General features: G+C 45.0%; 2 protein-coding genes across 4 annotated transcripts; both read right to left on the bottom strand.

Annotated features, from left to right (window-relative positions):
• Positions 1 to 58,252: 58,252 nt before the first annotated feature.
• LOC142592734 (uncharacterized) lies at positions 58,253 to 75,335 on the bottom strand. Its single transcript, XM_075704338.1, has 5 exons — positions 74,612 to 75,335; positions 71,730 to 71,865; positions 69,979 to 70,112; positions 63,029 to 63,131; positions 58,253 to 58,774 (listed from the first exon to the last, which is right to left on the bottom strand). Exons 1-5 carry the CDS (start codon positions 74,826 to 74,828, stop codon positions 58,282 to 58,284), a joined length of 1,083 nt encoding a protein of 360 aa, XP_075560453.1. The 5' UTR covers positions 74,829 to 75,335; the 3' UTR covers positions 58,253 to 58,281.
• A 1,627-nt stretch (positions 75,336 to 76,962) lies between these two features.
• On the bottom strand, positions 76,963 to 128,344 carry LOC142592733 (cytochrome P450 4c3-like). Of its 3 annotated transcripts, XM_075704334.1 has the most exons (14): positions 127,942 to 128,344; positions 127,474 to 127,586; positions 127,309 to 127,394; positions 124,743 to 124,933; positions 119,918 to 119,987; positions 119,663 to 119,789; positions 116,572 to 116,778; positions 111,802 to 111,975; positions 108,201 to 108,267; positions 105,956 to 106,135; positions 85,319 to 85,469; positions 83,852 to 84,000; positions 78,838 to 78,946; positions 76,966 to 77,447 (listed from the first exon to the last, which is right to left on the bottom strand). In XM_075704334.1, exons 1-14 carry the CDS (start codon positions 128,198 to 128,200, stop codon positions 77,204 to 77,206), a joined length of 2,127 nt encoding a protein of 708 aa, XP_075560449.1. In that variant the 5' UTR covers positions 128,201 to 128,344; the 3' UTR covers positions 76,966 to 77,203. The 3 variants fall into 3 exon arrangements, with proteins under 3 accessions (XP_075560450.1, XP_075560452.1, XP_075560449.1); XM_075704335.1 differs by lacking the exon at positions 111,802 to 111,975 and having other exon boundaries at positions 76,963 to 77,447; XM_075704337.1 differs by lacking the exon at positions 105,956 to 106,135 and having other exon boundaries at positions 76,964 to 77,447.
• Positions 128,345 to 144,179: the final 15,835 nt, after the last annotated feature.

The following is a 144,179-nucleotide window of genomic DNA, read 5'->3' as shown; positions in this document are numbered from 1 at the left end:
ATTCAGTTTTGTTCGGCATATCAATACATCTTTATCGCGTACACGTGACTTTGACGCGGTGAGTTTGTGCGGTTTTTTGACGTCGCGTGACAGGCAGGTGAAGTCGGTGCAGCCCTAAAGCTCTTTACCAATAGCGGAGGGCTAATGGCGAAAAGGGGTCGTATCAGAAATAACTGTTTTTCTTTTTTCTGTCAAATCATGCATAATCAGTGTGTACACATCATACCAGATGGGTACCTATCGCGGTTTTCGTGACGTCGCGGGACAGACGGGTGAAGTGGGGGTGGTCGCAAAAAGTTTTTGACCAATCGTGGAGGCCTGATAGCATAATTGGAATAAAAAAGTTTGGAATAGTTTTACGTTATAGCGCCCCAAGTCTGGCTTTATTGCAGCATGTATTTAGGAATCCATGACCGCTCTTACATGCGATTGAAACCCTATATAGCGGTGTTTATTATTTTTAAATCTAAGATTAGTGCCGCACGAAATTTTATGTTGAAATCATTAAATACTGACGTAGCCACCACGATACAAGCTTAGTGCATTACTTGGTTCGTTTCACTCGTGAATGTCCCCAAGCTGACGAGCGTTAGCAATGGGCTTTTGTAGCGAAACTCTGCATTAATGAAGTGTTACAGAGCCATACGTCTTTTCCGCGACCGTCGGCTGCCCAAGCACAGATTAGCAAGTTTTTTTGCAGGCGGGAAATAGCATCTCACCAATGTTCAACAGCAGTGTAGTAAAGGCACGTTCATAAATGATAGATTAATCAAGGCTGCTCCGTCGCATGTTGTGCCCAAACTAGAATGGTTTTATTTTTCAGTACATCGTGTCCGCCGCGCCCCGAGCTGCACAATGGAGCAGGCGTTAACGCATGCAGCTCGCGACTACAGATTCTCGCAGAAACACGAGTTCAAATCTCTGGGCGGCACTCGGGATCAAAATCATGAAGCTTCAAATTGATTATCTTTCATTTTATTTCGCTCCCAAAGCGGAAATGGAATAACGTCACAAGAACTAAAGAAAGAAAGAACACAGAAAGCACTTGACAAAGTAATTTTCCTTCTCAAATGGCGCATCATCTCGACCCAACAGTCCCTTGCCGGTTCTGTAGCGTTTCAGTTAGTCGGGCACGAATAGGCGACGCCTCTCTCTGGCGTGGTCGCTGTTGAATTCCTGGCCGTCTTTCGGCCTGGATAGGCAGGTCCCCAAAATGTCCACCGTGCGATGCCTGGGCGTTCTCGGAGCGTGAGGCACAACTAGTGGAAATCGCCTCGGAGGCGTGTGCTGAGGCTCACTTTCTGCAGCCGGCGGTGGACCCTCGGTTTTCTCCTTCCCCTTCGTCTTCGCTGTGGCCACAGCGCATCTTTGCCTTGGCATCGCTGGCTCTGGAACGCACGCCGAGTTGGCCCAGAAGCACAGCGCATCTTTGCCTTGGCATCGCTGGCTCTGGAACGCACGCCGAGTGATCCGGAAGTATTCCAGCTTTCCTTAGCCTCGCCGAGTGTGCGCGAGTCATGACTCCGGTGGCTCCGGTATCACGAGGACCCGATGGCCCACAGATGGGCACCGAGGCGGCAGAATACACCGGGGCTGTCGTCCGATCCCTGGGCATTATCTACCTGATGGCGGACGCTCGTGGGTAGAACTGGTCCCGGAAAAACAGCACGTGAACTTTCTCTTCTTCGTCCGCAACAAATCTCTCGCTGGCATGAGTAATCAACAAGCAAAATGATGCTTGGTTTAAAGCAAATCGTAATAGCACAAAATTGAAACGCGTTTTCCACGAAGCAATGGACAGCTTCCCCCCCCCCCCCCCCATTGAACGTTGGCATCTAGAAAAAACGGGTTGCGATCCAGATTTTTACTGCTATATATAATATAGTCGCAGGGCTCCTTTGAGTTGGTCGGGATTTTTTTAAATACCACGGACGATCTGGGATCCTTTAAAAGCTGTCTTTTGTCGACATCGTCCCCTATTTTTGTATTGAGGCGTTATCTATTAGGTAAGATAATTGAATGTTCGATAACTATACCTCATTAAATCATCATCATCACCACCCCCACAGCCACCTCCACCACCATCACCATCATCATCATCGACACCTCAGCAACAACCACAACCACCACTACCGCCACCACGACCACCACGATCATCATCATCTTTTACTTCATCATCATCCTCATGATCATCAGCCGATTTTATGACCCCTGCAGGACAGTGTAATCTCCCTGCGATCTCGAATTACCCCTGTACTGCGCCAACCGATTCCAAATAGCGCCCAAGAATTTCCTTATTTCTTCGCACCCTCTAGCCTCCTGCCCTCTTCGACTACGTTGCCCTTTTCTTGGCACCCAATCTGTAACCCTAATGGTCCAATGGTTATGTAACCGGCGCATTGCTTGACCTGCCCAGCTTCATTTTTTTCTCTTAATGTCAATTAGAATACCGGCTAAACCCCTTTGCTCTGTCATCCAAATCGCTCTCTTTCTGTATCTTAACGTTATGCCTAGCGTTCTTCGTTCCATCGCTTTCTGCGCGGTCCTTAACTTGGTCTCAAGCTTCTTTGTCAATCTCCAAGTCTCTGCCGCATATATTAGCACCCGATAGAATGCACTGATTGTACACTTTTCTTTTTAATGATAAACATAAGCTTCCAGTCAGCATTGAGAACTCGCTCGAAGTGCTTGCGGGAGAGAAAGGCTGTGTTTTAGCGCGCAAACTGCTGGCCCACAAGATTGTGGTCACTCAGTGAGGCGCTGCTCGAGTCTGGGTCCTCTATGAAGCGAAGCGCTTCATTGTTCCTGTGGCTAGGGCTAGGATCCGCCGATAACGCAGTCGTCCATGGGCGATTCTCTGGCATCAACTTCTGAAGTTCCGAATCGCTATCGAACTATAGAAGCGCTGTTCCAATTTGTCGGCCAAGATATGGTTGACCTACTGCAGGCGCCCGTCACACGTTATCCATTTTTGCCGACTAATTATAACAGGCAACAACGGAAAACGTTGACGTTAGGCACGCACACACAAGCACATATACACATCTTTAGCCTTAAATATACTGTTCTTCTGTTATTTCGGAAAAAAATTGCTGTATTTGAGTGTCGTATATATCAATACAAATTTGTTCGTTTAAAGGTCGAGAACGTATTTGTTAGAGAAGTCGTAAATTGCATTAAGTGAAGAAAAAATTGAGCATCCGCTATTAGCGCCAATGAAGGCCGTTTAAACAAGCTTTTAAGAAAACGAGAGAGGGAGCGAGAATGCTACGACAAGAAAACTTTTCAGATGTGGGATTTACAAAAATAGGTGTGCGAATCTGCAAGCCTGCCGTCTTCTGGTGACCCATACATTCTTGAACGCTATTGTTCTTTTGGGACGATCGAAGCAATGCATCGCGTGCAACAGAGCGTTTGTATCGTTTGCTTAGCCTGAGTGCGGAGAGGAAACAAAATATGAGCCATTACACTCTGTGAAGGTGGATGACCACCGAAGCTGTATGGGATGCGACAAAGTGGGAAAACGCGGGGAATGGAAATTCAAGACGATGAGCAAAACGAGAACAAGGTGAAAGCAGGAACCAACGTTTCGATAAGTGGACTTGTCTTCTTCCAAGCCACGTATGCTTTCCTCGCCACAGTATATATAGGTGGGGTTCTTCTAAAGGGTAGAGGGAGTAAGGCGGGAGGGTGCGGCAACGAGCGAAGGCGTGTTAACGTGTCGAATTGAGAGAAAGGACTGTATAGCATACGACAACGAGGTGACACAGAATTTTGATCAAACATACGAACACATTTGTTGTCTTGATTGGTGGCCATCGTAACGAAAGGTACGCACACACATTTGTTATAGGCATTTGTGTTTTCATTTCGAGATATATTGAAGCAAATAACTTGAGACCGATATCAAAGCACCAGACTGGCAATCGGTCAGCACGTCCGCGCCTCCGCCGAGAGAGGGTAATTATATGAACGCTGGCAAGAAGAGTGCCATCGCAGCCAGCTGTAGAACACAACGACGACGAAGGCACGAGCACTGGCACGAGCCAATGCTGATGATGATAGTTCTTGCTGGCAGACGAAAATTCCACTTCACTTTATTCATTAACCTCTTCGCTACAAAAAGAAAAATCAAAACGTTAGTGCGTAAGCCGCATGAGTTTGTTAATGGCGGCAAGTTTGTGAGTTTTTCTGATGAACTTAGTAGTTAAGAATAAAGGCAATTTTTAAAAATTACCTTTCTGTGCATGTTTGAAGTAATCTATTAGTTCAGATGTACGCTTCATGGATGTCTGGAAGGAATAACAGTAAGGGAACCCTTAATAGACGGCATAAATCGTACGTAGAGACGTGCTACATATGAACCTGGAATCACACTTATGCAAATTTTGGCGCTGCATCCCTAGATAGAACAGAGATTGAGGTGGAATAAGTACGGGCGTTAGTAGCATGAACCTAGGGGGTCCTAGAGGGCAACTCCTCCACAGCAGCTACGGGTAGGGAGTCCATCGAGACACCCTACAAGAACCAACTGCAAGCTGCAAGTTTAGCTGCATGTAAAGAGGAGGCTTGCCGCATGCTATAAAGTTTGCATGTGTTTGGTTGCGGCCTTGTTATCTGTGCAGATTGTAGGCCATCTCCTAAAGAGTCCACTGTCCACTGTCCATCATCCGAGCATCGTAGGTTTCTTTCGCACATCGTGCAGTGCATTACGGAAAGGTATCGGCTTCTTCTGACAACAACGCTGTTACTTAGACCGTATTCGATGAAGTATGTTGAAGGGTCGTTGAGCCTTTCCTGCCGAAATTCAAAAAGATAGGGCTGAAATCAAGAATCTTGTATGAGCCTGGCATGTGAAGGGCAAAGGTCTGGGCTTGCACTTGGGACAACGCCACATTGCTTCGTTTATTTATATGTTTGTTCTCCAGCCAGGAAGGGAGACCTTGGATTTCACTTGGCGAAAGGCTACGGCTGCATATCTCATGGCCAGCTAATTGTGTTCACAGGCCACTGAGAATTTCAGGCGGCGGAGGTGGTGTCAGAGACGGCCAGCCGAGCGCCTGCTGCCACGGCTTCATACCAGAAAGCACCCACCATCACACACAGATCCTAAATGGTTCGCGTGAGATGGTGGGGTTTTTTGACATAAAGACGTCGCACTGCATGCGACTTAGCTTCAAGCAGTCTTCGGAAGTGTGCACGAAAAGCGAGGGCGTGTTGTTTATTGGGCTAGCGTCTGACAAGTGCCCTGAACGTTGATCCCACTCCCCTGTCGTTTCCAGCGAGCTCATGGACCCAATTCATGGAAGTTATCGTCAGAATATAACACGGAAAACTGGTTATCACCGTGACAGCAGGGCAGACATCACGTGTGAGGGTGAGTCCGAAAGAGAAAAGTCCTGTTCCCTCTTGCGGGGAATATGTGCCTTAAGGGACACTAAAGGTTACCAGAAAGTTAAGTTAAAGTGGTAGAGCAATGTTCTAGAACGTCTGAGGCGTCAATACAATCGCGAACAGAACTTTAGTTACCGAGAAATTGAGTCAAATGCATGACACGGTTTGAGACCCTCCAGCGACATTCCGGTACTAGCCCGATGACGAAAGCACTCCTCATAATTTGTGTTACTAATACTCAACTACTCGTATTAAAAATATAATTTCATTTGAATATAAGACGGAAGAAAATGCTACTTGACTGCGTGTATTTGATTCTAAGAAACAATAGCATTTTGACGTTGCCCTTCAGTAGTATGGGTGGTCGAAAGGTTTCGTTTTCGCTCGACTCTGCGCCGCGCACGCTCTGGAGTTTCAGTAGTTTCGTTATCGCGTCGTGCTGTGCGGGTTCTGCTGGCTCGCGAAACTTTCATTTGGAACAAGCAGCGAGAATGCCACGTCCATGTGATGTCGTGGGAAGCCCTCGTTGCTTTCCCGCTCCGGAGAGCCGGTGTCGAGGCCGCCGTCGTAGTACGCAACGACGCCGGCAGCGCGAGCCCTCAGCAGCAGGCCACGCTCGTCAGTGCTCAAATCACTGAAGTCGAGCCCAGCATCGCGAGCCAATCTGTCGTTGTCAGGGTCCATTGCGACGAGCGTCGAAGTTTGCGTTATAGAATGAAGTACCAGCTGATGGTCGCGCGTTTCTCCTTCCGCTAGCCACCATACTCCCGTTTCGCTCTGCTGTCGGCTCTGGCTTGGCTCTGTTTCTGGCCGCGCGTTGTCGTTTCGCGCAGAAAAGCCGTAGCACCGTCTGCGGACGCTGTTTTACTCACCGACGGCGCAACGTCACTATGAGACCATGATGTCAGTACTCCTCGATCGGAGGGCGGGCGATTTGAACTGCGCTAGAGGTACGCGGACGCTTCAGAACGCATTTTCTCTTAAAATAAGTCTCTCCTTGGCACGAAACAAGCGTTTCGAGGTTTCTGGGATGGTATTTCAACAGTCCACGTTGACTTAATAGTAACCTTTAGTGTCCCTTTAACACAGGGAGTACGAATGTGTGCAAAGGGATTTCGGAGATTTGTCGAAGGCAGCGCTCGTCTCAGTGTCGCTCCTCCCACGAGTGAAATTTATGTTGCTTTTAGTATTTTCTCCTCATGGCCTAGTGCCTGCAAAAATGTAGAATAAACTCAAGTTAGTCTTCCCTCCCCAAGCGTCAGTATTCCTTCACCACGCTTCAGCATCGCTGGGCAGAGAACGTAGCAGGTCCTGGACACCGACGGTGGTCGCGAGTTAGCGGGTGGAACTTAGGAGGAACTTTCCGACCCCTCAGGAAGCCCGATAATACGCTGCATCTCTGCCAATCAAAGGGGGATCGCGGCTCCGTCAAACTGTCATCTGACAGCTCTTCCTATTGGGTCTCCCGCGTCATGCAAAGCCTACTTGATGCAAATAAACCTCACAGTTTTCTAGACACGAAGTATACCCCGCAAGGGACCGTTTCGTAGAACACTTACGCCCTTGATGCTGGAACGCGAAGGTGCGCAAGAAAAGGACGCGTTCGCTCTCCACGACTGCCACGAAGGAACTCCGGGAAGGCGAGGGAAGGTGCCGAGGGAAAGGGCGCCTGCACGTGGTCGACCGAGTTGCAGAGATGGGTGGCAAAGAGGGGGGGGAGGAGATTATCACCTCGCTGGCTCGTTCGTTTGGGCTGCACTTACCTTTGAAATCATCGTTAATAGTTTCTTGAAGCTTTTCTTTTTCATCTAGATGTCATTTCAAACAAAGCAGCTATTACCATTGCAGCTATTACAACATCCGCTCGTGTAAACTTCCGTTATACGGGTGCGCCTTTTTTCAAAACCGAAGTGCTAACAGGAGCTAGAACTTGAGTTGTTTAACCATGTCAGCTTTTCTTAATATGTCAACCACTGACTCTTTTCATGCAGAGTAAAGTATGTTAATTCAATCACCATATGCCTTTGTGCCTCATGGTGTCAATTGCGACTTTTATTTATGAAAAAATGCTGCCGACAAGAAGTCAAAGCAGGGTGAGCAGAACACGCAGGGTTAATTATGCAGAAGGACAGGATGAAAGAAGTTTGTAACACGTTTTTCACAAAAATTCTTTGGTCATGAGGTAGACTATTAAGAAGAATTCTAACAACTTGGTTATTTTACAACTATAATTAATATACGAAATAACAACATTATTTACACAAATGGTATACATGTCACGGGGGCTGGGGATATGCTTCAGTTAGTTTATTCCAGTTAGCCATTGTTGGCGGAAAAAAGAGTACCAAAAAATGCGACTCCTTGCAAAAATTGGTGTTAAGAGAATGAGTGTAGTGGTGTCCAGTGGGTCTGCTTATGAAGATGCATGCGCATATTGTGGTGTCTAAGGCTAGCCTATGATTCATTAAGATTGAAAGAAATGTTAGTCGACTTTCCTGTTTTCGAATCTGTAACAGTTCAAAGCCGTTTGCGGTTAGTAATGCAGTGGGGGGTCACTAGCTTTAAATATACTGTAAATAGATCGCACTGCATTTCCTTGAATTATTTCTGTGTTGTTGTTGTACATTTTTGGGTGAGGAACTATGGAAGCGGACTCAAATTTGGGCCTAATTAATGAAAAGTAACAGTAGCTTAAGAAGAGGCGAGGCAGCCTTGAGTTTGTGTTGTAGAAGCCACAGTTCCCGGAAAGTGGTAGAGCAAATGGTGCTTATGTACAAGTTCCATGATAAGTTACTCCTTATTACTAGACCTGAATACTTATAGCAGGCTACTTTATGCTAGGGTGCTTCAGCAAAATTGTAAGTGTAGCATAAGGGGACTTTTTGGCACGTTTCGGGGAGATAGGCGCACTTGATTGTATCACGCATTACCAATCTCTCATACGATTTTAACACATTGCCTAAGTTAGAAATAAGGTCACATTGATCACTAAACCAGGTAACTTCCCTAAAGAAAACACAATCGTCAGCAAATAGACGAATTTGAACAAGGACGTTAACCACATTGGCAATGTCATCTATACTGACACGTGTACTTGTTTATCTTTTCCGGTTGACCACTTGTCACCGCCTAAGAAACGTTATCGTACAGCGCAGGGCACATCTGCATGTATAGGCAGTTTCTGTAATGTTATCGATGGTTCCATTCGCTGTCTGTTACCAAACCTTGTGTAATCTGATTGCATGTATGCGCGACGAGAAATAGTGTAGAACTTTGTGGAAGACATGCGGATCCCAGCAATTACTCTGCAACATTCGATTGCGGATGTAGAAAAGCCGACGCGCTTGACCCGCTGAAGAGATTTTCGACGATTGCCGACTGTGTTCGGCGCTTTCGTTGAGCTTTGAGTGTAGCCTGTTTTTGTGGGCGCATGTTCGCCCAACAAAGTTAGTTTCGCCGTTCCCAGTTTGTTGCTGTGTCCTCGACCAGTCACTACCACGTAACGTCTGGCGGAGGTGCTTTGCGTTCGTGTACCGGGCACCCCAGAAAGCCGTAACCCAGGCCCGAACCCGGAAGACAACATCAACCTAGCCAAGAGCCAGCCAGGTAGCCGCAGGCTGCCAGTATAGGCCCTGGAGCACGGACTTTTGCTTGAGACGACAAGGAAGATCGTCACCAAGTCAACCCCAATGGAAGCCCCAGCTTTCCCCTTCGTGTTGGAACAGCGCAGGGAGCCACCGACCTTCCGCGGTTCATCGTCTGAAGACTCAGAAACCTGGCTTGAGGCCTATGAACGAATCGCGTCTTTCAACAACTGCGACTTCGACGAGGAATTGCGGCATGTATACTTCGCTTTAAAAGACGCCGCGAGAACGTAGATTGAGAACCTGAAGTCAACCCTGACAACATGGAACCTGTTGTGTAGCGGCTTCCATTGGACATCTACGAGCGCCTCACTGAAGGAAAGGGCGGAAGCTATGCTGGAAGCCCGAGTACAACTACCCAACGATCTTCGCCGAGGAGATGATGTGCTTGTTCCACCACGACGACCCGGATATGCCTCAGAAGAAGAAAATTCGGTGCCTCATGCGCGGGGTAAAACAGGCGCTCTTCGCCGGATCGATGCGCAACCCGCCCAGGACTTTTGCTGAATTTGTTTCCGAAGCAACAACTACTGACAAGACGCTCGATATGCGCCAAGGCAGTATAATCACCGAAACTACTATGATGTTCAATCACTCGGTAGTGAAAACATGCGACAGTCCATCAGAGCGGTCGTTCTCGAGGAAGTGCAGAAGCTCTTGCGTAGGGCCCAGCCTCAAGTGGCCTCAATCACCGACATCGTCAAAGGGGAGCGCCAGCGATCACGTGGGGTTACTAAACTGCAGCCGTCATGCACACGATATTTTTCAGGCACCCGCTTTATATAACTCAAGAAGGCAGCTGCAAGCACACGAGGATATCAAAGAACCAGCCCAGCGCGTCTTCACGTAGTGCAGAGGAGCAGGCTCCAAAGAATCAAAATACATTGCCATGCAATTTGGACAAGGAAACTAGAATGTGGCCATATTGAGTGTACCATTTGACTAAATGTCAACAAAATAGAAATACAGTATGTCACATCACGATGAAAATTCTCACGTGCTCTAGGGAGTCATCTTAACATGGTGTATTTATGTAATGTCTCTGATGGGAAAGTCAAAATCAAGTATGCTTTCTGGAGACTAACACAGATGAGCAACTGTCATTGAAAAGTTAGAAATGTGTTTAGAAAAAGCTGATTAGTTCTAAGAAGTGGCTGCTTTTTTCTTGCCTCTCAACAGATATATCCATGTGATAAAGAAATAGTGGCACAATGAAATTGCATATTTGCTTAGTGGCATGATACATACTTCTAATGAGCACGGTAGCTGTGTTCACTATAAAAAGCGACAGCTCATGCTTGGTTAGGTGCTTACATATATCTTACATTTAACAGCTTTAATAGCTTACATTTAATAGCATGCGAATGCAAGGGTGCAAATACAAACCACTGTGATATTGTATTTTAAATGCTGACATGAAGCGGGCCGATTTTCACATTTTCCTTTTCATCTATTTTTTACACTTACTTCTAGAATTATGGCTTCCTCTTAGGTTCCAGAAATGGAAAGCATTGGGGGAAGAGAATCCCATATTTAATAAGTCATTATCCTTTACATGCAAACTCACGAAGCCAGTTCATTAGAACCGCTCGTGCCTCCCGAAGCGAAAGCAAGGAGCAATTAAGGCCTTTAACTGTGTACACCGTGGTGCACAACTTACGTCTTAGAAGCCGAAGAGTCACTTGGAATTGAAATTGATTTTAAAAATGTAGAATTGTGCTTTCTCCAATCTACTTGCCAACGAAGTATGCTAGTGGAGGTAGATATGTATTCAATGCAAAGAACAGAGCATCTGAGTAGAACACTTGTTCATCAATTGGCGGATGTGAACATAAAGTGTTAAGCAAGAGACCTTTAGTTTCATGGCTTCTGTAGACATAATTCTTCTGGACTTCAGATGGAGTGCACAGTGAGGCAATGTATTAATCGTTCTAGACACGTTTACTTGTTGTGAGGCGAAGATTCTATAAGTGCGATAATTTTTTTTTACTTTAGCGCATCTTAACCGCTTCAGTGGGAAAAGGGTTCTGGTCTCAGGTAGTTGGTTCATTGTGCAAGTATATGCCTAGTAACATGCAAAATCCACGTGCCTAGAAGGGATATGTGAAACAGGATGATGCCATTCTCACTTTGTTTTGCTTCTTTGTCTGTCTTTTTCATGCACTTCCTTGCCTGTACTTATGCTTATGTCGCCTTTAATGCATAATATTCATCACATGTGATTTTTGATTCACATCTGAAGCCATGCTATACTTTAGTTAGATTGCATATTCAACGAGTCAAAATAATTGATCATGTAATTACGCACGCTCTTCCTCAGTATAGCATTCTTACCGTAATGGGAAAGAAAAGCTGTGATATATGACAAGAAATTTGATGCGCAAGATTATAATGCCAATGCTCCTTGCAGTTTTATACTCATGTGCTACACACTAGATACTATTGTAAATTTAATTTTATTTATTTGTGAGAAAGTGTAGCGCATGAATTCCAACAGCACCAGGAAACCACTTTCATGAGGAGGCCAACCGAATAAGGATTATAATAGGCTTCTGTACCGGTTTGAGACCGGGAAGGATATTGCTGCAGAACCACAAGACACACTCAGAAACAATGGATTGGAGTCCATACATGAATAACTTTATGTGAAATATAAGCAAAGCTAGTTACACCTGCGGCCTCACATGAGAATATACAACACATTTCTAAATGCACTGTATTCTCCGTCAGGAACATCCATACGCTGTACAGGACGTGATCTAATGAGCTGCTGTCTTAGAATTGGGGACAGAAAAAGGTTTCTTGCACAATTTATCTACATTACCAGCCCCATGTCTAGCAGCTCATCTGGTAACCTCTGCCGTACAAGTGCACGCGTTTTGTGCCAGAAATCCATTTGCTGGCCAGTAAGTGGCGCATATTTGTCTTCGATCATACTGTGAAAATTTTGTGAGTTTGCACACGTTTGTTCCATGATTACCTTTCAAATGTATACTTAATTTTTGAAAAGAAAGAGCCAAGTGAAATTAAGGGACATTTGTAGACTGTAATACTGATGAAACTTTAGAGAATATACTTATGTTTTATTACAAGATGTGTTCTAAAGTTCATGGGCATCATGGTAATCTGATTTTATGTGTTGGTCAGCATGTTTCTAGAATTATTATTCGGTTTTTCTTGTGATTGATCAATAAACGTTTCGACCTTATAAAAGAGAAAACGTTTCATATGAGTAACTCGGCGACTACAGATTATATCCAATTCACTAAGCATAATTGCAGAAGCTGCTTATGAAGGAATCAAATATTCCCCAAATGTAATTATTGCGAATCCCTTCTAACGTGACCATGGATCTACATTTTGCTTTCACACTATTGGGAAAAGTACTAGCACTCTGTTCTGAAGGAGTACAAGCACTCTGTTTGGGGGAGTAGAAACACTCGGCTTGGAGGAGTAGAAGTACTTGGTTAGGGGGAGTAGAAGCACTCTGCGGAAGAGTACAAGCATTCCCTTGTGGTGGAGTAACAAAACTCTGTCAGGACGAGTTGACCTGCTCTGTCTCAAAGAGGGTCGATCTACTCTTGAAAAGAAAGTGAGATATGGGACAAGCAGATACTCCCTCAAAGAGAGTGCCCGGTACTCTCTGCTTTTAGAGTGTAGGCATTGGGAGTAAAGGATTATATTTATTTACAAGAATTTGCTGGTATGAACCTAAAGGCCAATAATCCCGTTTGCTGTTTTACTTACGCTTAGCGCCACATCGAAGAGGACCACAACGAGACAATTAAGATGGACGCCGCCACAGCTCTGCCCAAGCTGCTTGAGTTTCGGCGTGAGTAATGTCTGTACTGCGGCGTTTTATTTATGTAATGTCCAGTGGGGGCCAAATACCCGCTTGTGTTTTTGTTTCTTTTTTTATTTCAGCTCAACCTAAGGGAAGAAAAGCCCTACGAGACGGCCTCTCGTATGTGTACTTGCGGGTAACAAAAGCCCCAACTCCTACTCAAGTATTGCTGCCGAAGTTGACCATGACATGCAGATGTCAGCCGACATAATATGTCCTCTTTGGAAGAAACAACACTCTAGAGTGAGTTCAATGAATACATCTCTATTTCTGCATGTGAAGGCTCTGCAAGGCATAAAAAGAGAAAACACTGAATTGCATGAAAGCTACATGTTAGTAAAAAGAAGTTCAAGACCCCTACTGGAAAAACGAAGGGGCTGAGAAAAAAAAACAACCTTTCTGCGCTGACCAAGAATCTACGCTTTTTGAAACGGCACCACAAGGCTACCTTGGAAAGACAGAGCGCGAAAGGTAATGCATGGGGTGCAGAAACTATATAAAGAAAGCATTGCTACTCAAATTTGCCTGTGGCTCTGTTGGATATGACTTGCTATTCGAAGAAGGTAACCTTCTTCCGTCCCGAAGAACGCTTCACAGGCGATTACAGCACCGGTCGCTTAAGGCCGGTGTCTTGAGTGAGATCATAAGCATAATAAATAGAAAAGTTGCCGCGATGCGTGTAATCGGGAAAGATTGCGTGATATTCCTGGACGGAAAGGAAATTAAAATTCGTAGGAGCGTCGAGGAAGACGGCAGCGGTGACGCCTCTTTGGCAAGACAACACTCCCAGAAACTGACCAAACCGCAAACTACATACTGGTCGTCATGGTTGGTGGCGTAAAAACGTGCTGGAAGCAGGTAATTGATTATTGACAGGGATGCTTTTGTGAAGGTATAGAAGTTGAGACACTTTGTTTTTCATGTAATCAAGGTTTCCACGGATAATTCATCGCACCTGCTTTGCATGACATTCGACTCGGGGAGTTCCAACCGCGCTATGTTGTGAAGCATAAACCTGTCAAGTTCCCGCTACTCTTTCTATACCTGCGCAAAGCCCAACCCATGTGAGAATGCTATGTCACTGTTTTTTATTCCCGATCCTCCACACGTTCAAAAAAAAATATGTCTAAGGGCAGCTCGTGCAGAAAGATTCGATGCTTTTCAGTGATGAAGTAGCGTGCAGTGATGTGCCGATTGAGGACGTTGAAGTATTGCTAAATTCGAAGCTAAACGTGGCTCCTAACCTAAGCGCCCTCCGCGTTCAGACGACCTCTCATCAAAGATAAAAGTATAGGCGGCTGTTCAGTTGTTCCGTGAAGCAGCTGCAGCTGTCAGGTAATTTAAGGAGAAGAAGCTGCCGACCGAGACTGGAACAGCAGCCTGATTTTTCGAAATAATTTTTGAAGTTGTGCACAATGGTGGCTACGTAACACCTGTTGTTGCTCTGAGTTTATCAAATAAAAGTGAATACGAAGGGGCAATTTCAACGCTGAAACGCGCTGTCAAGTCGGTGAGAGCTTAGGCATTCGCATCAAACTTTGTGGAAGCCACGCCAGGCTGGGGTGCTAACTTCCGCTGCAGTAGTGCTTCACTTTAGTGGTATTGTGCTAAGGAAACGTGGCTACGCGTACCCTTCTGTGATGATTACTTATTTCGCGTTATGGATATTTTTTTTCGTTATCGACTGCACAATACAATAAAAAATAAATCTCTTTTATACTTCATTCGGTATCTTGACTGCACCACACAAGGTTGACAAAGGCAAGTTACGTTATACATTTGTTCGCATCAGTAATAAAGCATTATTTTCAAGTCGCCGTTATTTTGCCATCAGCCAAAATTTAGCACCACACGATTTTGTAGCTAAGCTAAGAAACTTGCGCATAGATATCGTCAAAAAATTTTCAGAATTTTGCTCGATTTAGCCTTTTGCAGGCCGGTTTTCTTTTAATGAAAGCACGACCTCCAGTGAATTTTGCTATTGGAGATTTAAAAGAAATTTCAGTGGGGTACATGTAAAAAAAAAAGTCGCAGTTTCGTCCGAAAGACAAAGCGTCGACTGCGATATGCAATTACTGCACAGCTATACGAATTAAGGATAGTAGCTTTAAGAGCCGTATAAACATGTAAGCATTCGCTTATTAGCTACATTGACAAGCATGCGCAGAGACGAACAAGCGCATTTCACTCGATGACCGCGGACACTCGCTGTCAAAACACTGACGTCAAGAAGAGCGGCAGCAGCAGCAAGCGCCGGAGTAGAACGCGCCCTCTCTGCTCCCTGTGCCTTGCACTCAATAGAAGGCGGTGCGCTTCCAGCCCGCCACCATCGCTCTCGCGCTCGAGATCGAGCCACCATCCTCGATTCACTCTTCCAAGCTATCACTCGCACCCACAGCACACGGCACGGAACCACGATGTTATCGCAATTGCACTTTATACCGGACATAAGGGCGATGCCAACGGCGGAAATGCGCCTGGAGTGTCCATATAATGGCTGTCGCAATGAGTGAGATAACTATAAATTTTTATACGTTAAATTACAAAAAATATTTTGTGCACCGGCGCCGACGTCCGTAGCGCAATTCAAGTGTGCCTGTGAGCGCACGCAAGAAAACTCCGTGGTCGTGTGCCCGTCATAAATCAAACGAGTGAGAAACTTGCAGTAGCTCTTTGTCATATCGCCAATGAGGGGGTAATCAGTTTTCACGGGCATTGAGAAAGGAAACGCAGGCACTGTGGCGTCGTAGGTATGCGGCCGCATCGTTTGTCCAAACCAGCGCCGACCTGCCAACACATTTATTTGCAACCTTGTGATAATTAAGCAGACCAGCATCTTGTGTCACCCTCTCGAAGATTGTGCACCAGATAGACGTCACTGTTTCCGAGCACAGCATACGGAACTAGCACGCGAAGTCAAACTACCAGCGCGCGAGCGGCTGACTACGACAAAGACGGCGTGCAGTATTAAACAAAAGACAGTGGCAAAAAAAAATCATTCCATCCAAATGGGGGGGGGGGGGAAGCATTTACCTAGCAAACAAGCGCTAAAGATGGTGCGGTTCTGAAACCTCCAGTCGAGATATTAAATTAATTGACATAGACCACCTAGGACTTGTCGCTGCTCCCTCCAGTCACGTCTTCGACCATCGGAGAGCTAACGGCTATTGAGTAAAGAGATGTGCAAACACGATACCAATAAAAAAAATGCGCCCACGATTAGGATCCTCCCTGGAAGAGGTCCAAAGGGCCATCATCCGACAAGCGAAACAGCGTGCGGAAGCCAGTGGGGCCCTTGTCTAGGGGCTCCAACCATTGAGCGTTTTATTCTTCAGTAAAGTTGTTCTATCTATCTATCCCTAACACAAAATTTGAGCGCGGCTGCATACGTGTTTTCGTTTCGCGATATGTATACTAGCGGGCGCAGACAATCTCTTTCATACAGCACGTTGCAAATGGAGCGATGTGTGGCGCGACTGCCTATAATCGGGAGATCGTGAGAGGCGGCGCGTGGGTCACCCGTGGTAGAGGTTACTCCAGGGTGGGCACGATACATAGCAGGCCCACAGACAGACCTCCGCTCATGCAACGCTTTCCTCCGATAAAGATGACGCACACTATTCTGGTGCCATTCACCGTACCTTCCTCCTCCACTTTCCTCCTCCACTTTCCTCCTCGCGCTCTCTCCGCTGTCACGGTCTTTGACCTCCCGCGGCGCGCAGCGTTCGCTTTTATCCTTCCCTGTGTTCGTTAGCTCGGTTACGAGGGGCAACGCCGACGCTCTCGGCAAGAAAGTGCGCCGAAGAGCGGCGCTGTAAAAAGACTCAAGTCAGAACACTTACAAGCGCGGCGTGAGCAGCACTCTTTGCGAACACCAGCGCAGCTGGGGGACTTAGGTCGTGTGAGTAAATATGGCTGTGCCAGCGGGGTTGTTTCCGCCCTGTACAGTGCAAATAGGGAATGGAAGCAACATATTTAGGTATAAATTACTAGCTCCATCTGTCGGTAAAGGGCGTCGAACAGTCGCGTCACTCGATGAGGTACGAAGTTTACAATATTACCGATGGGGCAACAATTCTTCATGCACTGAAATAGCAAGGAACTGCCAAGACTGGCTTTATTGCAGAATGCTTTTAGGAATCCATGACCACTCTTGCATGCGATTGAAACCCTATATAGCGGTGTTTGTTATTATTAAAGCTAAGATTCGTGTAGTATGGAACTTAATATTGAAGTCATTAAATACTGACGTAGCCACCAGGATACACATTTTGTGCATTCCTTGGTTGGTTTTACTCGTGAATGTCCCCAAGCCGACCAGATTTAGAAATGGGCTTTTGTAGCGAAACTTTGCATTGAAGCAGCATTACAGAGCCATGTGCTTTTTACGCGACCGTCCGCTGCCCAAGCGCAGATTAGCTAGCCTTCTTGCAGGCGTGAACGAGCAGCTCGATAATGTTCAAAAGCAGTGCGGGAAATGCACAATCATAAATGAGAGATTCATCGTCAAGGCTGGTCTATCGCGTGTTGTCCCTGAACTAGAATGGTTTTATATTGCAGTGCATCACGTCAGCCGCGCCCCGAGCTGCACATTGGAGCAGGCGTTAACGCATGCAGCTCGCGCGACTGCACGTTCTCGCAGAAACACGAGTTCAAATCTTTGGGCGGCACTTGGGAACGAAATCATGAAGCTCTTAATTGATTATCTTCCATTTTATTTCGCTCCCAAAGCGGAAATACAATGACGTCACAGGAACTAAAGAAAGAAAGAACACAGAATGCACTTGACAAAGTAATTTTACTTCTCAAACGGCTCGTCAGCTTGACCCAATAGTTCGTTGCCGGTGCTGTAGCCTTTCACTTAGTCCGGCACGAATAAGCGACGCCTCTCCCTGGCGCGGTCGCTGTTGAATACCTGGCCGTCCTTCAGGCTGGATAGGCAGGTGCCCACAGTGTCCATCGTGCGACGCCCGGGCGTTCTCGGAGCGTGAGTCACAACCAATGGAAATCGCTTCGGAGGCGTGTGCTGAGGCTCACTTTCTGCAGCCGGTGGTGGTCCCTCAGTTTTCTCCTTCCCCGTCGTCTTCGCTGTGGCCACAGCGCATCGTTGCATCGGTACCGCTGGCTCTGGAACGCATGCTGAGTGGTCCGGAAGTATCCCAGCCTTCCTTAGCCTCGCCGAGTGTGCGCGTGTCATGACCCCGGGGGCTCCGGTATCACGAGGACCCGATGGCCCACTGCTGGATACCGAGGCAGCCGAAGGCACCGGGGCTGTGGTCTGGCCCCTGGGCATTCTCTAGCTGATGGCGGACGCTCGTGGTCAGAACTGGCCCCGGAAGAACAGCACGTGAACTTCCTCTTTTTCCTTCCCAGCAAATATCTCGTCGGCACAAGTAATCAACAAGTAAAAAAAGATTGATGCTTGTTTTAAAGGAAATCATAGTAGCAAGAAAGTAAAACGTGTTTTCCAAGAAGCAACGGGCAGCTCTATTTAACGTTTATGTCTGGAAAAAACGCGTTGCGATCCAGACATTTAATGGTATCGAATGGTCGCAGGGTTCCTTTAAGATAGTTGCGATTTGTGTTAAATACCGCGGGAGATCTGGGCTCCTTAAAACGATGTCATTTTTCGACATCGTCCACAATTTTTGAATTGATGCCTTAACTATTAGGTAAGATAGTTCAATGTTCGATAATTATGCCTCGTTAAATCATCATCACTATCGTCACCACCACCACCACCACCACCACCACCACCACCACCACCACCACCACCACCATCATCATCATCATCATCATCATCATCATCATCATCATCATCATCATCATCATCATCATCATCATCATCATCATCATCATCATCATCATCATCATCAGCCTAATTTATATCCACTGCAGCATAGAGGACTCTAGCTGCGATCTCCAATTACCCCTGTCCTGCGCCAACCGATTGGAACTATATTTAGCGCCCGCGAATTTCCTGATTTCATCGCTTCTCCTAGCCGCCTGCCCTCTTCGACTACGTTTCCCTACTCTTGGTACCCATTCTGTAACACTAATAGTCCAACGATTATGTAACCTGCGCGTTGCATGACCTGGCCAACTCAGTTATTTTCTCATAATGTCAATTAGAATATCGGCTATACCCTTTTTCTCTGTGATCCACACTCCTCTATATCTGTCTCTTAACGTTATGCCTAGAATTCTTTGTTCCATCGCTTCTTGCACGATCGTTAACTTGGTCTATAGCTTCTTTATCCATCTCCAAGTCTCTTCCGCATATATTAGCACCGGTAGAATGGACTGATTGTACAATTTTATTTTTATTGATAAGGGTAAGCTTCCAGTCCGCATCTGGCATTGTCTCCGCATGCGCTCCAACCCATTTTGATTCTTCCCCGCGCGAAGTGTACAAACCATGTCTGACCGATAGTGGACTCGTTTGCTGTAGTTTAAAGGGCCGTTGTACTACGACACAGAGCCCAATCCACCCCTCACGTTTAAAATAATATTGGCGTGCATGATGCGCTCGCTTTGATCACAAAAATGGGGCCATCTCACTAGACACATATCGGCAGCGCGTTATGGAAATTTCACCGACCCTTTTCCAAAGTCTTACATGCCTAAAAACTTTGTTGATTTTATCCGTGGTGGACGTATTTTGATGACCACGATGGGTAGCTCAATATATAACTATTTCTAATGGGTTCTGACCATGTTTTTCCCTTTAATACAAGCATCAATATCTTTTTTTACTTGATTACTTGTGCCAACGAGATATTTGCTGTGGAGGAAGAAGAGAATGTGTACGTGCTATTCTTCCGGGACCAGTTCTGAGCACGAGCGTCCGCCATCAGGTAGCGAATGCCCAGGGACCAGACGACAGCCCCGGTGCCTTTGGCCGCCTTGGTATCCAGCAGTGGGCCATCGGGTCCTCATGATACCGGAGCCACAGGAGTCATGATTCGTGCACGCTCTGCGAGGCTATGGAAGGCTGCGATACTTCGGGACCACTCGGCGTGCTTTCCAGAGCCAGCGGTACCGAGGCAACGATGCGCTGTGGCCACAGCGAAGACGACGGGGAAGGAGAAAACTGAGGGTCCCCCACCAGCTGCAGAAAGTGAGCCTCAGCACACGCCTCCGAGGCGATTTCCACTGGTTGTGCCTCACGCTCCAACAACACCCGGGCCTCGCACGGTGGACATTGTGGGGACCTGCCTATCCAGGCCGAAGGACGGCCAGGAATTCAACAGTGTCTGCGCCAGAGTGAGGCGTCGCTTATTCGTGCCGGACTAAGTGAAACGCTACAGCACCCGTAACGGACTGTTGGGTCGAAAGTACGCGTCATTTAAGAAGGAATATTACTTTGTCAAGTGCTTTCTGTGTTCTTTCTTTCTTTAGTTCCTGTGACGTAATTGTACTTCCGCTTTGGGAGCGAAATAAAATGGAATATAAGCAATTAGAAGCTTCATGATTTCGTTCCCAAGTGCCGCCCAAAGATTTGAACTTGTGTTTCGGCGAGAATGTGCAGTCGCGAGCTGCATGCGTTAACGCCTGCTCCATTGTGTAGCTTGGGGCGCGGCGGACGCGATGTATTCAAAAATAAAACCATTCTAGTTCAGGCACAACACGCGATATAGCAGCCTTGACGATGAATCTCTCATTTATGAGAGTGACTTTCCTATAGTGCTGTCGAACATTGGCGAGCTCCTCTTTCCCACATGCAAGAAGGCTAGCTAATCTGTGCTTGGGCAGCCAACGGTCGCGTAAAAGGCACATGGCTCTGTAATACTGCTTCAATGCAGAGTTTCGCTAGAAAAGCCCATTTCTAACGCTGGTCGGCTTGGTGAGAATCCCAAGTGAAATCAAGCAAGGTTATGCACGAAGAGTGTTGTATCGTGGTGGCTACGTCAGTATTTAGTGGCTTCAACATAAAATTCTGTACTACACTAATCTTAGCTTTAAAAACAATAAAGACCACCATGTAGCGTTTCAGTCGTATATAAAAGCGGTCATGGATCCCTAAAGGCATTCTGCAATAAACCAGATTTGGCAATTCCTTGCTATTTCAGTGCATCAAGAATTGTTGCCCCATCAGTAATTTTGTAAAATTCGTACCCCATCGAGTGATGCGATTGTTCGACCCCCTTTACCGACAGATGGCGCTAGCAATTTATGCTTAGATATGTTGCTTCCATGCCCTATTTTCATCGCACAGGGTGGAGACAGCACCGCCTGGCGCAGCCATATTTACTCACAGGAGCTAAGTCAATCAGCTCCCCTGGTGTTCGCAAACAGTGCTACTGACGACGCGCGTGTAAGTGTTTTGACTCGAGTCTTTTTACAGCGCCGCTCTTCGGTGCCCGTTCCTGCGGAGAGGGTCGGCGTTGTCCCTCGTAACCGAGCTAACGAGAACGGCGGACGATGAAATTGAACGCGGCGCGCAACGTGGGCTGAAAGACTGCGAGAGCGAAGAGGGCGCGAGGAGGAAAGTTTAGTAGGAAGGTGCAGCGACACCATGATGAGGAAAGCGGAGGAGGAAGGTACGGCGAATGCGCGAGAAGGAAACCGCAGTGCCCGCAAGATTGGCTCTGCGACGACATGGCGCCAGAGTAGTTCAGTGTTATTTCTTTCAACACCCCTTTGTTAGGGGTATTACGTAAGGGGTGGGTACAGTTGATAATGCAAACATAAACACAGGTATACAGAAAAAATTCGTACAAGAAAGCTACATTTTCGCAAGCGCATAAAAACAGAAAGAATAACGCGTGAAATAGCAGGTTATTGATTAGCCAACAAAGACACATTTTCGAAAAACGATGTCGGGCAAGTGATTGCAGCGACGTGTTGGGGAAGGGCGTTCCAATCTCATGATGTGCGGGAAAGAACAGACGAGGAAAAACTAGTTGTGTGGGAGCGTGGGCGTAATAGTTAGAATGGTTGCCCAGTTCGTAGCGATGTGCGTGCGGGTGGTTTGATATATCGCTCGTGAAATAAGGAACTGTAAAAGAACTTATGAGAGAGGCAAAGGCTGGCAGTAGCGCGGTGGCGTGCAAGGGGCTGTAGATCAGATTTTGCTTTTAAGGATGATATGCTCACGTCATATGAGTAGGATGAATGGATGTATCTGATGACGCGGTTTGGAAAGGACTCGAGCTCGTTAACTAGATAGACTTGATATCGATTCCAGATGGGTGATGCGTATTCAACTTTCGGTCTGATAAGGGATTTGAAAGATATAGGCTACGTTAAAGGAAGTGTGTACTGTACATTCAGCGTGTTAGAGGAAGGTCTTGAAAACCATTCAAAACACATCCATTCGAAACACAACCATTCAAACACAATGGGTCCTGTTATCCGGACACATTGAATGTAGCCAACTTGCTTTTATATTCTCTATGTCCCTAAGGTATACCCGTTCAATGATACCTTTGTGCCTCACTCTGTCCCTGCCCAACTTCTATACTGACGATTAACCGGCGATCGACACATGCTTCTTCTGCATTTACTGCCCCCCCCCCCCCCATAAAAGCTTAGCGCTAATTGTTGTTATTGCCATGGAAGTGGGCCATTTATGCCTAGATGACGATAGAATAAACGAAGTGAATTACAAAATTGAAAAAAAAACATCTTCCGTGTGCTTGCGAGGAATTCCGTATTGATACCTTGTTCGCAATGTTATGATTTGAATGAAGGTTTAGTGGTCTTACACGTTCTATTGCGAAACAAAACCCCATATGAAAAAAATGCTAGAGACATTTTCAATATAATTTGCAGGATATTTATCGGCACATTAGCACAAGGAGAGCTATGCAGAACATTGGCTAGGTATAGCATGCTGTTCGGACTAGCAAGTATACCAGTTCAATGGAATAAATATGGGAGTGTTTGTTACTGGTATGCAAAAAAAAGTGGATGTGCTGCTGTTGATCATTTTTTGTTATTCACAAATAACTGTTGCGACCAAAATTGATTTAGTAGAGTTGCGTTATGCACTGCAAACAAACATGGCCTCTGTAGCAATTTTGTGTCTACGAGAAATTGTAGGAAGCTGTCTTATGTATCTATGATTGTAGTACAGAATGCGCGCGTTTGTACTGACCAATGAGATACTCAGCTCTACATAATTGTATTGCGTATTGAATGCCTTGCTGTGCGATAGGTTGCTTCGAAAAACAGTGAATAAACCACGTCTTTCTGCCTACTCCTGTTTTGCCGAAACAAAGCAGCCGCGTAGCATGGCATGCTGGCTCGCTCATCTTGAACAGAAAAAGATGACCTTTCACACAGACGCGTTGCACATATGTTGAGTAAGAAAAGAAAATTGGAAGCGGAAGGGAGTTGAAAACAAAATCTGAAAGAGGAAAATATTCTAAAATAAATAATGCAAGCGGTGTTGGTTTCCGTTGGCGCGTGCAGTGAAAGACGTGTGTTCGTCGAACGCATAGCCGACGAGAAGCGGGGTGGCCTGTCCCCCTTGCGCATGAACAAAACCGTTGCCATAGAAGAAGGCCTTATTTTTCTTTGTTTTTTTCTCTCAGAGAGTGTCCTGCCAAGAAACAGGAGAGAAATTGGCGGTCGTGACGCAATTAGCGTTTACCTGGGGAGTATACCAGCTGAACTAGCCGTGGTACCAGCAGACCTGCGTGCCCGAGGTTCATCATCAGCCTAGTTACGCCCACTGCAGGGCAAAGGCCTCTCCCATACTTCTCCAACTACCCCGGTCATGTACAAATTGTGGCCATGTTGTCCCTGCAAACGTCTTAATTTCATCCGCCCACCTAACTTTCTGCCGCACCCTGCTACGCTTCCCTTCCCTTGGAATCCAGTCCGTAACCCTTAATGACCATCGGTTATCTTCCCTCCTCATTACATGTCCTGCCCATGCCCATTTATTTTTCTTGATTTCAACTAAGATGTCGTTTACCCGCGTTTGTTGCCTCACCCAATCTGCTCTTTTCTTATCCCTTAACGTTACACCCATCATTCTTCTTTCCATAGCTCGTTGCGTCGTCCTCAATTTCAGCAGAACCCTTTTCGTAAGCCTCCAGGTTTCTGCGCCATATGTGAGTACTGGTAACACACAGCTGTTATACACTTTCCTTTTGAGGGATAGTGGCGACCTGCTGTTCATGATTTGAGAATGCCTGCCAAATGCACCCCAGCCCATTCTTATTCTTCTGGTTATTTCAGTCTCATGATCCGGATCCGTGGTCACTACCTGCCCTAAGTAGGTGTATTCCCTTACCACTTCCAGTGCTTCGCTGCCTATCGTAAACTGCTGTTCTCTTCCGAGACTGTTAAACAATACTTTAGTTTTCTGCAAATTAATTTTCAGACCCACCCTTCTGCTTTGCCTCTCCAGGTCAGTGAGCATGCATTGCAATTGGTCTCCTGAGTTACTAAGCAAGGCAATATCATCAGCGAATCGCAAGTTGCTAAGGTATTCTCCATCAACTTTTATCCCCAATTCTTCCCACTCCAGGCCTCTGAATACCTCTTCTAAACATGCTGTGAATAGCATTGGAGATATCGTATCTCCCTGTCTGACGCCTTTCTTTATAGGGATTTTGTTGCTTTCTTTGTGGAGGACTACGGTGGCTGTGGAGCCGCTATAGATATCTTCCAGTATTTTTATATATGGCTCATCTACACCCTGATTCCGTAACGCCTCCATGACTGCTGAGGTTTCGACTGAATCAAACGCTTTCTCGTAATCAGTGAAAGCTATATATAAGGGTTGGTTATATTCTGCACATTTCTCTATCACTTGATTGACAGTGTGAATATGGTCCATTGTTGAGTAGCCTTTACGGAATCCTGCCTGGTCCTTTGGTTGACAGAAGTCTGAGGTGTTCCTGATTCTATTTGCGATTACCTTAGTAAATACTTTGTAGGCAACGGACAGTAAGCTGATCGGTCTATAATTTTTCAAGTCTTTGGCGTCCCCTTTCTTATGGATTAGGATTATGTTAGCGTTCTTCCAAGATTCCGGTACGCTCGAGTTTATGAGGCATCGCGTATACAGGGTGGCCAGTTTCTCTAGAACAATCTGACCACCATCCTTCAACAAATCTGCTGTTACCTGATCCTCCCCAGCTGCCTTGCCCCTTTGCATAGCTCCTAAGGCTTTCTTTACTTCTTCTGGCGTTACCTGTGGGATTTCGAATTCCTCTAGGCTATTCTCTCTTCCACTATCGTCGTGGGTGCCACTGGTACTGTATAAATCTCTATAGAACTCCTCAGCCACTTGAACGATCTCATCCATATTAGTAACGATATTGCCGGCTTTGTCTCTTAACGCACACATCTGATTCTTGCCTATTCCTAGTTTCTTCTTTACTGTTTTTAGGCATCCTCCGTTCCTGAGAGCCTGTTCAATTCTATCCATATTATAGTTTCTGATGTCCGCTGTCTTACGCTTGTTGATTAACTTAGAAAGTTCTGCCAGTTCTATTCTAGCTGTAGGGTTAGAGGCTTTCATACATCGGCGTTTCTTGATCAGATCTTTCGTCTCCTGCGATAGCTTACTGGTTTCCTGTATAACGGCGTTACCGCCGACTTCTGTTGCGCACTCCTTAATGATGCCCATGAGATTGTCGTTCATTGCTGCAACACTAAGGTCCTCTTCCTGAGTTAAAGCCGAGTACCTGTTCTGTAGCTTGATCCGGAATTCCTCTAGTTTCCCTCTTACCGCTAACTCATTGATTGGCTTCGTGTGTACCAGTTTCTTCCGTTCCCTCCTCAAGTCTAGGCTAATTCGAGTTCTTACCATCCTATGGTCACTGCAGCGTACCTTGCCGAGCACATCTACATCTTGTATGATGCCAGGGTTCGCGCAGAGTATGAAGTCGATTTCATTTCTAGTCTCACCATTTGGGCTCCTCCACGTCCACTTTCGACTAACCCGCTTGCGGAAAAAGGTGTTCATTATCCGCATATTATTCTGTTCTGCAAACTCTACTAATAATTCTTCTCTGCTATTCCTAGAGCCTATGCCATATTCCCCGACTGACTGGTCTCCAGCCTGCTTCTTGCCTACCCTGGCATTGAAGTCGCCCATCAGTATAGTGAATTTTGTTTTGACTTTACCCATCGCCGATTCCACGTCTTCATAAAAGCTTTCGACTTCCTGGTCATCATGACTGCATGTAGGGGCATAGACTTGTACCACCTTCAATTTGTACCTCTTATTAAGTTTCACAACAAGACCTGCCACCCTCTCGTTAATGCTATAGAATTCCTGTATGTTACCAGCTATTTCCTTATTAATCAGGAATCCGACTCCTAGTTCTCGTCTCTCTGCTAAGCCCCGGTAACACAGTACATGCCCGCTTTTTAGCACTGTATATGCTTCTTTTGTCCTCCTAACCTCACTGAGCCCTATTATATCCCATTTACTACCCTCTAATTCCTCCAATAACACTGCTAGACTCACCTCACTAGATAGCGTTCTAACGTTAAACGTTGCCAGGTTCAGATTCCAATGGCGGCCTGTCCGGAGCCAGGTATTCTTAGCACCTTCTGCAGCGTCACAGATCTGACCGCCGCCGTGGTCAGTTGCTTCGCGGCTGCTGGGGACTGAGGGCCGGGGTTTGATTGTTGTATTATGTTTGATTGTTGTTATTCGAGTACAAATCATAATGGCAGACAGAAGTGTGGTGACAGCATGGTCGCCAATGGAAGTGCTAGCTGTTACCCGGGAAGAATGGGCACCTGTTCCCTGCATCGAAAGCCGCAGTCTGGGGACGTCACTTCCAAAACAATGCTGAGGGGGAGCAGTCCGTGCGACAATTTCTTCCATCGTAAGACACTTTTTACCAGTGAAATTACTTGAAACTGATTGCAAACTACGAGAAATGTTATAATGTCGCGGATACTTATGTAGAAAAGTAGTGCAAAGGGTGTAGATCTTGATGCCACACTGTATTTTTTTTTGCACATAAGTTTCCGGGTGAAAATAAATGATTTTCCGAACGCCCCTCGTACGAACGACAGCGTTCCTCACACTATGTCAGGACAGCCTGCTGGGCCACAATGGAAGAATGGCGTCCGCTGCTACAGTTACGCGAAATCTCGGAAAACTGAAAGCGTCTTCAAAGCGAATCACTTAAGAACTGGTGTAGGAAAATGCGTCCCCGGAAGATGCGTCCCTGGAAGATACGTCGCCGCCATATACGTCACCCCAGTAATCGGTATCCAGGAAAAAAAGTCCCCAAGTGAGCGATAAACCTAAAGAGCGAGTTCTGTGCGAACTCATTTGACAAAAAACTGCACTCTTTATTGTACACTTAGCTTATGCTTTGGAGGTTTAACGTCCCAAAGCGACTCAGGCCATGAGGGGCGCCGCGATGGAGGGCTCCAGATAATTTTCGGCATTCTTGGGTTGTTTAACATGCATCTCACATCGGACAGTACATGGGCCTATCAATGGACACTTTCGTGGCTTCGAGAATAAATGTAAGCATGAAATATTTTGCAGTACTAGGGGACGTCACAGTCACGTAGTGAAGGTCATGTCAAGTAAAAGCACACCATAAAGCAAAACTTCCGGTGTCTTGGTTGAAGCGCCGAACTACCAAGACACGCACTTGCCTTGAGCCACTCCTTTACCGCCGCCTTATTTTTGTTTATGGGCAGCCCGCATCTGTCTGTTGCGAAATAGCTACATGACATTGTATGTGACATACGCTATTTATCTGACATTGTATCCGACGTGAAACATATATAGATATGGTCCAAGGTTGGGCAAGTTGGTTTGACATTATTGCGCCACGCCTATGTGTTCCGCTTGTCCTCGACTTTTGCGCAGCGGAAATAATATATAAATACACTTCTTGCACATTTGCTTTCTGCAAACAGCAATATTCGCGGGAATTTTCGATATATTTTTTTGCAATGACAAATAAAAAATGGGGGATTGAAGGTTACAGCAACCATTCAGGGCACCCGTCTGTGGGCGTTTTCTCCTACATCGGAAATGGGGACAATTGTTCGGGGAACATTTCTTCCAAAATATTTTTTTCCGTGGAAATACTTTCCGGGAACGTTTTTTTTACCAAACCCCTTAAGAAAAAGTGGTGTGCAAATCCTCGCCCCACCAAGGGCTCTCTCTGGACAACAGAAGCTGATCTCGAAGGCCATGTTTTCGTTGACTGCACACGCCGGAAGCAATTGCAGAGCCCGGAAACGCGTTTGTAATAGGGGCAACGTTTTGTACAATATATATATATATATATATATATATATATGTCGCTCCAAGAGAGAGAGAGAGAGAGCATAAAAGTAGCTAGGTTAACCGGAGGCGAGTTTCCGGTTATCTACCCTGCACTGGGACGGAGGATCCAAAAGCGTCACAGTGGTCCGAACGTATCTTCCACTACCGCATAAACTCCCTCGATTGCTACGATGACGGGCGCACGCTGTTCGAAGCTTGTCTCCGTCATTTATTTGTTTATGTGGCAATTAAATTTTAATCCGCTTTTACAGAAGTGTTCAACCGTGTGAACTGCGAAAGTTTCGCCATGCAAGCTGTTGAACACATATGTAAGAAGGGAGAGTGAAGTCATTGCTAATTAGTTCTGCCGCTGGTATATATGCACAGGTGCGGGAAGGACATATTGTGACGAAAATATTTTCGACCACATACTAGCAGAATGAAGCATTGTTCTCATACAACTTAGCTGCCCCTTGACCATATCCAGACCCGCACTGCCCACCCCTCTACTCTCCGAGACTTGGGTGGTGGTAAGGGCTGTTGAATAGCAACAATACATTATTTCTTTGTGTTCAGATGTTGGCGGGGGATGCACTGTGACGAATGGAATTTTTCTTAGTAATTCACCGAAAGCCATTACGCTCCCCTGCTGCCGGTGTTGTGAAGGGAGACTGCGTACGAAGCAGAGACATATTCTGTCGACGCGACCTTTTCCTTGAAAAACAGCCTTGCGTGGTAAACAACTTGTTAGTTTTAGCAAACACATTTTCCTCGGTATGTGGCACAGTGAAAAGGGAAATGCGATGGAGAAGAAACATTTTTCAACCATCGACGAGAGAAATCATGTAGCTGGAGCAAAGCAAGCGTTTTCAAGGGCTTTCTAACCACGCGGTCAGACGCGGTGTCGGCAGATTACTAAGTTCGGCGAGCTAGTGCATGACCAATCCTACGTGGAGCAGAAATACCTCAGGAACAAGGAAACAGAAAGAGCCCCAAAATGGTCAATAAGAAGTATTAGGCGTATTATTAATACTAAATCGACTGTGCTCTAAGCCATTCTTTCCACGCAATAGCTGAGGAGGTAAGTAAGGAATAAACCAAAAATGGATTCGTGTAAGACTAAGAGAAAGCCGGTGAAACACTGACGCATGAAAGAGATCATTGAAAGTGTAATGGTGTTCGCATTTCTTGCTATGTTATATACTGTGTTTATTATTACAGCGCAATAGCTGTCGTGCGCAATACTAATCTAGACATAACAGGTCTGAAACAGTTTCATGAGGAAACGAGCGCACTCGTTATTTATGGGAGCATGCAGCACGAGCACCACCGGACAGCGGCGAAGACCTCGCTACAGAAAAAAAGGAACGAACACCTCGTGTAACCTGCCGTATAAATGGCGAAACGGCCTGTTGGATCGCGTTCGACTTGCACGGTGATTTGAGAAAATGCGACCGCCAATAGGCAATGGGAAATAAAGAATTCTCTGTGCACAAGGCTGGTGTTTACTCATTGACAACTGCTTACTTCTTTTTTTTTTGAACTTGTCCACTTTAAGTAAACACATGTCGCTAACGTGCATATCGTATTTCCTTCGAAAGTCAGCTTGCATTGCTCCCCTCCATGCTCCAGAACGTCAGCCAAACGTGAGTGAGAACAGAGGCGTGTGTCGTCACGTGTCCGCTGCTTGCCCTCTCGAAACGTCATCCCCGAATAAACGTAGGCAACGCGTTGTCGCGTTCATTTACGCAGGAAACTGGGGGTACCTCTGGGAGGTATCCTCAGCTGTACGTTGTTTATTTTGAAGATGAGCACGCTGTGTTATTCCCTACCTCCAGCTATATTATGTTACTTTCACGTAGTGGCTTGCAGATAGGTCTTAAATCCTGCAGCCTTGAAGTCTGCGAGAGGCAAGTTCAGCTTGGGCTGAAGAAAGTATCCGAATGGGCAGAGGAAAATGAGTTCAAGCACAATTCATGTAAAAGAACCGGTAACTTTTTTTTCAGAAAAGAGAGGACTGCTCCCTGATCTTACTATCGAACTACAAGGACAGCACGTTCCTGGGAACAAAGAACATAAATTCTTGGGCGTAATACTTGCTCCAAAGCTAAGCTTCATCGCCCACATAAAATACGTCAAGGCGAAGTGCCTGAACGCTATGAACATACTGAAAATTACACATAAATTGTTGCAGTGACAGAAAGTGCGCAATGAATCCCTATAAAAGTCTTACACGATCGAGTTTAGACTGCGGAGCCGTGGTGTATCAGTCTGCTACACCGGGTGCCTTAAGCATGCTTGATCCTGTTTATTATTTAGGCATACGATGTCCACAGGAGCTTTCAGAACTAGCTCGGTGCAAAGTCTCCATGTACAATCCAATGAGTGGTCGCTGCATCTGCAAAGATCGTTGTCCACTTCCTGTATTATCTGAAAACACATTAAACCTGTCAACACCCTTGTAACGAAACAGGAAACGATATGATTTGTGCTACAGTTTTGCCTAATCGTGCAACGGTGACAGAAGCCTTTTCACTGCGTGCAGTGAACCTCGTCGAAGCAATGGAAGTTCTTGAAAACCCTCTCATGGCTCCAGCCAAGCAAGTACCACCGTTGTTGTGGCAGCTCAGGGCGTGTGACATTTATTTTGTAGAGGTTACTGAAAACGCCTACGAAACATACAGACAAATCGCACTTCCTAGCTCTTCAGTAAGAGTACTCGTGCACTGAAGTTTCAGAGTCACACGCCGGCATTTTTTACGCTGCCGTCGTGCCTTCCTTCTTGGAATCCGGCTGTTTGCACACGGAAACAAGCATACTTACGGGGGAAGCCTACGCACGGTTGTTGGCTGTAAGTTACCTCAAGGAAATAAAACTACAAAAGGCAATAATATTTACAGATTGATTAGGCATCGCCAAAGCCATTATTTCGCTACAAAAAGAACAAAATCCCTGCCTTTACTGAATTTCATACAGTCCTCTGCGCTTTGTATGCATCTCATCAATATATAATAGGCTGGGTACCTAGCCACAAAGGCATGAGGGCAATATCAATATACTTGCCGACCATATATATATATATATATATATATATATATATATATATATATATATATATATATATATATATATATATATATATGAAGTGAGAGAGAGAGAGGTATTTACTATGTTACGAAAGCTGAGAGGTCGGCCTGAATCATTGGGGGAAGGGGAAAGGGTGCAGAGAGACAGAATAGTGAAGACATTGATTATGAGGATGAAGATGGTGGTGAAAATCTTGTCCGTTCAAGGACTCTTCAAAGTCTTTTGTCCAGTCCGCTCTCATACAAAAATTTGTGGAGGGCCTTAAGATTATCAGGCTGATGACGAGAATCAGGAGACGATCCCAATAGAATCTTTTCAGTTAATGGTCTAACGACTAATTTTGACAAGATGTCTGTCAGCGATTTTCTCTGTACATCAAATCGCGGGCACTAAGGGGCCATTCGCAACGCACGTGGTGCAGCGAAACGTTTAATAAACATCACGTTATTCATCAAACGTATACATAGGAAATGTACCACCATCAACCAAAATAAACTAAAGTGAGGTTATTCTCTGCCCGCTTAGGATAGGCCACACGTATGACACTCCCTGACACCCACTGACCTTTGATGATCTTCCTGTATGCGATAAATGTGACGATACATTAACGGTCCTTCACTTCTTTTTAGATTGTCGTGAAGTAGAAGCTCAAAGAAAATAGTACTTTTCCGCGGCGTACAGACAACACAGTCCCCCCCCCCCCCCCCCCAGCCGGCAATGTTTTTTGGTGTTGAACCAACATTTGACTGTAAGCTAGTTTCAACGTTTTAAAAGATGTTGGCACATTGCACGTTATCACACCATGGTATGCGTAGTGCATTCTCTTACTAGAGAAGGCTGCCGGGATAACAATTTCGTTAAGCACGTGGCTCCCAGCCCTTATGTTCAAGGGCTGATTGAAGAGGTACGAGTGCTAGTGCTATTCCCACGTTTAGTACATCATTACTTGGTAACAGAACTTTTGTATTCATGGGATACACCACGAATTATTGTCATAGTTTTATTACTTGTATATTTATCGCACCTTAAAAAGAAGTATTTTTAGGCCACTCAGAGCCAAGTTCTACCATTCACAATTGTGATACACGACCTCACCGTTTGCCACGTTCTACCATAGATAATTGAAATCCGTTTATAAGCATTTGCTTGGCGCTCTTTGGTCATATCTCGCCGTTGCGGCGATAAGATGCATAAATCATGACCATCGAGCAAACTGTATTCAATAAGGAAACTATCCCCTCGGCTCCTCCATTTCTGTCCTTTTGGCCCTGCCTCCTCTCCTCCTCCACTGCTGACCGCTCCTTAGGTGTCAGCAGACTTCGCTAGGCAGTTATATTGATAAGCAGCAATTTCTTTCATTTCCTCTTGCTTTATCTACATATCTATCTATTTAGATAAATAATGAAATACAACCCATTATTACCGGCACAAAGCTATAGAATACATACCGATCCTAAATATGAAGCATTGCCGTTCAATCCATCGTTCAGCAGGCCCATACATTCCAAAAATCTGAAAAAAGTAATCGGAAGAAGGAAGCACAAAAAACCTAGTTGACGGTGAACATCACTCGAGGTTCCTTCTCTCTTAGAGTCAACCTATATCATCATCCATGCACGGTGTTGTATTCCGGCACAATAGTAAGAACTGCAGTCTGCGGGTAATATGAGACCGAGACGGATTTGGAAGAACCAGTGGCCCGCAGTCACACGACGGTCGAGTCAAAAGCGGTAGCGACGAACTAGCGGCACTGAAAAGTTTGAAGAGAGAATGGTTAGGCCGAGCCCTTGTTGAAAGTATCAGCAGTGCGACAGCCACTACGCGCAGAAGCAAAATGACAATAGTGCTAGGCACCGGTCATTCTGGAAAGAAGGGGAGGGGTGCGGGACATTTTTGTCAATTGCATCAGATCACCTGGCGCAACAGAGAAAGACCACATCGCGCTGCTACGGCGAAGAGCAGATTTTTTTCCTTTCTTTATGATGATTTATTGGCATGTCCTTTAAAATGGTGGGGTGACGAATAGTCACCTATCCGCCCAGATTTATTCATATAAGCTAAACGTGTTTTCTTTTCAATTGAGCAGATTTGTATATGTCTCCCCAATATTTTTTTTTTCTTTCTGAAAACGCCTCTGTCGACCTTGTGCCGCTGCCTATGACTGTAACAGATCCGGTCGAATCAATTCCTTTCCTGCTTTCTTTCCCAGCAATGCTGTAAATGACTCTAGCTTATCTCATCTGCAGGCCGATTGATGCTTCCAAGAACTTCTGGAAATTGTACCTTGCCTACCTGTATCATTATTCTAAACATGGCTGAGTAACAGTGCGTGGAGGGAGAATCTGAACTACGCGCAAGATGGCGGCCGGGATGCCTGCACCCTAAAGGGCCCTTAACAAGCCACAGGAAATTGTATTATAAGCTGGTACATTTTACGTGCCCTCTATAGAGCGTTCTAACGCGATAATTTTTTCAAATTCTCGCCTTAATTCTATTTAATAGCCGATATAGAAATGTTTTATTGCTGCGAAACCATGATTTCTTGAAGTGCAGGTCATAGTCACCATAGACACTCTTTATGGCAGATCAGTTCTGCGGAATCCCGCAAGGTGGAGGAAGTATCTTGAAAGGGAAACTTTAATTGAACCGAATGTAGCGTAAAGTTACAAAGGAAACACATGCGGGTTTCGCAGAAAGGACGCTTCGCAGAGGAGGATAAATTCGTCCCGGTCCGGGATTGGAACCAGGAACAAACGCGATTCGGGGCGGTCGCTCTATCATCTGAGGTAACCAGGAGGCTAGCAGATTGCAGCAAAAGGGGCGAATGAATTGAGAACTAGATCGACAATCGAAAAATGAAAACAATTTGCCCGTTTACAGACAATAACAGGGACGCACCCCCCGTCCCAAAACAAATATTTTCACATATGAGACCACGTGGTCACTGCAACGCTTTTGACGACTAAGCCTTCTAGGGCTGAGTTTACTGAAATATTATTTAAAACAAGCGCATTTGACGTGTAATTTTTTAACATGTCATAGCGCGTGGATCATCACCACGTGCACATTCTTGCATTTACTTTTCCTTGTGCTTGAAAATCTCGACGCTCTTTATAAGAGAGTAAATTGAAGAAGGCTAAGTCGAAAGACCTCTTCGTCAACACGTCTACGCAGTGAAGCTCAGAGAGACTTGAGATACCTTTTGATGTGAGGCTGTTTGGAGATATAGGTTCTAGCGCTAACGACAGCAGAAATTCTTTGTATTACAACGCTGTTATATACACTGCTCCTAAAAAGAAAACGAAAATGCCACAACTCACAATTATGACACCGGCCAATGGCAAATAGTGCTGCGCGAAAAAGAAAGCTTTGCGTACTTTTGCACACCTATTTATTACCTAACAGGTTAGGCCTGCTTTCTTCTACTCGTCTTTACCACCCGCTGAGCTAATGCCATTCAAGATGAACCAACGAGCCTATTTCGCCCCACTTGTCGTAATTGCGAGTGTGCAAAAGCGAAAGCTAGACCGTGAACGAGCTTCTGAGCAATCTATACACGTTGGTAACATTTCACGGTTGTCCCAGGCCTTGGGTTGTGTGCAGGACGCGCAAGGACAATAAAGAAAGGAAGTTGCAGTGCATTGAATGTCGCCCAGCTTCCAGTTAACAGGTACAAAAATGCCACAGTCATTCCAGGGAGGATTTGTCTGGTTTTGTAGAACTGATCTTGTTATGATGGATCAGCAGGGGCGCCAGCGACAAATGATCCTTTGTTGGTCAAACACAAAAAGCCCTTCAGAGCAGAGGGAAAATTAGACCGTGGCCATGCTTTTGCTACACGCAAGGATAAGTTGCAGCCTGCTACGCCCGTTAACACTGACATTGATGCCGCCACATGGTTCGCCCCTGAACCTTGCTGCGAACGCCGGCCTTGACGATTACACGAAACACCCACAGCATATCTGGGGCATTAAACAAGGCATCTTGTTTTAATTTAGAAAGGTGTTATGGATGATGAATAAAGAATAATCAAAATTTCTTTCTAGAATACGGCTCTACGGCGAAGCAAAATACTTTGCCGCTGCTTAAGTTACAGGGAAAAACAGTTATTACAGAACATCTAATCCCATCTTTAGTGTCTTTGGAGAATATTAAATGGCGAAATTGAAGGCTGTCACATTTATTTGCGCATTAATTTTTAAAGGTATTGAACATAGCGCCTGGTTCATGATATTTATCATGCGAGTACACTTGCTCGCGAGTACACTGTGTCTTCTACACTAGCCAGTGGAACGCCTCGACGTTGATGTGCTTTAACTAGAGTTTTGTGCCCTGTGAAAAGAAGAAATATTCAACACCACCGTGATATCTCACTCAATGCAGTGAACGTCAAGGTGTTGCACAGGTTCCAGTTGCCAAGGCTTAGTCTTCCTGTCTCACAAAGACTGCTTACGTTGTGTGTGTAGTAAACGTATTTATAGGGTGGAGCGACCCGTCCTAAACCTGCGTCGGAGATCACGTATAAGCGGATGCTGTCAGTGAGCACGGCGCTCATCAACTTCGTGGCTTGCAACTTGAATAATTAGGTTGGGAGAACTGGTTAAGGCCCATGAGATGCTTGCTCGGAATATTGCAGCTAATAATGAGGCTTATGAGCAAGCGGCGCCATCATCATGAAGGAAATTAACAACGTAGGAAGACCGTGTGATTCTTTAACTAGACGAGATCTACTTTCTAGATCTTTCAAAAGGATTAACATCGCTGAAGGGTTGCTCCTTGAAATTTATATACCGTTGCTCTTGTGCATCGAAATCATTGTCTACATTGGACACGAGTTTACTCAAAGGCATCGTTTGTAAAGACAGTACCAACTTGGCGGGAATATTCATGACAAATGCAGTTTGAGAATTGCAAGTTACTATGAAAAAACTAATAACGCACCTGATTGTCATGAACACTGACACTGTCATAGCTCCGTTGACCAATATTTGCCGCGGCAGTGTTTTCGACATTTAAAATACTCGGTCGAAGTTTTCTTAGTGCAGTGGTAGTAAAAAAGGAAATAAAACAAAAAAGGAAGAAAAATAATATCAATGGCGAATACCTTTTCATAAGAAACGTTCTTTTACTACTTTTCACACCGTTCCTCACATTTACAATTTCTTTCGACTTCTCCTCAATTATGTAATTACACATTGACCGCTCTCTGATACCTTTACGGGCAAATATTATCGCTAGGTATCGTTCCCGCAAGTGCAATACGAATAATTTAGCTACTCATGCAGTGGGTATCGAGTGAATCCTCATTGTATAATGTAATGGAAGTATTGTAGAAGGGCTAGAAAAAAATTGTACAAGCACTTGCTTGCCCCTGTAAGCCTACTGTGCAATAATCACTCCAATAAATGCAGATCTTAACGAGATAGCAGATGCATAACACTGTATGTAGCTGCAGCATCCAGCGGAATAAGTAAGCAACCAATGAGAGAATCGAAATACCCATGAACCATAAACCATAAAAAGCTAAATTTGGCAAGGCGTATTACGTTTTATCAGAGCAGAGCAACTATTTCCGAGATTGCCCATCAGATGGATGTCGACTGTTTAATGATTGCTTTAGCGGCATCGTTGCTACATGCCAAATTGTTGATTGGCGCCAAATCTGTTGGCATAATAATAATATTCAAAGAATATTTTTGTCACATAATTAGTTGCGAGCGTAAAAGCTGCACGTCACAGGCAAAAGTTTTAAGGATACACCGCATTGATTTAAATGTAGAAAACTAATTGAGCTCGATAATTGCAATGCGTGCCGATAGAGACATGAGTTCTGTTACAAATTACTTCAAGCGCGATGGCCACAACTGGTCGCAAAACACTCTGCACCTCGGTACTGCGTCTAGAGGCACAGCGTCTTGAACGACAGCGTCTCTGTGTTCGTGAAGCTCCTTTCAATGAAGCACCCCAGCTGCGTCACGCGAAAAGTGTAATGCCTTGTATACGCAGAAAAATTCGTAATTTGCAAGGTAAGAAATCTAATTATTTTAATGGTGTAAATGTACATTATTCATAGCTTTATAAGCGGTAATGAGTTATTTGAACACAGAAAACAAACTTCATCAGAGAAACAACAGATAAGGATACATATGGCTCCACAGAAAGAACGTGGGGAAGCTTATAGTTGGGTTGGGCCAACCAAAATATGGGGGTGGGCCAACGTAACTTTGGCTCTGGGTCAACTTGAATTTGGCAGGTAGGCCAACTAAAGTTCGAAGGCGGGCCAACTTGTAATTTAGGGGTGGGCCAACTGAAATTTTGGGGTAGGTCAACTTGAAGTTTGGGGTTGATCCAACATGGAATATGGACGTGGGCCATCTTAAATTTAGGGGTGGTCAAACTTACATTGGAGGAGGGAAGATAACGGATGGTCAATAAGGGTTACGGACTGGATTCCAAGGGAAGGGAAGCGTAGCACGGGGCGGCAGAAAGTTAGGTGGGCGGATGAGATTAAGAAGTTTGCAGGGACGACATGGCCACAATTAGTACATGACCGGGGTTGTTGGAGAAGTATGGGAGAGGCCTTTGCCCTGAAGTGGGCGTAACCAGGCTGATGATGATGATAATGATGATGATGATGATTAAACTTAAATTTAGGAGTGGGCAACTTGAAATTGAGGAGGTGGGCCGACTTGAAATTTGGGGGTGGGCCAATATGCAGTTTGGGTTGAGCCATGTTAATTAGGGGGTGGACCAACTTAAATTTAGTGTCAGGCTAACTTGAAATTTGCGGGTGGGCCCGGTTGAAATTAGCACGTGGGTCACCTTAAATTCAGGGGTGGACAACCTGAAATTTGGGTGTAGCCTATCTTGAAATTTGTGGGTGGGGTGGGCCAACAGGAATTAGGGTGTAGGCCAACATATATTTCGGGGAGAGCGAACTTGAAATTTGTGGGTAGGCCAACTGAAATTTGGCAGCGGCCAACAAGAAATTTGGGCGTGACCTAACTTGAAATACGTACGCGGGCCAACATAAATTTAGGGGTGGTCAACCTTAAATTTGGGAGCGGGGAAATTGAAATTTGGGGGTGGGTCAAAGAGTTTTGAGGATAGGGCAACCTAAATTTGGGGATGGGCCAACTTGAAATTTTGGGAGTGGGCCAACTTGAAATTTGCATGTGGGCCAAATTAAATTTGGGGTTGGACCAACCAGAAATACGGGGTTGGGCCATCTGGAATTTGGGGATTTCTCAACGAAAGTATTGGGGTGGGCCAACCTGATATTTTGGCGCAGGTAAGCTTAAATTTGGCAGAGGATCAACATGAAATTAGGACGTGGACTAACTGAAACTGGGCGGAGGGCGGTATGCTTACGCATATTAAGACAACTGCAGTAACGTTTGCGCATGTTTTCAGGGGAAAGTGTCAGGTAGCTTCGGCTGCTTTACATTTTCTAACAGAGGCGCATCGTCTCAATGACGGCGTCTGAAAACGTTAACTGTCATGAGGGACGACTGCGAGGACGATCCAGTAACCACCGTGCCGCTGTGTGATACGGCATGTTTGTACCATACACCCATGTGGTTACTATATCTCTGTTAGACTGCCCTTATCTTCATAATAGGCTTACAAAAATTATCAGACGCTCGCCAAAAATTGCAGTTACCTCTAAAGAAAGGTAAACGCTTTTATAGTTATTTCGTGCATCTCTTAGCTAACGAGGAAGATACAAGTGACGGAACGCTTTCGTCAATGAAATTTAGTGCGTGTCTCGATTCATGCTCTGATTTCGTGGAGTACTTCTGCTGGGTCAAGCTCGTCGTGTTTCATCATTCAACAAGTTTTACTCCTGATTAAAGGGACTACTTTATCTGGAACGCCCACCATAATGCGTGTGGGACGCCTGTGTCAGTGAAATCTGCAGCAAGTCTTTTGTCGTAATGCGCAAGCTGTTGCTTGGAAAGATATCAGCTGCGTGTTGGTTCTTCCGAGATGTCTTTTTGATTGAAGTTAGTGTTGATAACCAGTAGGAGGGTATCGCCGACATATTCGAAAAGTTTTGTTACTAGGCTTCCAAATATTGCCAGACATTTATTCATGCTAACGAAGACAAGTGGCTCAGAACAAGAGTGACGGAACTACTGGAAGAAAACTAGGCCTTCCAAAACACGTGGAAAATAGAACGCCAAGCCAAAGCAGTGTTACCGTGCATCAATGATTACTTTCTGATAGCTAGCGTTAAATATTTTGAGCGAAGGCGATAACTATTGTTCATTTATTTTGGCGATATATAGAGGCATTGAGTTTCATGTATAAAATTGCACAGGATAATACCACATAGTTTCCGGTTGTAGGGCTTTCTTCGATTACTAATCTTTTGTGCTGGTAATTTTAACCAACATTAAAAGGAACTGATATTAGAGTCGTTCTCAAGCCACTCAAGCGTTGTAAAATGAAGTAGAGCTGTCAACTTTCTGCAGTCAAGAGTTGTGAAGTCATGTTACCATGTAATGACTAATAATTTTGCGTGCCATATTACTAGACTGCCGGCGGCTGAAATTGTTAGTGATGATCTCGTTTGGGCAGCTTAAGAAGTGCTCAAAAGGGCTAAGTGAATAGACTCTAATTCTGATTGGAAAGAAAGAGAACATTACTTCGCATTCATGTCATACATGCGATTTTTCACAGGATACATACGGTCAGCTTGAGCTTTATTGTTGGTGTATTTTAACTTCAAATTCGAGCAAATTCAAACGAAGTGCAGCTGATTTCTAACAAACTGCAACAATTTCATACAATTTCGAGCAAGTGTGTTCCATACCTGACAAGTAAACAAGATTTAAGACTGTTGATTTGGAAAGGTGTTGCGCTGTGACCGATTATAATTTTGACTTTAAATGTATTTTATTTCATTGTTATCTGCTGCAACAAAGTATACTGGGCGCTGCCTGAATGTACGCCTGCAGAATCACTACAAAGCCTTAACTGGCGCTTCGGGCCAATTTGTCGGCTCATTGCGCAAACCTGCAGAAGCATTTTTTACTAAAGGGCGTGACATGAGCGTAGCTGCTCATCAATCCACTTATTATGCTTCGGAATTATGAACTTCGGCACTTTACTAATGCCTGGTCATGTTGTTCTCCTTCTCGGTTATTTGACTATTTACTGCTGTTTCGTCCATCATCTAGTTTGTTGTTCGAATAAGGACGTTTAGTAAGTGTTCGTCCTGTCTCGATCTCTCTATATGCGTCATGAATACCCACAATGTAGTCCAGCTGACTACTATTGCGTTGTGATAAATGTTTGGTGAAGCCGGCTTCAAGAACTGAAAGTTTGCGTACGGCGCGTAGGCGGCAGATTGGCCCTAACGCACCAACCATCCTGGGGATGGCTTCTTCTTGACCTTTATATGAGGGTGGCATGCATCTACGAGCGGGGACTGGCTAAAAGTTCGCAGTGAAAACAAGGGAGATGGCTGGAAGATGCACATAGCTTGAGGCTCTCTTCAACTTCGTCATCTAGTGCGCTTTGGCCTGTGGCCAATAGGAGCGCTGCTACAGATCTGTTTGGAAGAGGGAGGTCCTTCAAAGCAACTTGATCACTCTCCTAGGCGACAGTTTTCCGCAACTGATACTTTTGGAGACACTGCCTTGAGTTGCTATCGAATAATTCGTTTGCCATTGCTACCACCGCTTTGTATGTCAGGTGAAAGTGCAAGTTTGTAGATCATTCATTTGTGTGTATTTGAAATATCGCGCGTATAGCGTTACTATAAATTTTCTGTATGGTGTCAAATTAGCAGCGTTTAAAAACCTTGCTTTAACATATACCTTTGCAAAAAAGAAACGCAGCGAACAATGCAAAATCAATTATTATCTTTCGCATGTCCGCGCCGCGAGAAAAGTTGAACAATTGGTGTACCCTTATGCAAGCAGCTTTGACACTTCATTTCACTCCGAATACGGCTCCTTTATCCAAGTGTGGGTCTGCAAAGGCATGAGTATACAATGACACATACTGGGATACATTTAAGTGGAACGCTCTGAACTTTCGCCAATAAGATGGTCTCTTGGTTTTGCTACGCAACACATCGTAAGCGAGATCGCTATACAGGGCACACAATTTCACCTGTCGCCACGATCTTACCGATAACCATCTCGTCCGTATAGATGTGCGTGTGAATGGCAATAATCCATATCATGACCAAAGCATGCAGTCCGTTGAAGACATCGAGCCGATTGCCTTTGCTTGTTTCCAACAGAAACGTCTCACGCACAGTGCACACTGCAGACAACGTATGGAAACTATAACCATAAATGATTTCCCTAAATCGAGAAAAGAAAAGAAAATTTGCGTGCGATTATTATTACATAGCAACAAAATGAACAACTCTAAGCGTTATCACGCGCTGGCTCGCCACAAATTTTGGAGGCCGAGCGCGCACTTCGCACCAGTACCGTTAGATGGCATAGCGTGTCCAGAGGGAGACATCCCCTTTTACTTACTTTTCGCTTTTTCACTTTATCAATTATCGATGCGAGATCACGATGCCTTAGAACATGCACCTATAAAGCGAGATATAAGAAGGAAGAAGAAGCATGTGCCTCCTGCGGTGAAGTTAGGGAAGCGATGGAGCATGTTTTATTAGAATGTGAAGTTATCTGCCCAGCGGTCGATTTAGGCACCATTGGACTCCATGAAGCCCTTGAGTTCAGCGAGAGCAAGGGGGAAAGTAAACATGTCCACAATAGAGATTAGTAAGAGGCGATTTGAAGACTGGTGGAGTAAAAATAGGGATACGACAAAAAACGCAGACGTACAAAAACAAAGTTAACAAGTGGGGGTCAGAAAATTTGGTTATGAGAATTCGTCGTTTGTTCTTGTTTCTCTTTTACTTTTTTTCTTTTTTTTACCTACGTAGGACATTAGGCAGTATAATAGCAAGAGCTTGGTGGCGCAACCCACTACCCCGTTCCAAAGGGGATGCTCATAACATCCATCCATCGATCCAGAAGCGAGACACAGGAGCTCGTTTGGAGATCATGCTTCATTGATGACGCGTTTCGGCAGTGGCAATACGCTGTGTAGCTAGATTGGTTTAATGTCGTCGCATTATCGTTGCCGTTCATTGTAAGATGGCTTCTGACGTAATTTTTTGAGATACCTGTGGTAGGGGTACGCTAAACCGTTGTAGCGTGGTGCCGTTTCTTCTGCGCCACAGTTTTGCTTCATTACCCTTTACTCTACTTTTATTCAATGAAGTAACGTTTTTCAGAACCAAAATCTTGGCACAGCACCATGCCAATAAAACAATAAAGCAGCATGGCCTTTATCATTTCGTATACGGAAAGAGTAAGAAATATTGCTTTCGGTAACAGAAAAAAAGAGATACAGTAAAGCACGCAGGCGGTTACAACGAAACAGTACTGCAGATCAACGCGAGCTAAAATATTGTTGCAGGAAGAAAGCAGGCCCACGAGTGTAAAATAATGTATATTTACAACTGGCGTATATGGCGTTCAGGCAACTGCCAGACTTCGTCTTCGTCTAGTCCAATTCAACTTCTTCGTTTCCTTCACAGTAACATCACCCTCCCGGAGCAGTAGCTCCGTCCCGGTGCAAGATATAGAGCCTCACTTAATGGGGGGACATAGGGCTTGAGCCTGGTGACGTGAACAACATCCCTGGTGACGTTTGGATGCACTGAAGGCTGACCGACTGGGGCGATCTCGTATGTCACGTCGGACAGTTGGCGTAAGATCTGCTACGGACCAGAATAACGGGAAAGTAGTTTTTTCGACAAGCCAATGCGACGTGAAGGCGTACAAGCGGACCTATTTGAACCTAGCGAGCTTATTTCTGCGAGCACTTTGTATTTAAACACATTTGCTGCAATAGCAGCCTGTTGCCAAAGCGGAAACCGCAGTCTTCTCGATAACTTCTTCAGTAGAACTTCTTCTAGCGTCATGTGCTCATAATTGTCATAGGAAATTATTACGTCAAAGAAAAGAAATGAACACCAGGCAAAAATAAAGACAGAAGCAGTACATGTATACCGAAAGGCTCGTCCCCTAGAACAATGCCTGGTGTGGCCTTCGAGATATATTCACACTGCTGTCAAAAAGTTTGTGTGGTACGAAAACTTGGCAAAAATCTCTTAGCGCCAAAGCTGCTTTATAGCACATGGCTAGAGCGTCCACCTCACCATTGCATACTGTCACTGGAGCTGAATTCTAGACACAGTGGCAGTGAGCATGGCTTTGGTTTCATTTATTTTTTTATAGCGAAATTGGAGCTCAGGATGGGGAGGTGGCCTGACGACGACGATGACGTGATAACGTCGAAAGCTTGACAATTACGGCCCAGTGGCAAACCCAATTGGAAGCTCTGAAATGTTGTTCTGAAATTTAACAGTGTCGTGATTATTCGGCTATGCGCGGTAACTAAACTTGCACAACAAGATACGAAGCGCTTGTTGCACTGCTTTGTCTCTTACTTGACACACACGCCTCTCACCTGCATTTACAGCTTCAGAACCGTGGTCCCGGGCGGTAGGCATCGCTGGATCAATCACATCCAGAAGTGTGGCCAGAGTGACCACTACAACCAAAAATCCAAGGACGAAGCTGATATGGAAAGCGATAAACACCTAGTGAACGCTGTCACTTTAATGAGTGCCCGCTGTAAAGCTAGGAATGCAGTGGGGCTTTCTTTTCTGATTGCTAAAGCGAGTGTCTCTTTGACTACCTTTGAGATTTCGATAGGTGCATCCTGTACATCCTGTGTAAACATCCTAGACCCTTGTGTACAGGATGCTTAAGGTGTCATATGTGATGTTTCCGCGACGACAGTCTTTAATCATTAAATATAGAAAATTCTAGGAGAAATTAGCTTTCCTGGTCAAAATTAATGTCTGAGTGGTGGCAAAATAAAACTGGGTCAGAATCGCCAATCGGCAGATCACTTAAATCAGATACTTATTAGTATCTTGATTACCATCTCTTGCGTTCATTGTGTGACTGCGCCATACCCTGCGCCATGGTAATAATGTCAGTGCTGCGAAGGCTCCCACAGCAGTACAAAAGAATTGCCAGGGGTGATTTTTTGTATTCATAGCTTGCAATGAACTACGGCTGCACAACTATTATTGTAGAAATGAAGCATCGCCATTTAGTGACGCGCAAAATAGTGGAATGTCATCTAGTTGAAGTTGATCAGCTGTATGTGAGCAGCAGTGCTACATTGACTTGTCTTCTTTTTGGTGTGAGAGATGACTAGCCGCAGGGACGACGAACGAATAATGAAACGAGATGCGTTGAAGCCACTATACGTGTGAATTAATGTTGGTATATATATTTTGTTGAGCCTACTGCACTACAGCGGGCCTAAAGAAAGCAATTTTGGAATCTCGTGCAAGCGAATAGATAGTTCAAATGCTTATGAAGAGGAAAAGAATTGCCACAAGTTACTCATATAACTAGAACGGGTGGCTTCCTCTGCGGTTCATTGTGGTCACAGAGGGGAAGAAGACTTGAGAGATTCCACTCTGAAAGAGCTGGAGCGAAGCAGGGATGGCAATAAGTCGATGTGGTTAGCGAATTATCCTTACTGACCTCGAAATGCAAACTCATTCAAGTAGATCATTCAGTCCTGGGATTTTATCGGAAGGTATGAGCATTAGGGTGCAGCGGTGGCATAGAAGTAGAGTATCCGCCTCACGTGCAAGAAGAACGTGGTTCGAATCACGGTGCCACGCAATTTTCCACCGGATTAAAACAATCCACGTGTTGATAAATTTCCATAAACAGGCCTGGAGTGCGGCCTGATCCCGGTGACCAGAACCGGTGACGCACTCCCTCACCAGAAAAGGATTGACCACCCTGGTACAGTACTTGGCAGCAACCTCCTATATGAATACAACAATGAAACCCTGGCCCTCAGTCCCTAGCAGCTACGAAGCAACTGACCACGGCTGCGGTCAGACCTCTCAAGCAGCAGAGGGTGCCAAAAATAGCTGGGTCCGAACAGGCTGCCATTGGAATCTGAACCTGGCAACGTTTAACGCTAGAACGTTATCTAGTGAGGCGAGTCTAGGAGCGCTATTGGAAGAATTAAAGGGTTAATGGGATATAATTGGGCTAAGAGAAGTTAGAAGGACAAAAGAAGCATATACAGTGCTAAAAAGCGGGCATGTCCTGTGCTACCGGTGCTTAGCGGAGACACGAGAACTAGCAGTCGGATTCCTGATTAATAAGGATATAGCTGGTAACATACAGGAATTCTACAGCATTAGCGAGAGGGTGGCAGGTCTTGTTGTGAAACTTAATAAGAGGTACAAATTGAAGGTCGTACAGGTGTAGGCCTCTACACCCAGTCATAATGACCAGGAAGTCGAAAGCTTCTATCAAGACGTGGAAGCGGCGATGGGTGAAGTCAAAACAAAATACGCTATACTGACGGGCGACTTCAATGCCAGGGTAGGCAAGAAGCAGCCTGGAGACAAGTCAGTGAGGGAATACGGCATAGGATCTAGGAATAGCAGGGGAGAGTTATTAGTAAAGTTTGCAGAACAGAATAATATGAAGATAATGAATACCTTCTTCCGCAAGTGCGATAGCAGAAAGTGAATGTGGAGGAGCTCGAATGGTGACACTAAAAATGGAATAGACCTTATACTCTGCGCTAACCCTGACATCATACAAGATGTGAACGTGCTCGGCAAGGTGCGCAGTGACCATAGGATGGTAAGAACTCGAATTAGCCTAGGCTTGAGGAGGGAACGGAAGAAACTGGTACATAAGAAGCCGATCAACGAGTTAGCGGTAAAAGGGAAAATAGAGGAATTCCAGATCAAGCTACTCAACACGTTAAGTATGGACAACTGGGCTAGTTGGTTGTGATTAGCATTATGAAAGATCGTTCCAGCGCACAAGTGAACACGGACGAGAAGAGCGTTCGTGTTGTCTTTCCGACGTCCGTGTTGTCTTTCTCTTCTCGTCCGTGCTGGCACGATGTTTCATAATGCTAATACTAAACACGTATTCGGCTTTAACTCAGAAAGAGGACCTCAGTGTGGAAGCAATGAACGACAGCCTTATGGGCATCATCAAGGAGTGTGCAAAAGAAGTCGGTGGTAACTCCGTTAGACAGGATACCAGTAAGCTATCGCAGGAGACGAAAAATCTGATCAAGAAACTTCAATGTATGAAAGCCTCTAACCCTACAGCTAGAATTGAACTGCCAGAACTTTCCAAGTTAACCAACAAGGATAAGACAGCTCACATAAGGAAGTATAATATGGATAGAATTAAACACGCTCTCAGGAACGCAGGGAGCCTTAAAGCAGTGAAGAAGAAACTAGGAATAGGCAAGAATCAGATGTGTGCGTTAAGAGACAAAGCCGGCAGTATCGTTACTAATATGGATGAGATAGTTCAAGTGGCTGAGGAGTTCTATAAAGATTTATACAGTACCAGTGCCCCCCTCCCCCCCCCCCCCCCACGACGATAATGGAAGAGGGAATAGTCTAGAGGAATTTGAAATCACACAAGTAACGCCGGAAGAACTAAAGAAAGCCTTGGGAGCTATGCAAAGAGGGAAGGCAGCTGGGGAGGTTCAGGTAACAGCAGATTTGTTGAAGGATGGTGGGCAGGTTGTGCTAGAGAAACTGGCCACCCTATATACGCAATGCCTCATGACCTCGAGTGTACCGGGATCTTGGAGGAATGCTAACATAATCCTAATCCATAAGAAAGTGGACGCCAAAGACTTGAAAAATTATAGACCGATCCGCTTACTGTCCGTTGCCTACAAAGTATTTACTAAGGTAATCGCAAACAGAATCAGGAACACCTTAGACTTTTGTCAACCAAAGGACCAGGCAGGATTCCGTAAACGCTACTCAAAAATAACCACTTTAACACTATCAATCAGGTGATAGAAATGTGCAGAATATAACCAACCCTTATATGTAGCTTTCGTTGATTACGAAAAGCGTTTGATTCAGTCGAAACGTCAGCAGTAATGGAGGCGTTACGGAATCAGGGTGTAGACGAGCCGTTTGCAAAAATACTGAAAAATATCTATAGCAGTTCCACAGCCACCGTAGTCCTCTGTAAAGATAGCAACAAAATCCCAATAAAGAAAGGCGTCCGGCTGGGAGATACGATCTCCCCAACGCTATTCACGGCGTGTTTACAGAGGGATTCAGAGACCAGGATTGGGGACATTTGGGGATAAGATTTAATGGAGAATAGCTTAGTAAGTTGCGATTCGCTGATGATATTGCCTAGCTTAGTAACTCAAGAGACCAATTGCAATGCATGCTCATTGACTTGGAGAGGCAAAGCAGAAAGGTGGGTATAAAAATTAATCTGCAGAAAACTAAGGTAATGTTTAACAGTCTTGGAAGAGAAAGCAGTTTACGATAGGTAACGAGGCACTTGAAGTGGTAATGGAGTACGTCAAGTCAGGGCATATGGACAGGAGACAGAAATAATTAGAAGAACAAAAATGGGCTAGGGTACGTTCGGCAATCATTCTCAAATTATGGACATCAGGTAGACATTATCCTTGAAGAGAAAAGTATATAACAGCTGTGTCTTACCAGTACTCACCTACGGGGCAGAAACCTGCAGGCTTACGAAAAGGGTTCTGCCTAAATTGAGGACGACGCAACGAGCTATGGAAAGAAGAATGATGGGTGTAATGTTAAGGGGATAAGAGAGCAGATTGGGGGAGGGAATAAACGCGAGTTAATGATATCTTAGTTGAAATCATGAAAAAGAAATGGGCATGGATGGGCAGGTAATGAAGACGGAAGGTAACCGATGGTAAATAAAGGTTACTGACTGGATTTCAAGAAAAGGGAAGCGTAGCAGGGGGCAGCAGAAAGTTAGGTGGGCGGATGAGATTAAGAAGTTTGCAGGAACAACATGGCCGCAATTTGTACATGACCTGAGTGGTTGGAGAAGTATGGGTGATGCCCTTGCCCTGCAGTGGGCGTAACCAGGCTGATGATGATGATGAACATTGACAAGAAGTTTCGCTTGTTATTTAGTATTGAAGGCCATTTGTGTGAATACGTGCATGCTTGAGCTGTAGTGACTGGAACCTGTTTTGTTCCAGGAAAACTCATAAAATTCGCCTCTTCTTCCACCTTTGTTCGACTATGGTAGTCATACGGTTATTCTTCTTTTGCATGAGCATTTATTATTCACTAAATAAAATATTCAGCAGAACAATTCTAGAGAATTCAGAGGTGGGAACTCAAATTTACATCTGTGCATCTCAGGAGGCACTTGTGAAAAGAAAACAGGTATAACTTGTGCTTCAGGCCATGCTCAAAGAATATCAGAAGGAAAGTGCAGGAGACAGTTACTTATTAAGAACAACTTTTCTTGGGAAGTGTACTGAAAAGCAGACACTGTTGGAGAAATCACTGTAATATTGTAATAGGTAATTGAGGATTAGAAGTTAATTAGGAGCGTCGATTAATTTTATTAAACAATGGGGGATGCATTCTATTGTGAATGCGTATTAGCGACGACAGACAGCTTAATAAATGGTTCTAACAAGCGTGGTATTACAGCATGAAAGATCTTGAGATTGTTATATCACAGAAAAGACGACGTGGACTCCAAAAATATGGGTGATCTGGACAAAATTGTTACTTTTGTTAGCAATTTCTAGTGCCATAAGCAAAGGCATCACTGTACCCAAAATAACGTCAGTTATTCATCATCATCATAATCGTCATCAAAGTTGTCATCATCATCGTCATTATCATCATCATCAGCCTATTTTTATTGTCCACTGCATGACGAAGACCTCTACCTGCGGTCTCCAATTACACCTGAACAGGTTCGAAATAGCGCCAGCGAATTTACTAAATTCATATCCCCACGTATTCTTCTGCCGTCCTTAGCTGCCACTTCCCTTCTCTCGGTACCTACTCTGGAACCCTGGTGGTCCACCGGTTATCTAACCTATGCATTACATGAGCTGCCCAACTCCATTTTGCCTCCTTAATGTCAATTAGAATATCGGCTAGACTCGTTTGCTCTCTGATCCAAACCGCCTTCTTTCTGACTCTTAAGATAAGGTATGCCTAGCATTCTTAGTTCCATTGCTATTTGCGCGGTCCTTAACATGTTCTCAAGCTCCTTTGTCAGACTCGAAGTTCCTGCCCCATAATTCAGCCCCGGTAAGATGCACTGATTCTACACCTTTCTTTTCAATGATAATTGTAAGCATGCCGTCAGGAGCTGACGATGCGGGCCGTATGCACTCTAACCGATCTTTATTCTTCCGTACATTTCCTTCTGATGACCAGGTTTACCTGTGAGTAATTGACCTAGGTAATTGTACGTACTCGTTCACGAACTCTAGAGGCTGACTGGCGATCCTGAACTCTCGTACCCTTGCCCGGCTATTTATCATTATCTTTGTCTTCTGCATATTATTCTTCAGCCCCACTCTTACACTCTCCCTGTTAAGGTCCTCAATCATTTGTTGTTACTCGTCTCCAGTGTTGTTGAACAGGACAATGTCATCTGCAAACCGAAGTTTGGTGAGATGTTCACCATTGATTCCTACTCCAATGCCTTCCAAGTTTAATAAATTGAATACTTCTACCAAGCACGTAATGAATAGCGTTGGAGAGATTGCGTCTCCTCTGTTCTTTATAGCGAACACACAAAGGCACCAAGGACAACATAGGGGAAGTTACTTGTACTTACTAATTTAATTAAAGAAATAAAAAATAGCTATGAAACTTGATGAAAAAGTAACTTACCGCAGGTGGGGAATGATCCGACCTCGGCGCATTCACGTGCTATGCTCTAACAAATTGAGCTAGCGCGGCGCCGTTTGCCCATCCACTTTCTTGGGTATTTATGTGTTACTACTAGAACTAACCCTGGGAGTGTTAGCCAGCGCCACCACTCACAAACCTTGACGTCGGATGTGGAACATCCTTTCTGCCGCAGGCGTCACGAGTGTGTGATCTTTCTGGATCGACAAATTCATTCTGCGTGTAGAAGAATGAATTGGTTTGCTTTTACCCTTACGCGTCTAGTTTGACCTGTTTCTTCCTGACCAATTTTGCTCATTCTGTCTTCAAATTGTGGTGAATTCTAGACCTCACTAACCTATGATCACTGCACGTTATCTAACACTTCAGCATCCTTCACTATGGTTGGATCGGCAGAAAGTATGAAATCTATTTCATTTATTGCCACGCATAACATGAGCTACCCAGCTCCATTTTTTTCTCTCGATGTCAATTAGAATATCGGCTAGACTCGTTTGCTCTCTTTCCACCTTCTTTCTGTCTGTTAACATAAGTTATTCTTCGTTCCATTGCTATTTGCACGGTCCTAAACTTTCTCTTATTATTCTTGTTATTCTATTATGTTCTTGTTATTAGGACATTTCTAGCTCCACTTTCTGTTGCTACAGTTCCTGAAGAAAGTGTTCATCATTTTCTGCTCATTCCATTCCGCCAATCCTACCAGCATCTCTCCATTAGCGCTCTTAAAATCGACGCCGTAGTTGCCAATTGCTTGTTCACCAGCCTGCTCCCCCCCCCCCCTTTTCCATTGAAATAGCCCATTACTACAGTAGACTTAGTTTGCACTTTCCTCATCGCTTATTCATAATCGTTATAAAGCTAGTGTACTTCATCATCATCATGACTCCATTATCATAACATCTTACTGAGCACGATTACTACTACTGCTACCCTCTCATAATGCTGTAGAAGTCGTCAATGTAGCCCGCTATGTCCTTATGGATTAGGAATCCTACCCCGTATTGGTTCTTATTTGGGAGACCTCTATAGCAGAGGACATGGCCGTTAGTCGGCATTGTGTAAGCCTCGCCAGTTTTGCTAATCCCACTAAGGTCAGTGATATCCCAAACAATGGCTGGTAGTTCCTAAAGAAGAGTCCTGCTAAGCTAGCCTCGCTCGACAGAGCTCGGTTGCTAAAAGTTGCCAGGGTCAGTTTCCATTAGCAGCCTGTTCAGGTCCAGTGATTCTTAGCACCCTCTGCTGCGTTGCAGGTCTTAGCGCCGCCGTAGTAAGGTACTCCGCAGCTGCTGGGGACTGAGGGCCATAGGGTAATTGAACGAGTGATTTGGGAGAGAGTGACCGAATGCTGCACCAAGGAGGCCAGTTCATTATCTGGTGAGGGAGTGTCTTTTTTTTTGAAGCTTAGTGGATCTTCCTAATTTGGTGGTACCTTGATTAGTATAGCTCCACTGGCGCGCGGCATACGCTAACAGCGTAGGTCTAAGCGCTGTGCTCATCCCAGATTCATCCAGCATTACTTATCCGAGAGAGTCATTGGATACGCAAGCAGGACGCTCTCATGTGCCAAGTCTAATTACCCAACCAGAGGAAAGTAATGTGTTCCGGTGCTTTGGACAGCTATCAAGCTTCGGCTACATCTCTATGGCCGTTCCTTCAGTGTTGTCAGCGATTATCACTCATTTTGCTGGCTGATGAACTTAATGTATTCCTCCGGTCGACCAGCACGTTGGAGCCTAAGGCTTCAAGAATTCCATATGAAAGTAGTGTACAAGTCCGGACGAGAAGACTCACACGCCAACTGTTTTTCAAGGTCACCGGCTAAGTAGAAAGTCACAGAATGCGTCAAAGATAGGGCTCTTATAGGAAATCTACACATGGTCACCTTTGCTCGTCAGCAGCGAGAAGGCACCAAGATCATTCTAATAATTGCTTTCTTAGAAGGCCGGATTACATGCACGCCCAAAACATTTGCAGTAAGATATCATTCTGCTTCCGTAATAATGTTCTCTACAAAAACTTTTCTTCAAGCGGAAGCAGCCGCCCACTTGTCACGACCTCTATTCGTCATGAGGTCTTACAAGCCTGTCATGATGAACCGACCCGTGACTACCTCGGCTACACGCGAGCACTGGCTCGAGTCAAAGAGGAATAATAAATAGGAAAGTTTTCGTTCAAAAGGCTGAAGAAGTGAGACAGCTCGCGGGCGTCAGAATCACCGAAAAACAAAAACACGACGCTCGACGTTACAATCTACGGCACAAAAACGTCCCCATTCAGCCATGTGAGATCCATCGGCAGGCCAGGGCTTTCACAAAACTTACTCAGGAGGTACGTTGACACGTACAAGGCTCTACGACGCCTCAGCGACGTGAACTATGAGGTTATCACTGATAGTCTTCATTCCTCCGGGACGAAGTAACGTCCACCAGAAGTCGCGCACATGAAGCCCTATTGTTCGGAATGAAGTGAAGTGCCTAAACCTCGTCCGACAGGGCATCTTCCTGTCACTAGGTGAGCATAGGAACGATGCTCTGTCTGGGGAGAGGCCAATGCCACATCCAATATCTGGCATGCAGTGAAAGATTAAAATCTCACGAAGACGAAAATCCATGCCTAATCATTTTTCAGCTTACTTAAATGAGGTGACCGGCACTGTTTTTTCAGTTCCTGCTGTTTGTGCATTTTGGCAATGTGATAGTCAAATTCTAACAGGCTTTTAGTTCTCTTACTCAGCCGAATTTATGATGTCTTGAATTTTCATTTTATTTCTCGCGCAGTAGGCCGCGACAATTGTAGCAGAGAATTTAGTACAATTTGGTTCTGGTCGCAGTTTACATCCGAGTAAATTAAACAATATTCCTCAAATAAACGTCAAGTCATGATATGACGAATCGTGCCACATGCTTTATGTTGCACAAACACATAACTGTATCTAGCACGCATCCTTGTGAAACGCCTGAAGTTATGTACAAAACAGTTGATTTTGCATTGTTCAGTACTAGGAATCCTGTTCTGTGAGACAGGTTTATTTTTATCCATCCCACAATTTTCAGTTTAACTCCTAAGTCTAAAAAGTTTACGATCAGTTTATTATGAGCACGAAAACATGCCTTAGAGAGGTCAAGTCAAATTGCGTCGATTTCTCCTGATTTGTCAAGTGATTTTGCAAAGTCAACTTCACGACCATTCTGCATAGAGCCGTAAAAATGCATTTGGAATGGAATCTGGCCCAGCAGACTTTTTCGTGCAAATGCCAAGAAGCAAAGAAAATATTCTCTTTTCGAACAGATCAGTATAGATTTAGGCATTTCTGGCCTAAGTTTAACGTCTTGTTTAACGTATCGCTTATGGGAACGACGAAAGCCGAAGGCTTCGTAGAATGTTTTGCTCTGGTGCGCCTTTTGTTATCGTGGACAACGGGCTCAAACTTCGCATTCTCGCCCTCTTTGGTAGAGGGGCTTTTTGGCTTCACACGGAATTTTTCGACCGACTCGTCATATAATGCTAGGGCTGAAATATTGAGAACAAAACAATGTGTAAAGTTGGTCCACGGTTAGGCGCTTTGTCGACAAAACTGATATTGCTGTGAACACATGGGGTTAGGCGGCACTACGCCGATTGTTCGTCATGGGACGGACGCTGCTGACGTGACGACAGCTGTGCGTCGCAAAATATCGCCATAACTGTGCCTTTACGGCCGGAAATCTCCTGTTATGCTTTTCAGCTGAGCGCGCTTTGTTCCGTAGGTCGTGTCTCCGGCCCTCGCCATGTGCCTATGCATTCGCAACGCTGACTGACCTTGTGCACTGATAGCGGCCGTACCCATTTTACAGCCACGGCTATGCCTCAAAGCCCACTGCAAATTTATGACTATTTAACTTGAGGTCTAAGCGTTGATAGGCGGGGCATAATTGAAGAAAATACAAGCATCGCGCCTTGTTTTTTGGCGCTTGTGGCCGTATAACGTAAAACCATTCCAATATGTTTTTCTTCCAATTTCCTGACGTCAAATTTGCGTAACCGCTGACGCAAGCATCGGGCGGTCACCCGCAGGATTGTCCGAACAAACCAATCAAGTGTTCCCCTCGTTCATAGGAGGCCACTTTTGTTTGCTTGAAAAATAAATAACATTGCCTGCACTGAGCGACTTGTCTTATCTAATTGGCTCACAAGAGGCGAGGAGCATGCTCAAGTGGAGAGGGATTCGATGGGGCCGGGTCACTGCACCACTAAATATCGATAACCGGATGAAGAGGGCGGTGTCGGCGTCTGCGATAGGTCCGCTTTCTCTTACTTAGCTTGCGGTGGTTCGTCGACAAACGCGGCGGCATGCAACGGAAGCTTGAAAACGAGGCTGAAGAGAATCCTCAGCAAAGAAGAGTTGGCAGAACGAAGTCGTAAACGTGCCGATAGTGCTCGAAAACGTTACACGGCCACACAAAAAGTTTTATTACACGCAAATAAACCCATGCTATCCGGCAGTGCCTGAGCGATCGGCGGCAGGCATCTTTTATTCCTTTCGGAACGGGGCAGCCTGCGGCTATTCAGAAGAAAATTCGGTTTCGTTCGGCATATGAATGCATCTTTAACGCGTACACGTCACTTTGGCGCGGTAAGTTTTTGCGGTTTTGTGAAGTCGCGTGAGAGGCAGGTGAACTGGGTGCAGCCCGAAAACTTTTGACCAATAGCCGAGGGCTAATGGCAAAAAGGCGTCGGATCAGAAATAACTATTTTTGTTTCGTTCGGTCAAATTATGCATAATCATCATGTACACGTCATATCAGATGGGGATATCGCGGTTTTCGTTACGTCGGGTGACAGACAGACGAAGTGAGGGTGGTCCAAAAAGTTTTGGCCAATCGCGGTGGGCTGATTGCAGAATCGGAATAGAAAAGTTTGGAATAGCTTTACGTTATAGGACGCTTGGTCTCCAATATGAATACGTCGTATACAACCTTGCTTCGATTTCGAATATATTTCATGAAGTTTTTTTTTTAATTATGCCTCAAACAGCGAAATCAAATAGAGATCAAATAGAGGACCCCTTGTCTTTTGCAGGCAGTTTTCTGTAACGCCTCTTGAAGTTGCATATTTCGCAGGAAGTGCGTTAAATGGTACTCGGGTGCTATTGCATTTCGCCTCATTGAAATGGGTCGGCAGCGACCAGGTTTGGACCCCGCATCATTGGGCTTAGGAGCGCAACTCCAAAGCTACACGCCGCCACAGAGGGTGAACGTGTTTCAAATAGCATGTGCCTTGGTATTATTGTTCTAAATTTGACAAAACTTTCTGCAGAAAGGTAGGTACGGTATTGGCGCTAGACAGGGGCCTATTTCCTTTTTTTGTTTTTTTGCAAAAGCAGTGCTACTTCTGGCGAGCGTCAAATACTCGACGACTGAGGCTCCATCGCTTGCAAGGACAAAAAACTTGGCCCAGTATTCGGCGCCGTGGACCCGTGCATAGGAAAAAGAGAGAGAGCAAATGAGAAACGAATGGCAGAGAGGTTAGCCAGGACTGAGCCCGGTTCGCTGTCCTACGCTTGAGAAAGAGAAAGAGGAAGGAACAATTAAAAGAAGAAGAGAACGTGCATAGCACATTGGCCAGGCTGGCTTATAAACCTGACATGTCACCTAGGCCGCTATTTTGTAGCGATGCCTTATGCCTTATTCTATGCTATTCTTATCATCCACCACACACTGCCGCCTGATCCCGTCGATAATGTGGGCAGACCGTCGCTCTGACCTCTGGCCAAGCGCGAAAAGCCTGAAAAAGCATAGCATCGGAAAAGGCATCGCTACAAAATACCGGCCCTATATTCGAGCCGGCCGTCATAATTGCACCCGGTTCGGATTCGTGTTATGCGGCTTATCAGAGTGAGTGCCGCGACGGTTCCTGGGAACTTGTCTGTCGGAGACTGCTTATCGCTATCACAAACTGCCAGACGCACCTGTCTCGCCGCCAGCAGGCACTGATAGGTCACATACTGATAAAACAGCTTGTCAGACTGCTGCAACAGCTGTGCTTCTCTATCGTCGGCAGTGTGCTTCACAGCAGCAGTGGCAGATTCGCAGTGTATTGGCAGCGCCTGGCCACACGGTCTCACACGTTTTGTCGTATTTTTTTTCATTTAAGCTGTGGTAAAAGATCTACAGCAAAAAATGAAAGCGGGACATGTTCTGAGATGTGCTGTACAAACATATATGGGCTGTATATGAATTTAAAAATAACAAACAAATAGATATAGGTAATTAGTCAGCAATATTTGCTTATTAAGGAAACAGTATAAAGTGTAGGCTTTTTCAGATGGTTACTCAGAACGTACACTTGATTTCATCAGCTTACAAGGCCATGTTTAGAAACAATTCGATACTGGGCTAGTTGGGACATATTTGTTGTGGTATCTCAGGTGCTTACGCAACGAGCAGAACAGAATAGCAAGAGGACATAACAGTTACTACTCGCAACCGCAAAAATTTAAGACCCACAAGCTAGTGCAGGGCTTAAAGTATGTTGTTCACATTATGTTTTCCGGACCAGCAAAACTTCAAAAGCAAATGGCCAGCTGTTAAAAAAAAGATCAGCTTTCCTTTCGCTCCGCGCAGGCTCTTTATGTTTTGGAGTTTTACGTGCCACAATCACGTTATGATTATGAGGCACGCCTTAGCGAGAGACTCTGAATTAACTTGAAGCGTTTGAGGTTCATTAACGTGCTCCATATGCGCAGTGCACGGTCATGTTTGCATTTTATCCTCATCAATATGCGGTTGCCTCGGCCGGGATTCGATCCCGCGATCTCATGCTTAGCAGCGCAACACCATAGCAACTGGGCCACCAACACGACGGATCCCTCGCTCGTTAATGTGGCAGCAAGAATTTAAAAAAATAAATAAATATTAGTGGTACACAAATCATCTTTTGTTTATTTGATCCCCTTTTTTGGTGGCCAATATGCACGAACAAAATAAGTCATGAGCCCATTGGCTGATTAATGTTTGAGAGCTGCACCTACTTGCCATTTTAGAGAGGTAACTTGTTCCGGCACAGTACTAAAGCTACACAAGAAGTTATATATTTATAGAAACGTACCCTATATCAAGAAATCAAGAAAAAGAAATGGACATGGGCAGGGTATGTAATGGGGAGGGAAGATAACCGATGGTGATTAAGGGTTACGGAGTGGATTCCAAGAGAAGGGAAGCGTAGCAGGGGGCGGCAGAGAATTAGACGGGCGGATGAGATTAAGAAGTTTGCAGGGACAACATGGCCACAATTATGACGTGACCGGGGTAGTTGGAGAAGCATGGGAGAGGACTTAGCGCTGCAGTGGGCGTAGCCAGGATGACGATGATGATGATGATGACGACGATCACATATTCAGAAATTCGAACAACTGCGCCGATCATTCATTTTATCTCTCCACTAAACAGAGGCATTCAGTAAAAGAAGTCATTAGCGTAGCGGTCTCTACCTGCTTCATGTAATTTCTTGCAGGGATTTTCGCACTCGACAACAACAAGACAAGCACGGTATTTCCGTGTGGAGTCTAGAAACATTAAATAAATGTTTCTCAAAGCCTACGTGCGGTGTAACGCGCCATCATGGGAAATTAAAACAATTGAAACGTTACACATGTGGCAATAAATATTTCTAACAGTGCTCATACGATAATCGTCAAATTGGTCTGACTACCAATATTTAAAAAGGATTCACTCGAATACTTATATACGGCTGCATCTAAAAGGACAGGAAAAGAGAAACGTGCAGAAGTAATCTGTGAACCATAGACCCTTGTTTGCGCGCAATGCTATTAGAAACCCAGTCGGAGTCAGGACCGGAGCTTGTTAATAATCAGAAAAATAAAATAATATTACAGTTCCTAGTTGAACTTACAATCAAAACTAATGTAGCCGAAAAACTTTAGCATGGACATTTTTACATCGCAAGCAAGCTACAATAAAAGGTAAAAAGTCACCTATTCGATTAGATATGCGAGTTAGGGTAATTTCCAACAGCAGCCATAACAATAATAAAAGGTTGAAGATCCTATCTGAAGTGCCGGGAACCCCACTGAATTGTAGCCTACTGTTCGATATGCAATCTCCCAATTTCGTGATTCAGTACAGGTGTCAAAAATGCACCTACAGGATCGCAAGAAAGGCGTTGACAAGGCTTGTGCAGCCTTGGATATTTTCCCACCGATGTCTGCATGCACTGTTGGTGACGCACAATGAGCGCGTAATGCATGTGCCAGAGCATGGAAAGTAAATAATGCCTTTAAACTGCTTCATAGGTTTAGTAGGGTAAGCCATGAAGATGCGCAAACAAATGCACAATACATGAAAGTGATGGCCGACACAGATGGCGCACTTGACGGCGCCACGACGTTAGGGTCATTGCACTTTGTGCCAGAAGTTCCTGCTGCGTCCATGCACAAGGATGCATTCCCAGCAGTGACAGTTTCGGATGAAATTTGTGATGTTACAGACACGTGCGGCAGCTCGCTTGTCATCGTTGTTGATCCCTTGAACAGTGAATGTACCCTGGTGGCATCACCGCGGCTCGTTGTAAGTGCATGTTGACGTTCGAACAGATCCGTAGTATTTGCAGTATTTCCTTCCGGTAGCGATGAAGGTGTCGCCTGGAGGTCCTTCCACAATGAGCACAAAGTATCGACAGCTCCGTTGGTTATCCTCTTCAGCGCCTTTTTCCCTTCGTCGAAATTCGCAGGGCAGTCTCTGGTCACTTCTCCGAGACACGCGCTGTAGTTGCGAGCCATCCTGCAAATAAAGTGGCCTTGATACAGTACACACATTTTATTCAGTAGTAGTTAGAGGCGTGTGTTAGTGCTCTTTTCATTAGCGCCTTATTTTGCGTATTGATACTTTTTGAGAAACTGTAGTTTACCGAAAAATTATGCTTAAACTCCACAGGGGTTGCCTATAGGTATGCGTAAGCGTACCCCCACCCCCCCCCAATTCAGTAGGCCCAGCCCCAAATTTCAAGTAGGCTAGCCACCAAATTTGAAGTTGGCCCTGCCCCAAATATTATGTTGGCCTAATCTTGAAATTTCAAGCTGCCGCACACGCATATTTGAATTTGGCGCGCCCAAAAATTTCAGCAGGGCCACCCTTAAATTTCAAGTTGGGCCACCCCCATATTTCATTTGGCCAATCCCTAAACTTCAGGTAAGCGCACCCCCAAACTTAAATGGCACTCAAATTTCAATTTGGGCCACCCACAAATTTAAGATGGCCCACCGCCAAATGTTAAGTTGGCTAACCCCCAAACTTCATTTGGCCTACCCCTTAATTTCATGTTGGCCTATGCTCAAATTTAAAGTTGGCCCACCCGCAAATTTCAGTTGGGTCACCCCTACTGTATCCCTATTGGCATGGATAAATCTGATGATATGGGTGTTCTCTCTGTTCATTTTTCTTTCACTTCATCTACATGTACACCACTATATCGATTGAATGTCTTCGCAAATTACAAATTCTTGTGCAGATACATGGCATTACACGTTTCGTGCAACAGATTTTGCTAGGATACCCTCCAAAGATTGCGTACACATAAAAAATGAAATTATAAGGTTATACATGCCGAAACAACGATATGATTGAGAGACACGCCGTAGTAGGGCCCTCCTGAAATTTTGACCACTTAGTGTTCTAAACGGGCGCGGGGGTTTTCGCATTTCGCCGTCATAGATATGCGGCCGCCGTGGCCGGGATTCGATGCTGCGACCTTGTGCTTAGCAGTTCAACACCATAGCCACTAATTAACTGGTGGCTAATTCGTAGGCATTAAAAATAGATTTATACTTATTGGCATAATGTAAGATTGGTGTGATGAAATTAATCAAGAAAGCCAGTGATTTTGTTGAATTTCACACCAAGCTAGCAATAATGAACGTACTCGATTCAAACAGGTTATGACGCAGATTGATTAAGGCTACAGAATCTTTTGAACTTCACTGAAAAGCATAAGAGACAGCGTTTCAGGTCGAACAATTCCATTGCATTGCAATGTTGCCAGATTTTTAGATCATTACGCAGCTCGCTGCAATAAGAAGCAAGAAACCTATTCACGGTTTTGTATCGATGAAGTCTACCGATCTGTTATATTGTTTTTACTATATAAGCAGATTTTGTCTTGCAAAATGGGACTGAAAGGATAACGTAAAATATCCGATAGCTAATGCTGAATCTTTACCATTTCTTGAGGGCAATAGCTTTCTTCACGACACTTATGTAATTGACATGCGCTGCTTTCATGGTGTCGTTGGCACAAGACAACGTCATTAAACATTTCGACAACTGAAAACACGCCGGGAAGTGTCACTCACACAGCAATAATTTCTCCAAAGAATAAGAAAAGGGCAACCGGAACTTAGGTAGCGAAGTCAGGTGTAACACGGTACCATAAAAGGTATCAAGCAGCTACAGACCAATGGCCTCCAAAATTCATTCAAATGCTACCTTTCCCATTGCAGATGCGACAAGTTCTTGTCCAAAGCTAAAGCGCCATAGTCTTCTAAAGGTTGGAAAGCCGCAAGTGCGTGGGAACGTTGTTAGACGTTTAGTGAAGAGCTGTGGGGAAAGTGGAGGCCCCGCTTTCAAATATGGTTTCTGTAGCTAAAAAAATAAAAAAAAAATACGAGAGCCGGTTTCACTACGCCAACCACGGAACATCGGGTGCAAGCACATTTAATTGGATCAAATTAGCCATTTTCTTGCACCAAGTTAGGCATTGCTAGGACGTTGTTCGACCGGTTGCTAAGTAAATGTTTTGCAGTCGCAATGTAGTTGTTAAACTGTTATGGTAATTTTGTTATGTTAAACTGTTTTTATTCAAACGTTAAACGGACGCGGACCAGATCACATTAAAAAACAAAAACAACGACGTTTCGGGTCCTATCCGGGCGTCTTGTTCCCAAGGAAAGCCAATGGAAGGAGGAGATGATTATGTACGTGTGAACAGATGGCGCAAACAGCGGGCATAAACGGAAGCAAGGCCTGGCGTCCAACTGCTTTTATCGTTAGGTATGGAGTGGTGACCGACAGGGAGGCATCCATCGGCGTTCCTTGAAGTTGCTTGAGGATTTACCCTTGGAAAACGAAATAAGTGTTTTCAAGGCAGAAGGTTGTGCAAGTACGTAACCTCTCGCATAGCGTAGCGTCATCTTGGAGGGTAGCAGAAGACACGTGAAAAGCGAGGTCGATCTGCACACCAGTAAACGAAAGGTCATGTCGAACGACAGCATAGCTTTTCACGTGTGTTATGCGGCCCTCCGAGATGACGCTTCGCTGCCCGAGAAGGCACTTTTCGAGGTCACTTCAAGAGCATGCAGCTCTCGAAATGTGCCGAAAAGCGCGCTCGTAAAGTTCACCTGTTACAATATGTCCCCCTGGCACGTTGTGCTACTTTTCTTGTCAACGTTTGTTTGAATTTGGTGACATGGGTAGCTTCATCGTTTCTTTACCTGTTCAGTCAAAATTAGTGAGTTACGACCGCCAGATAGTCGTTTAGTTCTTTTCGTGGGACTGCTCTGGCCGCCGGTCTTGGCGTCCAACGATAGGGCCGGCACAGTACACCTAAAGCTTTCGTTGGTCTCCACAGACTGTGCAGGGGGACGATTTCGACACGCGCACGGCTGACCTTTTCCTGCATTGCTTTCAGCGCTGAAAGCTCGACACGCCCATCAAGTAGAATGGTGGGGCATTTCAATATAAGCTCTAATGGAAGGCCACCAGAACAAATTTTGGGCCTTCGAGAACAAAATGACGTCACTTGTGTTTTTAACGGATAAGGTGCCATATTATTTTTTCTTCCGCTGGAGGTGTTCCCTCGTCACACATCACACAGATGGCGCTAAGCCCCGTGAACCGCTGACAAACGGCCATGTTTTGAACGTATGGGCTTCTACGGAAGCTTCGCTACCAGGTATATATACCTTGGGCTCTCTACCCCGGATCAGATCGCTAGGGCGCTAGGCATACACGCCACTCGATTATTCGAACCATGTGTGGCGAATCGTCGCATGCTGCAAGTTGGATACGACGCGCCGCACGACGGATCGCACGCAAGCTTGCGCCATGTGTGTCGTGCTTTATGCAGCTTGGCGAAAGTTCTCGTTTACGAAATATAGGCTCGATACTTTTGTGTACACGCATGTCCTGGCGTGTTCAATTAACAATCGACCGTCACCTAAGGTACACAAGCGAGCCTCACAAAAGACATTACGTAGAATCTTCTAACGATGCGTAAGCATTTCGTAGTAAAGCCGTGGTGTTCTCACACTCAAACATGCTGATAATCATAGCACTGCTCAGCGGCTGTGGTCGTATTGGCGCCATTGCGGTAAATGCGAGAGCGCTGCGGCGACACCAACTGCTGCGGAAGGCGTTGCAGCGTGAACTGATGAGGCAAGCAAACTACTGCAGGTGGCGGCGCCCATGTGCGCTGATTACATTCTGATACACAACCACGACTGCTCCACAGTTACGGCTTACTAATGGCATGCCTAGGGCGTGCCTCATTGCACACGTCACGTGGTCAAAGAGACGTGATCATGCCACCACTCGCACGTTCATCGTCGTCGTCTTTCAACGCTGGCTCCGATGCAGCTTATCATGCCAGTGTTGTTGTTGTTGTTGTAGCCTGTGGCACGTGTGGCTCCTACCCACGATGGGGGATTGGCCAAGAAATGGGTGGATTATACCAAAATAATGTAGAGCATAAATTTCCTAATATCTATGGGAATAGCATTGAATAGGGTTGAAATACCGGTTAAAATGTAATCAGGAAGGTGCTGTTGAATGAGTAATAATTAATTTAAAATTAATCCCGTACTGTCCTTCGCATTTGTGCCACAGCTCGCGCGTTCGTCGTCGTCGTCGTCTTCCTCTTCCACAGCTGGCTGGCTTTATCTTTAAAACGATTGTCGTACACGAAAGAGGGACGGAGGGACGGACTGTTTTCTCGTTGGGTAACCATAGAAATGCTTACACATGAAAAAGAAGAAAACTTACTGGCAATGTAAGAACAGAGAATTGACGCTGAATAAGGTGTCGGTGTCCTTGTCGCATTTTTTTCTGCGTGGCCGATCGAGGCAATCCCAAAGACTACGGAGACCTGTAAATATACATATTGCAACCGCATTACTTAATGGTATGCACAACAAAGTTTCTGTGGCTACTGCACTGTGGATGTCACCCGCTGTACCCTCAGACAGTCACACCACTCACGCATCTCCTTATCTTTAATGCGATTAGGAACTTTTGGGCTTGCTCACGCACGTTGCGGTGGCTTTCTTTCTGAACATCTTAAAAGGGCCGCGCAAGACCACCAAGACAGAAGGCAGGAAACACACAGGACAGCGCTGAACTCGCAACTAACTTTATTAGTAGGCCATACACAACCTTATGTACTACAACCTATACCGACGTGTTGTCCCATCGATGACGTCTTTATCAGTTTCAACCAGAACCAACTTGCCCAAATGTCGATTCGTCGACTTTCTGCCTGTGTGTTGGGGCGCTAACCCATTCCTCTCAAACTTTGGTCATTGGTTAGAGCATTGGGCTGCTGCGCAGTGATTTGAAACCAACCATCTGAGCAACTTCGGTCACAGGCTATGTGAAAGCGGGTGCGCGCCGTTCTTCCATGGACCTATTTGACGCCATCTTGTGCCACTGCCCATTTGCGCTTATGCGCCGCATTTGACTGATCTTCCTTCCAGCCAACTTGGGTCATTGGGTATGTGTTGATCTTCAATGGCCATCTTTTACGCCAACTTTGGCCTCTGGCCGTGTGCCGCTCTCAAGGACAACCAAATTCGTAAGAATGCTCTCACGAAGACTGTCCACGACAATGTGCTCAGCATTGAAGCAAGATAGCGATACAACGCATTGGGACCGCCGAAACGCCTGAAGTAGGAGGTGCGTACTGCAGCGCGACTTCTCTGTTTGGCTCCCGTATGAACGCTCTGCACCATCTAGTGGCGGTGCCGCGAAGCCTGCACCTAGGCTCCGAAGTGCACGGCGTACCTGTGCACGGCGCTGAGGAATCATACATGGCAGCCGTGCTACTCTCGCATTTCTTTTTCTATACACGCTCTGTCATCTAGTGGCGCTTCTGAGAAGCCCACGCGTGGCCTCCGAGACGAGATGCGGGGCGTAGCGGCGCTTGCGAACGCTGAGAACATTTCCCTGTCTGGCCTCTACCCAGTCGCACATATTCAATGACCCAACTTGGCCAGAGGTCCATTCATTTCATTCGCGGCGCAGCTCGCTAGTGCGTTGGCGTGAAAAACGTTCATTGAGAAGTGGCACATTCCCGATGCATTTCTGGCGCAGCTCGCTTAAGCGTCCGGCTGTTGTCCTTGAGGAACCTACTGGAAGTGTGCTCAATTCGGCTGTCATGGGATAAATTGGGAACTTCTTCTATCGGCACATGACGCTGGTCGAAACGTAGCCGGGCTTCCATCCCGCTGCACGGCTGCTAGTGCGTCCCAATGCAGACGCTGCGCCGCGAATCGGCGCCGCCGTAGGGTCCGCGCTCGGTGTGGTTTCGATTCCGCCGTGCGTCGAATAATTTAAAAGATTGCTTTTTTTCATTTAGAGCCGCACATTACAGTGATAATTATCTAGTTGCCCAAGTTGGCGTCAAAGATGCTTATTGAAGTAAGATTCGTTACAGCGCAACACAAGACAAGGACAAAAGAAGGTGTAAAACGACGACACCTTCTTTTGTCCTTGTCTTGTGTTGCGCTGTAACGGACCTTACTATGAATCCCAACCAACTGACCCAACTTTCCGTCTTGATGCTTATTGAAGAGCGGCCCGCGGTTGCTTGCACTTATCCAGTGACCCAAGTTAGTGTCTAACAGGTTGACTGAAGAGCAGCACAGAACGAGTGGCACATACACGGTGCTGCAAATAAGCGTGAAAGAGCATCGTCAACGCGCTGCTCATGCTACATGCCCAGTCGCGTGTCCCAAGTGACCCATGCTGGCACCAAAGGGGTTCGCTGAAGAGCGGCACATATGTACACAGTGCCACATACCCAGTCCCCCAACTTGGTCCGGCAGTTGGTGTGGAAACTTGTTCCCTCACTATAGCAGCCCGGCGTGCTATCCATTCGGACATGAACTGCCCAAAAGACCCAGGTTCGTGGGTAATGGGCTAGAGACATAAATAGAGAGTCATCTTCCGGAAAGCGTGTAAAGGGCTCTTGAAATGCTAATCGCGGAAAAAAATATAGAAAATTTATCTGATGCCGGGTATAATCAAACACGCCATGCATATATTCAGACCAGCTCGTTTGAATATATATTGAGGCAACAAATATTCGGCGCCGCCACTCACGTACATCGCGGCGGCGTCTCTACATGGCACAGCGCGTCCAGAAGTAAGCGTGACAAAGAAACCCGGTTGGATACACGCCTCATACCTGGTGTGTCTCGGCAGTGGCACTATGGCGTGTCGCTACATTACCACAATGCGAATTTTATTATCGTTTACACTCTTCGTGAGGTGGTTTCTGGCGGAATTTGTTCTCTGTACCATGTGCTCGTGGTTTTTACAGACGGCTTTCGAAAGTTGTAATGTCATGAACCGAGCTTTTTTTCTGCGAAATACACAATCATGTAGACTTCCTTATTACAATATGTGTTATTGCAAGTCAAATAACACTGAAGCAATTACCGCACAACTCATCTCACGGTGACTATCTACGTCAATGCGGCTAGCGTTGAAAGACTGTAGCGACAATTCGCATGTCCCTGTACTGCCATTCGCCGAACGCAGTCTAGTGTAACTCTCGATTGCTGCAGAGAATCCGATCCTACGTTTTCTTGTGCTGAGTGCCAAATGCAACTCGAAATTCTCATCGTGAGCATGTCAAGTTGTCCATGCCTGTACTGCACGTAGTGCATGCGAGTGCTGCAAGTTAATTGCGTTTGAAAGCTGCCTTGCATGCATGTTACTATTTTAATGTCGTACATGCCGCAACATGTCATTCACGTCATCTAATGCGTGTTATGCATGCATGCTATATCATCAATGTCCCCCCTGGCATAGATATCGTAAAACGCCTCTGATGTCATGACAAGCAAGCCATGTCGTTCATGTCATGTGATGCATGCATGCTATTTTACGCATATCCTGATATGTATACAGTTAAAGAAAGTTTTGATTTTAGAAACAAGTTGAGGCCCAAGTTTCCGCGACCCCATTAAACTGCGAATGTAAAGAAAGACAATCCCACCGGCACTAGTCCGTCACGTAAGAGCAGAACCATTCGAACCGCTCTCGGGCGTTTCAGAGGTGCTAGCAAGCCGCCTCCCTCCATCAGAAGCAGACGGACGCTTCCTCAAAATTGCTAGAGACACCGACAGCGGAAAGTGCGTGAAAAAAAAAGAATGCTAATCGCATTAAAATATGAACAGAATAAACCGCGGGATCTTCTTACATATAAGCAAAAAGCGTGGTTTAAAGGGGCCCTGAACCACCCTTCGGGCTTGGTGAAATAACATACTCCGCCGTAGCATGCGCTGCTGTGAATATCTCAACCAAAGTTTGCTGTCGTACGCGGTGCGTGGAGCTTGCAAGCGGATCCCGAAGGCACTTTTCTCTCAATGGCTCTACCCCCCCCCCCCCCAAAAAAAAAGACCTGTCTTTACTCTCTTCTAAGTGCATTATTTCGTCATCTGACGCACTATTTCTTCATTCTTTCAGGCGGTTGCTATGGGGAACCAGCGCTGGATAGGCGGCGCGTCGAAAAGAGTGCGTTGCACGCCACCCTGGCGACGAAACGCGGCATATTCAAGCCGCTCGACCAGACGACACGTCCGCGGCCGTTTCATAGTTCGCACATATGGTTCGCATAATTCCGTTTTCGCGTCGCTTCAAGTGGACAGTTTTCGTCACGGCCACTCAACGGAAACGCACTTGGTGCGGCCCGTCGCGTCGCACCGGTTTTACTGGGCGAGGGCGTGATGCGAAAGTTTACAGTTTCCGCCGTCGGGGCGCCACTGCACCGGAACGCTTTGCAGGAGGAAGAGCGCCCGAGCGCCGCAGAGCCAGTGGGTCTCACGCGTCGCAGCGGGTTTCTTTATGATATACGACTGCCCTACTGGATCTGCGCACGTGTGTGATCGGGTACGGTGTGAACAGACGTTAGCAGAGACGGTGCCATGCCGCGCAACTGCTGTGTGCCGCTGTGCAGCACCAACGCAAGGAAAGATCCGACGATACGATATTATGAATTTCCTTACGATCCTCAACGGCAGGCAGCATGGTTGAAGAACATGGTTTCGCCATGTTTGGCGAAAACAGCCGTTAGACTTCCCATTCAGGATGGTAAAACTTGTCTTGCCAGCTGCCATCTCATCTGCCGCCAGTGAGCTCTCGAGTGAGCTTGAATTCATCACTATGTGGAGTGAGCTAATAGCTGATAGAGTTAGCACCAATCGCGTATACCTGCCCGGCTATGTTGCACGTGCATGTGAGGAAAAGGGACAGTTGTTCTACAAGTTCAAAAAATTGGATTAGGCGTGTATTCTTTTGTCCTTTGTTTAAGCGACTAATTCACACACACACACACACACACACACACACACACACATATATATATATATATATATATATATATATATATATATATATATATGTATATATGGCACACGCTTCATATGTCTGTGGCAAATCAGCCACAGACATATATATATATATATATATATATATATATATATATATAAATATATATATATATATATATATATAGATATGTCTGCGGCTGATTTCATTACGAATATATTTGATTATGTTCTTTTAGTACCGTTTTTCAAGCTAAATTTTTATGCTCGTCTTCAGGTGGCTTCTAATTCCTGCAAACTTCTTTTTCAAGCATCGAGGCCAGCTGAAGCAATTTATAGATTGATCCGCAACGTTGATGATGGATGGCTAAGGCACCCAACAATAGAAGCAGTTGGCCTGTGTAAGCTTGTATGCACCTTCGTCACCAAGGTCATGAAGTGCTCAGACGTGAGACGAACCAGCAGGCTATGCAACACCTTGATGTCAGCACTACTTCCTCATTTCACACAATTTCCGGCGCTGACTTGTGAAAAAGAGGATCGCAACCACGCTGAGGACCTCTGCAGAGTATTTTTGAGCAAGCTCGTAAGACCATTGTTGACGAACTGGGCTAGCAGCCTGAATTCGACAGTGGAAAAAAGTTTGCTTACACATAAACCTCTCTTGAGGAAAGTTCTGCGCTTGTAACGTTTTCACATTCTCTGTACATGAACTTTGAAATGAAAAAAAAAAAAACTGGACTCAACCTATTGACTTCTGGCTTTATTGTTTTCCTTCCGACCATTGATGTAGGCTAGTAGTGCCCATTTGCAAAATATTTCCCGCATATACCCGTGAACCGGCTGAACTATAATGCAGTACAATTCTGCATGTCCAGAAATGTAAAACAGCGTTAATCATCGGCTCTAATTGTGGACTAGACTGATCAGAGTTCGGACTTCTTAAAACGAGCATTTTTATGCTAACCAACTAATTATATGCAACAAGTTAATATAGCGGATAACCGGCTTCGTGTGTGTCGAACGCACCTAACATAGGTGACTTCCGACACAAACTGTTGCCGACAACTGCAGCGATGCTGACGTACTGCCATCAGTAGCAAATCGCCAGTTGACATTACCATTCATGTTTTGTAAAACACCGCTACACAGCTCTTTATCGGAACAAATCAAGCGCTGACCGCGCGGCCGCGGTGGGCGGAGCACAGCTCTCCCCCCCCCCCCCCCCCCGCAACTGTCCCGGAGCAGTGGCGCTGTGGCGGTGGCGATGGGAACTAGGCGCGTCACGCCTCTCTTGGCCGACGCGACGGGCCACACCAAGTGCGTTCCATTAGCGGCCGTGGTTTTCGTAAAGAAGCTAGCGCCATCGAGTGAAGAAATGACGAAAGAAGCTTCTTAAGCTTTATATATTTTTCAGTGTGTCGCGGCGAGCACGTGCGCTTATGTAACGGTTGCGCCGTGGGCCGTTCCCATGCTTGCGTTCCCCTTTTGCATTGCGAATAACTCCGCTTCTGGTGAACGCATTGAAGTACTGTTTGCGGTAAAGTATCTATCTAATAGCCTATTTTCACTTCAAATGTCTTTCTCAGCTTCGATAAGAATGGCTCAGGGCCCCTTTAAAGCTTAAAATACCTGCACGCTGTTTACGAAGGGTGCATCAAAATCGTTTGGGCATGTTGACTGTGACTGAGGCCATGGTGTCCAAGTACCACGGATACTTTACTCTGCAGTACATTTTTATTGTTCCCAATTTTAGGAGCAAACGTTCCACAGGGTCAGCGTGTTTGCACAATGCTATTTCTGCAGGGAACGAGTTGCAGGGCGGCATAGTCATTATAACGAAAATGCAAATTTTTGTTCTGGCTCATCCAGTTTTCGAAAATTCATCACACTCGTCTTTGTTTTTCTGCTTATCAGTGCTTCGATGTAATCTTCATTTGCACTCAAGGTAAATGATCAACAATTTCTTCGAGCTCCATAGATCTCAGGGGTACCAAATAGAATTCGTGGTGCCAGAAAAAAGTTTGACCCTTGCGATGCTCAAAAGTTGGCGAAATGCGCAATAAGCATTCCATACAGACTGCACAGTGTCGTATAGATATTGCAGCGAGCATAATGCCAGCTACCTTTGACCAAGTGAAGAATGAAGGCGTTACCAAAGTACGTAGATGCAACCAAGCGCCCGTTGCGTGAGCATCATTTGCAGCTCTGAAAGCTTGCAATTTCAATATTGACGTATTAGAACAGGATCATTGAGTGGCATTCGAAGAAAAACACAGTGAACATTATTTTTTATTCATGAGTGGAGATCCGTTGAGTAGGAAGATGACGTGTGAATTAAGGAAAGTAAATTTGCCAATAGGTTGGAAGAAATTGTCTTACCGTCGAAAGAATCTTGAGTGCAGACAGCGTTGCGAAAACCACGGTAGATGTTTTCTAGATTTGTGAAATTTTCTCTGTGCTCCTTTGGGCAGTCATTTACAAGTGACTTGCATCGGGACACACTAGGGAAACGCCTGTAAAAGGTTTTTGATGAAGTAGCGGAAATTCACATCGCACTTAGTATTGATATTTCAATAATTGCAAACAGATAGAGTCGTTGTTGAAAAAACGCAAAGCAGGCGAACAATGAAGCTGCTCTCGCATTTTAGTCTGTGCATAAAGAAAATGTTTATCTGTAATTCTTCTCACAATATCTCGAACAATGCAAGTAGAATTCAACGTGGGATGACACAGATAAAAGTTTGCACAACAGTGAACACAATCATTAGCGCGGCTGAATGATAGCTTTCGATGGCTTGTTTCTTCTCTTTCATGTACTAAACCCGCAAAAATATTCATCATATGAGCACAAGCTGACAGCGTGCGACCAAAACGCACCGAAACGAAACAGGTCGTATCTTCTGAAAGTCAGGACGGTAGAAATTAAGCTACGGAGATGCTTTCAACGCGTCGTATATGGCTACAGCTCTGCTTTAGAGCAAAATAATGCCCACGGCTCCAAACAAGACAAACGTAGAACCGTGAAGGTGCATAATGTTGGTTAGCTTCCGGTAAAACTTTTTTATTGCACAGGCTTTTATTGAAAGCAAGAGAAGCAAGTGTCATCGATCATACAACATCATGAAGCTACTAAGACAGCTGATATGGTTTCTCAGAAAGAAAGCTTCACATGTGAACAAAAGCTGTTGTGGTCTAGAGATCTAACACAGAACCAGCGCCTTTCTGTGTCGTTCACTCGACCACATGAGTCAACCGCGAAAGTAGCAGAGTGTAGAGCTATGACTAATTATTCCACCACTCAAAAGACAGGGACAAAGAAATATCACAATTTGGTTGTGTAGAAATATACCAGACTGAGAAAGATTAATGAAAGAAAAGAAATACCATCCACCCGATAGTAGCTTCCAATTTTGTCATAACTGATCTGCCATATTTCTTCAAGTGCCTGTCGTATGACACATGACTTATGTCTACACAAGAAGAGGCTTTAAATTGCCTTCAGCGTTAGCAAGCACTTACGCAATTTTAGAGCGAAAAGCTAGGTATTCTTTTACATGGCTCACTGGTACCAAACGCGTCACAAGGGCTTCTGAAAGCAAAAGACTCTGCATCTCAATAAAAGAGAGCTTGCTTTGAAACTATTCGTTTTTACATACCTTTATTGAAATGGCTTCTGAAGCGCCACTTCATAAGCAATTCTTAAAGCTCCTCACCAGATAACTTGCTATTATTGTAGCTACTGAACAATGCAATATGTTGGTATTGCCCACCCTAAATTAAGTACTTTTTATTGTACCTTTCCATATTCCTTGGGCGCATTCAACTTGCAGTTCACAGCCACCAAAAGAAGAATGAGATTAGAAGTCACCTGGCTAATAATAACGACACATGGTTACCGGTGATCAACTCATGCTAAAAAAACGCTATGATTCATTTGGGCCGATCAGCGAACATGAAACAAAGGAGAACAAGAAAATGCATAGGCCACAACACAGATACACAGAGGCGCTTCATAGTTGTTGTTCGCGCGCGGATAGGCTGTAGCCTATTAGAAACAAATCTACACCTACACTTCTTAAGCATATAATTATCATACTAATCACTGTGCACATAGCATTCAAGACTCTCACTTCTCGCAGATTGTTTGCATACTGGCATCCAGCTCAATTTCTCCAAACGGCGGTTTCACCAAGTCGCGCAGAAGGTTCATAGCGATGGCTGCATAGCAGGCTTCGATGGAATGTGGCCGGCAGACTTGGCAAACAGCTTCGCAGGGAAGAATCGAAACAAATAGAAAAAATACATTAAAGAAGATAGTAAGGTGCAAATGTTTGCTTGTAGCGGGCACCCTAAATTTACAGAGAAGACGAAAAGCCAGCAAGATGATTGGCTGTTTCCCACAGCATGTGAATCTGCCAGCCAAGTTTAGTTAGTGCTGCCCCTTCTTTGTCTTGTCCGTAATGTTAGGCCCTACGCTACGGGCAATTATGAAACCACTTGCTCAACAAAACTTCTTGGTTACAAGCTTATAAGCTGTGCATTGACTTCCAATAACACGTAAAGTACATCGTTCACTCCATGCACACCGGAGGAAAAATGTCCACCAATTCCACTGCCAGCATCTTCGTACTATGGTACATCGAGAAAACTGTGTCTCAAAAAATTGTTATCTGATGCTCTTTCCTATTGAGTTGATTCCTGGAACGTTTGACCGCCTAAAATTTCAATTATGATGTTCACCGCACCAAAATAGCACAGTGGGTTAGAAGGAACGCACGGTAGAGGAAGACTCCGCATTGACTGCGACTACCCAAGGGGTCCTTTAACGTGCGCCTGAAACAAGAGCGTTTTTTCTATGCGATAACAGAAAAAAAATGAACCTACAGTGTAAGACTTCCGTAGTCGAATCCGCGACCTCATGCTCAGCAACGTAACGCCAGAGTCACTGACAGCGACGTGCTTGGTCACTGGGTATGCTGCTCGTTTAGTTTCTTTAAAAGTAAAACAGCGTGATTGGCTCTACCTCGCCGCCGCCCGGAAACGCTTCGAGCCGATTCAAAGATATGCGTTTATATCAATTGCAGCGAGACATCGCGCTTTCGTCGCATTTTACTTCAAATCAAGCAGGCATATAGTGCCACTATGTGGCGAGAAAGCCCCAGACTTACTACTCGAGTGGCCTATGATCCATCTTAACTTATAGACCTGGTAGTTCTAACTTTTCAGCCTGTCCATTGGATCATCTTGCAACAGACCGCTCCGTTAAGCGCTAAATATACTGCTTAAGCCAGTTTTCTCTCCGAAGCAGAGCGGTTCTTTATTTAAGCGTGTAAGTCTGAAAAAGTAAGCCTGAAAAACCATTAAAAAGATAGCCATGGACTCTGCATGAGGTAAGTGTTATGTTTAGAGGGGGCACCACACTTAGCCAGTTATGCAGCAATGCATCCTGTGAACGATAATATCACAAAGTCATGTAAAATTATCCCTATTATTCATGTTCATTCACAAAGCCATGTAAATTATCCCTAGCTAGAAAAAAAGGTGACGCCACGATAAGATCGGCAGTTTTATTGGGGGGGCTAGCCTGGCAAACGCTATGGCCAGTAAGCCTATACTTTATTCAATCATTGTTTTCGACGCTTGCCATCACTTTGTTTTGTTACTTTGCTATCACAAGCAGCGTGATCGTTCTTGAAGCTGGGCTTGTATGTGTGTGTGGATGTATATTGTCTGCGTTATGTGTGTGAATGCGTGCGTGTTTGTGAAATATTCCCGCTCTTATCCTTCACGTTTGCCTTATTTTGTGATGCATATGTCTCCTTTTAAACACCTATAACTTTTCATTTTGTTTGTCTGGACTTCTATAGGTCGTGTATTCTTCATTTGCCCATCTTGACGCGGGCCGCCTAGAATACTCTCCCAGCTGCACAACTCTAGAAGAAAGACGCACGCTTTATCGAAAGTCTTGACTTGGGAGACATTCAAGTGGATTTCACGTTCTACGGGGTACGCGCAACGTAACATAGGAGTGCGACCTTACCGAATATGACTGCGTTGATATTAATTTCAGTATTAATATATATATCTATACATATATATATATATATATATATATATATATATATATATATATATATATATATATATATATATATATGTGGCGTGCAAGCCTCTGAATTTCTGATTTTTGTGGCCTATATGACGACTGATAGCAATTATAGCCTTAAGAAGTGGGACGAACACGCGTTTTCGAAGAATCTTTCAACAAAATTAATTTAACTGTCGGTGTCTATCGTACCAAAAAGATGATCTGGTACCAACAATGTCCTAGTGAAGGGGGGGGGGCACTGCAGGATCAACTTTTGCCACCTGGGGTTCTTGATTGTGCACCCATTGCACGGTACACGAGCGTTTTTTGCATTCCGTCACCATCGGAATGTGGCTGCCCCAGCCGTGATTGACTCCGCGACCTCAGACTCAGCATCGCAACACCATTAGCGACGGGGCCACAGCGGCAGATCAATGTTTATTTAGAGCACTTTAAAGCTAGCGAAGTTTTGTGTTTGCTCAGAAGTACCAGTAGCCGTCGGGATGTTTGATGACTCTTGATGTACAATGTAAGCGGCCTTGTTACTATAACTCAACAATGTCGGTTGGGTGGGCAACATTGTGAAAGTTGGTACAGAAAAAGTAAAGTTGGGAAAAGTATAGCTTTTAATGAGTATATTCAAGTTGAGCTATTTCCCTGTACATGAGGAACTAAATGCGTAGTAAAGACGGAGCCTAATGTGGGACAATGTCGCTTTTCGGGGTAAACATATCTGCAGATTGGTGCGAACATTACTATTCTTCTTGTGGGCGAACGTAAAAGTAGGAAGGTGTTCTTATTACGTTCATTATAGTATTCTTGAGCATAAAAGTGTCAAGGAAATAGTGCCAAAAAGCGTGTCCACTAAAATGTGGCCTGGATGTTTCATTTCGTGGTTATAATTGATGCAAAGACAGTACTCACCACTCTTGAAGAATGCCAAGATGAAAATGTAAATCGCTGCCTTCGACATAGAACTCATGTTAAGAAATGCAGACACATAGTTAAGAAAAGAAAAACGACAGGAAATATGCGCGCCACATAACTGTTTTTTGTGCTCCCATGAAGTGGACGCATGAGAGCATGTGCTCAGAGCACGTGCTTTTTGGTGTAATGAGTTATCACTGAAACAAAAGCCCATTCAACAAAAAGCCACTCAGCTACACAGAACGAGGAGCGAAGATAAGAGCGATAAAGGTGGCGTGGGATGCGATTTTTCGACGCCTTTATTGTAGCGCGTATTTGTTCTTATCCATGACCACTCGTCTAACTTGCTGTTGTCGGAAGGGCAAAAGTTGGAGCCGATCTCGTAGGAGCTGAAAAAAATAATTACTGGCACCTAATTGCCTATTGCGCTCTGCAGCAAGTCGCATTGAAGGGTAAGCCGATACCAATGACCAGCTGCACGAATTCAGACATGTTCAAGGCAAAAAATAAAGGCTAAGCAACAGTATCTTATTTCTCGTTTGTAACTACTTTCATCTAACGATGAATCGTTGAGACGGTATGCCGTTAGATCCGGTAAATAGCCGTGGGAGCAATTAACTTCGTGAAAATTGGAGGTATGAGTCACTGCACATTTGCTAGAAAGGTTGTTTACTATGACATCAGCACTAGATCACAAGGGTGATTTTTGGGCATCAAATTAGATTCTAACCTTAAGTTTTCTCACAACATTGCCTTCATTAAACAAAAGTGTACCTCCGGTATTAGAGCATTAATCAAATCAAGAAGATACCTCTTTAAAAACGCATTATTAGCATTATACTTGGCCTTGATCCACAGTCGCATTAATTATGGCATTGTGTCCTGGGGATACACATATAACTTATCATATGTCGTCTATTCAGCCCTTACAAAACCAAGAGATACGCATGATTACTAACAGTGGGTTTCTCACGAGTGCTGCTCCACTACTTCGTGAAAATAACATCCTTGTTGTAACGAACTTGTTCAACTATCATCTAATAATTATGTTTTATAAATTACTTACTAAATAGCTCTTATACCAATTCATTGATTCCAGGCAATAATACCAATAACAATTACAATAATACCATGTTTGCACGTAACTCCTTTTTCTACTACCTATGGTTCATTCTAACTATGGAAAATTGACATTATCATTCACTGCTATAAAACTGTGGAACGTTTTACCCGTCAGCATTAAATCTCCATCCTTTCATACACTTAGTCATGCCCTTAAGCTGTTTTTTATGTGTGACTAAGTTTACGTCATGCATTACACTACATTTGCCATTTGTATGTATTGACAGTTTTTTTATGCACTATAGGCTTGAATACATACGATTTAGTTTCATTGATATTATATTTCTGCATTGTATTTTCGCGATTGTGTTCGTTTCTTTTGTTAGCTTGCTCTTCTTTAAAACATCACTACATTGTTATTATTAACCGAGGGACCCGTTGCACTCTTTGACTTTGGAACCCTCGTCTGTATATTGTATCTTACCAGTTCATTGTATTTAAAGAACAATAAACTCAAACTGACAAAAGGGGTGATAGGTTTACACCCAATAGGAAGAGGTATTTAAACCTGTTGATAACGTGACAAGTAAAACGCCATCTTTTTGTCTTCGAAGATTCGTGTCATTGCAGCTGTATACTGCACTGATGCAGACCACTTAAATGTGTGTTTCTGTGTATGAATCACCATGTGAGCAATATATCGCGGCAAACAGCTCCTAATATTCTTCAGAAAACTAGGGAGGAAAACCAGATGACACTAAACCCGCTTTAAAATAAATATTTAATGAAACAAACATGCAATTTCCGCTTGAATTTATGTAATCATGTTATCGCTTACTAGCGAGTTTCATTGCTATACATTAAGTTTTTTTTTTTTTTGCTGTCTCCATCACCAATGAAACATAGCGTTCTGCGTCCTGGATCTTTGTCTGCATGTGTCAGTACTCACGAGTGCTTCAGGAAAGATTTTTTCGTCGTTGTTGATTTAGTGATCAATACAGCGGTCTTAAAGAATGACCGACATACAGATGTTTTTACCGCTACAATAGTGCGGAGCTCGAAACAGGTTTTGGTTCGTCCATCGGCATCCTTTTTTACTTTTAATGCGCATGCTCTGTGAACATCGCCAGAATGAATTGATGCAAGGCGTATGAGTTGCATCTTTACAGTAAGCCACAGGAGGCGTTGTAAACTGCCTCAGGTGTGACATGCAAAGAATAATAAAAGGTATTATGCAGACATATCAGATACTTACGATTTAAATATCAAAATTATAAGCTCCAGCGTGGTTTCGCACGATGCGTACATAAAAACTGCTTTAGATGTTTTATTTTCGATTTCCCCTTACTTTTCTTGTGCAGCTGTAGAGAATAGATATTTCCTACTTCAAAAGCAGATTTGGAGCGAGACAGGGTAGTAACGGTGATTTGCGAGAACAGTCCCACGTTCTCCTTTCTCAGGAGGTACTGTATCCGCATTTGCAGTGGTTCTCTATCCACAACCAACGATGGCGCAACAGACCTCGATCTAATTAAACTGCCAGTAAGAATCGGCATGAAGGAAGCAAATAAACACAGCAGCGCCGACGACTGCAATGGTAGCGTCAAAGGCGGATGCTCCGTTGCCGGCAACCGCTCGTCGCGTCGCAGGGGAGTTCAGGTCCACGATACTGTTGGCTATGCGCTTCAAGCGGTCCATGGCGGTCCCGTATTTTGTGGAATCGCATTTATTCACGGCGTTCTGCAGGCAGCCCCTCAGCTGTATAGCCGCTCTTAAAATAAAGAAGAAAAGGAATAGAGAAATATTAGAAGTGCATATTTGGATATATTTGGCAAAATTTGAGAATAGACTTGTGTGAAGCATGCAATATTTTCAACGGGTTGCATATCATTAAAATGCTGATGCGAGGCTTGAGAGCCTCTATTTTGTCTTTAGTTTTTTTCCCTTTCCGCGTTAAGCAGCAGCAAAATGTCCTACAAGAACTATGAACAGCTTGAAAGAAAGCATTCTCACTATGCACAGCAGTTCGATGATTCGCAAGGCCCAGCTAGCTCTGCAAACTGCCAATAATGCCATACTGAGCCCACGTGCACGCATGCTGGATACTTATCGATGTACTTCGCTGAAATAAATGGAGAACATTAAGTGCGGCCTTCAATGAAGTGCTATGTAATCGAAGTGATGAATGGAGTTGCACAATTTTGATAGGGTAACGGGTCTTTGTCGTGATAGACTGCGGAGAAGGGTGACACGTTTCTTTCACAAAGCATAGTTTAAATGGAAGCATTTGGTCTTCCCAGACGACCATGCAAGTAGATCAGGTCTTCCAACAAATTTACGCTATCTGCAACATTTATTCAGCGAATGTCCAGTTAAGTGGCAGTGTGTGCTGCTGCTCATGTAATTTAAAGTTGGTGTTTCTCTATCGGACTTCTTAAACCACCCTCTCACGTCGCGTCAATGCAAAAAAATTCATATTGATGATGCCTGCATCCGTAAGTCGGGTCCAACCACGATGTTTCCGGTATTTCGCTTCTGTTCATTGGGAGAAAGCCTTTGTTCTAGAGTCTAGATAGGCTGCGGCGCGAACCTATCTTGCTGACACGAGCGCTGAGAAGGAATAATTTTGCTTGTCCTCGCTTAAGATAACTTGGTAAGGCAGGGCGTCAGCATAATCATGCGGCTTTAATGGGACACTAAAAAAGGAAAACGAAAGGTTGAGCTGCGTGAGTATGTCAACATTCTGAAATAGAAAAAAAAACAAATGTCGCTCTTAGATGCTTCGTGAGCCACGAAAGACGCAACCATATCGCCTGGACACACCGCCTTGGTGTTCCAGCACCACTTCACCCTGAAGTCGTAATTATGACGGCGTCTATTGACGTATGATTAAGTTTTCACAGTCAAATTTCGACTGCGCTATACATGAAAGAAACTGTAGAATTTGGAATGTAATGGGGAACATCCTTCTGCAGCACAATTGATAGTGACATTCTGTTTGCCATTTGGCTCCGCTTTGTTTTCCTTCGCCGTGCATGACGAGAAATTTCCGACCACTAGCGTGTTACTGGGGCTGTACGTAGCAAATAGAACTCTGTCCTCGCGCACAAAGTGCGTGTTGTATGTGGCAAGTTACCACATTTTATTGAGGTTAATCTTACCTTCGCCGCGACGTTACTCGTTCGTGGAATGCTCCGATTCGAAGTGGTCGATGTGCGTCACACTTGCGCATAATGTCCAGGTCGAGGCATTCTCGCAGGGACTCGATGGCTGAGTGAGTAGTGGTGAAAAAGGAAGCAGGTTAAAGAAGGAATCAACGTCCAGAACACACAATCATTATCATTATAGTCATTATCTTATCGATGTTCACTGCAGGACAAGATTTCCTGTTCCCGATATCTCCATTTACTTCTGACTTGTGCCATCTGACACCATCTGGTGGCTGTAAATTTTCTAATTTCGTCACACCGCCTAGTTCGCTCCAGTTTATGTGTACGTTTCCTGTCTCTTGGCACCCATTTTGTAACTTTATTAAACCACTGGTTATCAGGCCTGCACATCGCATAACCTGCCCAGCTGTAAAGACTTTTCTTAGCGCCTGTGCTGCTCACGCAGGAGAAGCCCACACGCAAGCTTGTTTGTCGAACTTTTTGTGAAGAGACAAGCTCAGCAAGGTGTGTTACATCTCTTAAAGATGTTTTTGGACTTTATTGACAACCATGGAATGCTGAATTTGCCTTCATTGTTGTGCATATCTCTTCTATGCTATCATCATCATTCATCCAGCCTTATGGCCCCCGTTCCTTGTGCAGGGTAGCAAAATAGAGCACGCTTGCTCAGGCCAACCTCTCTGCCTTCCTTCAAATGAATTCTCTCCCGCTCTCTCTCTCTGCCCAGCTCCATTTATTTCTTTTCATGTCGACTGGAATATCGGCTACACTCCTTTGCTTTCAAATCCCCACTGCTGTGATCCTGTTTCTGGAAGTTGTGTCCTTTCATTTTGCGCTGCGTCGCTAGTCCTACAGTCCTTAAGTTTTTAAGCTTCTTTGTTAACCTCGAAGTTTCTGCCCCAAATGCAAGCAACCATAGAAGGCAATGATTATGCACATTGTTTTCCAAAGACAACGCTACGTTTCTGGCCATTTAACACTACCTACCAGAATAAGCGGGCACTATTAAATGAAATGTTTAACTAAAGAACAATGTATAAGATCCGGAAGCTGACATACGAGGGTATTTCAATACAGACTGAGACCGATGTTCTCAGATCTTTATTTCGTTTATATGTACTCCCCGATAAGTGAAATGAACCGTTGCGCCGTTTCTAACCAGTCTATATAACATAAGAGAAGTGATCCTCTGACACCTACCTAAAAATAACAAGCAGTGCCTTACCTGCGTCCAGTTCCATGACAAAGCAATGTTCCTTCTTACTTTGAGGTACAGAAAGAAGATTGCAGATTGCAGATTGAAGATCGCAGATTGCCGCACCTGCACTACACAGGGGGTGGGGGGTGGCAACAGAATTGTTGCGACGCTTCGTGGAAGGCTAAAACATGGACATTGCTTTGACATGAAACCAGACGCTGAAGAAGGTGTAGTTAAGACATTGAAGGCGATTTTTAAGCAGGTGTAAAGAGAAAGCTTCACGCATGTTATCAAGCCTCGGTACAAATAGTGGGACAGATCTATATCTCTTATTGGGGCGCATATAGACGAGAATAAGCATGGCGAGGAATGATTTTTAGAAAAATTGATCTGAGAGCGCCAGTTTTTATTGAAAAACCTACCTGCTTTTCATTTAGCTAAACGCTGCTGCTCAGTCTATATGAAAAAAAAAAAGTACCTTTGACCATGAAATAAGTATAGAAACAAATGCGTACCGGCATGGGTTCAACCACACATGTCACCGTTTGAAAGAAGTGTGTTTTTCGAGCCACTAATTAAATACCTGCAATAAAACTAATTATGCAGGCGCAATCGCGTGGCAATGATGACGACTACTTCTTTTATTTGGCATTGTATGTATTTAGCGAGAATAAAAAAATTTAAGGTGAGTAATGTGACGAGAGAGGGAGCTAGAGAACATGTGCGGGTGCAGATATGTTAGGTATGAAATATATGGGTCTACAGATATTAGGGCAAAAAATAACCACGACGACTTGGAAATCCAAGCATACTGCGGAAACAGGAATTGCTCGGCAGTTTACAGATCATCAAGAACGTTAAGCCCAGTGAAGAAAGTTTGCACAGATTGCAGTGCAGAATGGGCTACGCTGCCGAGTAGGCAATGTCGCAGTGCACCTTCACAGACACCGCAAAAATGGGTATCCTACCCAGGAGTGGACATATTTGGAGTATGTCATTGTTCTCGAAATGGTTGTTGCCTCATATGCACTCCTTAAGTTTCAGTGGTGAACGTTATGGCCATTATATGGACACTCGAGGCGCATTTCTGCCTTCGCTATCGGCGTCGCCGTGATGCTACGTGTAAAGTCTAAGGGTACAGCATCATCACCGCGTGTCGTGTGCTGTTTGTGCGAGTGAAAGCGTACGAGGGCGAGTGGACGGTGGCGGCTCAACTTCTCGCGTGCAAGGAATGAAGCGGGGAGGAATGCTTCGGTCGCGGGTACGGCACCAGAGGGAGGAGAGAGACGGGGGGCGGCGTTCTACTAAGGCGGCTGCTGCGTATGGCGCAACCACGCGCAGCCTGCATCGTGAAAGCGACCTGAGACAGGGGCAGAGTCCACCATGAGCTGTGTTTTCACCGTTTCGTTCGCGTTGAAGCAAGACGCAGCACGAAGGTGAAGTCGCTCGCTGCGGTGGCCGCACTTCTCACTCCAGCGTATTGACTGAAAGTTTGGCCAGTCAACGAGTGAAATGGGTTGCTGTTTGCTCGTGCGCGCATGACACCACGCTTGTTAACTTAGTTAATAAGTGAACTTTTACTAGTCTAGTTGGTCGGTATATAGAAAAACTGTCCTTACTTTGTATAGCTCTCTAATAATTTGCGATTGCAATCGGTGCTTCGCCTTTAGAGAGAAACGACGACTTTTTAGCCAAAACACCGAGTCATATGCCAATGCATGCCCCCTACGACTGCCGACTTCCTATTCTGCGTGTACAAATGCCGTCCCGTTGCCGAATTCCTTTGTTTAAACAATCAGAGACGCAAAATACCGAACTGAACAGCAAATGTGTCCAGAATATCTAAACTTCCAATTTTTGAGTTCGTGAACACCCATGATAGCTTGTGAAGAAGCAGCATAAAGCAAGTGCAAGAAATATTTTAGCAGTTGACTCACAAAGTGGTGAAAATTGCCACAGTCGAGATAGGAGGGGGTGGCCATGACCAGTAGGATCGGCAAAATGGTGCAACACTACCGTGCAAAACGTAATAAAGTAGCATGTTCTGTTCTGAAACATCTCATTCCCATCTGCCTGATTATATTTTTCCTTTACAACATACATGGGCTGGGATTGTCAAACGCCGCTTGCATAAGCCCCTACATGTGGAGTTGTAAAATGAAGACTTCGATCCTATAATGGTAATACACCTGACTTACATACAGCCATGTATTTTTCATGTGTTCATCCATTCCCGTTGGTCGAAATATCGTGTCGCTTAACTGATATATTTGCTCATATATTGTAGGCAGTTTCGATGTTTATGATTTCGCTGTCGACTTGTTACATCTGCTTTCGCGTCGGATGACGAAGGGGATCCAATTGCTTGCCCATTTGTTCTCGTGACGAAGCGCTAAAGACTTCGCAGGCTAAGTATGCAAAAGTAAGTCTTACTAAGGGACTTACATTAACGCGAGAAGGAAACCGACTTGAGAAGTAGGGAGTAGGAAAGAAGAGTGCAGGCACTAACTCTCGCCAGCTATTTCCACCAACGGGTACTACATCTGGCAACATTGCTTCCAGCACTGCAGCTGCAGTTACCTCCGATGTTCAGTCAGTAACAAAAGCTTGCGGGACGCGAAATTTTCGAAAAAAAGCTGTATTCCCGTGAATCTCGGACAAATAATTCCAAATTCAAAATTGATATCTGTAATAGCCTTTAGCAACCTACACAATGATATCCGATATAAGAATCACAATGCCTTAGAGAGCCCTTCACCAGGTCTGGCCATTTTGAGCTGACAAGCGCAGAGTATACATTGAGCGATAACGACCGTGTCTGCATCGCTATGCGCCGCGGAAAGATATGAAATTTCAAACCGAACGCTGTTTTTCCTTCTGCTCGCGGCTGCCGCGCTCCAAGCCGGACGGTGAAGTACTCGCGTCCCTGCGCCTACGTACTTGGGTCCACAGTGTGACCTCACTCTTGGTGACACGTGACTTCGAGAATTATTCAAGGCACCATCTGTTTTTTGCATGTTCTGTTGCTTGAATTGACGCATTGAGGCTTAGAGAAATAATAAAACACACAAACGGAACGTCTGCGTGTTTTTTGTTTTACTTCGCACCGAAGCAAGAGAGATGCACTTCCGCTTCGTCTGCTTGTTCGCAGGGCCGTGCGGTCACGTGCGTAGGTACCGAAACTATGCCATTTTCTACCGTACAGTATTCGTGTAGCACTAAATTATACGGCTAGCCATGTTTCCTTGTGCACAGCGCTCAGACGACAGCTCGCGCTACGGAGTCAGCGGAAATGCATTGCGCCGGAGAAAAAGAAAGCGAGGAGCAAGAAAAAATGAAGGCGGTGCCTGTGACGTATGCGTCACGCGATTCTCGAGGTCTGGTATGGGAGAACGCAGGGAAGGAATTTCGCTCGCGAAGGCTAGACGGGTCGAGTGGAGAGAGCATATTGCTTGGCAGTGGAGCCCGCCTGCTGAAATCATGGGTTCGCGGCACTGAAATATTTCTATCTGGGCTATTAATGAACCGACTTGAAAAATTTTTGTGGCAGAACTCTCCTTAGAGGACACGTAACACTTGCAGCGTATGACCAAAATTTGCTGTGGGGCCTGGTGAGGCGCCCTTTAACGAAGAGGAAAGTCCCACTTTATCGCGAAACCTGCCTCCCCCAATTTTCGGCCGCCGATTGTGCTTTACGTTACTGCTGTTAATACGCGGGAAGCGGAGCTCTTATGACAGATTCGTGATCGTGCAAGTTTACGACTGAACGCCGTGTGGAGCTTGCAGCGACATAAGTACGTGTCTCACGCTGGCAGGAGTCCACGAGGGTCGCAGTTTCTTGGAGAGCAGCATAGCCTCTTTCCGTGATTGCGAATTGATGCTTATCAGAGTCGCTGCAGCCGGCGTAGTAGTCCTTGCAGGTTGCGTCTTCGGGAAACTCTTCGGAGTTCTCAGAGCTGAGGAAGCAAACATCACTGTCACTCGACGCAACAAGAATAACCCGGCACGCAGGAAAGGTTAAATCATTCACTTAGCAACTCTAAGTATACAGAGTAATCGCCAACCAGAAAAAATTGACTGGGGCAACTAGATTGACTTATTTGCTGCCAATCAAACAACTAGTTTCAGGTAACATGGAATCAGCATACATCATCCAGAAAAAGAAAGTGCAGATTGCAGATTGCAGAGGAATCAATCTTCGGGAAGAGGATTGTTTCAGAGGAATAATAAACCTCTACAGCGGTATTACACCTATACATTTTCTGCAGTGGTGACGTTGTCTGATGTAACAGAAATATGGAGCCTTATTTGTTTAGTAAATATATTAAATAAGGAGATAATTGTTTGAACGAGCTGGAACAACAAAATCTGTGTCAAAAATATTTTTATAAATATATAAGTGGCTTCAGAGGCATAGATTGTTCAAGGAAGACTTAATGTAATCAAACATACTCAGGGTGGTACATTTTGGTGTAAACCAATTGCATGCATGTACTTTTAAACTTCCCTCTCTCCACGGCTGCAAGCGAAAATATTTTACGCTTTACGCACAGCGTTTTTCTACAGAGACTGTCGTCGTTCCATTTGACATAAATATTGCTTTTATTTTGAGCTTCGTGTACCGCCCCTCGTTTTCAAACCAAAGCTAAGATAGTTAGCCGCTTAACAATTAAGTAAACGCGGTAACCTAGACGTTCTCTCTTTCCGCACAGACAATTGAGGCCGTGTAACTAACCTCCTTACGTACTGTTAGAAATTTTCAGCAGAGATACCTAATTTTTTCGTAAAATTATTTTGTACAGCAGCGCACACAAAGTATTAGTGGCTTTGTGTAATATATTTGTTTCATGTTTATGACCGTAAATGCTTTCTTGCGTTAAATGTGTTCGGCTGCAAATACTCATGCATTAATTTTATTTTTTCACTGTTGTGTGCGGTTTGGAGAAAAGTAAACGCAAGTGCGATTTACTGTGTTCACTTCTGCAACCCGTGCAACGTTTAACATGAGTGCTTTCGGGTAAGCATTGTGAATGGAACTGGGAGTTTCCCGATGACCAGGCACTCAGGAAAGAGATTTCGACGCATAATTCGTAGATATGCGGGCATTCAGTTTTCGATGACGTTTTATTCCGGCTTCTCGTGAGTGAGCTATATAGCCATTAGAACTTTACTGTGATTGATACCATACGCATTGAGAAATTGTCGGTGCATGCAAAATTATCGCGGTCCCACCGACAACTTCAGGATTGGAACCAGCACATGGAAGGGACGTACACTTGGCAGAAAGACGTCAGGTAGTCATCTGGTTCGTCTGGGATAGAAACAAACGGGCTCCTCCCAAACCTGTCGGCGATTCTCCAGTAACAGGTGATAGCAGCTTGTTTGTCGCACTCCAGCTCTTCAGCTACATCATCGATGAAATAGCCTGAATAAAAAAAAAGAAAAAAACTATTTAGTATCGACAAACAGGACAGTACCGTCTTTAATCAACCAAAGTGTTAGTGCATGTTAAGAGTTTGCGATAATAACTTCATCGTCATCCGACCTGCTAAAGCATTACAATAGGGCACAGCGCGTCCTGTAGTGTGTTTAGCTGGGTGATACCCCTGACCCACGGGCCAACTTAAGCGCAGATTGAGCTAGTGCGCTTCGCCGCTAGTGTAATACGCAGGCTTCCACGAGGGTACGGTTAATGACATTCACTGCAGAGCGCCCTCGCCGGCGAGTGTTTTTGGCGAACAGACATCGCGGTGGCAAAGTGTGTAGCCTCGTTAGCAATGCGTAAGCATCCCTAATGTTGAAAGCATTGTCAGGAGTAATTTTAATAAAATTTTTTTAATTGGTAACTTTACAATGCAATAAAATATGCCAAACGAAAAAAGAAATAAGAAAAAGAAAAACTGCAAGAAGCTACTCGCGCTGTTTACGGTCACGTGTACGGCCACCCTACCGATCCCCATCGCCACCACTTTGAGAGAACACGTTTTTGTCTCGTGCAGCAGCATGCCGGCAAATGACGCTCCGCGCTCTGAAGTGACTTGCTTAAAGTGTACTTTAGTTTGTCCGTGTATGAGATCCGAGCACGACTCGTTACCGCATGTGTTGTCACCTTATCATGAAGGATGCTCAGATTGGTACCACATTACAATGTCTTTATCATGAGGGTTGCAATGTGGGCTTGTTGGTAATGCATCTTCAAGGGGAGTATGGTAGCGCAATTAAAAGACGGGACAAGAGAAGACACAAAGGGACACACACAGCGCTAACTTCCAACGCTGTTTATTGTCGAAAACCATGTCTCGTTTCTCCGGTTATGCTGTACTATGCCTAAACAATTTTTTTTCATTAACAAAGATTGTAAGGACAAATTGAACTTCCTTCTAGCGAACACTGAACAGATATTCTCATGCCATAGAGTCTAAGTAATAATACTCTACTGCACATCCTCTCCCCTTTCCAGCGATGACGTTTATTCGCGAACACGCGCGACACTTCTGGGACGGTCATCATACACCATAGAAATACAATCTTCACAAAAAAATTTTTGAGTACCCATCTCACAATGATGTCAGCACTACTACCATCAGCATAGAAGCAATGTATCAAACACTGCATTGCCACTGCCGAAACTCCTGTATGAGACGTGTATGAAGAAATTATGCTCCCTCACGCTTCCTTCTGCACACTGCCTGAACCATCGCCGCCATGGCGAAGTCCCCCGCGTAGCATGCGTGTGCAGATCTATTTAGAAATGATTTAGTATTTATAACGTGGGTTCACCTCTGCTCTCCCGCGATGAAATTGAAATACGTTTTTTTTTATAATTGAAGAGGTGGCACATACGCAATGGCATATACCCAGAAACCCGAGTTGGCGTCAAAGAAAATAATTGAAGAGCGACACCTTCCCAGTTACACATAACCAGTGACCCAAGCTGGGATCAAACAGGTTTATTCAACAGCGGCACATGGGCATTGTCACATACACAGGGGACCTCAATTCACATCAAATAGATCCATTGAAGTGTATCACGTACCTAGTTTCACACACGCAGTGATAAAAGTGGGCGTGAACGGATTCATGGAAGAGCGGCACATGAGCCGTGCCATATATGTATTGACAGAAGTTGCCGTCAGACGGGTTTCTTTATGAACAACCCATACGTGCTGTTACATACCCGTGACCTAAGTTGGCCCGACGATTGCTTTCGAAACCGGTTCCCTCGTCGCCGTAGCCTGACGCTTTCTAACTATTAAACCATGGAGTACTCAGGCACCAAAGTGAACTCAAATGTAAAAAAAATTGCCGACGATTACGTTACTTCCTAATGCGAAATTTGAGCGCAGCAAATAAGCTGTTTCACCTTTTCGATAGATTGAGGCAAAGAAATCGAGCAACACATGTATGCGCTACCACAGAATTTTTTTTTATTTTTCACACGTATTCCTTGAACAAAGACTCCACTAACAGTTCTTGACAGTCATGAAGGAAGCTTTGTGGTCGGAGAAATAGACTGATATATGTTCGACTTGGTACACCAATGCTTGATTCTCAAAGACGAGATCTATACAAGTGCCTCGCGAGGTTGTCACAGCCGTGGGACGCGTTACGAGCGAGAGGAACGGGATGTTCTCCCGCATAAGTGTTAGGAAATTGCTGTTTGTCTTTATGTCAAGCCGCCACCGATCTGGCTCTCTGATTGCCACCGCACAGGGCGAACGGCAGCGGCAATTTCGGCTCGGGCGGTGCACATAAACAGATCCGCCGCCACCGATCTGGCTCTCTGATTGCCACCGCACAGGGGTTGCATTGGAGGAGGAGCGAAGAAAGGAATTAAGTTCGAGCCGGCGCTTTGACAACCGGAGACTCGCAGGAAGAGGGGGGAGGGGGGCGGCGTGTACACCCAGCGGCAAACGATGGGGGCAGAAGCGCGCGCAGCAAGCGGACAACACGATAAAGGGAGGAGGGAAGAGATAGCAGCGACTGACTGATGCCGCTGACGCCGATAGTGAGTCAACCCCAGCTGCGGAGTTGGTTTCAGGGACAACGAATAACCGGCGCGTCGGCAACTGAAGAGCACCCTATCCGCCACACAAGAACAGGGAGGGGGGGGGACCCTTTCCTCCTCTTTCTGCATGGCGGCGACGGTGTTCTATGCAGTCACGTTATCTTGACTCTCTAGCGGCGTCAGCGGCATCCAGCGGTATCAGTCGGTCGCTGCTAGCGCTGGGGGGATGAAAGGGGGGCGGAGCTGGTTACGAGGCCGACGACGACGCCGACGCGAAACCCAGGAACGGACGCCAAAGAGCTGCGCTCTAAAACACGGGTGTTTTCACATTACGCCCCCATTGAAATGCCGTCGCCGGGGCCGGAATTCAATCCTGCTACCTCCTGCTTGGGTTAGTTGTGGTTAGCGAATTTTATGGTCCTCCTACTATGAAACACGTTATCGTTTGATGAAAGAAACCCGCGTGCAAGAAGCCCGGGAATACACGCAAAGTGCCTCGAGGAGCCAGTCGCGTAGCAATTTTCCGTGTATTCGAGGGCTTGTTTGAGGCTCGGAAAAACACTTTCATGCAGCACGTACTGAACAATAGAAAGCTGTATCCGGAAGTTTTCATGTTGCTCTACAAGTGTCTCATTGACACTTTTCATCTGATTATAATTATTGATAAGTTGATAAATTAATGAAGACTAGTTATCTAATTAGGCAGAATGCAAAAAACTTATCGGCAAGCATGACGGCAAACAACATTACCTTGCTTTGGTCCAGCTACGTTGAATTGGCATATTATTAATGTTTGGCCCAAGTTACTGTAACACCTTGTATGCATTGCGACATCTACACGCTTTCAGGTCCTTTCTTTTCATCTCTCTCCGCAACTGCACGGATCTTCTGAGGAGGTACCATTAACAACTGAGAGAATGTGTCCTCTGCAGTCTCTTATATGTTTCTAATAGACCGATCTCACCAGCCAGTTTCGCGACGCCACCGCTGCCGCGGTGCATGCTGGTACTTGGAGTCATCCGGCCGCTCCAGCCTCCCAGAGTGCGCGTGCGTCCTGTTTCCGAACGATTTTCGTCAATTTTCATGGGATAGGGTTAAGTAGCTCGTGCCGCAGAAAATCCCGTGTCGGCGTCAGACATGGTTCCGGCGAAAATATTTTCGAAACACCTGTGCCCAGGGCCTCCATGTGACGCGAGGGATTTACTCAATTGAATTTTTCAAGCTAAAATCCTAAACAATGACTTAGGCACAACCTACAGACATGATAGCTCCCGGATTGTAATTTGGCTATACGAGAAAACATAATTCTACTACCCGAAAACTCAAACAAGCCCCTTTCCAGCGCTTCTTCTGCCATTCATAAACCAGCCGCGACGTCCGCCAGAGCCGCGTGCCGGCGCGCGGCTGTCTCGGGGGCCACGGAGCGGCACGATCAGTTCCTTGCAATACCTCCAGCTGGCGCTCGCTTCCGTCCCATCACGGACGGAATAAAAGTAGGGAAACGACAAAAAGAGGAGACATACAAAAGCACAGTTTGCAGTAGGGGGTCAGAAAATTTGGTTGTGGGAGTTCATACAGTTCTTTTTCCTTTTCTTATTGTTTAACCTAGATAGGACATTAGGCAGTATAATAGTAAGAGCTTGGTGGCGCAACCCACCACCCCGTTCCAAAGGGGACGCTCATAACATCCATCCACCCATCCATCACGGCCCACTCAACAGAGCGCGTTTCGACCAGAAAGCTCGCCTTCCGGCATAGAATTCGCGGCCAGCGTTTCCCGGTAAACATTACGGTTACATGCACTCCAGTTGCTGGGAAGCGTAAGAAGCAGTATGGCATCTTTGAATGATATCGCGTTCCACTCTTAAAGGCGAAGCTTAAATGTCCTCCAATTGTTGTTCGTTTGTCTGGAGCCATCGTGCGATGGGAGGATTCACCTGCGGCGTTCCTGTAGTACCAGTCGATCTGTGCCCCATAGTCCACGCGCGAGCCAGGCAAATGAACCAGCTGCATGTATTCAAAGCGTTAAATGCCTTCACTGCATTAAACTTGTACCCTGTCCTTATCTATTCTTTCCTGTGTCATGCTGTACAGCTGATCTTATGAGAGTAACTATACTTTACTACTGCTGACATCAGTTTGACTGTATAGCCATTCTCATTTTAATTATTATTTATTATCCAACCATCCCCAAAGGCCACAAAGATGAGTATTTTAATGGGTAGGAGGGCGCACATAAATTACACAGAGAGAAATGTCTAATGAGGAAAAAAAAAACTTTAGAAGGTAGCAGTTAGAAAAGAACATAAAAGACAAGTGAGGTTAAAGAAATAGCAAGTAAGGATGTGGTACAATAGCTGTGCAAAAAAATGCCTGCACAGAAATTGGACGGGAATAGCACAAAAATTTTAATGAACAATCAATACAGCGCAAATAAAAGTAATCACAGGGATAACAGTGACCATTTTGAAATGTAGCCATTGCATGAGTACACTGCGACGATAGTGCAGTATTTTAGAAGATAGTCTTAAAAACCGACCTGCAGCCACAGCAACTGATATAGGAAGGTTGCAGGTCTGAGGTGACGGTGTGCACTTGCGACTCGAACGCTAGCGCGACACTTGTTGGCTCTTGGTCCTTTCTAACACGCGGCTTAATCGACCAGTACAAATCACTGATGAATGTATATCACTGCTGCTTATAATGGAGAGCGGCGCCTATTCACGTGCGCAAAATATGGGACGCTCACCTCACGCCACCCATTCGGAGTTTTCGGAGCAGCAACCGTACCATTCACTTGAATGCAAATAAAAGAAGCCGCCTAGCTTACCTAAGAACTTCTGGATATCGCTGTTACCGAAGTTTGCGAGTCGTGCGCGGAACCCATACAGCTAAGCATCATTAGGGCACGAGAGTTTCGGCGCCGCACTTGAAACCTGTCGCCAGCAGGTATCCTATTATGTCCGTCGCTAAGCTAACATAACGTTGCAGTCACCGAGATGCACATGTGCAAAATAGTAACGCAATACGACCGCGTACATCAGCATGTACTACATACATAACTCCAACAAATGCAATACTGAACGCGTTATCAGCGGGTAACAACCAAATCAAGCAAGGTTTTTCATCGCGTTTTGCATGACAAGATAGTCCAGAAACTGCATATGACTGGTCTTACCAATTTTCTCGTTTCCCCACTTAGCGCTTATTAAGGTTTTTGAAAGGAATGCGTTGAAATTATAGGTAACAATTCTGGCACCTATTCAGCTTCATCAAGGGTGTCCCAGGGTAGCGTACTAGGGCCACTTTTGTTCGTCACATACGGCAACTATTTGGTCCGTTTTTCACCAAATCTAATAATTAACTTATTTGCATATGACTACGTTTTATTTTGCTATAGACATGAAACATACAATCAAATAGCCCTTCGTATAGCCCTCAATAATAGTCTCGCCTGGGGTAACGAATAGACTATGGAACTGAACTATGCAGAGTCACTCTTCGGGTTACTGAAAAACTTAACTTCCATAACATTTCTTACTTCACTGGCTCTGAACAATTAACTGAGATGTGAGACTATCAGCACCAAGGTGTCAGTTTTACAAGCGACTTAAGCTAGAACAGCCATATTATACATGTTCGTCTGCTCTTTGCAAAGTTCGAGTTTGACGTCACGATATCAAAGATGTACAGCGCTAGTAAAGAGTCTTGCTTATGAGTATTTGATCAAGCCTAAACTTGAGCATGCTTGCATTGTATGAGACCTATATTCAAATGCTATAATAATGTGCTTGAAGAACTTCAAAGACGGGCTATGCGACTCATTTTCTCTCTAACGGTCATCAATTTTCTGTTTCGTCAGTTACGGAAATTAACCAGCTCACATCATCACAATCCCGGCGCGAAGTGCCGCATTCAAAGTTGTTGTTTTAATTGTTTCATACTAAGTTCGGGCTCGACCCTATAGTACATATATATGTCGTACTTATCTCCACTTATGTGCAGCCACAATCGTCCCACACGCCCGGTTTCTCTCTGTCCTTATTTTGCCACAACAAATGTATTTAAATTCTGATCCTTTCCAGAAGCAATTAGCCGCTTGGATAATATGTCACCTGGCTGCCTATCGTGCATTGGACAGTCGAATGCTACTGTTGAAATTGCTCTCTACGTGCCGCCCCCACCCCACATGCGTTTTGTTCTTGTTCTATTGTCTGATTAGTCCATTTGTATATTTGTTTTAGCTTGACATTGTATACATTGTTTATCTATTTCCACTTGCAGGTAATATCAATGACTTGTGATATTTTACTGCGGCGTTCATTTTTGGCTCTTTCGGCAAGTTCTCATATTTACAAATACGCTAGTGCGCAGTAACGTCATTCTTTTGAGAATTCGCAGACTTTCTTCAGAACAAGGAACAAGGAACCACGTAAAAGATACCGTCCATTGAACAGCTTCACTGGTTGTTTCGGAGTAGGCTATATATACAACTATTCAAGATCGCGTTTTCGCGAAGACAAGCACAGACCATTGTATGTTTACACGTGACTGATTAACTAATTCTGCGCACTTGAAAAAATAGCTTGGGTAACTCAAGACGAGCGCAAGAAAATTGACGTTGGTCTCATCTTTCTTATGTTTACCATTATATGTTTAAACTTCGGTTGAAGTTACTAAAAGCAGTAGGTATATGCGGTATACATAGGAAATGGAATATTGAGGTTACTCCTTTATGGGAAAAGCTGATCTGCCACAACCATTCCTCCCCTTCAGGGGTAAGTGCGAGGGGATGATTTGTTACTCCCCATGCGCTTACTCATTCGAGGACTAACAGTTGCCCTCTTCCGATACTCCTAAAGGGAATTACGGTCATTCTTTCCGATGCTTCGCAAAGGTGGAATTAATGAATTTGGGCATTTATACACTGATAATAAATTACTGAGCTAAAAGCAAAAAGGTGCACGAAAGTAGGATTAGAACTCACGTCCTCTGGTATAAGTATGCCACTCTAATGCACATCACCACAGCAGGCCGGTTAAGAACTCAGGATATTGAGACAGCGCTAAATTGGAACGCAGGTGCGGCAACATAAAGCCGACTCGGCATTTTGTGTATGTTATGCGGAGGCAGTTTAATGCTGAGTGTACTTGCAACCCTAAGTGACTGGGAAAAGGAATCTGTCCGAGTATTCTTAGGGTGATATAAACTGAGGCACTACGCGATGTATACGTGTAGTGAGCTTAAGCGGGGCACCCATGACGACAGAGAAGGTCAATTTCTATGTCGCTTAGCGTCTCCAGTTTGAGCTACATATCGCTTCAGTTAAGTTCGTTATCACCTTGGAACGGCAGGAACTTAGACACTAAGAAAATATAGCAGTCTATCAATGATTGCATGTATAATATGTATCGTTCATTTATAGTGTGCGCACGAAGGGCATGGCTCTTCACATTCCAGCTTTTAAATTTCATGCAATTTTTCGCGAAGAGCTAAAGTGCTGTTTTGCATGTGGTTCAAAGGCACTGCACGAACTTCGAACTATTCACGATCTATAGACAACGCCGTTTTCGCCGCATAACTCCACGACACGGACGAACACAGCGGAGTGCATCGGGAGTAACTGTTGTCGTTCGTCCTCACGTTTGCTCTCTTTCCGACCAGGGACTAAACACTTAATCTCCGAAACTTGCACGCGGCCCGCACATTCATACAGTTAGTCCCTTGAGCGACGAAAGAGCCCCTTTTAGTACTAACTGCCCAGTTACTCCCGTTTTCCCCGGGATTTTTCTTAGAGTGTAGAAAAAAATGGATAAGGAGATTATTCATCCTTACCTCCACACATGACGAAGGTAGCCAGGACGAGGGCGCCGACGGCAAAGCTCCTGGCCTGACGGGCTCCCATACTTCATACAGTCATTCCGCTTCCTTTAAGGTCAGCGCTCTAAAGCTTCAGACTATCCAAGTGTAGTGCCAAGCGCAGATTCAATGTCGCCTAAGTCAAGCGGATGTCTACTTATTAAAACTTTTCATTGCTTCAGTTTTTAGGCGACCATGCCTCGTAACATCGAGGAAATTTACGCGCACATCCCGAACTTACAATGAGGTTCAATGCGATCCCAATAACACTTTACGCGACCAAGCCTACGCACTTACTCCCGTTTAAGTAGATACTGATTGAAAAATGGCATCAAAGGAGCGTATACACCTGTGGCATCCTTTCTGATCGGGTTCTATTCGTCACACTATCCAGACGCGCACCGAATGCATTGATTTTTGCTTTGTTTGATAAGAAGCCGCTGAGCCTTATGAGATAATGGAGAGGCACTGAGAATGAGGAGCATACCACTATAGCACTTACCGTCTGCTCAAACTTTATGTTTTATCATCAAGTTCCGGCATAAAATAAGTGGTATCAATGCAGGTTTGACGTTAGTGGCTTCAACATCTGTCAGCGTCCTTTATCGAACAATGGTGGGCCTCAAGCTCAGGCACAAGATTGTACAAGCCTTTGTTACAACCCAAAAATACAGCGCATTGGTTCTGTGCTGGTAGATCGAAATGCCTCTAAGAATAGTAATGTACATAAGGCTGGAAAGCCGCATAATTGCAGTACAGCTATGACGTCATCCATGGTGTCGCCGTTTGGAATGCAAATTATGCTCCATTTGACACACTATAGTAGGTCGTAATCAAATAATAAATGCTTTTTCAGTACCCTTCCTTTCGATAACTTCAATTTTTAGCGTGTCTGTTTAGCTGTTCTAGTCACTTAGATGGTTTTGTCAGGTCATTGAAGGGTGTGGCCATGGTCTGAATATTTGAAGTCCAATGGAGTGTTTGTAGACGACATTCCTAAACACAAAGTATGTGTTTTCAAGGCAGAGCTACAGTAGCCTGAGAAGATCGGGCACGACTATCGGAGATCTGTCGCTGAGTTTACCGTCGGAGACTAAGGCAGCCGAGCACACCTCCACCGCCAGATCCACGGGAACCCTGGCGTAAAGTGACTTCACATCGAAGCAAACTAATCTATCGTCGTCGACAACCGTGATGTCACGCACCTTTTCAATCAAGCCATAGAAGTTCCGGATGAACGAAGTGCCCTTTCCCACAAGAGACGCGAATACGGGATAAAAGTAGCCAGCAAGCTTGCAGAAAAGGGGGCGTGTGAAGTCCACAATCGGGCGCAGGGAAATTCCCGGCTTATAAACCTTCGGTAGGCCGTATAATGCAGGAGTGGAGCCACTGTGGTGGAGGAGTACTACAAAGACTTCTTGTGCGGAGGAAGGAAATGCAAAGCATCAACGAGTAGTTTCTGCAGGTCACTTTCCACATCCCAGGTAGCACACAAAGTCTTGAAAACGTCGTATTAAAGGATTCAACGTCTGAAACGGATTTTTGACCAAAATCGACGCATCAAAGACGTTCCAAACAAGATAGCTTAAAAACGAGGGGTGAATACGTTTTGATAACGTTGGAAGCCAGACAGCTTAAAAACGAGGGGTGAATACGTTTTGCAAACGACTCAAAACGCCACCGCCACGCCACGGCGCGTCAGCCTCTTTAGCGGCCAAGGTTGTAGCGGCTTCTACAATATTCAACAACCCATCAACGCGATCCAACCTTGCGCAAGGTGGCGATACCGTCGTCAAATCATGTGACCAAGGTGGCCACGTGATTCGTGATGCCGGGCAGCCGGGCGAGCCGGGGCATAGTCGCGTCGTCATGGCGTCGTCACGTCACCGCACTCGCATTGCGCTGTGGTGTGTTTGCGGCTGTTCTGAACGTGCTGCCGCTGCCCTTTGCTATGCAAGTGTTGCAGTGTTTTGCTGTCAAGAAAACGATATTCTGTGATCAGTTTGGCTTGTGCGATATGTTTGTGTGGTTTTAATTTGGAAATCAGTAGTGTTTTCAATTGTTATGTGATCAAGGCGGCCACGTTATTCGTGAAGCCGGGCATAGTTACGTTATCGCACTCGCATGGCACTATGGTCTGTTTGCGACTGTTCTGAATGTGCTGCCGCTGCCCTTTGTCATGTAAGTGTTGCAGTGCTTTGCTGTCAAGAAAACGACATTCTGTGATTAGTTTGGGATGTGCGATCTGTTTGAGCCGGGCATAATAACGTTATCGCACCCGCATTGCGCTGTGGTATGATAGCGGCTGTTCTGAATGCGCTGCCGCTGCCCTTTGTCATGTAAGCGTTGCAGGGTTTTGCCGTCAAGAAAACGACGTTCTGTGATTAGTTTGGGTTGTGCGATCTGTTTGTGTAGTTTAATTTGGAAATCAGTAGTGTTTTCAATTGGAGGGCGCGGAGTGGAGGGCACTAATCACCTCTTCATGTTCATTGTCATGTTATGTGAGGCGCCTTTTCACTGACGCTGTAATTAAGGCGTTAAGGGCAGTATAAGGACGAAAGTTAGAGGGACGAAATCGTGCCTGTGTGTCCCTAGCGTCGGGGTCGGCCGCTATGAGTGATGCTAACAAGAAAGCATTTTGCAGAGTGCGAAGAAAGGCGGCAAAATCTCTGTCTGTGCGCACCTTGCCGATCTCCGCAATAGAGCCATCATCGTGGTATTTTAGTTTCCCGTTTAGCAAGAGTGTTGCAGACAAGGGAACTGGTTCAAACACGCTTTTTTTTAATGATTCACTACTAGTGCGGTATCCCAAAAGGTGAAGTCAAGTGCTCACCCTATTTTCTTCCCTCGCGCTACAGCGCACTGACAGAATTTTGCGTGCACCATACCGTGCTTTTATCGTTTGCGATTCAGGTTCTCGATTGTGTTTTCGCCCCCTTTACCCACGTGATGGGTATTTCATGGTATTACCGTGTACCACATGTGTCCATATATTGTGTCCAATATATGAAACGGCCAAATTCGATTTTATTTGACGCCTCAAATGGTAGTAATGTATTGAGTCCCTTGTAGCTTTGTGCTTGTTATCAATTTTACTATTTGGCGAATGGATACAGCATGTACGCTGCATAACTCGCTTGTGCATACTGCATACGTGAGTCGAGTATGCCCTTGGTATAAAATAACTTGTATGCTTTAGGTAGTACGATTGTTTGCAGTTTGGGACATGTGTCGGAATGTACGCTGTGCGCCCTTCGCGCTTTACGGCAGCCTGCCGAGTTCGTGCGGGTGCCATGTGTGCGCATGGAGTTCGCGAAGCGCTCTCGCAGTTTTTTTTAATATATATATACATGTGTTCTTTTCGCGCGCTTCGCACAACAGGGCATGTCGCAGTTCTTTGTCCTTGTGCAACACATTTTCCTAGCGTACGTCTGTGCATTATTTGGTACCGGTTTCACACGGGGCTCTTTTAGCCGCTATCCAGTCCGTTACAAATCGAATTTCTCGGTCGTGATGGCTCCTCTGCGCAAGCTACGAGAGTGAGCCAGTCGCATCGATAATTTCGATCCGGATCGGGCTTGATCGCGATCGAGAGTGGTCGTGTGACACCGGTTTTACACATGGCTCCCACATAGGGAACACTTTAAGTTCAATGCTACTGAGTGAAGAGCAAGTGCATATATATGCCAGTGGTGGTATGTGGGCAAGTCTTTCTGGTGAAGCCAATACTTGTGCATTCAAAACATTTCACTTACCAGCGTAGTGCATCAATGTGTCTACTTCGACGAAATAGAGCACCAGTGCAGATATCTGAACATACCTGTCCTGGGCAGCAAGTGTGTCTAGATTGAAACCACTACCAGCATGTGCGGCAGTTCTATTTCCAGCAGCGGGACTGCACAATAATCAGTAGGGTGCTCTCAAGCTGTTTATCTATGAAGCTCTGCCTGGACTGTGTGCCAAATATTTGTGGACGTGAAAGTGGGGGTGAATTGGTAAACATCAGTGGAACTGTCCCTGGACTTTGTGGCAAATGTTTTTGGATGTGAAAGTGTGAGTGAACTGGGAAAGAATTTGCTCTGGGCTACATGTGTTAAACGTTTTTTCTCATTCAGAGTGCTTTTTTTTACTTTAGGAGACTGGAGATGTGCGCAAAGTGGGACATGTCAGTGTTCTAATTAATGTATTTGCTGGTTTGCAAATTATTCGTTGCAACTTTATTTTTGCCAGAGAGGTACAACTTTGCCTCTTGTAAAGGGCTTTTTAGATAAAACACTTACTATTTATTATGACCATTGCTTCCTTTGTTACACAAATGCAGCTTCCAGTGCATTCCAGTTTATTTCCATGTTTATGTAAGTTTCTAATATGAGGCTTGCATATTCATTTCTCACGTTCTGGAGTGGCAAGATGCAGCATTACTGTCTCATCGTTCGCTGTACTACAGTAGTGTTCACTTGTTACACTGAATCCCCCGTTTAAGTATTCTGTACTAATTTCACTTCATTGCTTTTTTGTTGTATGGTTATTGTTTCTCGCCATTACCTTCTTTGATATATCCTAAAGGCAATATTTCTAATTTTGCATTGTTCCCATTTTTTTATTTCTGTCACAGGATTGTTTTATGATGGTATGCGGTGGTATTTCTTTTTGTGCTGTTTTCAAGCTTCTAGATGATTGGGAACATTGCTTGGAGGCAGTTACCATCCAATTCATACTCTTGCATTTTTCAGTCTACTTCTTCCATTCGCTCCGATGTCACTTCTGCATAACTCTAGTCCATCTAATAGCACACGCACTTTACTATGATAAATTAGACACTTTAGTACACTCCAGGTTCATTTTTGTATGTGTACTTGGAATTTTGTTTATGTGCTAGTGAATGTTCTCTTTCGAGTTCATTACGAATCCTTTCTGCGGCTTTTGTCATTGTTGATGTACTTTTATTTCTATTTGCATTTCTCAAACAGTTTGTTCGAACCTTGCATAAGCATTACATTTTAATAAAGTGTTCTTGCTTTGTCACAATGTTCTCATTTCATGCACTCTTGGCATGAAGGGCTTGGTCTGGCCACCTGCCAAGACGTGGCCATTTGTTCTTTGCAGGATGTCATTCCCATTGTGGTTGTAAGCATCGTAGCTTACTAAAGGTGGTATTAAGGATTTATTATTCCTAACAGGCTCATTTTCGTGCGACTTGGTAGACGATGCGCCGGCCATGCGGGGAACAGTGCTTGGCACTGCGCCATGGCTCTTACAGTCAACACCGACGCTTCTACTCATCTGGGGCGCGATTGGAGATCGTTGTTCGAAACGCTCGATCAGTTTCACCTCACGCGATTGGCCTAGGCCGTGCCAACGGGTGCGGCTGGCGACGTCTGCGCGGCATAGGCCAGTCGCGTGAGGCGAAACTAAACGCGTGTTTTGAACAACGATGTCTCATCGCGCCCGTCACCCGCGAAAATTAGCTTCAGATGATCGTAAACCTTTCAAGACCGCTTCTAGACCAGCTTTTTGATAACGTCCTAAAAACGTTTAGAAATTGGTTACGAATAGTTTTGGCAAAGGGATTACTTGTGTCTTTCCCAATCCTATTTCTAGACCAGCTTTTCGAATACGTCTTGCAGACTTGTTCTAGATCGTCTCAAGAAAGTAATTAAGCCGGACATTAGCAGAGATATCCGACGTTTTCCCGCCGAAGTTCTCTCATTCGTGTCTTCTTTAACCCGTTTTTATCGTCTTGGATAAACGCTACGAAAACGTTACGTATCTCTTTTGTGCTACCTGGGATTGAGCGTGGGATTCTGCTTAAGTCGGACGTACGTTCCGTTATCTATTAGAAGAACCACCATTCTGTTTTCGTAGTCACATTTGTCTAACATTGCAGTGGTGTTACCTTTGTAAGCAGGTAGAACGACGATGTTAGGATTTCTGCAACGACTCTACACAACATCCACTTGCTCTGGGTGGAGGGTAGTGAAGGAACGAAGTGAAAGTTTTGCAAGGATGCTTGTAGCACGAGTGCGAGCTTCTTGCCGCCTGGGGGGTCAATGTGGTCGATGGCGCGCTCTACCTCACAGATCATCTTCTTTTTGTCTGGTGCAGGTCCAGTGTTAACATTTAGCCCCAGCTCAAGAACGGCGAACTCATACTCAGTGGGGACGTAGAAGGAGAAGTTTTGCACAGCGGACTTGGCATGGCAGGCGGAACACAGCCGTGGAAGCTAGGGCTCAACTAAACTTCTTGCCGTGGGCCACCCTGGTACTCCGAGCATGACCTTCGGCCTTGAGGTGCGCCATCGTTCCGTAGGGAAGCCGAAATATTTTGAAGTTTTTAAACATTTTCATTTTTTGTTTTACCGCATCGTGAGCAAGCCGCGCATATGTGACATTCCTTGACCCACTGTACGATCCGATGTTGCTGCTGATGATTCTAATTTATTTGCATCCTCTTCGAAATGAGGCGGCGAGAAATAGTCACCTAGCCTGATTGATTTATTCATGTATGCTATACATGTTTTATTACAGCACGTTGGTACACATTTCCTTAACCTTCTTTTTCTTCCTGAAACCTTCTCAATCCACCTTGTACTGCTAACTAAGCACGGTGTAATAATATATAACTGTAATGCGTGATGTGCACGTATAGACGCTACGCGGCGCGAATTTTACATCCCGTGTGTCCTGGCACGCTAGGGCGCATGTATAGGGCATTTTTCCGCTACAAGCCAGCAAGCGTTGGCGTGGTTCAGTGGTCGATTAGCTGACTCTCGCGCATCGGGCACGGGTTATATCCAAGCGGAATGCAGGACTTTTTTTTTTCTCATTCCCCGGCGATAGCTGCGACAGATACCGGCGGCATCGGCGGACACCATCGCCGGCCGGAACGGGTATTTCAATGAGCCAATACCAGCTTGCGCTGTAAACATTCGGCAGTACTGATCTCGCAATGTCTGCCGGTGGTGATATGCTTAGCAATAGGGCAGTGTATTGGCACCACGTGCTGCCAACGCCCAAACAAGTGATGTATGAGGCGTGTACTGCAGCGGGAGTGCTCCTTCGCGCTTTCCTAGGAACACTCGGCGCCATTTAGTTCTGCCGCGGTGAAGCATGCGCTTGGCGACCAAAATGCACGGTGTGCCGGTGCGTGTTGACAACGAACACTGACAAACTCATCATGTGGCAATGGGTGCACTCCCTCTTGATTCGTTTCTTTTAAGGGTGCCTCAATGTTGTTCTTGTCCGCCAATCCGTGCTGGGTGGCGACCGCCGCGTTCTAGCCACCATAACTGCGTCGAACACTATGGCAAGCGCCATGTTCAATCTTAACTCCGCAGTGCCGTGTACCTCGCGTGGTGAAGGCAGACGGTCTTTCTGTATTTACAGACTTTTTTGCAAGAAATGATTGCGCTGAAGCGTTTCCAGAAGGCATACTGTGAGGTATTACAGATCAAGAAATTTGCTTATAAGTTCTTTTTCTGGAGCCGGGCGCAGCTTAAAAAACAACTCGGTTTATCAAAAATTGCTGGACCTCGAAATCTTTTAGTGCGAAAGTACCAGTTGGCTCATTGGGAGCTTTGTATTTAACGGTAGGAACGCTAAAAATGTAAGTACTCTATGTATGAGACTGATGTCGAGTATAAAAATGGTTATAATGCATGAAAAGCGGTTATGCAGACTTATCTAGGCATAATAAACTAAGAGAATTGTGTAGAAAATTCGGAGTGCGTTTGCCCGAAGGCGGATTCAAGCCTATAGGCCACCCCGCGGAGGCTTGGCAGTGAGCATTAGAGGCATTACCTCTACTCCACACCAGCAGGTGTTTTCGGGGACATAATGGAGCGCCCAGTTCGCGCGGCGCGCCTAGTGATTTGTGACGTCACCGGAGAGGGCTCGCCACTTGTGCATGAAAGGACGCGTGCGCTGGCTTGTCTCCATTGCGTGTTGCAAAATGGATCCAGGAGCATATATTTCGGCGGCGCCTGCGAAGCCACTTGGTCAACCGCGAAAGTATGTCTCGGAAGAACAAGCACGGGCACAGCGCAGCGCGGGTCGGTGTGCAGTGCAATTCTGATGCAATCACATTTTTAAAGAATGCACCTACGTACTTTACGAACCATAAGATAATGATCGTCGTTGTCGTTGAACGTCCACTACCTGCCAGGACTACGTCACCTCAATTGCAAATGAAGTAAAGGAAGTGATTGTGATGGTTCTGAATTTGTGTGTTTTGATCTAAAGGTTGGGGACCCTGCAACACTTCCGGGGTTTTGCTGCGAAAGCACTAAAGGGAGCACATTGAGGGACTACAAGGGGGACTTCTTTGGGAAATTAAATTAGGAAACGAAAGTGAATAATAATAACTTCCCAATGTGTAGTCCCTCAATGGGTTTCTTTTAGTGCTTCCGCAGTAGCCCCCGAGATGTTGCGGACTACCCATTTCTTTCTGTTTACTATACTGGCACTGAATAAAAGACCACATGTACCTCTAATTTCTGTGCCCACTTGCTAAAAGTAAATAAGCATTGGTCAAAAGTGATGAAAGGGTACCTGGAACACTCTACGCATTTCGAAACTGGAAGGTGATAAGCTTAACAGAGGCTGCTACCGTCGCCAACGCTTTCGATTCATTCCGGAAACGATGAGCGCAAATAAAGAGCTAAGCGAAATATTTGCAGTTTATTCCTAACAGTGCTCGACGGCCTCGGGTTTCGAGCATGCAATTGTGTTGAAACAAGAGAAGACCACCGTCAAGCTATCGCTAAGGGGCTTAAAATTATATTCCAATGGCTACCTGGATATACCGACATTGCTGGTAGTGCTCACGCCGACGAAGCCGCCTGGTCTGCGCATCTATGCCCGACCAGCTCTAATCACCTTATCCAGAACTGACGCTGCAAGAAGCCTTCATATGGTGGCTAAAGCTATGACACGCAAATAGTGTTTTTCCCGCACCTCCCGAAGTGTCACCTTCATAGGGTTGATACATCTTTATTAGCTGCAAATTCCATCGAAACTTGGACAATGGCCATACGCGTCGATGGCACAGAAAGCCACGAAAGCGTTGTTGAAATACCTCAAGTCGACAGGTCTTGGTAACCATGTGTAGTCCTTGCGCGAACCTTCGAATGTGCGCGTAAGTGTGCTTTCCCTATCTCCTCTTCCTTTCTTTTCATCCCTATAATCGTTCCTCAGTGCAGGGTAGCAAACTGGACGTGCGTCTGGTTAACGTCCCTGCCTTTCCTCACTTCTATTTCTCTCTCTATATATATAATGTAAGATGGCTACCCACCGATCACTCTGGCACTGGGTGCTCGGTGCTGCCGAGGAGAATGGATTTCTCTGTGTATAATAAACATGTTTGCGTAGCAGTATAACGCTATCTAGACCTTTCGGCGCGTATCCGACATCGCTCTGCGCACTCTTTTTCGCGAAGGATCTGTTTCAGCTGTATCTTGAACGTTCCCTTGCAGGATGCCGCGACTTTCCACCGACCACCGCAGACTAAGCAAGGGGAAGCAGACCAATCGCAGACGCCTGCACGACCCGCATAAGCCGGTTATCTACCTTCACTGCACTAGATCTGACCCATCGAAATCCTCTCCCCTTCCGCGTAGTCCTCGCCTCTTATCAGCCAAATAGGCAAGAAAAACCTGTATAGGCAGATACTGCTAATTGCACTTAAAACAAACAACGGTGACCTCCTATAAACAAGGAAAGCGTTCGATTGGGCTGTTCAAACAATGCTGTGGTTCACCGTCCGATGCTTGCGCAGACGTTTAGTCTATTTGATATCAGGAGATTGGAATAAAATCAGAATGCAATTGTTTTATGTTATACTGCCTTTGAGCTTATTATTTATAGAAATGACAGAAAGCTGCAGAGATAAGCGACGTGACCGTCGCAGTCATATGTTTCATTTATTCGGTACGTTCGTAGACGTGCTTTAGTGAACGCATGAAACCTTCTGAGGAGAGAATTGTCGCTGAATCCTTTCATTTCAATTTCGCAGGCTGCCTCGGAATAAATTTCACATGCAGACCACTCTTCGGCCTCAAAACGAGCTCCGCCATGACACGGATCTTGTCTCGATGATGCAGTGAAACCAGCTTGTAGTTTCGAAGGATGTTGGCAATGACGACTTTTTGTTCCATCATGGCGAAACGTTGACCTACGGGAAAGTAGTACACAACCATTGTAGGAAAAACGCTTTGAATCGATGCTCTAAGCATCGATATGGTTGCAATAAGAGTAGAAAAAGAAGTTCAGTAATAAGACGCCTCAATCCTCGCCCGTCCTGGTAATACGCTTTCTCGTGCAGGATTGCAGGCACTGATTTATTTGCTTGGGAATTCATTGGTTTCACATACAAACGTCCTAGGAACTTCGGGAAATCCTTAAATATTAGTCAAATTCACCGGCAACAGCAATTCCCCATCGCGGAAGTCTGACTATTTTTACACATTATGTATTTTACCCATCCTTGTGAACCCGCGCCAGCGTCAGCCTACATTCCTGTCAGCATTCTGTTCGGTCAACTCGCGGTACAACATTCCTGCAAATTATGCATACAATAGTCTGATGAAGCGTGCGTTCAATTTTACACATTTGACAGGACGGCCCTTATTACCTAGCAGGAGAAATGCAATACATTTATACTTCGTGGCGTTCACAAACTGAAGCTGAGGGCATTTATGTCGGGATACCCGTTCTGTCAACCAGATGTTATCAGCCACAGCTATATTTAGAGAGCTAATGTGCCAATATCATCCGAAACAAAAAAAAATTTAGAAGCTGACGAACGCTTTAAGGGAACAAACAGGAAGGTATGCAATACCGCAGAAAACTTCATTTATGACTCCTGCAGACTGAAATGCTGATGTTCTTGTTTTTATTTTTTAATATAATCATATATAAATTATATAGCCTGCGTCTGACTCTTCAATCCCATTCCATATTTTCTGCCCTGGCCAGTACGGTGTTTTTTTTGGCACAGCAATAAACAAATCAATTCTTCGTTTCAATTATATACGTTTAAACTAATTGACAATTACAGTATTTTTACCCGCGCTACTCGATCCTTGGCCTGGACCCCTTTTGTGGCTGTGCGCCATGGTTTGAGATTATCGTAATCATCAACCTCACCATCGTCAAAATGCGGATGAAAAGAAATGTTAATCGATCGATGCTGTATTCAAAAGAATGTGTAAGCACGAAATGCTCGTTTCTTTAACACCCCATGTGTGTACCTTGTTTATTTCACCACATTCTCTACATAATGTGCCCGACAACGTCGTGCATCATAGTCTTGGCTCAAGATTGTGGTGCAATCATCTAATCGAATCATCTAAACGTCCAAACATCTAAATCTAAACATCTAATCTAAACTCTAATCTAAATCTAATTATCTGATCAATGTGGTTGTCCTTAAAGTGGATTTGTCACTGAACAGCAAACTTGCAAAAAAGCTCACATTTTGCATCGATACCTCCCCCATGATGTTGTTATAATTACCTGTTTGATTCTTTCCCTTTCCTTTCCTCCATGCCAGACATCAGCGGAAAAATTAAACGCCTTTGGCCTCCCACTCGGTTTAGTCTCTCTCTCGTTTCGCTACAGCGACTTAAGGTTCTATTGAGCGACACACCTTTCAGTTGCAACCATGCGTTCCTCACTAGCAAAGTACTTTTATATGTATTTATGCAACAGTGCACATAATTAGTTCAAGCGATTATTTCATCTAGATCACTCGGTAGATGCTCAAGCCTGTACGCGCGGTAAACTATAGTGCAGTGCTGAAACATAAAAGAAAATAATCCAACCACGCAATAATTAATGTAGTCGCCCCCCCTCCCCCCCTCCCCCCAGTACAGTAGGAGGGTTTAATTTCACCGGCACCTGCATCTGCACCTACAGCACGCGCGGTACATCATATTTAAGTGCGTAAACCTAAAAAGAAACTTAATTGCTGAAAAATTGAAAACATGTTGCAGTGCAGTAGCAAGATTGAATTCAATCGAAGCACATAATAAAGCACAGACTCACCAATGCAGTTTCTCGGTCCAGCAGAGAAAGGAACGAAAGCAAAAGGGTGTCTCCCTTTCACGTTTTCAGGAAGAAACCTGTCTGGAATGAATTCTTCCGGCTTGGGGAATACTTCTGGGTCACGATGCAGGTTGTAAATGCCAACTAGGATTTCCGCACCTTTCGGTAGCTTTCGGCCAGCTGGGAAAGAAGGTGGGACTACGTCAGGCAGCGAATTCTTATCATCTAGCTTCTTGCAAAATCATTAGAATGATCCGACCTCAGTGGCTATGATGTTGCGCTGCTGAGCTCGAGGTGACGGTATCGATCCAGGCCGCGGCGGCCACACTTCCAGGGGAGAGGAACGCAAAGACGGTTCCTTATCGTACGCGTTAAGGAACCACAGGTGGTCAAACTTAATCCGAAGTCCCACACTATACGGCGTGTTTCTTAATCAGATCGTGGTTTTGACATTTAAGATTCCATAATTATATCAATTATTTAAATATTTCACCATCGCACTATTCGTCGCCTGAAGCTACATGAGCGCACATGCAGCTTCCACTGCGCATTATTATTATTATTATTATCCGCCGTGGTTGCTCAGTGGCTGTGATGTTGGGCTGCTGAGCACGAGGCCGCAGGATTGAATGGCAACCACAGCGGCGGTATTTCGATGGAGGCGAAATGGAAAACACCCGTGTACTTAGATTTAGGTGCACGTTAAAGAACCTCAGGTGGTCGAAATTTCCGGAGTCCTCCACTACGGCGGGCCTCATAATCAGAAAGTGCTTTCGGCCCGTAAAACCTCACAATTTTCTTCTTCTTCGTCTTCTTCTTCTCCTTATTATTATTATTATTATTATTATTATTATTATTATTATTATTATTATTATTATTATTCACCCCTGACAAAAGCGCCAACATCTCCTAAATATCAAGTGTTGAAAAAGAAAACATCCACCTTCCTGTGAACCCTTCCGGATTCATCTTCAAAATCCCGCATGGTCTTGAAAAAAGAAAATAAGATCGAGCATTCCGGTAAACACTGGCATAACTTTATTGTCACCTGAACGACTCCTGAAAACTCCTGGAATACACTAAGAGGCTCGCTCGCAATCTGAAGAACCACACAGTGCTTGCACGCGGCAGCAGGCAGATGCGTCCTGTCCTCAGCGACGTCCATTTACATGTGGGACATGCAAGACACCCGCCGATGGCGAGTCCTCCGCGAGGTGCCCTTTCGTCAGTTTGCGTTTGTAGGCTGAGGAAAGGGCTCTTCAAGTTCATTTCAAGCGGACACGTCTTGCAAGCTCACCGGCTACAATTCGTAAATTGGAATGCGTGCCGTAAAGTAATTAACTGAGCAGTTAATCAGGGTTCGTTTATTTAGTCGAATATGTGTTTTTATGTCTCGTGCTAGTAATCCCCGTCTCTTCGGATAATCCAGCTCAATGATAAGAATTATGCCATATCTGCACCAGGCGATGTTTCGAAATTCCATAAAACTTCAACATGATAACCCTGTATAATTCACATGTATTGAAACGCAGCGCTACATCAGTATAAGCGCTCAGATAGTTGAATTAAGAGCTGCCTAATATATATCACAAACATTTCCTGAGTATAACTCAAATATGTCTTTTTTACACTCGACGAAGTGAGCAAATGTTGTCGAGGTTGCTTGGACTACCATAGCTCAGCGCGCAGAGGCTGATGCAGCACCAACAAAATTATGCCTAAATTTACTTCGCTCTTTTAGAACATTAGGCCGTCATTTGCTGTTTGTTCTGATTTTCATGAGGGAAGAGGCGTCAGGCCCACTCATACCTTCATGTCACGTCATGTTACATCATGTCATGTTTTATTTTATTTTGTGTTTTCCTTATCCCTTTATTTCCCAATCTGTAAATGCTTTTCCCTCAAGTAAACTGACTTTCTCGACACCGATAAGTTTATTGAGAGTACATGTTGAGTGGAACATAAATATAACTTCCCTCTTCGTTTCAGCAAGAGAATGGTTGGATTTCTTTCTATTTGTGATATTAGCTGTATTTATATTGTTTTTCACAATGCTCTTCGTGATGCCGGTGCTTCCTACACGGCCAGCCTGGCCTCTAAACTAACAAAACACTCACTCACATTTACACGCTCGACTTCTGTCCTTAAGAAAAGGCACATTACAGTATAATTATATGGGCACACGGTGACCTGCAATGGCCGACTAAAGGTTTTTGCTTCGAGACAAAATTGGGAAAAACCTTACCGATCATGACGTCTTGCTCGCACATTCTTGAGATGAATGGAACTGATGGATACAATCGCTGGGATTCCTGTGAGGAAAGACAAAACACTCGCTAAACAAAGTGCGGATAGCTTTATACACATAAAATTTCGTAACAATTGACCCGATAAACATAGTGCTTGCTGTCTTTTTTATTTTAGCACCTGAAGCTTGACCTGAACAACTTTATTGCCTTATGAGGCAGTCAAGAGGTGGAACTGATGCACTTTGCGCGTAGACTGTGAATATTTTCTGCTTTAAATAATTTACGCGCACTTAATTTCATTTCTGCTGATGATTGCCACTTCTCATAGTACCTAATAATGAACTAAATGCTCTTAAGTCAAGCTACAGCGCCTCAGAGTGAAGAGTTGTGTACAAGCGCAATGCATATTTTGCCGTACTGAGACATGATTATATATATATATATATATATATATATATATATATATATATATATATATATATATATATATATATATATATATATATATATATATATATATATATATACTACGCTTTTTCCCAGTAATGTTTTAAGTTAAGCACTGTCACGCCTACACGCGTTACAGGAAAAGAGTAATAATATTTATTATGTGGTTTTACGGGCTCGAACTACGATCTGATTATGAAACGGCCGTAGGGGCGGACACCAGAAATCCGCACCACCTGGGATGCACACAAATCTAAGTACGCGGGTATTTTCGCATTTTGCCCCCATCGAAATGTGACCGCCATGGCCAGGATGCAATCCCGCGACCTCGTGCTCAGCCGCCGAACACCATAGCCACTAAGCAGCCACGATGGGTTCAGCAAAAACGTAAGCAATTACAAGTGAATTTACGTGATTTAAAAAAGTATGTTGTGCTGTAAACCCGAGGGCACGGGATCAAAACTTAAACGCGGCGGCTGCGTTTCCATGGTGCGAAATGCAAGAACACAGATGTATCATGAATCGGGTGCGTGTTAAAGAACCACAGATGATCAAACATATTCCCGTGTCCCTCAGTACAGTGTGCATCATAATGATATCATCGTTTTGGCGAGTAAAACTTCGAAATATAATAGAGAATTACAAAACTATCTGTACATTTAATTAATTGCACTTACATGCAATTCGGTAGGTACAAGTCGGGCGCTCTGGTGTCACTTTTGCCTCAATAACGGCCGTTTTCTCTCTTTGTGTGTGCGTGTGCCGCTTTTCTTCAAAGTGAATAAGGACGGAAAATGTTGTGGCATGTGGCGCTACAGCGCACCCAGGCAGCGAACTCAGGCCGCTATCAGCACTGGCAAAACAAAGGCGCTAATCAAGCGTCACTACAACGGTCAACGATGTGCGATCGCCTACGCCACCCTGTTTGGACGATACCGCTATTTCAACCGAGCAGCCGCTGCCAAGCGTTGCTTGCGTAGTACGTAGAGAAGCACAGAACACTCGAGCGTAATGCCACGCTATGCTGAGCGCCAGTGCAGCTTGGTGTCGTGTGCTGCGTTGCTCGGTTGCACCAAAGCTGCACGCGCTGAATGCAACTGCACTCGCACTAGTGTTGCACTTGCACGAGCAGACTCGTAGCGATGAAACTAGCCTTGTGTTCGCACCCTGCATGCAAACGGCTGACTATTTTCCACGGAGGCAAATGAACCGCATTGCCTTCAAGCAAACTGTTCGCTCTTGAGGGAAATGCATCTTTTTTTTTCAGAATTACTGCCAGCCTTCACAGAAGGCCTCAGGCAGAAGTGGGACGTACATAGAAAAAGAGCAAAAATACAAAACGGAAGAAAGAACGAGTTTAACAATACGCGAATCAAGTAAAAGAGAACACAATCTAACAACATGTCAATATAAAAAAAATCAAACTTCATCAGCGGGAGCTGGCCTGTGGCGAAATAAGTGGGTCGAATGACTTGTACATCGGTACACCATGCGTAAAATAAATGTAACAAAAAGTGAAGAAAAATAAATTTGTTTCTTTTATTGAACAGCTGGAGCTAACAAGAGGGGACAAATTGCTTTTTCAGCGATGAAAGCTTCAGCGGCGTCTATCTAGTTCGTTAAGGCCCAATCTGGTGAAACCGCCGGCCTTTTATATGCTGCACACAAACACAAGGCTGAAATCTCCGTGACAGCGATGTACTACTGAAGCGGCATTCTTTTGAGTGCAACACGGGCTTGCCGAACAATAAATGTAACAGACGATCCCAGGCCACGTTGTCAAGCGGCAAGCGCAGGCTTGATTCGATGCGCGGCCACGCTGGCTCCAATGTCACTTCATGGAGCTTGAGCGCCTGGCCATGCGCTGTCGTGTTCTCACGCACTCTTCTCATCGCTGTACATACGAGGTGAAGGGCCTCGATGCCAGCGCCGAAGCGGAACAACCTCATGTGCTCTGCACAGCAGTGAACGGACCTTTACTTATCAGCGGTGCCTGCATTTTGTTTTAGCAAATGTTTTAATACCGAGAATTGCCCCCTTGAGCTCAAAAACAAAATTTTTAGAGCATTTTTCCTTTAAAAACAGAAATTGCTCCTAAAGCGACTATAGATAAATAACGTCACCAAGAACCTTGCAACATAAGTGACAATGTTCCACTGGTCTTCTTAGTTACCGAGTGTTTTTTTATTTTATAGACTATACAATTTTTTTTTACAAATCCCTGGTGGCCGATAGCGCAATTATAGTTTTCGAGCTTGATTACTCAAGAGGTGGGTGGAAAAAACAAAACAAGGCTGTTGCTCTTGAAGCCTACAAAATCAGTTGTTCTTACCACATAGTATGTCCCGATGACTCTCATTTTTTGTTCATTGACTCAGTGCGTACCTTCAAATGTACGCGAAACTGTGCTATCTCGTTCTCTTTTCATCCCTATACTCCCTTCTCCCAGTGCAAGGTAGCGAACCGGACGGGCGTCGGATTAACTTCCCTGTCTTTCCGTACTTCTCTCTCTTTCTCGCATATTTTCTTCTCGTGCCCTTAAGCCAACGCGGAATCACAGAAAAGGATCATGTTCTGCCACCAGACCACTTCACCTCTCTTGTTAACATTAAGTCCAAACACCAAGTCCTACCGCTTTCATAGACGAGTTTACATTACAGCCCATAACGCCAGTCTTATTGTAAAATCCTACCTTCAGTGCTTTCACTTTCGTGGAATGAATGTGAACAGATTCGGGAGCTAAACCGCTAAACGGGGCAGTACTAGCCATAATTCAAGCCTCTCAGGATGCTGCACCTTCGACATCAGTCCGGTGCTTTTCAATTCAAAGCTGCATCATCCGTTGCCTGCACAACCCTTGCGTGGAATGCATCTGTTTATTGTCATTTAGTTTATCCTTGTGGAAACCCTGAAAGCTTGCAATCAATGTCAATTAATCGAGGTCTGAACCTTCACTTCTCAAATGATTCACGGAACCAGGCAGCGGACGCATACGCAGAGCACACGTCTTCCACGGACCACGGCACTGAGCCCGGAGCGCTGGATTCTGGGCTGCAGAATGACTGCTTGTCATGCGCAATCGATCGTACACAAGCCATGTAGAGCATGCGCAGATAATTGAATGTATGATATCTTCACAACGCTTCTCACCTTTAGGCAGCATTCCATGTACTTCATTTGCTTCAAGTCTTCCGAAGTGATAGGTCGGGTCTTGTTGGCGCCAAATATGGCGTCCAGCTCTTGGTGCATGAGTTCCTGGTGCTCCGAGTAGAGACCAATGAGGTACAGAGCCCAGCTAATTCCCATGGCTGTCGTGTCGTGACCCTTTAAATTCGTTGCGCACAACATTTAACATAACACAAGCAAAAGATGAGAAAGCGCTGTAGCAAATAATGCAGGTTTTATCAAAGCTTTGTTTAATTATAGAACTGCTTTTTGATGTACACAGAACATGTAGCCGCGGCAATAATTTCTCTTGGAAATCCCAGAAATCGTTGGCGAATGGCACAAGCCACAATGCAGAGGTGAAGTTGTTTTGTTACATCCTTAGCTAGTCACCTTTAGGCGTCTTTTTTTCCTCTCCATCATTGTAGAGCATTTCAAATTTCCGCAAAGTTTCGTCAAGAGGAACATATAGCTAGGAGCCAACTCCGAACCTTTAACGACATGTTAAAGCGCAGAAATGCTCAATTCAGACCAACGTTGGACCGATTTCAATTAATTTTGTTCTTTATCACAAAGTTAAAGCCTAGCAAGTATATGAAACATAAATTTTCATTTAGAATTTAGGACATGATATCTCTTTTCAGAAACATTACCGCAAATCTACGTAAAAAAAATTTAAGCATGAAGTCCACAAATTTACAATTCTGCACCAAACACAGATATCGTTGTTCTGTAAAGTGCATCTGTTAGAGCACCTAGAGCGGCTCGTTGGACGTACGAGCTTACTGCTTACGTGATGTTGTTATTATACGTACAAAGGTTTTGCAAAAGTCCTTCTACCAAATTAATCATATATTTGAAAGCGGTGTATGATAGATCAGTTCTGTTCTCTTTAAATTTCCTAATAGGTACAGTTTACAAAATTGTGATATAATCATGTATCTTTGAGTTGCAGAGTTATGAATGAAGCGCTTGAGTATTGTTCACATTTCGAAATTTTGAACAACATTTGAAGAAAAAAAAGAACAATTTAGATAAGAAATCGGCCGCTTACATTCAGTAGGGTGCAATTTTAAATGCAACACACCTCATTCAATTCGGTGAAACGGATGCTGAGGAAAACGCTTTCTTCGTTCCCGTGTATTTAGACAAAAGACACCGAGATAAAGCTTGCCCTTAAGCGCTTGCTTGTACGAAAACTTGACTAGCAGGGGTCGAGGCCACATTAACGGCGTCGCTCATAACAGCACACTCACGCTTTCTCCAACCCACCCAAAGAAGAGAAAAAAATTATTTTCCAGGCCAGAGCTTCAATTTGCCGCCAAAATAACATGACAGCGAAAGTAGTCATGAAATTAGCGCCTTGCTCTCCGCTCAATAAGATGGCACGAGCTCGACTGCATATTTCGCCATGTTGGACGTGTAGGCCGATATGGGCTTCTTGGACGCTTCGATGCCGTGTACAAAGAACTCATGTTTGGAGACGATACCGTGTACAAAGAACTCTCATGTTTGTGCAGAAGCACAAATATCAGAGTTCCGGGCATCCGGGTTTGATTTGCAAGCGGCACTCCTTTTTTACCGTCGCTAGTTGTCTTATCAAGGTCAATGATAACCTTTGCTGCTGCTGCCGCACCAATTCTCAAGCCGCGCATATGACTGCACAATGGCTCTGCAACCAAACAAAAGTGGAAGATAACAGGTGACCTTAGGTGTGCTTGTTAAACACAAAAATCTATGGGCACTTTGTAGAGCTAAACTGCGATAGGCGAAAGCCTATCCATGACTGTCTCTCAGGCACATACGCAGAATTTTTTTTCTAGGGGGCCAACAAAATGTAACTTCTCTACGCAAATGAGAGGGGGTTACCTTTACTAGGACAAATGTGAATAATGCCCACCATTTGCCATAATCACGCGTAAACCCACAAAAGAGAAATGAAATAAGGTGTATCTTACAGGTACGCCTGTGCAAACAAAGAACCACGTCAAGTAGACTCGCGCAGGAGAGAAGCCCAGGAAGAACACTGCCAAGAACAAGTAAAGAAGCCGAAAGTGTAAAATAAAGATCGCTTTAGTAGAATAGAACTTAAAAAAAAATCAGTAGTTGGCAACAAAGGCACACGGACCGCACCGAGTTGTGTTACTACGTCCGCCAATCATATAAGCGCACAAAATTGTCGTTATGCGGCCTTTTCAAAATGGTGTTGTTCTTGATACCTCCGGAGCGTCTGCTGTTCTTGAAGAGTCTTTTCATCGGCGGTAGCAATGAGGTGTGCAACAAACAGGGCCAAAATGTATGGAATCTAAGCATAAAATGTACGGAATCTAAGCATCTAAGCTTAACTAGTAACTGCTCTAACAAGTTAAGTGCCGAAACAGATTCTTATTGTTATTTGGGAAGTTACATAACGATGCGTGGCCGCCAGTCGCGTACAACCGCGTATGGCGCAAGAAGCTGCGATTGTACACGTACTGCTCCCACCGCGGAAGGTTAGAAAAACACTTACATAAGCACAGCAAAGAAGTGGCTATGCGAGGCGGCTCGAATGATAACTGTAGAAGCGTCATTCAGAACACACAGAATTGTCCTCCACTTCCGGCGGCGTTTTCTCTACTTCCTTCTTACATACAAAGATCATCATCATCATCATCATCATCATCAGCAGCAGCAGCAGCAGCAGCCTGGTTACGCCCAATGCAGGGCAAAGGCCTCTCCCATACTTCTCCAACTACCCCAGTCATGTACTAATTCTGGCCATCTCTTCCCTGCAAACTTCTTAATCTCATTTCCCTACCTAACTTTCTGCCTCCCTCTGCTACGTTTCCCTTCCCTTGGAATCCATTCCGTAACCCTTAATGACCACCGGTTACCTTCCCTCCTCATTACATCTCCGGCCCATGCCCATTTCTTTTTCGTAATTTCAACAAAGATGTCATTAACGCGCGTTTGTTCCCTCACCCAATCTGCTCTTTTCTTATCCCTTAACGTTGTACCCATCAATCTTCTTTCCATAGGTCGTTGCGTCGTCCTCAATTTAAGTAGAACCCTTTTCGTAAGCCTCCATGTTTCTGCCCCGTAGGTGAGTACTGGTAAGACACAGCTATTATACACTTTTCTCTTGAGGAATAATGGCAACCTGCTGTTCATGATCTGAGAATGCCTGCCAAATGCACCCCAGCCCATTCTTATTCTTCTGATTATTTCCGTCTTGTGATCCGGAGCCGCGGCCACTACCTGACCTAAGTAGATGTATTCCCTTACACTTCCAGTGCCTCGCTACCTATTGTATATTACAAAACAAATTGCAAATACAAAGATATTGATCCATAAATATTTTCGTAAACAACAGTTAAATTGGTTAATTTTCGCTTTTCCTTCCTGTTTAACTGTTGCCTTGGCTCTCTCCCTTAGTAGATCGCTGAATTTCTCAAATCCTCGCGACTCTTGTTTCTAGTTAGCAATTTTGCACGAAAAGGACTGTACAATTAGGGAAAAACCAGACGAGTTAACGGGTGACAGTCATATTGCCTAGGAATTTAAGGGTCATTGCAAGGTTTGATGAGGGTCGCTGTCTTGCATTAGGTTATTTTCCACTTTATCTAATCCACATCACGGGCTTAATGTTCCGAGGACCTGTCAGCGTCGCGAGGAGCCGTCACTCGAGGAAATAATGAAGCAAAAAGAAAAGTTAAACTCAAGTGGCATTTTCTCTTGCCGCAACTCGTTCCACGTGCATACAGACCAGCTGACCACGAACGTAATCCCTTTCCTGGTCACTGGATCAGTCTAAACGAAGAAGGTTGAACTAACGAAGCAACAACGATGCACGTGACCGTTGAATAGGTGGTGACAACGGAATGCATCTCGAGTTAATCGCGCGGGCACCGAATCCCTTAGGAAACTAGCCTTCACATCTCAGGAGATGCCGATAACTACCGCCATCCAAAATGAGTGAAAACGGCAGCAAAATGTTGACTGCCGAATAACTGTCGTCTCACCATTGATTTGGTGGCGCTTTATGAATGTGTGTGAGAAGTGGTGGCGTGGGCGGGGAGGAGGGGGGTGGGAGGGTATGCGTCTTAATTTCAGGGGGGAGGGGGCGCCTGCCCCCCCCCAACCCCCGGTGAGGTGTGCAGGCTACCAAAACAGCCTGCAAGCTGGTGTGCAGGCTACCCAAAAAAAATAATAAAAAAAGAACGAGACTCCATCTATGTCCCTCGCCCGTCATGTAAAATCGTGGTTTTGGCATGCGCTGGTATGATCACAGCTCTAAACGCCGTCAGAGAGAAGCACAACAGACAGCACGCAATATTAGATTCTTGGACGTGCAATACCGTCAAGAAAGCGCTTTGTGCTCTATGCTTTTATACCAAAGAAGAGAATATAATCGCATTACCCCCCCCCCCCCCCCCCTATCCTCGCAACTGTCGATAAAAAGAAAAAGAACCAGCCGTAACCCGGCGATGCGCCACCCTCTTCTTCAACAAATATGTATTTTCTTTTTTTTTCTTCCAGCGCATGATTACGCCATCGACCTGTGTATATCAGCAGAGGGCGCGAATGGTTGTGCCAGCCCTGCATTCACATGCTGCTAGTATAATATCTCAGCCGTACAATACTGCGTTCAGTAATATGGCTAAAATTTTGAAGACCTTTATGAATGGCATTGAAGATGTCATCCATCTCATGACGCTACTGATTCGACACCGCTATAGCCTTGCGAATTACGATGTCTGAAGATATGTACTGTACCTCAAACATAAAAGTGTCCACTTCTTCTCGAACATCTTCTTCGGAAAAATTTTCAGGGTCCTTGATGTGTTCTCGGAGGAGGATATCAAGGAATGGTTTCCTGGTTTTTCCTTGCACGCCGTAGATGTCACTTTCCAGAGACGTTTCCTCGAGAGACTCCTGTAGTTCGGGACACGACAGAAGCTCTTCCTTTCGCTCACGGATAACCTGCAAAATTACACTGGGTGGGTGTGCTACTACAAACTCGTTGCATAGCTAAAACCATACGGTTGACAGGCAAAAGAAACAGTGGGATACTTAACAAGAATAGTAATAAGGACAAGTTGGTCTACTACAATCTCATTGCATAGCTAAAACCACACGGTTGACAGGCAAAAGAAACAAAGGGATACTTAACAAGAATAGTAATAAGGACAAGTTGGTCTATGTTTACGGCGAAAATGCCGTTTAGCATGCATGCCTTCATGCTGCTTTTTCATCAAGATCTTCAGCGAACTCTTTGAAGTTGTCATGAGCACCAGCTGTCTACATTGCGTCGACTGCACGACGAAGCAACGACGAAATGAAGGTCCTTCCACCATAAATTGCCCCAGTTTTAACCTAGCCGATTGCACCCTATTTCAGCAAAGTTCCTAATCTCATCACACCACCCAATTCTACGTCAACTTCGACTGTATTACCCAGCCCATTAGAGCGCGTTCCATTGCTATAAAACATCGTAACTAGCAGTAAAGTTAGTCAGTATTTGTGTGTGCTCTTTTGCATTACTTTCTCCACGATACACATTGTGCCTTCGCGCATAATTTTAACTACGAAGACAAGTTACATCTACCAGAAATAAATCTATTTTTGGGAATAGTAAGCTCCATAGGTGCAGCACGTTTGTCGCGGCAGACAGTACGTGTTCAGTCTGTGCGCAAGAACCTATGGTGCCTGTTATGTTTATGAGCTTGTCTGTGTGCAACTAACGGGTAGTAAAAAATTTAAGACCCATGAATGAACTAGAAAACTCTCCGATGTCCGATTTTAGTTCATGTAAGTAGGTCAAATTCTCTTATCGTCATGACTTTGTTGCTTTATGCATGGCTGATCCCATATGGTATGCTTGTGCCATACGGGTGCTAAGATCACCTTCATAAACAAGTTTAAATGTTCCTTTAGAAGTAATAAGATCTCCTTAACTTTCATATTCTCTTTACCGAAGGCTTCCCATAAATGAAATTCATTCTACTGGCCTGAATTTCGCGACGCGGATGTTTAATTATTTCGCGTATGGCACTTGGCCACTTTTTGGGTATTCAACGCCACCAACTACCATCAGCTGTGTGACCACGGAAGAACGGCGCCACGTTAGACATTGTCAAAAGGCACAGACGTCAACGGAAGAGACAAAGGAACTGGAGCTGTCACCTGCAATGAAGTGCCCTAATGGGCTTTGTGCATTCCTTGTGGACTAAGAATTTCTTTTATATTTTTAGAGCTTAGCCTTCGTGAAATAGTTGGCCGAGGGGGTTGCAGTTTACGCTTTAGCAAGCGATGGCCTGCGTAGCTGCGCAACGTTAGAAGCCGTTCACCTAATAAATGCGGCTACGAGACACCTATGAAATTTCTTGTGTTGCCATGCGTTGCTTCTTGAGCTGCCCTGTTCTTGGCATGAACACCTGTATCAGGCATTATTTTCTTTCAATTTTTTTGTCAGGTAGGGCAACAATTAATTACGAAAGAGCGTCGCATAATTTTAGAAGAAACTTGCTTTTATTTAATAAGCGACATCGGGAGCTCCAGCATAGCTGAACTACAACCGCATGCAAAGGTGTATGAACGATAGTGAATTAATATTTACAGTGTTTATTGACATGGAAGTTGACGGAAACATAGTACACGTGGGAACGAAGTAGTAATATCCCCTCTAGGCGACAGTTAATTCGGCCCATTGAAAATTATTGTCACCCCACTTCTTGCACATTCAGAATCATCAAAGCGCACAGCTGTGAAAGGATGTGGCATTTTCACTTCATTAGTGAGTTTTATCAAGTTTATAGAATGTGGACGCCGTGCGAGGACTTTTTTACAGCACTTTCAAATATGAGAGCGTCAACTTTTCATTTCTAGAATACTTGTAAATCGCGTAGGTATGTTTTTCGAGAATATGTATCACGTAAAACACTGCGAAAAACAATGAAAGAAGTGAACCAGTTACATGCATACATACTAACACGGTGAGCAGACGCTTCGCCATATATCTCACTAGTTTTACTAAAACACTTTCCCCATACTGTTTTATGTTGTACTACTTTTAAATATAAATATATCAAGCAGTTCTTTCGTTTTAAAGAACTGTCGGTGTGCACAATGTGCACTCAGCACCTGAAGAGGATATGAATACGCGTTGAACCCATTATTATTATTATTATTATTATTATTATTATTATTATTATTATTATTATTATTATTATTATTATTATTAATTTGAACACTAATATACATATATACAAGGAGAAAAAAATAAGGAAACAAGCTGCCACCGAGAGGGAAGAGAAACATATTCATTGCAAATAAGAAGGAAGGAGAAAATAATGAAGCAGCAAGAGCAACACAGGTCATACAAGGGCACTGTACACAGACGCTGGATGAAAAGGACGCGCATCCACAACAAACAGCCAGCCTTGCCAGCGATGGGAAAGGGGAGCTAAAGTTCCAAATGGAAGGCGTCGGCTGTTACGCCTTTGCACAGGGCGATCTGCTGCGCACCTACTGCTGTCAGCGAATGAACGGCGATAATGCGAGCCCCTGACCTTTTGTCAAGCATTGCGACTTCGTGGGACAAGCGTACTTCCAGTTTCAGTGAAACGAGTGCTAAATCGCAAATTCGCCCTCGAAATTATCGCGTGCATTTCACGAAGAGTGAGATATTTGGCTTGAATGAATGACGTGACACGATATGTAATCAACGCCTCGCTCTACGGATATGGCGTTTCATTAGAGGAGCAGCGAAGGTGTTAGTAGGAGAAGAGTGTTAACGTAGACGATTTTACGTCGACAAACATTTAAAGCGCCTTAACAAGAGCGACAATATCACGGGGAACGTTACCTTCAGAGTAAATTGATGAAGGTCTCCGATTTTCTGGTGGAACAGCCTACCAGGCTTTGAAAAACGGAATATCGTGTCTATCCAGTATAACGGTGACTCTAAGCGCCGTGTGAAGCTGTGACCAAGCCTGTGCACGTGAAAGAAATACAGAGCTTCGTAAAGTCCACATGGTTACTGTTTTAGCGGAAGTTCAGCATGACAGCGTACCTAAAATGTACACGACACAAAGTTTGATTAGCGATTGAAAACACTTACACTTGGATGGCTTGAACATAATCCGAATGCTGGTTACTTTGAGCATTGATCGTGTAGCCCATTATAGTATCTGAAAACGAAAGTTATGATTTTCATAGCTATATAAAAAAAATGCCTGGGTCATGACTACTGTGAAATGTGAGAGCATGTGGCGTGTATAGATGAATTCATGCGCATCAGCTCTGCACCAAGAAAACCTTCGCTGTCAATAGGACGCACGACAACAACACTGTGGTATTATCGTGCACTTAATCTAGCACTTCTCCGCGTCAGATAATAAGGTAAGTAATGTGTAAAACAGCAATTGCTAATTGTGGCGTTGAATTTGTCACATTTATGTGAAGTACTGGTCAACTGTCCAATTTACTTTATCAAAAATAGTGATGCGGCTTCATTATCTCTGACTCATTTCATGTGTGAGAGCATAGTGCATCTAGTGGTGTGTCGGGCACAATTTTGCGTATATTCGTGGGCTTCGTTGACACTCGCAAAAAAAAAAAAATTATGTAGCCTTTTACCTCAGTCGTCGAATCTTCCCCCCGCCTCACCCAAAGTTCAGCCGGGCGCAGGCTACCACCCTGCGTCTACTACAAACAAACACGTACCCTTCACCTGCCCGCCTCCGCCCTCGACGACCAAACCTGGGCGACCCAGCACGCCCGCGAGGCGGCGGCGAGGCAAGCCCTCGACGTCCCTTCGTGGGAGGCTTAGGCCCGGCCATCATAAAGTGCTGGTTCTACAATAAATGTTTATTCCTCCTCCTCCTAGCATGCATTGAGCAACAGAAAACTGTATCGGGAGTTGTTAATGTTGCTCTACACTTTTCCCATTAGCACTTTTCATCTAATTATAATATTTGAGAAGTTGATTAATTAATTAGGACTGTTTATCTAATTAGGTGGAATGCAAAAAATAATCAGAGTATCTTCAAGCAACAGCAAACAACATTACCTTGGTGCTGTCCGGCTGCATGTCATTTGCATATTTTTAAATCCTGGCGCATGATAGCTGGGAGACCCTGTATATTACTTTTATTAACAGTTGCACTTGAAGAAACTTCGTGTAACCTCGAAGAAGTGTTCAGTGAAGTGACGGCTTTACATGAGTATTTACAAGACCGCATAGTAGGAGAAAGTTCAATTTCACAGCCTGAGTACCCTCGCACCACCAAGAGTCTGGCGTCTCACGGATGAGGCCCGCGACAAGTGGATTCAGTTAAACAGATTAGGGAGATATATTTGTTTTGTGCGTATTAAGTCACACAAGTGCACATCAATAATAAAAGTCATATAACGCAGTAGAGAAAGTTTAAGTACACGAAGATACCATGAAAAACTCATTTTCTTGCGCCGAACGCGATTGCTTCTCGGTTGGATTTCTTGTTTTATTATTGGCTGTCAATTTGTGGGTGCGGCCCTCCCTCGGATGCGTCTCTTACACCGATTTATACGGTGAGTGTGAGTAGAAGCGGTGCTGCGCATGACTGCAATTGATTCTGACTTTGAGTGAATCCAGCTTGGCCTCATTTCGGGTACTGAGTGAATTATATATATATATATATATATATATATATATATATATATATATATATATATATATATATATTGTGTTTATTACCTCTGCATGCAAGTGACGATGTTTCCATCTCCATTAAATGTAAATTATTATAAGAGGTTTTTTTAATGAGTCGTTAGCATTGACGACTGGAAAGAGAAACAAAACTAAGACACATCATTGACGGGCATTTCACACGCCGTTGGTAAAGGACTCTGCCGAACGGGTCACTCAAGTCTGGAGATTTATTTTCAGAATGCAAAAAGCAGGCAAAGAAATTTGAAGCGCGGTGAACACACATCAACATATTCATTCCCTAGGCATATTCTGTTCATACCATTATAAATAATTGTTAGTTGGCTACCTCCTTGTCTTTAAAAATAACAAGAGTCTTTGCCCTGTGTATATATTTAAATATATTCTGTCCGTGCATGGTTTTCACAGTGGAAATACCGAAAAAAATGCTCTAGTGAAAAAAAATACGGATGAGGCAGCCTGCCGCTGGTGCTTCTAATGTGCTTGTCCTCCTATTGTCAAGATTTATAGAAATGAAGCGTAAGCATGAATTAAAAGCCGTGCACGTCTGCGCCAACAATATTGGAGCAAGTTTTTTAGTCACAATAAAATTTTGAGTGAAAAGCTAGAGAATGATGTGGGTAACAGAACTCTGGTAATGACACTCCCCCCCCCTCCTCCGCCGCCCGATGAACTTAAAAGGCGGTTTGATCCCCGACATATCCCCGTAGTCGGCGCATATAGAGCAGATTAGGGCTCACAATGCATTCGTAACGCTCCAGCTAGAGCCACCTGGATTTTTAGTGTGGTTTGTTAGATGACAGCTAGGAGCCCAGACCTTAATCAGCAGTGGCCTGCTGCACACGAGACACCCCGGATCCGCAACTCGCCCACTGCTCTCGACAGCCACCCATGTGAGAATATGGTCATCGTGAACCACCTGTCCGTGCGCCCTCGCAGATGTCCCATAACTTCTAATCTAGTATTCATGTCGGCGTGGCGGACGACTCCTGACGACTGTGGCGATTTCGTGTGAATCTGATGTTCTCTGCACTTTGAAAGCCATCTCCCAGGAGGCAGCAAGAAGCACTGCGGCCAATCACCACAATTAACAAGTCCTTGTTTGTGGGTCACGCCGTTGTCAAGGTGCGCGCCACGTCGGATCACATGGCTTGAAGCCTGTCATTAACTACATGTGGCCTCGGGTACCACGAATGAAAAAAAAAAAAAAACAGAAGGCACAAAGGAAAGAATCAGAACGCTGCCAGGAATATCGCAGAATACTGCAGTGAATAGAGCAAGTGATTCGTCCTACGATCTTGTCGCTAAACACAAAAGCAGGTTCTTGCAATCGGTAATCCTAGTTGTCAGATGTTCTCACAATCTCTACGCTGAGCAGTCCATACTAAATATTTTTACTCTAAAGCTCCTATGGTACGAAGGTATGAGAATTTGGTAAGCGCAGACGGGCCATACAAAGCAGATTGATTTCAAGCTAAAACAGCAGGAAGTGATCGTAATCCCCATAGCATGCGATGAGAATATAAAGGTGAAGCCTAGACCCGCCGTAGTTGCTCAGTGGCTATGGTGTTAGACTGCTGAGCACGAGGTCGCGGGATCGAATCCCGGCCACGGCGGCCGCATTTCGATGGGGGCGAAATGCGAAAACACCCGTGTACTTAGATTTAGGTGCACGTTAAAGAGCCCCAGGTGGTCAAAATTTGAGGAGTCCTCCACTACGGCGTGAATCGTAATCAGAAAGTGGTTTTGGCACGTGAAACCCCATAAGTTAAGGTGGAGCCTTGGCTCCGCGTTTCACCCTGAAACTACCGCGATATAGAGCCCACTGCAAGGCTTTTTGTCGCTGCAGCACGCAAGGTGAGGAGGGCGAAAAGCAAAAAAAAGAAAGATATTACGAAAGGTCAGATGACGACAAGCGAGAAGCCTGTATGCAAGCAGACGTTTGTTGTTTTCTTGGCGTTAGGCGCGACGCAGGTGATAGAGAGGGAGCAAAGCTTTAGAGGTCATTGCTACCTTATCTGATAAAACACCGCTCGCGTGCGATACAGAACGGGTAGCCTGCCAATCTGTGATCGCTTTTCTGTCTCGAGACTACAGTTCCTTCAGTCGAAGGATAAATTTCGTAACGCATGACTTCCGTAGATACCTTGCGAAGCACTATAGCCACGGAAGATGAAACAGAATGTATACACGTCCAGCGTGCTTTATTTCAGCGCTTGCATACAAAATGCCTTAAGTGTTGTTATGGTCCATAGAAAAATGATGAAGGCCCTCTTCCGATGGACGATCGCTGTTTATCATATACATAGTTTAAAGAATAGAAGCACGTAGGAAAAATATAACAGGCCTTCACAAACTTGCGCGTACGCATAGTGTCATTATATATATATATATATATATATATATATATATATATATATATATATATATATAGTAGGCTAAACACGACATTCATTCATGCGCGGCAAGTTTAGGATTTCAGAGCACTGCGATCGCGGCGAGGAGGCAGACAGTATCTTGTTTTTAACTGTTTATTTGCTTATTTGTCATATTTCCTGAGTCGCACAAGAAAAAAACATATTCTGCATTTAGGAACGAAGTTAGAAAGCGCTAAATCGCGCGTTCCCATGGAACGCTCCATAGCTTTCTCGTTGGATGCAATTGCTCGGATTTACGACTTGCGAAGCTGATTAATTAACCTTGTCTATTTATGTTTATTGACAGAATATAAAAAAAAATGTGTGACTTGCTGTACTGGGTGGCCAACATGCTTTAATCTCGTTCCACTACAGCAGACCAACACACATAAAAAATACATTTGCTGGAATTGGCTGAAAAGCCCTGTATAATATTTTACGCCGCGGCTGCAAAAATGTGGAACGGCTCTCTTTCCACCTGTGTTTTACTTAAAAGCTACAAGAAATAATGGTTGCCACTCTCTTTGTATCGTGTAACAAGTGGAAGGACGATGAACTTTTGCCACCTCATAGTACCCACTCTTATAGCAAAATTCTGTAATGCCACCCTTTATATCAAGCACCAGTGAAATCCAAGTTTTATAGAAGTTCAACATGCTCAAACTCTATTGCTACATAGGTTTGAATTTTGCTATAATTTTGCTATAATTTTGAAAGGCTCTCTATCTTCGTGAAATATCATATGGTTAGGTCAAGTTTTGGCACTCGTCTGGAATGTAGGGGCTAATATGGAGGGTACAATAGTTATAAAAACTCACCGCATATAATGTCTAAAGCACAAAGGGTTACTAGAGGAACGACGTCGCAGGAACGATCTTTTCCAAGCTGGCCAAGTTTGCGTACCAAAACTTTGGACTGTTCATTGACGGCAGGCAGAAAGTCCTCCAGGATTCGAAAATGGAACGCAGGCGTCAGAAGTTTCCGCCGAGAGCGCCACTTTGATCCTGAACTGTAAAAAATAAAGCTTCCTTTACAAATATCGGGTGACCACGAAAATACCTGCTTTCTTCTGCGGAGCGTTGTCCTTCGCCTGAAATACCAGCGGTACCCTTGGCAGCTATAGCCCTCCTGCTGGAACAGCACGACACCATACGATTCGACATGAACGATTTGGTTCACGGTTCTGGAATGATGGTGTTATGAGAACGTAGGTTCAGTTCCCTTACCTTGCTTTGTACAGATTAAGTGCTGCTTGTTTACTTTTGCTTCGACATAAGCGTGCTAATCTACAGTTCTTTATTTTTGCTTTTGTTTTGACGAATATGTTAGCTATTTCTGCTGCGAGTCTTGTATTGTGATCCGTACTAGCATTTTTTGAAAAAAAAGAAAAAAAAAAGCAGTGATGCGGATGTAGTCAACGCACAAATGTCATTCATTTCGATGACACTGGGATATATATTACAGTGACGTGGTACCAAACAGGTATGTGAATGTGTTCATAGTGTTGCAAAAAGCACTGCACAAGGCGGAAGAAGATATGAGCCCTCGGGAGAGAGCCAGCTTGACGAATGCGACAAAGACGCCAATGCCTTGCCGCGCGCGCGCGCGCATGCGCGGAATGCCCCACAGGCGGTGTAGATTCACGGCTAACAAGTTCTGTGGGAACTGCGGAAACCACCTGTCAAATAGTGGGTTATGGTGTCTACGGGGTCGTCGTCTCTTACAGGAAAGACAGCATTAGTGCGCAAGCCCATACAACTCCAGTATTTCTACTTCGCAGACGCCTACTATTTCGATACCACGCCTGCTGGAGGTGTCTAACAATAAAAGATTGCTCTACTGCCTTACATGCCCCATTTAAGCTATTATGAACGCTTGAATACAAATGAGCTGTTTCTAAAAGGCGATGCCATATAAAAAAAAAGTCAAATCATAAGTTTTCTTACTTTCAAAAGCCAACATGGAACTTTAATCTGTTGACGAACCTCCAATATTATGTGGCTGATAAGGCATTTCTCGTAACGCCCTCAAGAACAGCAAACCTTTCGTTTTATTTTAACATGGCTCAATTTGCTGCCTTATCGAAATGTAATAAGCGCTGCATATGTATTCTGGAACAATAATAAATTTGAAACGTAAAGTAAGTAAGTTTCAGCTGAGGAATGAATGCTCCAACACATTGAGTTTTCTGATTTCCTTTTCTTTTCTTTTTTACCCTAGCTTGTGGTGTCATTTTGCTATCACTGAGTATAGGTTGATTACACAGTCAGGCGAGGAAAGTTGCGACCATTTACAATATCAACAAAATAAATCACTCATTCAACTGAGTGCTATATTCGCCGTGGTGACTTAGTGAGTGTGGCGTTGTGCTGCCAAGTTCGAGGTCGTGGGTTCCGTTGAAAGAAAGCTCACGTACTTATATTTGGGTGCACGTTAAAGAATCTCAGGTGGTCAGGATAATCCGAAGTTCCCTACCACTGATCAGATCGCAGTTTTGCACGTGAAAGCACCAGTATTGCAAGTGCGACTTGCGCGTGTGGTATATGCGCCCGAGCACGTGTAACTTATTAGCGCGAATTATTTTTAATTTTTCAGCTTTTTCACCGCTCTGTTGAAGTGAAGGCGAAAAGCCGAATTTTACAGATTTAGCAACAAGGTTTCTAAAGAAGTGCAGCAATTTGCAGCTATTCTGATGCATTCACCCTCCGTTAAACTGTGGCAAACTTCATTGATATACTAAGCAGTGGAAGAAAATCGCAGTCCAGAAAGTACGCACACTGTACAGTGAATATAAAAAAGAAAAAAAAGAACCGGAAAGAAACGAGACCACTTCATCGCGCGTTAATAGCGAAGGACTTGTTAGATAGGTGATCCCTGATGAAATAATACATTATTTTTATTGGGTGTTTATTGATTAACTTAACCTTCCCTGATAAGGCTGGCAACAAAGTTTCACATTGCGGGAATGTTAATCGCAGAACGTGCACATTGCCACGATTCACAAGCAACAGGAACTGATAAAAAAGGGCAGGACACTTTAATTGCAGGCCAATTGAAGAACGATCGCACAGGGGCCTCTTCTCTTCCGCAGTGCGCGAGACCTTCGTGTTCCTCTTCGCGTCGCGTACTGGATGCGGCAATGTAATGCAAGACGTAGGAAGGTGTGACTGTACAAGTATCGCCCGTGCATATTCATTTCCCTGGATGAAATATCCTTACATAGCAATAAACTGAAATATTTCCACACAAAATATTCGTCAGTTTACTCACAGTGTGATGCTATAACGTCATTTCAATGTCCTAATATTCTCTCTTTGTGTTTTTTGCAGCAAAAGTTAGTATAAAAAGCAATAAAGAGTACGAAACGATAGAAGAAGCATTTACCTCGTAAGAAGACCAGTTCCAAGCCATGGCCCTAATAGGTCGTATTCATGACCTTTCTTAAGTACTGTATTACTTGTCAAAAGTTCCTGAAAAAGAAAGTAGAGCCTTCAGACTTATACCACTCACGTGATTTCAGTCACAAAATATACTGATGTTTATAGTTACCTCGATATGATCAGCTTTGAACACTACTAGAATGGGATGAGTAGCGTCATAATATCGAAGCATTCCATGTTTCTGGTACATTCGAGAAAATCCGGCGGACAGCTGGAACAAATCTGTTAGCAAAAACAAAAGACAGCTCCTAGAGGCACTCGTAGAAACATCTCATAGAGGCGCACACGTACAGAGTCAAGATTGGTGCCTCGTTGGCTTACGCAACGCGACACGGCTGAACGCGAGTAAAGATGAAGCCATGCATTGTGATCGAATGGACCGGCGTAGACAGAAGATCCAAGGTTAAGGGCTCTTACGGCTACAGCTAGACGATGCTCGACTGCCACCAGGGTAAGATGGCATAAGGGACTGTGCCAGCCGATGAGACGATAACAGGTGGACACCGAGGCAAATTGCCAGAAGTAGGACGTGCCACTACTGCTCGAGGAAACACATGCGAGTAGTGTGACAGCTTACGTGTTCCGACGTCCAAGCGATGCGCCTCTTTGGAAAGGGTCCGATGTATCGACCACGTGGTCAGCATGGGGATGTGCTCCGTTCGCCCGGGGAACTTCTTCATGTAAACCATCGTCTCGCGTTGCTTGTGTTTAATGTAGCACAACAGGCCGACCAAGCAGGCAAACGCACCGACAACGACGGCGACGCAATGCAGCACGAATGACGCGAGTAACGCCGGTAGAACATCGCGAAGCCCGTGGAAAAAGACTGCGCCCATAGCGCTGCTTGCCGCCTCGCAGCTGGAACGCGACAGCGAGGCGCTGGAAGGAGCAAGCCCCTGCTTCACATTGTCATTGTTTATGAGCTCAAGCGAAGTTCCGATAAAGCATCCGTCAATAGGGCGGGCGCCACAGGAGACAGGAGACACCGCGGAGGCCCTCGGCTGATAGTTTGCCTCTGCGCGACGAAAGATTGCGGAAGATGGGAGTCAGACACGTGGCCTCGAGGCTCCCTCCTGATTCGGTCGGTCGAACTACGCAGCCCCAAACGCCATGCGACGGACAGTAGGTGGTGCTCGAGTTAGCGCAAAATTCGTAGGGTAGGGGACGGGCCAGCGAGAATTCATCTCCCGCCAGGATCACTGATGATTTGTGATCGAAGAACTCATTACGCAGCGTAGCTGGCATGGACATTTTAAAGAAATGGTACGAAGAGGTATCTAAATGTGGAAGCCATCCTAAAGCGACGCTGTCGCGTCGTAGTTATTGGTTGATTCGAGTGGTAACCGTCACGGTGGGAGCCAAGACCGCAAGCGCTCAGCAAAAGAAAAAAAAAAAGATCAATACAGTACAAAATGTAGAAAACAATGAAAACAACCTGGATGAGCCACCCGGTTAGTTGAACATAGAGAGTATCCCTCGATAACTGTTTTTCAGTTTTTTTCTTTTAAACCTGTCCATGCCAATCTCATCACAACAGTATGCGTTTACTTCCGACATGAAATGGAACTCCTCCCCAAACCTAAGTATACCAAAAAAGGCGCCATTTCTCGCACTTTCGTTTTATCTAATATGTACCAACAATATGTGTGAAGGTTTAGAGGGTCAAATTCCGCGACATCACTTTTGGAAATGCGAGCATGCGTAACTGTTACGTTAGCCGCTTCTAAAACAAAATGTCGGATGGAAATTTTCTTTCAGATTATGCGCTTAAGTTTAGAAACACCACGTTCTTCTTTTCTTAAAAGCGAAATAGAATTTTTTGAAAATTGGCTAGCAAAAAGCATGATTGTGCTGTCTGAGTTGTATAACCACAGGAGGCGGACAATAATTGTTAGAACAATCGCTGTACATACCTAGATAATTAACAAATTTAATACAATTTAATACACCACAGTCGTGGCCGCAGTCGTCGCCCAGTGGGTATGACGCCCGGCTCGGCTGCGGTATTTACGCGGTTCCATCCCCAACACCGGACACCCAGCATTCTCTAAGGCTGGTACGTGATGCGCCCCAACCAGCGTCCGGCTTTGCAGGATGTGTTGCTTGGGAGAGGTTCTTACAGAGTGCAATGCTTGCTGTGCAAGAACCGAGACAAATAAAACACCATGCAAATCTGAAAGGAGTCTGGCGGTCAAATACCGGCAAATTCCCAATAGGTGGTTTGGTAATTTAAATGGTATTAAATAACTTTTAAAATTAACACTTCAGGGTAAACGTCGCAAGTGAGGAAATGGAGCCGGCGCAGCAGTTCTCAGCGCACGTACAATTGGAACGTGCTTTAAAACGCGCACCAATTTAGAGATGAACACCCTAAAACTTGTGACAAGATGCACTGCTGTTCCGCTTCCTCCTTTAAGAAAACGCCTTTTTAAACAGTGAAGGACAAGCTTACATAGAACACCGATGCATTTCGTTGCAAATTTCGGCATCAGATATCTAAAGCTTGGTGCGATTTTCGAAAATACTCACATACAAGTGAATAGGCATGGCGAACTCATCAGCTGTTTTCGTAAATAGCAACGTGCACCATAATGTTACTCGTAGAACTACATTTATTAGCGCTTTTTTTTCCTTAATTATTGATTAATTATTATCAATTTTGATTTATCGTGGAAAGTAACGCCCACCACTGTGAGCAACGAAACTCAAGGAGCACCATTGAGCTAGCAGCCATACGTGCATAAAGAAAGAGAAATCTGTTCGAACTAAAAAAAACAAAAACAAAAAGAACCTGGTATATCAAGGGAGCTTGGCCCCTATGCATGCTCTCTGTGTTCACTTAAAGTTGTGGCCCCGGAATCATGGCTTGCCATGAGCAAACCCTTCCAGCTTCGCGCACTCGAGCAACTGGCACACATATCCGAGACATCATCTTATGCGCAAGGAGAAAGTACATTCTTGCGTATGTTACTCGCAAACATAGCGAACATAACGTTGTTTCGACTAGTAAAAGTTCGACGTGAGCGAAAACAGAACAAAAACAAAAATTCCGAATCAGGGTTGTGCGAGATAATGCAACGAGGTATACATAAACTGAACACAGAGCCAGCGAGCACGGCAAGCGACTCGGCTACCTCGATCGAACGAGCTGTAGAGAATGTATCCGCAGAAAATTATGGCGTCGGATCTTAAAGATGCAACAAAATATCAGCCTGTGGCTCGTCGTATAGTTACCGCTCGAACGGTGTTGTGTGGAGCGGTGTGACACTGAAAAAGCACGAACGACGCTTCGCTCTCTTTCGCTCCCAAATTGCGACTCGCAGAGCATTCACACCGCAAGAGGGCGTTGCTTTGACTCATGGACCTTGAGTCAGTACACGACACGACATCGCAAAAGAATATTCTGTGGCTCCCAAGTTTTCTTGCTGTCCATGGCCTGCGTGACGCTTGTATTTCGCCCGCAATCCGTTGGCAGGAGCAATCAGCGGTCGGCAAGGCTACGTGGCTTCAGTTCACCTTCATATCCTCTCCTTTCATTCATTTAAAGCAACCTAGATCATTCCAAGATGTTAGGTGTGCTCAGGAGCAGGAAGAACGGCCTTCAGTTTTCTAAATGCTAACAGACTGTATTTGTTACAGTAATAATAACTGCTTGCTCTTAAGAGGGCCCTGCAACGCCTCTTACCGACACAGCTGTTTCTTAGCATCACCACTTCTCTCTCACACCTCTCTTTTCGCGACAAATGCCATGTATCGGTCCCGGTGGCAGCATGTTATGCCCGCTACTCTCCTTCACCCACATGTTCTCCTTGCGAGCGCCTATTTTGCGCCAACATTTTTAACATGCCTTGCTATTTCAGTCAACAAAATAGCATGTCAGTGCTTTTGTGAACGTCACTTCCTGCGCTGCCGTTTGAGAAGTGCGGCAAAACTGAGTAGGCACGTGTGAGTAAAAAATATGGTTTAATTTAAAATAATTTCGTTTAATTAAAAAAGTTAATTGATATCGTGCGCTAGTCTTTCAGCCGCAATTAGACTTCCCGCAGCCCTTTAGCGCTCGGGTCACCTTTTGAAATGACTGATTGTGCTTAATTTTATTTCGCAAACCCCTCGCGGCTGTACGTCGTCAACACGGTGTGAGCCAAGAAATTGTGGTTGCGACAAGAGCTGGAAACGCACACGTAACTATAGTCGGCACAGGAAGAGGCGTGTAAACACGAAGCCTAAAGTCGGACCCGACGCTGCTGTCGACGCTTACGTGGTGACTGTTGCGTCCGCTTTACAGGAGATACACCGTATTATAGGTACAGTCGGGCTCGCTGTCAGTATCTGTATCTGTATCTGTCAGGTCAGTATCGTGTTAGATGACAACTGCCGGCTCCCGAACGCCGGCCAATTGAGAAGCGCTCTCACGTGCAACATGTTTTGTGAATACAGGCTGAAGGGGGTCAAATTCAGAGTTGTTCGATCTTAAAGGATCCCTCGCCCAGTTTGGCCATTTCAAACAGAAAAGCACAGCGTGTACATCCGGCGCTGACGACCGTGTCTGCAGAGTATTACAACGCTGCGTGCGCACTCCGAAAACGGCTGAAATTTCAAACCAAACGCCGCGTGCTCTCCCTCACGAAGCAGCTGCGCTCTCATCCAGAATGTCAAGGCGGCACGCACGAATGCCTGTACGTAAAACGCATTGTAAGCTACGTCACTCACCATGACATGTGACTTCGGTTGATCATCTAATGCGGAAGGCGCAACACCGCCGCGCTGTCAATGCACCTCGCACCAAAACAAAAAAAATGAAGAAGAAAAGAAAAGAAAAGGCATGGTTCGACGTGTGAGCATGACACGGTCCCTCGACTCTGGTATGTAAAAAGGCAGGGAAGGAACGCCCCTTGCGGACGCTAGTCGAGAGAAAGGGAGAGAGTGTCCTTGTCGGCAGTGACACTCAGCTTCTGGCCCGATATGGTAACGGGACAAGTAAATTGTTCCACTTCCTCCAATGCTGAACCAATTTGAAAAATTGTTCTTGTAAAATGCTCCTGAAAGGAAAAAAGAACGCTTCACAATTTTCTCAGAGTACAACCAAAATTCGGAATGGCACCTGGTGAGGGGAATGAAGTTCTGGGGATTTGCGTGCCAAAACCATGATTTGATTATGAGGCACGCCGTAGGCACGCCGTTAAAGATCCCCCAGGGGATCTTTAATGGTGCAGGTTTGTGCACATCGTCACAAGGGCGGTAGGAAACGACGTGGTGAGAGGCATCGTACCGATGTTTGCGATCGCCTTGGCTGGCTTCAGTGTTCATACAGGCGCGACGACGACATTGGGCAAGACGAGACACAAACTGGTCGCAAATGAATCGTGAAGCGTTGACACGGCCAGTGGAGAAATAAACGTCGAGTGATGAGGTTGGGTGGCGGTCGTATACCAAGAAAAATGAAGAGTATCCGGTGGTCCGTTAAACAGAGGTGTTGTATGCAAATGTTAGAAACGGAGAATCGTACCCCAGTTACGATGGTCAGGTTGAATATACATGGATAGCATGTCGTACAGCGTGCGATGAAATCCGTCTGTTAGGCCGTTGGTTATAGGGTGGTAGCTAGATGTTGTCTTGTGCACGGTGTTGGACGCTTGCCGAACTTGATTAATAGTGCTTGAAAGAAATGCCTTGCCTCGGACTCTCAAAAGAACGTGAGGCGCCCCGTGACGTATGTAGATAGCCGGCAAGAAAAAGGCCGCTAATTCTGAGGCAGCTCCTGCACGTATTGAGGCTGTTTCAGCGTACAGGGTCAAGTGGTCAACAGCAGTGACGATCCATCTGTTGCCGACTGGGGTGGGATGTAATGGCTCGAATAGGTCAATGCCGACGACAGAGAAGGGTTCTGCTGGACAAGGAAGTGGTCGTAGCGTCCCGACCGGAGCAGTAGTATAGGTCGCTTACGGGGTTGGCAAAGCGTGCACGAGGCAACATATTTAGCTATGCTCGTGGAAAGACCTGGCCAAAAGAATCGGCTGCGTATGCGCTCGTGCGTTTTGTGGCAACCCAAGTGGCCTGACGTAGGCTGATCGTGTGACGCCTGCCGAACTGCAGCGCGAAGAGTGTGCGGTAGAACGGGAACCCATTGATGGCCTTCCGGGTGAAAAATGTACCGATAGAGCACGCCGTGTTCGAGCTTCAACAGTTAGAGCTGTTTCGTTAGCATGGCATTGGGTGGAGACGAAACACCGCTAAGGCGATTGATGATACTATGGCAATAAGAATCGGTGCACTAGTGAGTGGAAAGCACTGAAGGGCGGTTTGATGGAGTCAAGGAAGAAATCGGTGTAATAGACGATGCGTACTCCGTGCGGACAATTTGGCAAGGTGAAGTAATGTGCTCCGATGATGATAGTAATGATATATATGTATATATATATATATATATATATATATATATACCTTTTTAAGTGATTCAATCTCCTCTCTATCTCTCCCACGACCAGCTTGCCAAACTTCACACGCTTACACTTTTTTTCCACCTTAAACATCCTAATGCTACGTATCAAAGTATTAACTGAGAGATAAGGACAAAGAATGGAGAAGTAGAGAGAGTGAACCCTGCAGTGCACACAGTGCAGGCACTTTCAAGAAGCATATTTGGTCTTTTGTGGCCTTGTGAATCGAATAATGCTTAAAGTTCCAGGATATTTTTCTCCGATAGTGGTCTGCCTTCGAACCGGGTATTAGTTTCTTACGGAGCAAGGTGTTGAGTGTGGAAGTGGCAGAGAAGGTGCTCTATACTGTCTCGTCACCCACCGAAAATTACATGCGCGCTAGAGGACATTCTTGGAAAACTGCATATGCGACGCCCAGCCATATGCAACATAGCAGCATTGTTTTGCGATGGCAGATTCCAGGTGAGAGAGAGGATGATTATGGAGATGAAGAGACGCTATCTTCTGCAGCAATTTAGGATTTAACAAATGAGTGAATGAATTCATTAAAATAGAAGGAGAACCGAACATTGGTGGAGGCATATCTCCGTACATTGCGAAAGGAGCGAGGTACAAAAAGATAAAAAAAAATAGAGTCCAGGTGGCAGCCGAAGTCGCAGTTAAGGGTCAAGAGAATATAGGCGCGGGCATTTCTAAAACCAGTTTAATTTCAGCATAGATGTGTGATGTGGCGAGCAAATGATTGGAGTCACGGCCCAGCATGCGTACTTTGCGGTAGTATAAGCAACCGCCGTTCTTGGTAATTAACGTTTGCCTAATACCAATCTTGGCAATTATTCATCGGCCATACCTCGCCGCGTATCCCTTAGGGACAGGCTCTGTGAACTACAGCTGCGCTGTCGCGACAACTTACGACCATACTGTGACTCTTGCGGTTACGGTTGCCATACTCGTGACCCTTACGTTTGCGGGAATACTATAAACATCGGTTTACTGCTCAGGTTAGAGAACAGACAGATTAGAACAGCGTTTCTCGCCTTACATACGCTCAACGCAAGGACCTTTGCAGTATGTTACGTTGCGCATCCCTTAAAGACAAAAGGGAGTTATAGCTCAGTGAGCCAGCAGATCAGTGTGCTCAGTAGGCTAGCGTAGACGGCAGTGCGCATGCGCGGTACAACATGCGCAATAGCGTCCACGCTGGTCCTTTGTTCCCAGTGGCTCAAAGACGCGAACGCGAACATAAGAGCGCGTTAGAAGACAGGGTGCCGTCTTGGGCCTCATGCCAATCATATTCAAGCATACATTTTATTAGCAACCATGCTGTTGTTTCTATGCAAGGAGGTTATATACTTAAACTTCTGTCCAAACTGTGGGGAGGCGTACTGCTCCTTATCCCATATGCTCTGGCAATGCCCTGCGTTACGCAGCTCATCGCTAACCACTCTAACCTACTCGGAGGTAGCCCTTAGGAGCGGCGACCTCTCAGAGCAACTACGGGCTGTCCAGAGGGCCTGCGACAAGGCGGAGAACCGCGATCTTCCGACCCCGACGTGGGTGCGGCCCGCGACGGCTACGGGGACTCTCTGAAAAGGGATGTACCCTAACGCCGGTTCCTCAGGACCATTAATAAAGTTCTCCGTCCGTCCGTCCGTCCGTCCGTCCGTCCGTCCGTCCGTCCGTCCGTCCGTCCGTCTGTCTGTCTGTCTGTCTGTCTGTCTGTCTGTCTGTCTGTCTGTCTGTCCGTCTGTCTGTCTGTCTGTCTGTCTGTCTGTCTGTCTGTCTGTCTGTCTGTCCGTCTGTCTGTCCGTCTGTCTGTCCGTCTGTCCGTCCGTCTGTCCGTCCGTCCGTCTGTCCGTCTGTCCGTCTGTCCGTCCGTCCGTCCGTCCGTCCGTCCGTCCGTCCGTCTGTCTGTCTGTCTGTCTGTCTGTCTGTCTGTCTGTCTGTCTGTCTGTCCGTCCGTCCGTCCGTCCGTCCGTCCGTCCGTCCGTCCGTCCGTCTGTCTGTCTGTCTGTCTGTCTGTCTGTCTGTCTGTCGGTCTGTCTGTCTGTCTGTCTGTCTGTCTGTCTGTCTGTCTGTCCACCCGTCTGTCTGTCTGTCTGTCTGTCTGTCTGTCTGTCTGTCTGTCTGTCCGTCCGTCCGTCCGTCCGTCCGTCCGTCCGTCCGTCCGTCCGTCCGTCTATCTGTCTGTCTGTCTGTCTGTCTGTCTGTCTGTCTGTCTGTCTGTCTGTCTGTCTGTCTGTCTGTCTGTCTGTCTGTCTGTCTGTCTGTCTGTCTGTCTGTCCCAGCCGCCGCCTATGGAAGTGCGTGAAGCCGCCGGTGGCCATGTTGCTAAAAGAAAGAAAAGCGCTGCTCCAGCATATTTGTGGCCGCCGTGTACGCGCGGCGCTACCTGCACTTGCGCTTCCGCTATGAAAACTAATATTAAACGCGTTTAAGAAGTATTTAAGAAGTATATGATAAATAGCAGTCTGCCGTTGTGCATCGCTGTTGTAATAAAAAAATGTGTCATGGTGGCGGGTGCATTTTGTTTAATAAGTTGCAAGAACTGAAAAACAGTAATATTTTCTGTTTTCATTATTCAGTAACCTGCCGCGTGCATAGCCAGTGTGATGCCCTTTCGTCGATACGTGGTGCCAGCTCGTATTGGCAGCAACATGACCTCGAAATATAGTATACTTATGCCATTTCTTAAAGAAATATCACTTTTTGTTTATATGAGTGTTCAAGTCGCTAATGATGAAGCTGTTGCTGCTTTAAAATTAGGAATGAGAGTTTTTGATTTGAACCTAGAAAACAAGAAAAAAAATCTATGGGCACTTTGTTGAGCTAACCTGCGATAGTCGAAATCCTTAGACTGCCTTTGTTGCTGTTGCCGGAACTGTTTTGCGAACGGGCGCCACCGCGGCCGCGAGAATGGGATGCAATCACAGCCACGTGGCTGCAAGGTTTGTCGCCGATGTGCGCGCACCCTCACGCGCATGCCCGCGCTCTCCCACGCACCCACTCGCACAGCGCTACTGTCTTGACGTCTCCTCTCCTTGCCCTCCTCGCCGGTGATCCCCGCTTTCCTGCGTCCACCAAGGACTGAGCCCGGACGCTCATGAGCCACTTAAGGCTTACGCCTTAATACACCGGCATGTTTCATTTTTATCCAGCGTTTCAATTTTAATCGGAAAGACTCGGCGAAAGAAAATTTACAATAAGGCTAAGGCGATGATCTGCACGCAGCCGCAAGTCCACATGTGCTCCGATGAGAGTAGCCTGCCAGAGTTAGTCATGTACTGGCTCACGCAATCTTCCCTTTTTTTTATCGTTTCTGCGTCCATTCTGGCTGCGTAAGTAACGAAAACGAGAAGTGGGAAGGCCGATAAATCGAAGGTGGCAGGGGAAGGCGGTAGCGTAGTGGTTAGCGTGCCCAGGTCCCAAATATAGAACGCTGCGGATACAGGGGCTCGAATCAGGTGGCTTGCTTGTGAAAATGCCTTTCTTTGCTCTCTGGCGATGACGAAGCTGAGAATTAGGTGGCGGCCTGACGACAACGGTCGCCGTCAGCGTAACAGAATAAGCGGGCGTGCAAAGTCGCACCTAAAGTCGAAAGTATATTAAAGGGACACTAAAGGTTACTATTAAGTCAACGTGGACTGTTGAAATACCATCACAGAAACCTCGAAACGCTTGTTTCGTGCCAAGGAGAGACTTATTTTAAGAGAAAATGCGTTCTGAAGCGTCCGCGTACCTCTAGCGCAGTTCAAATCGCCCGCCCTCCGATCGAGGAGTACTGACATCATGGTCTCATAGTGACGTTGCGCCATCGGTGAGTAGAACGGCGTCCGCAGACGGCGCTACGGCTTTTCTGCGCAAAACGCGAACGCGCGGCCAGAAACAGAGCCAAGACAGAGCCGACAGCAGAGCGAAAGCGGGAGTATGGTGGCTAGCGGAAGGAGAAACGAATTACGTCCCACATTACGTCCCACGGCACACGGAGAGTCCGTTTTCGTTAAACTATAGGCTGCGGCGAGCTCGCAGCGTGGTCGGCGTGGTCTATGAGAAGCGACGAGCCTTTTCGCACTCGCATCAGGGCATAAAAATGTGCGAATCGACGCAAAACTCGGCCTAGAAACGTGCTTTGCTACAGCCAGGGCTCAATACGACCCAAGCTGGCACGACCCAGATGTCGTTTCCCGCACCGCCACCAGGCGCCGCTACTATACCTCAAACTCCAGCGCGAGACGCCCATAACCTGGTACTTCATTCTGTGACGCTAACTTCGACGCTCGTCGCAATGGACCCTGACATCGACAGATTGGCTCGCGATGGTGGGCTTAACTTCAGCGATTTGAGCACCGACGAGCGCGACCTGCTGCTGAGGGCTCGCACTGCCGGCGTCGTTGCGTACAACGACGGCGGCCTCGACACCGGCTCTCCGGAGCGGGAAAGCAACGAGGGCTTCCCACGACATCACATGGACGTGGCATTCTCGCTGATTGTTCCAAATGAAAGTTTCGCGAGCCAGGAGAACCTTCACAGCACGACGCGATAACGAAACTACTGAAACTCCAAAGCGTGCGCGGCGCAGAATCGAGCGCGCAGAGTCGAGCGAAAACGAAACCTTTCGAACACCCATATTACTGAAGGGTAACGTCAAAATGTTATTTTTTCTTAGAATCAAATAGACGTAGACAAGTAGCATTTTTCTCCATCTTATAATCGAATGAAATGATATTTTTAATACGAGTAGTTGAGTATTAGTAACACAAATTATGAGGAGTCCTTTCGTCATCGGGCTAGTACCGGAATTTCGCTGGGGGGTCTCAAATCGTGTCATGCATTTACCTCAATTTCTCGGTTACTAAAGCTCTGTTCGCGATTATATTGACGCCTTAGACGTTCTAGAACATTGCTCTACCACTTTAACTTGAGTTTCTGGTAACCTTTAGTGTCCCTTTAAGATGAAATACAGTATGCTCCTATTCACAAAGCAAAAAAAAAAACTTATGAATAACGAGCGCTGTTGTTGAGCGAGGTTGTAGACCGATAATGGCACCAAAGACAGGGTAGCGCTTCTATCCCGATAACAAGAGGGAATGCACATAAACAGCATGTCAACTAGCTTGTAATTGATACGCCATTAAGTTCGTTGCGTGTTTGTATTGTGTTTAGCATGAGCAAGTACTGTAAGAGATGACACTGAAGAGAAAGCGGTGAGCGAAGTCCGCGAAAAGTAGTCGAGGATAGCCATATTGAATGTCAGCGCCGTGTTGAAGAAAGCCTGCGACTTCCGTTTCTCAGGTCGCCAGAAATGCTTGAGTGGTAGCATACCGTTGGGCGTATTTGGAAATCACAGCGATAGACACACACTTTGCTAAAACGAAAAGAGGAAAAGGGTCGAGTGAGTTGAAAATTAGATTAATGATAGAACTCGTGTGGTGTATGAAGAGATAGAAGACAATCAGGTTAGATGGACGGTCTTTTCAAGCTAAATAGTATGTGCCAAACGAAATGAATCAGCATGAGGATAGTTGCGCGACACGCCATGGTCGCTTGCCACCAGGACATCATGAAGTTACTGCGATGACAGTTTACACTGGGTGCCTGAGAATAAAAACGAGCACATCAGAGACGTACGGGAAACGCTTATACAGTACAAGATCACATATTGAAAAAAGAAAGAGCTTGCGAAGAGGGACACCAGAAAATCGAGCACTACTGCCCTTGTTGATTTTGTTCAACTTGACGTGAGCGTTTTATGCAGCATTTATCTCTGAGAAAGTGAGTTCAAGCTATGTTTCTTTGCATTATAATGGCGGCCGTGGTCAGGAAACAGTGAAAGTGTTAGAGGATGCCTCAGTACTCTGTGTAGATTACGTACGATAATGATAGCGAGAATACAACATCTTAAGAGAATATAATTCGAAAACAAGTTTCACTCATTGTTAGAGTGCAGTAAAAAGGAAGTGCCTCCCCAGTATACCTGTGGATGACGCAAATAATAAACATACTGAAAAAAAAAGGTCTTGTAGGTCTGTAGTAAACTGGATAGACTATTCGCATCTTGGCAACGGGATACAAGTTACTCCTGAAGACGAAAAGTCTAGTGGACAAATCGGACAGTTGGCTCTGGCAGTGATGAAACCCCGCAAAGGACACGATGACGCCACGATGACACGCGACGTTACGCCAAGAAAGATACATTTTATAAAAGCAAAGCTTTATTTGCCTCTTCCTTCGACTTTTACACTGCTGCTGCTGCTGCTGCTGTTGTCTAGCACGCGGCGTTGACGGCGGCGGGTGCATATACATGGAAGGAACGGGACTGAGAGGAGTGGCGACGTGACACACTCTTTTGGAGCTTTTCATCGCATCACATGTGCACAGTGCTTTCTAGAGCTTTCTGGGTGTCGTTACACTAGCCTCTTTACAGCTGTAATTATCTGTGACCCCCCGCAAAAGCACTGCACAAACTGCAGCGCTTATCGCTCTACTAACGTGCAAGTCCTGAGGAGAGGTAAAGAGAATTGTAAAGAGGGAACAAAGAGATGAGGCAGAGAATGTGTAAAACCAGCGCGATCGCGAAACGAGCGATCAACAGCCTTGCCACTCTTTTCTCAGAGTTACCATACAGGAGGGAAAGTTATGACAGGAAAAAAAGTTGTTAAGGAAACGCTACTACTATAGACACGACAACAGTTGCGGCCCAAATGGAAGGCATGGTAGTGTACGCTTCTGCTATTTCTCAAAAACAATCACCACGCAAATTCGTCAAGCGGACTATTGACGCAGGGCGTGCAGATGCAAAGCCACAATAAATCACCGTTGGGTCTATGCAACACTACGGAAGTGGTCGCACGTCAAATCAACGCTTCTGTGCCCGCCGCGGTAGCTGTGCGGCTATGGCATCGCTCGACATCGTGGTGTGGATTCCTACCGCAAGAGCTGGATTTCGAAGGGAGCGAAATACAAAAAAAAAAAAAAAATCGTGCACATAGATTTAGGTGCACATTGAAGAACACCAGGGTGTGAAAATTAATCAGAAGTCCGCAAATACGGCGTGCCTCATGATAGTATAATTGTTTTAGCACGCAGGGCCTCATAGTTCTGCCATCACGTCTGCCACGATGCGATGTGCCATGTGCAGCAATGACAAAGCGCAACCCGCTCATAAGTTATAAACATGGGCGCACAACAAAGCCTCAAGCAAACACATCTAGCTGTATGTTGTGCACTACGCAGCCAAAAAACAGTGGTGCATGCAAGGGAAAATTCGCCATCAACTCGCTACTCTCGTATTGCACTAAGCGATGAAGAAATTATACATTCGCAGTCAGTATTACCGCTAATTATATATCGTCAGTAAAAGCAAACAACCCAAAAGCTTCGCTTACATCGATTCCCACAGTGCGTGGGATCCGCATAATCTTCTGGGATGTGAATTTATATGGTTAAGCTTGGCGCTCATTAATACAATATTTTGATTCGCAGGGAGCAAAACCGGCTGTCGTGTTCCCGGTAGAACGGCTTCAATCCCATGGCCATTACATCATTGCCAACTTCCGTGGGATCGTAGTCGCCAAATGGGATATAAATGACAGGGAAATTAGGAAGTTGATGAATGGCAAGTAGACAGAGCTTGCACAAGACCTCAGCAAAATAAGATGACTTTTTGAGCTGCATGGTCAGGGGGCCGTGCTATGGTTTCAACGTCTATTACAAATCCTCCAAAATATGAACTGGAGTCAAAACTCTGAAGGCATTTGGGGAAAGCTGAACCCGCTGGAAACCTCAGGGCAGTACTAGCTTAAATATAAAAGATGACTTAAACATAAAAAAAACATAAACATGGTAGCCAAAATTTCGGACAAACAAAATGGCTCTTGCAGGAGTTCAGCCGAGACCCGATGGTGCGAAATAAGGCGAGAGTGTCGGCAAGTGTTGTAGAGAGGTCAAGTATGTCCTGTGGCCGACGCCAGCACCCGGCAACTGTCAGGCGACTGCACATATAAGCGAGGTGCCTGGTTGTCCGTCGTTGCAGGGTGATTCGGGCATAAAAATTTGGGCGCGGACTCCACCACATTAAATACAATGCACTCTACGGTCATTCTTCGACGGCTCGTACCGGTTCTCGCGCCATGTCAATGCAGACAAATTGTCTCACGTGCCGAGTGTCACCTTCCTTTAACTGTCAACATTCCTTACCTGCCGTAGTTGCTTAGTAGATGTAGTGTTGGGCTGCTAAGCACGAGGTCGCCAGATCGGATCCTAGCCACAGCGGCCATATTTTGATGGGGGTGAAATGCGAAAACACTCGTGTACTTAGATTTAGGTGCTCGTTAAAGAACCCCAGCTGGTCGAAATTATAAAGGAATCTCCCACTACCGCGTGCCGCATAATCAGATCATGGTTTCGTCATGTAAAACACCTGAATATTATTTACCGTTCCTTAGGATGTCCTTGGGAGTGCCACAACTCTTGAATACAAGTAAGCGTCAGGAGTGGCGTACGAGGTCTTTAAGTATGTGTGTAGTCATTGTGGCGTTCGATATCTGCTAGTGTACATTGCGGCTATAATATATAGGCGGAACAGAAACATGGTAGGCAATATGGAGAACAGACAAATCCCGCTTCTATTACTGCACAATAATCTTAATAATGGTCTTCCTTCACGGACGTGGATAGCCGTGACAGGACACGCACTTTACCAACTAACTGGAACTACTGTATATGTCATGCCCAAAGGTGCACCTGGCACGGTGGCTAGTAAATGGAGCGTAATATTGTGAGTGGTTTCGTCCATAGTATGTTAACGGACGAACACACAGAGGCAGCTCGTACTTTTCTTGTGTCGTTCCTTTTGCTTCAAGGTGGAAAACCAACTTATCCATGTATCCTTCAAAATGGTTATGCACATCTCGATTTGCAGCTGCTGCGGTAGCCCATGAGCGTGGAGAGCAAAGTCGCTAGCGAAATAATTGGGGGCACCTTAGCGAAATCGATAGGACAAAATCAAAAGTCGTCCACAACAGCGTCTCTCGTAGAGGCTGTGCGATGCTCAGACATTAAGAATATGTGCCGACTGAAGAAAGGCTGATGTGGGGTGCTTCCAACGATTACCCTTGTTTGTTTACTCCTTTTCTATGCAAAAAAGGAACAGAAAAAGAAAAGGGAAAATAACCGTATCAACAGCCCATAACCAATCGTCGGTCGTCACGACTAAACGCTCTTAGAATGATGAGTAATTTGCAGGCGACGAGTGGCTACGCTTTATCAAGAACACTGATAACGCCAGCGGGACAAGAATTGTGGCGAAATTCGATGCACAGGGATAGCTTTTAATTATTTTATTTTTGTCTGTCACGTCATCACGCATCACCGCGGGAACATTGAAAAGTTTAAGGTCAGTACGCCACGTGGTTGCATTTACGCGAACTAAACCCTGGTGTCCAGAAAAGCTGGATGCTGAAAGAACCGGCATTGCTAGACGCCCGTTAGAAGAATCTGAGCTGGAACATAGGAAGGAGCAATTGGCAGAGTTAAATATAATGCAAGGGAAGATAGGGAAGGAGCGATGAGAAGGATGTCGCTTTAATGTAGCAAACATCAGGCTGTACTTAGCATATTGAAAAGTACTGTGTCGAAGTGAAATAAGATAGGCTAAATGTAACAAAGCATCTACTATCACGCTCGGTACGAGCTATAACGCAGGAATATTGTGATTCATAGCGAGCTACGATTGCGAGAATTGCTGGTGTTCCGCAAATGTAATTCCTGGTAATGTAATTGTTCTTAATTATCAAAAACTGCACCGCTCTGTGTTTTAGGCACATTTTCTGGCTGGGTTTGAAAGTAGCACACACACACTGACATTTGAAATGTGTGAATGGGGTTGAAGAAAGAATGCCCTCCAAATACTGAAACCGATTGCACGCTTCCACACCGCATGACACTTAAGAATTTGTAAAAGGTTCAGCTATGATAAATCAGTACTCTTAATAAACTGTCGTTTCACTTCGACAAATTTGTGCCAAAGTCTTACGAAAAGTGTGACAAAAAGCAAAAGAAATTTGTACTGCTAATTTTCTTGTGATTCAGAGAATGTCTAATGGAGTAATAGAGTATATTCATGAATTTGTTATGTGTGCCTGATGCATTGGTACAAGTGCAGCTGTTCGTATTCGCATGATGAGAATGATTGCTGTAGCTCCACCCCGAGTCATTTTTTGACATGCCTGAAGGTATACAATATGCGCAATATGGAGATAAAAATTTTCAAAGTGCCAAAGAGCTTATAAAGTTTGTCACTTTCACAGGACTCCTGTGCGACTGAGACCTATTTGAGTGCACAGTGAGATATGAGGCAAGACAAACGCCTGTATTCTAA

This window comes from Dermacentor variabilis, chromosome 9 (genome assembly GCF_050947875.1).
Source record: "Dermacentor variabilis isolate Ectoservices chromosome 9, ASM5094787v1, whole genome shotgun sequence".
NCBI lineage: Eukaryota > Metazoa > Arthropoda > Arachnida > Ixodida > Ixodidae > Dermacentor > Dermacentor variabilis.
This window is presented reverse-complemented; position numbering and strand designations above follow the sequence as displayed.

Bases quoted from the DNA above. Each gene is read 5' to 3' on its own strand.
- LOC142592734 (XM_075704338.1), bottom strand. From the start codon at position 74,828: ATGGGCTTTTGTTTCAGTGATAACTCATTACACCAAAAAGCACGTGCT. The intron at 71,866-74,611 runs GTGAGTACTGTC...TTCCCTGCGAAG, and splicing joins CTTGGCATTCTTCAAGAGTG to CTGTTTGCCAAGTCTGCCGG. The intron at 58,775-63,028 runs GTAAGTTTTCTT...CTTTATTTGCAG, and splicing joins TCTCTGTTCTTACATTGCCA to GATGGCTCGCAACTACAGCG.
- LOC142592733 (XM_075704334.1), bottom strand. From the start codon at position 128,200: ATGGGCGCAGTCTTTTTCCACGGGCTTCGCGATGTTCTACCGGCGTTA. The intron at 119,988-124,742 runs GTGAGTTTTTAT...TTTCGTTTTCAG, and splicing joins TGCTTTAGACATTATATGCG to ATACTATAATGGGCTACACG. The intron at 78,947-83,851 runs GTGAGACACGTA...CTACTCACTCAG, and splicing joins CCTCGTGGACTCCTGCCAGC to CCATCGAGTCCCTGCGAGAA.